This window comes from Epinephelus lanceolatus, chromosome 16, assembly GCF_041903045.1.
Source record: "Epinephelus lanceolatus isolate andai-2023 chromosome 16, ASM4190304v1, whole genome shotgun sequence".
NCBI classification, from domain to species: Eukaryota; Metazoa; Chordata; class Actinopteri; order Perciformes; family Serranidae; genus Epinephelus; species Epinephelus lanceolatus.
In genome coordinates this window covers 15,573,540-15,695,259 of record NC_135749.1, presented here as the reverse complement: position 1 = coordinate 15,695,259, position 121,720 = coordinate 15,573,540, and the positions used below count along the sequence as shown (strand labels likewise).

General features: G+C 41.4%; 5 protein-coding genes and 2 pseudogenes across 6 annotated transcripts; 6 read left to right on the top strand and 1 right to left on the bottom strand.

Annotated features, from left to right (window-relative positions):
• The first annotated feature begins 10,003 nt into the window (after window positions 1-10,003).
• On the top strand, window positions 10,004-73,560 carry rapgef5a (Rap guanine nucleotide exchange factor (GEF) 5a). Its single transcript, XM_033637673.2, has 26 exons — window positions 10,004-10,395; window positions 21,168-21,218; window positions 24,459-24,565; window positions 25,117-25,238; window positions 26,911-27,088; window positions 37,478-37,559; window positions 37,668-37,716; window positions 37,865-37,938; window positions 41,925-42,110; window positions 53,682-53,827; window positions 54,785-54,885; window positions 61,710-61,788; window positions 61,889-62,033; window positions 64,713-64,804; window positions 64,934-64,964; window positions 65,369-65,447; window positions 65,761-65,910; window positions 66,950-67,047; window positions 67,997-68,119; window positions 68,545-68,723; window positions 68,839-68,929; window positions 69,008-69,058; window positions 69,219-69,306; window positions 69,415-69,479; window positions 71,530-71,584; window positions 73,303-73,560. Exons 1-26 carry the CDS (start codon window positions 10,252-10,254, stop codon window positions 73,419-73,421), a joined length of 2,685 nt encoding a protein of 894 aa, XP_033493564.1. The 5' UTR covers window positions 10,004-10,251; the 3' UTR covers window positions 73,422-73,560.
• A 4,227-nt stretch (window positions 73,561-77,787) lies between these two features.
• LOC117263233 (lactose-binding lectin l-2-like) lies at window positions 77,788-78,489 on the top strand. The gene has a single exon (XM_033636452.2). It carries the CDS (start codon window positions 77,841-77,843, stop codon window positions 78,348-78,350), a length of 510 nt encoding a protein of 169 aa, XP_033492343.1. The 5' UTR covers window positions 77,788-77,840; the 3' UTR covers window positions 78,351-78,489.
• A 7,131-nt stretch (window positions 78,490-85,620) lies between these two features.
• LOC117263957 (ladderlectin-like) lies at window positions 85,621-86,333 on the top strand. The gene has a single exon (XM_033637706.2). It carries the CDS (start codon window positions 85,712-85,714, stop codon window positions 86,192-86,194), a length of 483 nt encoding a protein of 160 aa, XP_033493597.1. The 5' UTR covers window positions 85,621-85,711; the 3' UTR covers window positions 86,195-86,333.
• A 2,248-nt stretch (window positions 86,334-88,581) lies between these two features.
• LOC117250586 (lactose-binding lectin l-2 pseudogene) lies at window positions 88,582-89,316 on the top strand (annotated as a pseudogene).
• Window positions 89,317-89,829: 513 nt separating this feature from the next.
• Window positions 89,830-91,861, top strand: LOC117263344 (galactose-specific lectin nattectin pseudogene; annotated as a pseudogene).
• Window positions 91,862-92,472: 611 nt separating this feature from the next.
• Window positions 92,473-94,048, top strand: LOC117263950 (C-type Lectin CRL-like). Its single transcript, XM_033637697.2, has one exon. The coding sequence runs from the start codon at window positions 93,115-93,117 to the stop codon at window positions 93,592-93,594; it is 480 nt and encodes a 159-aa protein (XP_033493588.1). The 5' UTR covers window positions 92,473-93,114; the 3' UTR covers window positions 93,595-94,048.
• Window positions 94,049-94,140: 92 nt separating this feature from the next.
• Window positions 94,141-120,800, bottom strand: LOC117263949 (oxysterol-binding protein-related protein 3-like). 2 transcript variants are annotated; one of them, XM_033637696.2, is made up of 22 exons: window positions 120,692-120,800; window positions 111,099-111,290; window positions 110,065-110,181; window positions 109,048-109,101; window positions 108,844-108,957; window positions 108,500-108,652; window positions 108,300-108,390; window positions 108,002-108,105; window positions 107,137-107,226; window positions 106,879-107,038; window positions 106,597-106,721; window positions 106,362-106,493; window positions 105,785-105,878; window positions 104,033-104,268; window positions 103,217-103,354; window positions 102,003-102,066; window positions 101,575-101,653; window positions 101,259-101,403; window positions 100,469-100,613; window positions 100,220-100,346; window positions 96,862-96,984; window positions 94,141-94,943 (listed from the first exon to the last, which is right to left on the bottom strand). In XM_033637696.2, the coding sequence occupies exons 2-22, from the start codon at window positions 111,159-111,161 to the stop codon at window positions 94,847-94,849; spliced, it is 2,451 nt and encodes an 816-aa protein (XP_033493587.2). In that variant the 5' UTR covers window positions 111,162-111,290; window positions 120,692-120,800; the 3' UTR covers window positions 94,141-94,846. The 2 variants fall into 2 exon arrangements, with proteins under 2 accessions (XP_033493587.2, XP_078031697.1); XM_078175571.1 differs by having other exon boundaries at window positions 111,099-111,204; window positions 120,692-120,735.
• Window positions 120,801-121,720: the final 920 nt, after the last annotated feature.

The window sequence follows — 121,720 nt, the reverse complement described above, 5'->3', positions numbered from 1 at the left end:
GTTAAGTGTTAATTTAGTGTTTGTCAGCAGCCTTCGTACCACGTTCTGTTTCAGCTGAAGCTGAGCAATGAGGAGTTACAGTAATCCAGGCGGGAAGAAATAAAAGCATGGATATACTTTATGATGTATGATACCCTTGGGCAAAGCTACACTGATTTTGGTGATATCTCATGAGTTGCAAAAAACAAAACAGTGCCAATTTCTTAACATGTCAAAATTCAGATTTTATTAAAACACAGCATCAAGGTTTCTAGTAGATGGTTGGTGGACATACAGTTTCCCGAGCACTTGATAGTATCACATGCTCTTCATCAGAGGATGTTTTACCCAAGGACGTGAATAAACTTTTGAAACTCAACTTTTAAACTGAGGTTGATGACAAGGCCTTAAAGTACTCTGGAAATGTGAGTCTCCTGCTAATGAAGATGATGTGAAATGACCAAAAGCCCAGAAGCACTGTCACTTCACAACAAGAAGGTCCTGCTGACTCGGGTCATTGACATATAGCCTAAGTTCAAATGTTGTACTAGTACAGACCTCCCATATCTGTGTGGTTTGTCTTTTACCAACTAATACAAGATGTCATCTAAAGTAATCTGGTCCTAAAGCTCAGTATTGAAATTATTGAATAATATCATCCAACAAACAACACATAAAGACCTTCAGTGAAGCAGTTTGGGGCCACATTGTTCTCCAGAGTGTTGGAACCATCCCAGTGCTGTATTACTGTGTAATACATTGCCATTATTTTAACAAACCAAGACCAGACCATTCTCAGAACCCATTGGCTGTATTCGGTGTCTGACTTCCGGCAGACGGCGAATACAGCCTCTGGGGACAGACCCCCGATTTTTTGGCATTCCGGTTTGATTTGGGCGGAGGAGGCGAATTTCCGTTTCCGACTTCCGTTTATATATAGGCTAAGTAAATATGCTGAACCACTGCGATGGATTCAGAGTTTGTAGTGACGCCAATTGTGCTCCGCCTCGTTAGTTCACCGCACGGACCGTTTAACCTGGCAACAACTGCAGCCGGCTCAAACGTGGTTGGTCAATATCGCGCGGACTACAAACAGCCTACAACCGGAAACCAGGGCTCTTCCGCTCTTCTTCCAGAGGCAAGATCTCCGGGGTTTGCCTACAGACTCTACATTCACTGAATGTATCTGTATATAGAGACTAAGACCAGACAGACCCGAAATAGTCACATCATCTGAAGGCCTGTGAACGCTATAAAGCTAACATCTTCATAATATTAAAAAATGTGTCTGCCTCTAAGAAAACTAAACAAAGAGCGCCCTACATACAGTATTTTTAATTTCGTAGACACTACAATATGACACACTGTACGAGTGTCACTCTTACTGCCATAGCAATAAGGATATCCTCAGCAGTTTGCTTGGTTGAACCTGCATTGTCAGAGAGTCTTACTCAGTCTTCCTCGTCTCTCATTTTCTACATGTCATCGTCAGAAAAAGTTGTTCTCAGGGTCAAAGGGCACAAGTCTAGTCTCCCCTGCTGAGGGGGGCGTCTGCATGCAGGAAGACTCCTTTCACTGTTACGACTGACTAATGAGTCAAAGCATTAAAACAACAGAACTCATACGTCAATGGATTGCTTTAGCCATGTTCAGGTTCAGTGCAGCCGAGAGGATTAATGCTGATTACATCCTTTGAAACATTACTCAGCATATTTACACAAGTCTATCCTCAGCTGGCATCCCTCCCAGCTTCCTGTACAGTTTTTGTTCCTCTCGTGCTTCCACTGAAATTCTTATGAATAACAAAGGGAGGGATCCAAATGGTTACAGAAGAATTTTAAAAATGATTTTAACTCTCCAACCCCTGACCAGGGTTTGCATGTCAGCATATGCATATATCATAACTGATCCCATGTCTTCACTTATTTCATTCGCTTGCCTCAGTTATAATAGAGATAATGTTGACAAATATCCTATATGACTAATAATGGGGTAGGATACATCAAACTTCCCATTTGGTCTTTCCCTTTAGTGTCCGGTCTCTTCAAAGGCAACCCCATCTTAATTAGCCTGCACTCTGAGACTGGAAAAAAGTCTAGTGTCTAAATTAGTCAGATCCTCTTTTTGTGCTTTCATTAGCAGTGAAACTCAAATTTAGGGGAATTCTGCTCAATTTTTTTTGTTGGGTTGGCTGTAATAGGAGCAAAAAGGATTTCAGCAGTATCATCAAGGTGAATGAGTATGTAACAGCGGCTGTTATGTATAAGTTCATCTTGAGTTAGTTTATCCAGTGTTTGCATTCTTACCAGTCAAAATAAAGCTGCAGAGAATCTTGTGGATCATTTCTTTATTATGTATATGAATATATATTAGTCCCTATATGTCTGTATACTGTATATGCATATATCCAGCTTAGTGCCACCATATTCTCTATATGTTCTACTATACGCAGTGTCACATATATGCCATACAGTTTGATAATGTGTGTCATAGTATGTAGAAAAATCATGGCCAATATACCCTGATATCATACAGTATCTTTTCCAAGAATTCACTCAAGAGACCATTTACAGTAATAACCACATGGGAATCTCTGTTTTTGGCCAATGCAGTGACAAAACCTGACAAATCAAGGTACTTCACCAAACTGATGCAAAAATCCTGAAATTCCATTATTACCATAAAGCAGTTCTGCTCATTGATTGACAACATTGCCCCCAATGGCCAAATGGAAATGTCATCTTCAAGTTCCTGTTCAATCCAGTGCAGACAGAACTCCTGTGTGGAAATTACACTTAATTTGTCTTCATTTGATTCCCTTCATAAAGAATATACATTGTGTTAACACAATATAAACTGAAATAAGTTAATCAAAATAGCTCTCAAAATTGGATTTTGGCAAAGGGCGCCAACACAAGACACTAAAGTTTAAAGTGAACTTTATTTATAGTTACACTGGGCCCCAGTGCACGCTATTATGACAGGCCCTGGTACAAGCAACTATCATACATCATATAAAGACTTGACACTGGACAATACTATTGCCCGCAACATCATCAAGCTACTCATTATTTGTAGTTTTGTTTCGTCTCCTTCCTTTTGTGTAATATCTGAGTATCTCTTTAGTCATGCTTCTGAAGTTTTGTTTATTGTGATGTTCAGTGTATTGTATGTATTTCTGTGGTGGCAATCTGCATCACTGGCAACAGCTTGTTCTTCGCCTCACACATCCTTGGAGGGCTGTTATCTCTAATGGTCCTCCCCCAACCACACACACACCACAAACCCTCTGCACTGTCCATATTTAGACCCCCATACAGTAGTTGATTTTGTTTTTCTGCAGTGCAAATTCCCCAACCAATTTTCAAATATAAAATTCCCACAACTAATTGACTTCTGGGTCCCAGTTGCTCACTTAATGTGGTTGGCAATCTGACTTTGGTCATTAGACCTGGCCAGATACAGAAATAATAATCAGGTGTAATGATGAAATATTGCAGTGTAGTACACGGTTGCACCTTCCTCTCTGTGGTTAAAAGTGGAGCTAGACGATTGAATCCCAAAGTCTTTCCCACAGGACCCAAACAGTGTGTCTTGAGTGCCACATCGTCTGATCTTAAAAACCTTTATTTACTCAATGCCTGAGCCCCTAGCCCTCTGAATTCAGGTTTGCCCTAAACAATGTCATAGCTGAAAAGATTGGAACAAAGTCTGACACTGAACTTCTATTCAGTCTGCAGTTCACCATTGTCACTACTAGATGGCAGTCACGCAGCATGTGCAATGAGGGCACTGAAGCAATAACATATGACCCTCACTGTGAACAGAAATTGCTTGAGGGCCTCCATCGACACAGGAGTGAGTGTTTGGACTTGATTTTGATTTTATGTAGACATGAATATGCATGAGTATACATGTGACTTACTGTGGAGTATGTGAAGTGTTTATCATAATGGCTTTTTGATTGTCTCAGCAGGAACGAATCCAGATCGCCCTGAAATCCATTAAAAGTTTCTACTATATGTATTTGGAAGCAAAAGTTTTGGAGTCTCATCTCATATGTTGCCCTGCAGTGCAGGTTCATATTTCCTATTTTTGGCTTCATACACTGAGCTGAACCTATACTACTGAGGCCAACGTGATGACATTAGATAGCTGTCATCTTTGTACAGAGCAAAGAGGGTGTGCATTGTGGTCTGTACAATGCAAAAGTTTTTCATCCTTTCTGGTTAATTTCACAACCTTAAGTTACATTTTGATTGTAGAATATTGAGGCGAACATGGCGTTTGAATATTCATTATTCTGTAGCCCCTTTTGGAGATTCAAGGGAAGATATGGAAGATAAGTCACCCTGATCAGCCTTGAATCATCCCTTAGGTTTTCTTACACTGCCTCCACACTGGCTTAAAAAATGAGCCATACTTATATAACATTATATAAGTATGAGATTAGTTTATTATTATCACCTGTTATGAAATACGTAGAGCAGACATACGTATGATTTGAGTTAAGGGACCAGGCTGAATCCAGGCTGAGTTAAACAAGACGAAAAGTCTGCAACCATGCTAGCAGCTCTGTGAGACTGTGTGTAGGCTAAATACTAATGTCAGTGTGCTAACATGCACGCAGTAACAATGCTAACATGCTAGTGTTTAGCGGGTAAAGGGTGCTTAAAATCCTATCAACTTAGTTTAGTGTGTTAGCATAGCAACATTTGCCAATTAGCACTTAGCTGAGGCTGATTTGAATGTCATTAGTTTTGCAGGTATCTGATTTCAATCTGATGATGACGCCAAATAAAAAGTCTGTAGAATTCATCCTCTGGGACCATTAATGTTCGCACAAAATTTAAATGTAATTCGTCCAATAGTTGTTGGCATACCTGTATTTTAGTCTGGACCAAAGTGGTGGACTGACCAGCTGGCTAACACGGCTAAAAAACGTATTTCTGAAATGTCTGTCATGCACAAAAGGGCAGTGCAGTTACTGAAAAGTGCAAAGATCATTACTAGCTCTTTTCATGGTGTGAACCTCGTCTCTGTTCTTCTATACATGACCTTTTCTGTCATTATAGTTTCTGGTTCATTTTAGTATGGCAGTCCTCTCCTCACTTTTCTTTCCCTTTGGATTCTCCTCCGTTTTCTTGTCTGCTCTCAGTTTCCCCTTTCCTGTCTTTTCATCGCAGCCCAGCTGGTTTCTCACCCCTTTCCCATCCCTCACTTGCTCCACTCCTCTTCATCCACCCCTTCCCTTTGTGTTTTTTTTCTCAGGCCACCATGCGCTTGCATGGTGTCTCTCCCTTCTTCTTCTTCTTCTTCTTCTTCTTCTTCTTCTTCTTCTTCTTCTTCTCCTTCCAGTGGACGGAGAGCTCCATAAGAGAGGGGAGGAATTGTATCTCTGCTCAGTTCGCCACAGGCACTCTTCAATATTTAATCAAGAGTGCATTTGTTTGAAGAGAGCTCAGAATATGTGTGTGAGTGAGTGATAAAGAGAGATGTCTGACTATGAGTCTAAGTGTGTGTGTGTGTGTTTGTGTGTGTGTGTGCGGATACTGTATTTGTATGCAGGAGAGAGGCAGAAGAAAGTGTGTATATTTGCATGTGTGGTGACAGTTTGGGGATGAAAGGCTTTCTCCAGTCCTATGGTAATTGGTTTACTATCTCTCCCTCCCTGCTTCGGCCCTCTTGTTCCTTTTCGCGCTTTCTTTCCCCCATCTCCTCCTTTACTCCACCTCCCCTCCCCCTATAATCCATTCTTCTCCCTGTGCATCATCACGTAACCCTGGTGTACTGTATATGTGTGCACCACTATGTAAGGCTCATTCATTCAAATGCTGTACTATCAGGTTTATTTGATTTTGCTGTGTGTGCATATGTGACTGTGTATGTGTGTGTGTGTGTGCGTGTGTGTTTCAGCGGCTGGTCCCAGTGGTCCCCGGGGACCGCAGAGCAGCATATTTCATCATCCTCCAGACTCGGCACAAGAAAGCCCAAAGTCCCCTCCTCTTCTTTTGCTTCTTCAGCAATTCAGCAAACACTGAGTGTTTCCCTTATTTCCTTCTTTCACTTTCAGGCGTCTGCTAGTGCTTTAAGTCTAAATACAAATTCTGCTGCTTTCTTCGGATTTACTATTAGAGCTATTGAAGTCATGTGCTGCACACTAACTCCAACATGAAGTCCTTTGAAAACTAGCCTCTGGACTATCATACGTCTTTGTCAGTCTTGACCAATGTGACACATTTGCATTGTGTAATGCCAATTCCAGGAATCATATTAAAATTGGCCAGTGGCTTTGTTTATTTTAGTGCGTGCATCTTTGGCAGCATTTCTCCTCAACGGTTATATCATCTCCTCACGACTTCTCCTTCAGTGGTGTCCACAAAACCTCAACAGGCAGCTATTTGAACAATGATCTGAGAGAGGACTGATTGGTTTGGGCTCTCAGTAATTGTGCTCAGCTCTCTTTTAGCACTGTGGCTGATCATGGCACACATGAGGTCAGACACAAGCCTTTTTTCTGCACAATGCTTTCTTCCTCTTTTTACCCACTACACTTTCCTGACATTTTAACATGATGGATTTCATTGCAAAGTCAGCCAAAACTTAACATGCTTGTGCAGTGGTGTAGTGGTAGCTGATGAGGTGAGTGTATTACTAGGTAGATGGATAGGTTACTGAAGAGGAAGTGGGTATACTCTCATACATATTCCAGTGGCCTCTTGGCTGATATGCTGTAAACAGCCAGACATAGAGGTGGGTATTCCCCATACACCTGCGCATGCCCTCCACTCCATCACTATGCTTGTGCCTACATTGTTCCAGCAGGGTGCTGTTCTATTCTCACCATTCTCACTAGTGCCATTTCAAAAAGCCAACCCTACTTTTGACCACTGTGTTTAGCCAATCACAAATACAGCAGTTGGCGCTGAGATATCTTTCTATTGAGCAACAACTACACGACTACAAAAGCCCAATAAACAGCTGTTACGCGAAGTGATGCAACCCAGTCGCCAGAATATAAGTCAGCATTGTTTCTGCGAATCATGGATATGTTATATTTTTACTTTATTATGTAGCGGATACAGTAAAACTTTATGTTTTTTATGTTTTAACAATGCTGGGTTTAATGTTTGTTTATGTTTGGGCACGAAAACCATTTTGTTATGGTTGGGAAAAGATCATGTTTTGGCTTAAATGACCTGCTTTTGGCTGCAAAATTACAACTGGAAGTGCAGCAATGTCTCGCTAAAAACAAATGAAGCTCAGACAGGATGACAAGACTTCTGCACCTTCTCTGTCAGCCTACCATCTTACTGCTCCTCATTTTAAATATGGTTCTTCCTCTGCTGTAGTTCTTTCTTGCTGCCGTCGTGTGCGCCCTCCACCTCCCCATCTCCACCTAGTCTTAACCAATTCATCAGCCTCATCCGCCTCAGCAGTCAGCAGCCTCGGAGTCATCAGCCACCACCTGCACCACCAGTGTCTCCATGGGGGGATTTATCTTGCTGCTGCTCAGACGTCCCTCTATCACGAAATATCTTCCTCTGGTGTCCAAGCGCCAAAGACTTCTGTTAAATCTTAATCAGCACAAATCATCTGTTAATCCATACACTCATATTCTGTGTTAAATATTAACTTTACTTCATTCTTCTGTCTCTCCTGATTGAACTAGAGCTGTTGTGTGTTGGTTTTGAACAGGGATGTGCAGCGTGGCAACTGTCTCACTCAGGTGTCATGCCACCATCCCCTCCACCTCCTGATGACAAAGTCAGCTTATATATTTAATAAGAAGTATGTCAGTTTATAAACACTGATATGATACATATAAAACGTACGTATCTGTGGTTTGCAGAAATGAACAATACCAACATTTTCTTCTGGCGGCTGGGCTGAGTGATCGCAGAGTTTAGGGGTCATACCGTGTGGACTTGATTTTTGTTAGTGTGTAATATCAGTATTTGAATAGGAAATGTGACAATGACAACCAAGGTATGGACAGCGTTGGAGACAGTGGAAAATAAATCATAATTGTGTGTCTGTGTTGAGTATAATGGGGCACATCACTTGCATTCAACATGTTATTTGTTGAAATATTACAGCTAACTTTTGATCTAAACAAAAATAAAGACTTTTTCCTTGTGTGTGTTATTCTGCTGCTAAACAGTCTGTATGCTGGCCCATTACATCTGTCAGCGATGGTGTTGGTATAATCTGAGTCCCTGAAAGGGGCCAATTATCCCAGATTACAAGTCCTATCAGGAAAGCAGACTCGACATCTGAGTTACACAACTGAACCCACTGCACTCATACTGAACTCTGCTCAGATTTATGTCATTTGGAATATCAGGCTCCGACCCTCTTGGAGCTACTGAATTCAAATGAATTCATTCTCAGATCATTTTCACTTGTAATCTTTAATCAGATTTGATGCATTTAACTTTCAAAGAGGGTTGCGTTCATTCTCAAACCATACAGTGGATCTTGTTCAATTTCCTGCATAAAGCCACAAGTTGGTAACGGACAATTTTTTTGGACAGGTTCTAGTTCATAAAGGTGAAGTGTGTAAGATTTAGGAAGATTAAGTGGTGTATAACGGTGAGGATTGTAGATTGCAACCAGGTCAAACGTCCCCTGGTTAGAATTCTTTAAGTGTTCATTGTTCAGGAGGTTTTTACCAGGAGCCAAATCATCCGCAGAGGTCCCCTCCTCTTTAAAGCAAATGGACCAGGTGATTTAAACCGGTAAGAACACTAATTAAAGCAGTTTCACATTTCAAATCAGTGTTTTTCTGATGCTGTTCGCTGCAGATGTTTTGGACGTGAAAACGTGAGTGGCCCTATCTGAAGCCGGTGTTTAGGTTGTCCGTTATGGGCTACTGTAGAAACATGGCCGTGAACATCTCCATAAATGAGGACGTACCTCCATCCATCCATCCATCCATCCATCTATTTTCATCCGCTTATCTGGGGCAAAGCACCCCAGACGTCCCTCTCCCCAGCAACGCTCTCCACCTCAAGGCGTTCCCAGGCCAGATGAGATATGTAATCCCTCCAGCGTGTTCATGGGTCTGCCCCGGGGCCTCCTACCAGTGGGACGTGCCTGGAAGACCTCTAACAGGAGGCGTCCAGGAGGCATCCTGATCAGATGCCCGAACAACCTCAACTGAGCCCTTTTGCCGCGAAGGAGCAGCGGCTCTACTCCGAGCTCCCTATGTAGATATAAACAACTCATTTTAAGGTAATTAAAACACAACTATTCTTATTTTCAGGTGATTATACACTAAAGAAAACACATGTATTATATTTTATTCCATTCCATAGCACACAGGAGGCACACTGGGACTGGTTTAAACTCCCACTATAACCAGCATGTTATGCAAACATACACTGCCTCCAACAAAGGAAGACGAAAGAGTTTCAAAGGACCTGCCTGATGATGTCTATTAGCATTATTACACTAGAGACAGGGTGTCTCCTCGACAACGCCCCACAGCATGAAGCGTTGAGACCCTCTCATGTTTCAGCCCACCTGCCTTCTGCCTTAGGTTAAACTGGACTGAGAAATGGCTCCAGGCTTCACAGAGTTTACTCACAGCCAGGACAGAATACAGCTCCAAGGCTGAAATATAGGCTTTGCCATGTAGCACACACACACACACACACACTCCCACAACACATTGATATACACTCTGAGGCTGCTCTTTGTTTACTTTTGGAAATTTGAGCCAGGTAATGTGGTGACGTAGCCCTACCGAGCGCCCTCTGTTTCTTTCCTCCCTCCCCCCAAAGACTATTATCTCTGTGAGTGTGTTACATTTACAACATGGGACACAGATAAACATTAAAATGACACTGACATGTCAGCTGCACCTGTACAACAGTTAAAATGTGGTGTTTTTGAATGGAATTTGCTCTTTTCTTTTGTCAGGCTGATCACAGAATGAAAGGTGGAAGTGATGCAATGTTTTTATGCACCTGTGACCCCCCCCCCACTCCCACGCACACACACATCCACACATCAACCTGGTAGTACCGAGGAGTAGGACGCGCGAGCCATTGGGTGGAGCAGCAGCGTCGCGTGCTGCGGAATACATTCAGTAGGTCGTAAACGCAGCGCGCGGCTCGGTTGCAGATGCAGGTCGTTGAGTGTGAGCGCGAGGAGGGGGGAAATGGCGAACGGGCGCGGGCGGCGGTGCGCCTTGTGAGGATACAGTAGACACCCGGAGCGGTGGCAGGCGGCAGCTCGAGGACAGACGGGAGGAGGAGAGGCACCATGGAGGACTCGGAGCCCGCAGAGGACGGCTTGCTCGCGGGCTTGCGGTGGAACCGGAGCGCACGGGACCAGGCTCAGCTCAAACACAAAATCCGGGATCTGCCAGGGCTACTAAAGCACGGGCTGCACCTGCGGAAGAAGAGCGTGAGTATTTCAAACCGACCGCTGCCTGACTCTTCGTCCTTCCGTGTTTTATTTTTGATAAGCGACGGCTCACGGTTTTATCTCTCCAACCGTGACTTTTCCCGACACCGCTCCGTGCCGTGCATGGGGCTGTTTCGTAACCCCGTCACGACTCAGGTGTTTTCATTTTGTTACATGCATTACTGTCGCAGAGGCAGTGTGTGCGTGCGTGTGTGTGTGTGTGTGCGCGTGCTACATCCATAATAACTAGAATTGCTGTTGGATACCATACCTTCACACTCCGGTAGTCAAGGCAACACTACCTCCCCCTAACAGATTCACGACATGCCTACATATGTATTAAAATACACACACTTATGTGCAGCTGCGCAGCTAAGAATGATATTCATTAATGATATTTATTTAAAAAAACAGATTAATTTGTTGTCTTTATGCCCTTGACAAGTTTTGAAAGCTCAAGGTGATGCTTGCTCGTTTTCTTTTTTCCATCCCACGCTCCACAACTCAAACATATGTTTGAAATGAAACAGAGAGGCTGCAAAGTCATTTTCTGTCTACTGTTCAGTTATTTGACTAATTGTCTCAGTTACATTTGTACATCAATCATCAAACAACCTCCAGGGTCCTCTGGTTGTGTTTTGTGACGATTGGTCTCGTAATGTGTGTGTGACTCTGTGTGCCCAAATGTTACAAGAACACACACACACACACACACACACACACACACACACACACACAGAAACACATGACAAGCCAAATATCTGCTCACAGTGTCAGCTCCGCTCATCTTCATCATCGGTGGCAGCCAGGAGAAAACGTGTCCCTGATTGCCTCTGTGGGAATCAAGGGACAGAGTGCCAAGACTTCCAGTCCCACTGGTGCCAAATGTGCTAAAAATATGCAACATTTGTAGTGTACAGCCTGGGAGATGATCAGTTTATGTCATGTTATGTCGTGTTATTTTGAGTGATGTTTAAAGGACTTACATTTCGCTCAGTGTTTCTGTTACCTGTCTGATTTATATGATTAAATTAGCGTGGCGGCAAATGAACCAGAGGCGATCTTGTAATGAACTCCAGAAAGTTGATATAAGAGTCCAGACAAAAAAAGGATGCATCACGATTGTGTATTACAGATGTGTCACAATTATGAAGCTCACATCAGGAGCTACAAATACGAGGTAGTGTTTCACTCATTTAACTGTAACGTACCGTATCATCTTTGTGTTTTTGTTCATTGCCTGAGCTGAAGGCGAGGAAAGAAGGCAATACTGAGTAGATGAAGAAAAAATGTTGCTCTCCTCCTCCTGTCTTCATCTAACTTAGTGTGTGTGTGCATGTGTGGGTGAGTGTGGTGAGGCGTGGGTAAGTAGTGTAAAGGTATGGCTGCTCTGTGCAGACTGGTTCTCTCCAGACACTGGCAGTTGGCTATGCTTCACCTGGCACACACATACACACTCTCACTCTTGCTTTTATATCCATATATAAATTTTCCAAAAAGAGAAACTACCATGGATTGTTTTTGCACGGCGCTACAGTGGCACTCAAATTTGGAAACGCTAAAAAAGAAAATAGTGACACACTCTCAAAATCACAGCATCTCTTCCAGAAGAGGACGCCTGCACACAATGTACCGTTTTTTTTGTTGATCCATGCAGAATCTTGAGCAATTGTTTGTTGTTGTTCTGTTATGTGAGGCCATTGAAACATGCTGAAACATCTGACATAAGCAAGTTTTCACATTACCTCATGTGTTTCTTTGATGTTCGCCAGCAGCTCATGAAGTGTATTGAACCTGTTGTGTTGGTACAGAGCCATCTGTCGCCTTTGGTTCCAGCCTGCAGCAGCCTCACCTTTGAGAATCCTGTCTTGCATTATTTTCTGTTGTGACTTGCACTGGTATTCAATTATTAGTCCTTTATTGGCTATAATATGACGGGAGAAATTTTTGGTACACTTGCTACGGTGCTCTGTACAGTAGCCACACTTTAGAAGTTTACATCAGGGAAAACCTGCTTAGTTTTCTTTCCTCCTCCTCCAAAGAGTTGACCACAGCTCAGGATGTGCATGCATTGATGTGAGTAAAGTAGATTTTGGAGAGGGCCCCTCCAGAGACCAAGCCATTTCTGTGGGCAGGCCTGGTCAGGTGTCAGATTTGAGAGCCACTTGTTGGGCACTTGCTGATACATGTGTACAGTGGACTTCACATTTTATGTTGTCAGAGTGAAACATTGTCTTCTGAGCTTGTTTTTTACCAAATGTAGCAGAACAAGTCACAGACTCAGGCTGTTTTTGCTTTAGCTGGCCAGCAGCTAGCTGGGCTGGACAGACAGATGCTGACAGGTCACGCTGATTGGTATGGTTTTTTGCTACTCAACAACCCCCCCTAGTCAGTTTTCTGCAACAGGTTTTGCTAATCTGTGATCTTGTGGGTGCCATGGTGGTTCAGAGGGTAGCACTTTGATCTCACAGCAAGAGATCCTTCTGGTTGGAGTTTGCATGATCTCCCTGTGTCAGTGTGGGCTTGCTTTGGGTTTTTTAGCTCCCTCCCAAAGTCCAGACATGCAGGTTAGGTTGTTGACTTTAAACTGCCTGTAGGTATGACCACGAGCATGAATGGTTGTACGTCTCTATGACCCTGTTTACACTCGGCTTTGTGTTTCAGGCAATGGGATCACAAGTGGACGGCGCTAAATAAAAGTGTAAATGAACACCGAGACGCATAATGATCACTCAAACCACCAGCCAAGGGAACCATTTCACTACATATCTTTTGTAGTGTAAACAGTCCTGATCATGGATGTGTGAGGTTAGGACTCCAACGCTCTATAACTTGCCCATTTTACAAGTGAATTGGACCAAGTGTTGCGTGACCGTCCATCGTTTTGCTCTATGGAACGAGCTGTGTTGGATTCTGCTGACAGCCATATTTTCAGCTATACCAACACAGCCACTAATGTGAGTGGTGAGTGTGGAGGCTTTGACCTTCTAGAGGATGTGATATAAGCAGTGACAAATCTGACATACAAGTGATTAGCTTGAGACACATGCTAGACACAGTTATGAACGGCGATGTGTCTCAGCTGTCAACAGAACACCAAAATTTTAAAACCAAATGTAATCAGGCTTTATGTGTCAGTCCTGTGATAGCCAGGTGACCTGTCCAGGATGTAGTCTAATCCGCCTTTGCCCAATGTCAACTGGGATTGGCTCGAACCCTTCGGCGACCCTTGAGTTGGATAAGTGGTCACAGATGATGGATGGATGTTAGTCTTGGTTGGATTTTGTCGCTGACACCAAAACAGAGGAAGAAGCGGTGTGTATGGCAGAGTGGGACATAAAAAAAACGTTCTTCACAGATAGCGCTGCCAACAATAATCAAAAAACAGCGGACTAGTAAGGCTTTCTGGACCCTGTGTGTTTTTCGCATTCTTAATGCAAGCAAACGAAATAAGGTAGAGGTGGAAAAATACAGTAGCACATCTTTCACAAATGATCTTAAACACAGACGAATCATGGTGCACCTTCAGTTTAATGATGCCATTTTGTTTGGGGTTGCAGCTTCTTGGTCTTTTTTGTTTTCTTTAATGAATTTACGGCAGACTACACACTGGAAATGATATTGCTGCCCTCAGATGATATCAGATTTTTCATTTTAAAATTGGATATTTGGATATGTATCATCACTTAATGTGAACACTAGTTGTGAAGTCAAAGCTTCTTGTGGATTAAAATGTAAACACAATCAGGCGAAGAACTTTGACACACAAACACTATATAAATGTACTGTATGCTGCTCAAAACTATAATTTAGGCAGTTAAATAGGATTATTATGGTCATAATGTAAGCGCAGATTTTATGAACACAGTCTAGCAGGATAGTCGATGATATTTCCCCAGAAGATCATCTCATTTCTGCATTATACATGAAGCAAAACAGTGGTTTGTGATGTGTTTTTATGTCTGCCAGCAATGTATCACATCCATAACTGCATTATACATTGAGATAAGAAAGATGAAAGGGCAAGCGAGGAGTGGGGAGAGAAGCGCAACACAAATTCACATCCCCTTACTGTATAAACTGACACACACCATCACTAGAACCACTGTATGTGACCGAAAGGATTAGCATAGTGAGCAGTATGCTAATACTACTTCCAGACTTTATGCTAATGCTACTTCGAAACTTTATCAACAACTTAAAAAAAAGTTAGGAATACATTTTACTTAAAAGAAAATATGTAGAATAATTCAAGCGTATTTGTAGAATACGCAAATGCTGACAACCCTAATTCCACAAAAGTTGGGCTGGTGCTAAATAAAAACAGGATGCAAAGATCTGTAAATCTTTTTTGACCTATATTCAGTTGAATACAGTACAAAGACAACCCCTAAACTTTATTGTTTTTTAAATAGATATTCACTTATTCTGAATTTGTTGCGTGCAACACATTTTGAAAACGTTGGGCCAAGAGCATGTTTACCACTGTGTTACATCACCTTTTCCTCTCAGTAAGAGTTTGGCAACTGAGGACATGAAGTGATGATGTTTTGAAAGTGAAATTATTTCCCATTTGTGTTTGCCCAACAGTCTGTTGTCTCCATTGTCATATTTTCTTCTTCATAATGTGTTACACATTTTCAATGGGAGACAGATTTGGACTGCAGGCTCGCCAGTTTAGTACCTGTACTCTACTGCGAAGTCACAAGTGCAGAATGTGACTTGGCATTGTGTCGCTGGAATAAGAAGCACGACGTCCCGTCCCTGAAAAAGACGTCTGGATGGCAGCATGTTGCTCCTAAACCTGTATGCACCTTTCAGCATTCATGGTGCTTTATGTGTAAGTTACCCATGATGCCATGGGGACTGACACCCCCCCGTTTGATATCTAGTGCACATTTCCGATCCATTGTTAGCATAGTCAGTGTGCATTAGCTCAGAGGGCTACGCTTGGCTTGTTTACCATATTACGTGAACGTTGCTGTCGCCCTGAACATCCCACCGAACTCTATTGAAAAATCTGGCAGTTCAATAAAATGTTGCTTGATAGTCTATGAAAAGATTTGTATCCAACAACATTTTGAGGAGGGTACAGCCAAAATAAAATGACAGAATACAGTAAGAAATGCTTGTAAAAATTCTAAAGGTCAAGTAGACATTAAAATTTCTTGCTCCAACCTCTTTTGACCTGAAAAATATTCACATTTGTGGAGCTGAAACCAGTAAATTCTTGTCATTTTCCCTTAAAAGAAAAAAGAAATGATATGATTAACTGATCAAAAGTGATGCTGACTTATTTTCTGTTGATTGATAACTCCTGAAATTAACGAATATGCTATAGATCACAAGTGTTGGTAAGCCAAAGGTCATGCGTGCTGGCAGATGGGTGTGGGCAGTCAGGTGGGTTTGTTAACAGCTTTAATGTGTGTGTGTGTTTGTCTGTTTGTCCACTGAGCTGTTGCTGCTTTGATGTCTCCATTTTGACTTCCTTGTATGACGAATCTGTCGAGGAGTCGACAGGAGCTTAGTGTGAATGTGAAGTGTGTGTGTGTGTGTGAGGGGACTTGCCAAGCATACCGTGCTACAGCTCTTCACTGTGCTCAGCAATCTAATCTGAGAGTAATCCATTTCTTGCAGATAATGACCTCGCTCTCTGCTGCTCCCTCCCTCTCTCTCTCTGTATACACACTTTGAAGTCATCACACAGATAAGCGTGTCAGCATGTGCTCGCTCTTTAGAGCTCTCATTCCTCCTCATTCATCTACTCTTCTCCTCCGTCACTCTCTTTCGGCCTCCGGTACTGACAGCAGTATACTGTGATGGAGGAGTGCATCTTTGTGAGAAAACGAAGACACAGACAAAGAGACTCACAGGAACATGGCCAGCAGACATTTCTCTCGCCGCTGAATGAAACTCCTCCAGTGCTTGGTGTGTCTTGAGCGTGTTTGTGGGAAGAGATGATGGCGGAGAAACAAAGACCTCTCGAGAGATCTGTGTTCACCAGACCGGGAGACAAAGAGATGGAGAGATAAGATAGAGCGGCCAAGACAAAAGAGAGAAAGAAGGAGCAAGACAGAGATAGCCAGAGTCAGAAACAATTTATTTAGTCTGTGTGCTTGGCTGGCTGGTGTGCTCTACTTAACCCCCAGTCCAAACACTGCATGTCATCACACACACAGACACAGAAAGAAGCTCTCATCTTTACTGATATCTCGGAGGACGTCCACCCCGAGCAGCCAAAAAAGTGGGCTCTTTTGAAAATGTTTTCCAGCATGGATAAATCTGAAACTCCAGCCTTGTATTTTATTGTGAATGGGGAGAAACTGTGCTTTTGGACTATTTGTGACCTCCAGCTTTCTCTGTGATCGCTCATTTTAAATGTCAGTATCAGGGCTGCAACTGATGATTAACGCTGTTTCTAATGAGTACAATGGATGGGCAGATTTTGAAGTTTCAACATGTGGAGGGTGGAGGTGTCAGCAGTTAACCCTTAATTGTTTAACCTCAGAGAATGTTTCTGATGCTTTCTAATTTTGCTGCTCTTCAGTTTACTGCTCTGCGCACCACTCAGATCTAGTTGGAGACAGACACCCTGCTAGCCGCGTTAATATGCGCACATAGTGCCCACTGCCCACCCTCTGGTCTCCACTGGTTAGTATGCCATGGCCGCTCTGCGCTGCACACCAGCTGGGTCGGGTGAGAGATAGCTAGCTGCGCCACACATTCGTCGATTACAGCTGGTAACACTGCCCTGACCCAACAGCGTCGACTGAGTCAATGGATTGCTGGACAATAAGAAAAGGCATCTTGTATTTAACGCTTTTTTGCAATTTTCTCTTAAAATTGAACCAGTTAGTCACATATTAATGGGTGTCGAGCTATCAAAAGCAAAATTACCTGAAACTGACATCCCTAGTGGGGGGTAAGATCAGGGGTTCGGAGAAGGACAGCAGGGAGAGGAGCAGCAAAGATCAAAAGGATTGGCTTTGGATGCATATTTTATCTTTTATCATAATCAGATCATTTATATCGTATTTGAAATATCCTTTATATTTGATTAGCATTATGTTTTCATGTCAAATTCCCTTGCTTGTGGAAAACAATAGACCAGATGGCGCTAGTATCACAGCTAGCCAATGTTGTGTCAAAGACCCTTTTCCCTTCAATATGTGTTTCCCTTTACATAAATCTGAACCATCAATGGGGTCGCTATGCAAAGCATCATTTTATCAGTGGGGAAACACGACTGGTCGGGGAATCAGACTTCAAGGCAACACTGGAACTTCGAGGCGCTTCCACCTCGGCTGCAGTAGCAGAATGGGAGGTGGTACAGTGAGAGAACATTGTTAACTAGTTACTAGATTACTGATGGTAAATGGACTGCACACAGTGGACGCACTGGTGGCTGAGGCTACCAGACATGGTGCCACCTGCTACTCCGTAACCACTCACATGCACTCACTCACTGATGGAACAGCCATTGGGAGCAATTTGGGGTTCAGTATCTTGCTCAAGGATACTTTGACAGGTCTTCCAATTAGTGGACGACCTGCTCTATCCCTGAGCCACTGCAACCACTGATGGGCTTGTTCTCTCAGATAGATAAAAAAATAAAACTGAAGAATGCTAAAATGCTGCCCAGATAAATTATATGTGTGGGGAAACACTTCATTGCTTGTTTTGGGTGACCAACAATCCAAAAAGTTTCTGGCAGGTGGATTTTGTTACCTTTGCACAGAGCCAGGCTAGCTGTTTCTCCCTATTTCCAGTCATTATGCTAAGCTAAGCTGATCAGCTGCTGCCTGTAGCATCATATCTAATGCACACAGACCTCACCAAAATGTGAAACTATTCCTTTAATGAAGAGTAGGTGAGCTGCGATACAGTAACTTGCTTTGAATAAGGTGTGTGTGCAAGTGCGTATCATCATCTGTGTGTGTGTGACATCTGAGACAGTATCATCACTCTAATGAGGATCACACACACTGCTCTACATCTTTCTAATCATCTATTACGTTTTCTTGCAACTCAAAGCCACAGACGTGCATTCCTCTCCCTCTGTCTTTGTCCTGCTCACTTTTTCTCCCTCTCACGATTACAATTAAAACGATCTCTCCGTCGCTCACCGCCTCATCTCTCTCCCCCTCCATCTGTCATGCTCACATCCCCTGTCATATATTCATAGACTGTTGTGATTTGTTCAGCCTCCCTCTCTTCTTTCTCCTCTTGCACGCTAACTCATTTATATTTCTTCATCTGAATCCATCTTCCACAGTTGCTTAGGTGCTTTTCATTTGTTCCATCATTTCATCTCTCTGTATCTCCCTGATCGTCATCAGGCGAAGGGCAGCAGCGGCTTCTAGCACAGGCTCAGTTTCCTGGGAAGGTTTCCAGAGAGAATCAAACCCACAACTCTCTCAGTGATCCCGCTTCACTGATTGAGCCATCAGACCAGTTGCACTCCTATTGCAGGAGGCTCTCGTCTGTGTGTCTGTAATGAACACTGGCAACGTGATCGTCATCCTAATACAGTCTGTGTTTTTATCAGCGATGCGCTACCATGGTGTTTTCAAAGCAGATGCCAGTATTGGATATTTTCTCACACCATATCCACTGATAATGATGCAGAATTGTTCTAAGGCTGAGTACAAATGCAAATGCGAAATAAATCCTGAATAAAAATGTGCAAAAATGTCTTTACTTTTATTGTTATTTTGAAACCCTTGCCTTGTTATCCTGCTGAAAAAGAAACGTTCTCCCAGTTTGGTATTCAGGATTATTCTATGTTTCATTTTGCTGCATCAGTGTCACCCTCTGGCATGACTGCTATGACCACGCATTTAGTGAGATGGTCAAAAAGATCAATTTTGGTCTCATCAGAGCACTTAGTTTTATGGTTGTTTGTGTGTGTCCCATCTCAGCCACTCTCTCACTGCCCTTTTTGCATGGACACTCATTTACTGAGGGTGGCTGCACAGCATATTTTCCAAACTTCGAAAATGCAGATACAGGTGTGTTTAACCTAAAATCACTTGTCACACCTTGATTACACAAAGCTGATCTCCATTCAGCCAGTGATAATTTAGGTGTGTCAGTGTAAAGGTGGTAAACAGCCTACTTCTGTGTTTTATGTTTACTTAATTTAGATAAATTTGTAGAGATTGCTCACGTTGTCTTTGTGTCTTGATCAGTGTCATAAAGCCTCTTTAAACCACAGTGATTCAGTGTCGTAAAACAATAGAACATGAAACCGTTTCAGGGAGGTGAATATTTTATAGACACTGTAAAGGTTTCCCTCTGTGGGTTGTAAGATAACAGATGAAGCTTTTTAGATATGCCAGTCTTTAAAGGGTAGCCTCAGTATATTTCAACCTGGATCCTATTTTCCCACGTCTTGTGTTGAAGTGACCAATGGAAACAACAGGTTTTGAAAGTGGTCCAGTATTGAGCAACAGGGCTGCAGCCGGCAGCAGTAAAACAGGCCGCAATGGGCAGTTATTCACCGTCAATTTAGGTCCACTAAATGTGATGTTTTTGTTAACATCAGGGGAAGGATCCCTTCAGAGGTCGACCTTTTTTGAGAGTAAGATCCCCCTTTTAACCCGAAACAGCCCCAAAATCACCATTGCCAAACCCACCAGACTCTATTTAAATAAACAGTAATTTTAATCTGTCTGGAGCATATTTTCACATCTAACTGGGTGAATTAAGGGTTTATTTTTGATCAAAAGCTGGTGATTGTTGGAACAGAGAAGCGACAAAACCAAGACAGTGTTTGTGAGTTTTGTTGTAGTCATCTTCAGTTGAAGTTTGCTTTACAGTGGTACTGTAAACAGATGTTTTTACAACATAGATATTAAATTTATTTAGTAAAGAACAATACAATACAGATGTTTTTTAGCTTGTACAAGTAATTACTTTATGATAATGCAATGTATGATCCAGGAAACTTTATTAAGAAATGCCTAAACACTGTTAATTGTAAATAGTGAAAACCTTCTTAATCAAAGCTGTCATTTTCCCATTATGTTTACATGTGACTTGAATGATATTTGATTGACTAAACGGACACTTTAGGAACCATTATCTTCAAGTATTATTGTCCGAGTCTGTAAAACATTTGAAGCAAGCTTTTATTTCAGCAGCAGAGCAGAACCAAGACAAGTTGTTAGCAAGTTGCATCACAATGTGTAACACTGCAGCGAAATACAAAAGCAGATGTAGTGTTGTTTCCGCTCCATTTGATCTAACACTTACTATCATTTTTAATCTCTTTTAAGAGCAGTTTGTCACCACCGTGTCAACACCGTCATCTAGCTTCTCTGGCACCATAGTAATCCATAAAGATTAAGAGTTTATTTCCTGATAGGTGAAGGAGAGGTGGAGTGGATACACCCAGGGCAAAGGCAACAACATGTTGGCATGATGGTAGAAGAGATTTATCATGTTGGACTAACAGTTGCATTTTACTGTTGAGTATTTGAACTGGTATTTTTATTGAGTGCTTGAGTGTGTGTCTTTGTTAAAACACTTAGGTGATATTATCATCACACACATTCTTTAAGCGTGGCAGTGTGTGTTGCAGTGAAATATAAATATAAATGTTTGAGCCCAGGTTGTTTCTGCTGTTGGTTTAAACAAAACCTGACTAATGATTTTGGAATGGTAAAACTGGTCTTTCTCATCCCAGAGTCTTGTTTGCTCGGTGTATTTACTGTGTGTGTGTCATTGTGTGTCGGCTCTGACGGCTTTTGTGTGATGTGTTTCAACAGCAATCACCTGACACAATCCCCGGACCGAGCACTGGGCCTACAGTACACAAGGTAAGGAAACACACACACATACCCACAGGTGATGTCATCCCTTTAGTTTGGCTGTGAAGCACAAGTGACATCAGTGGTGATATTACCTTGGGCTTTTTCCAAACCAGTTTCACCTACTGCACACACGTACACACACTCTCTAAGGGAGAGGCTTAATTTGTCATGCATCAGTATAATGCGGTTTAGCAAATATTCCAGTACGGCACTCTGAAAAGGCCTCAGGGCTGAAATATCTCACTTGAGTATATTTTTCTTTGAACATTGAAAACATTAGCTGAAGAAATAAAAATGTTTAAGAAATGAAAGGAATCGACATCTGAAGCTTATATGCTGCTTATTTATGTGCACTCGTGTTACCCCTGTGCCAAGAAAAATCTATGTGTTTTCTTGGTTGTTTATCTTTCAGCACTGTAGTATTTTTATTGGTTGTATTTCAGTAGATGTTCTTTTATATCTTGCTTCAAATGGAAGTGGCTGCGAACATTGATGTGCAGTGTGACTCCTTGCTCAGCACCTGAACAGCAAAATGCTTGCAAAAAGAAGTCTTAAAGTTGATCTTTGCTAAGCCAGTTTAAATCTCCTGCCCTGTTTTATAAGAAGATATTAGTCTGAAAAATATTTATGAAGAATTGATTTGAACCTGGTTACCAAAAGCTGGAAGAATCAGTAAATTACAGAGATTCGTTTGGATGATCTCGGCAGTGGCTTGTGCTTCATTTCCACCTCTTGACTTTGACCTTTGTGATCAGCTACTTCAAAATTAAAAAATGATTATGCAACTGCGTGGCCTATTTGTCAATGCAGATCAATGCTCAAAAACCCATTTTGGCAGATAATAATTCATGTTACATATGAGAAAGTTTGTAGCACACTTTGAGCAAAACATGCTTTACAAAGGTAGAGTTCATTTATCATTGTTTATCAAAACCTGATCCAACTGCCTGCCAAAGCAATTTTATTGTATTGGCAACACCCATAACTGAAGAGAATGCTGATCAGGGCTCAGCAGACCACAGTGTGTGTCAAGTGAAATTTGAGTTCTGGCTGTGTGAGCCTGATTGAGCCAGGATTCTTTATTTGAAGGGCACCTTGCTGCTACAAAGATGATCAGTAATTCTGCTCTCTGCAGTGTGCGTTGACTGCAATACTCTAACAGGACGATAACTAATAAGTACCTCAAAGGAATACTTCATGCCCCAAACAACCATTTGTATGTCAGTTACTCTGTGTTGCATTGATTTCTTGAAGAAGACTTTTTTCTTGCATACCTCCACGGTGAACAAAGAATCCAAAAATGGAGAAAATTCTTAGGGGATCGCATTTAACAACAGCAAAACTACATCAAAACATCCATTTACAAACTCTCACACAACTCCTTCAGTATAATCCACATCTCATATATCCAGGCAGTCGGATGCTCTCTTCAAAGCCAAACTCCAGAGACAAAAACAGTAATTTTACCTCACTGAACACGGGAGCTGCTGGTCTACCGCTGCACCAGTCAGTACATTTACATGGACAGTTTAATTCCACTTTCATTCGGAATGAAAGGCCATTCCGATTAAAAGCGGTCATGTAAACGGTCATTCCGATTGAAAATTAAATCCGATTAAAGGGGGTGGTTTACTCCGTTTGTCATTCCGATTGAAAGAATTTTGTGTGCTTGTATACACTCATTCCTCTTTAAGTTCATTCCGGTCTTTCTGCGCATGCTCCTTTCCTTGCCCTTCTAGCGCAATGACGTATATAGCGCGCATAGCAACGGGCTGAGATAGAGCAGTCGGACTCGTTGCACTCACCGGTTTCCATTCACCAAAGCACGGTCTTCTATCTCCCTTCTTCGACCTTCTACCTCTCTTCTCCTCCTCAACAGATGAAGCATTAGCAGAACAAGGTTGTTGTCATACTGCTGCTTCAAGAATATAAACAAAACACGGCCGAAAAAGGCACTAAGAACGGCGGCGTCAAGCATCTTGTTATCCGGAGCGAGGACTATAGTGTTTTTTTCCGGTAAACATAAACACATAACATCCGCCCCGCCCTCTATCCAATCAGAAACCTCCCCTGCCCCAAACCTTGTGCAGACCCAAATAAAGGCGATTAAACTGATCTCCTGTGTAAACCCTTATTCGGAATGAACATTTCTCATATAAACTACCTGGAAAAACTTTAATTCCGAATGATTTCATTCAGATTTATTTCATTCTGAATGAGAAGCTATCATGTAACTGCACCCATTGTGTGACTTTGATGAATCCAAGCTAACCCTTAGAACACCAAAGTCATGCAATAACACAAACAACCTAACTTATTGATGCAGCGGTAGACCAGCAGCTCCCGTGTTCAGTGAGGTAAAAATGACTGTTTTTTGTCAATGGAGTCTGGCTTTGAAGAAAGTACAGAGTAATTTTCAGTTTCACTTCAGTTCCCCGTTGGAAAGGGCCATCTCTTTGGGAAGTACTGAGCATACGACTGGATGAACGAGACTTGCAACTGCACGAATTGTGTGAGAGTTTGTAAACAAATGTCTAGTTTTGCTGTTGTTAAACGTGGTCGGCTATGATCAATTCATCAAAGAAATAACCTGATAGCGTTTCTTGGCAAACCATCTGAAAGAATGTGTACTGTGTCAGCCATGTGCTTGTACAGTTGCTCATGCGTCCTTTTGTATGTGCATGAGATGCAACCAAAACAGGGGCCCATTCTTAGAAAACATGACTCTTTAGCACTACTAGTGGCCAAATTTTCACAGGGTACCTTTAATGTTGCATTACATGGGACCAGTTTTATGTCACACGTGCTCTACCATCCTGCTATAAAAGCTGAAGTGACTTGAAGTGCAGTCACTTGCAAAACCTGCCTCCATGACAGAGCTTCTCATGTTGTAACAAAATGTGAATGGAGCCTCATCAAGCGGGCTCTGCTCTGTCACAGGTAAACATGAATATGAATGAAACAGAACAAACAGCCCATGTAAACAGCTTAATTGAAACACTATTTTTTTTATAGCAGGATTATGGTGGAGCGTGTAGACACAGTCAATGTTTCATTCCTCAGGGGGAAGAAATCGAGCTGTCCTTGTAAGTCCAACAATGACAGCCGCACCAGCTCTCCGCAGTCTTATGTACATGTCCGAAACAATGTTGAGAAAAGATTTTTGTCATCTTAGCCACATTTATTAGTTTTTCAGTGGTCAGATTTTAAAACATTTATTTTGATGTGGTCCTCTGTGTGTGTCAGTCTTGTTCCCAGAGTTTCCCATGTGCTGGTCGGGCTGTGAGGAATGCCTTCCTCTCTCATGGACCATATCCAGCTAAAGACAAGATACACCTGGCCAGAATCATACGGTACACTTGTCACTGTGTTTGTGTGTCTGTCTGCGTGCAGGGATGAATCGATGTGTCCGGTGAAGCATGTACACTGATTCACCAGTCACCGTTGAGCCCCGTCCTGATTGGCCAGTCAAGTTGTTTATGCAGTAAGACGAGCAAAGTGTGACGTAGATGTTATTAAGCAGAGCACAGGATGCTCTGGGAATACATGCACTCTCATAGAATATACTGCACATTCAGTGACTACAGATGCATGCAAAGACTATGTGAACATCTGGACACAAATATAAATAGGTGCTCTTAACCGTCATCGCGCAAACACCCACACATACACACACCCACACACATACACAATGAGTTTATCCTGAGGGGAGGAAGATGGAAAGTATTCAGTGTATTCAGAGGAAAAGGCTTACAGAGAACTAATGAATAATCAATGGATATTGATCAAATAAAAAAGACAAGCTTTGCACCGAGGGAAGAAGTGCATGTGTACGTGCATGCGTATCATATCACTGTGTGGCTGTACTCGTGTGCTGAAAATGTGTGTGTGTGTATTTTAACAGGCGTAGCTACGTGGGCGTGGAGCTGGTGCAGTGGCTGTGTGAGCAGTGTGTGTACGTGCGCTGTCGGACTACTGCTGTGCGTGTCTGGCAGGTGCTGCTGGAGCTGGGAGTCCTGCTGTCTGGTAAAAACACAACCACACGCACACCTTCATGCACACACTAACATGCCTGGAGGTTGCAGTGTGCTTCAGAATTTATAGTCACCTTCCAGTGACATCAGTAAAAATCTTCACATGGTGAACCAGTTCACCAGGTAATTTGAAACACAATAGAATGATAAATTCACTGCTTCATTCCCCTGCTTTAAGGGGACCTAACCTCAGGCTTCAGATGGTTCAAATACTCGTTTTTTTCTACCTTCCAGACAAGCTGACATCGGCTTGTGATGGATTTCTTTATATGGTCATGTGCTCCAGCCATACAACTGCAAGTCTTTACATTAGGGATGCGTGTATTAGTCGCCTAAACATTTAAACGCCCACCTCCTCGCTAGTCGGCACCAGAAATATTAGTTGGGTAAACCAATTACTATTCTATTCATGTACAAGGCCGCTTAACTGTCATGCAGCCGCCCACCACTAGGACAGTTTGGCAGTGCTTTGATCTAATCACTCGACTGGAGCAATGCGTTACCACATTCAACTCAAGCATTTGGATGTTAACCTGCACAGAATGACGGCTGCTGCTGCTAGCGGTGCTAGCAACTCTCAGACCAATTTGACATTGTTCACCTGGAGACGCTGTGATCCCGCCCAGTCTGAGAAGATAACGCAGCTCATCACAACAATGACCTCGCAAGATATGCCTCCACTTAACACCAGACTAGTCAACTAGTCTTAATTAAAATTTTCATTTAGCTGACAGGGAAATTAGTCGCCAGGAACATCCCTAGTTTACATTATGTAGCCTACACTGCTACATGTAGCCACAAGCTACCCTCAGGGAAACATGTAATCAGTGATGATGTAGTGACTCAAATATATGAAACAATCGGAGCAGACTGGGCTTTTTTAGAAGGGGGCACTTAAAAAGACAGGTGCTAAAGCAGAGTATCTCAGACAGAGGGTGAATACAGTTGTTTTTTTTGACTGTTAAGGCAAGTAAACATGCTCTCGTAGAAACCCAATATACAAATACAAACCTGAAACTGAGCACAGTAGGTCCCCTTTGGCTTTCCACATGGTAAAATTACACTGTGTCCATTAATGCATTTGTATTGAAAGAGATTTTTTTGCTGGTAAAATTCTACAGTTTCCATGGAGACTGTTTGCTTGCACTCACGCTTGTGATCACGTCGCATAAAAGGAGCAGTCATTCATTGCGAAGACTACAGCTGTGGAGAGAGGGGTCCAACTCCAACTCTCTCTCTCATTTTCTTAATTTATTATTTAGCACGGCCATGTTATGATTAAGATAGAGTCAGATGTACTTAAATTTTTCCTTACTTTGGTCGTAAGTACTTTTCTGCAACAGTTCAACTTTAAGGGATTCCTTAAGTATAAGACCAAGATATTGAGGAAACCTTACATACTTAGGTGAACATTCTAAGAAACTCATTAGAAAAAAAAGGGTGATTTGTGCAACCGATTTTATTTTAAGGAAACCTTAAATGGGACTTTAAGGAAAACCTTTACCTTAGTGTAATTTGTGCACCTAACCATAGGTTGGCACTTTATTTCCTTAAAAATTTAAGGAAATACAGGAAAAATTCTGAAATGAAATTCTGACCCAGAACAGGCGAGGAAGCTGCTTTACATATTTGTTTTTCTTTCTTTGTCTCTGTTTTTTCTCCAGTGGACCAGCGGGTGGTGTTTTCAGACTCGAACTCTTACTACCAGTTCAGCTTTGAGGAGTGTGACTCCACCTCCTGTGACTTTCGCTCCAATGAGGGGGAGTGGCCAGAGGCTGTTAGGCTCCTCCTCCAACTCGCCCCGTATGTCCAGTTTCGCTCTGGAGGCGGGGCCAACAGCCCGTAAGTGTCCATTAAATTCTGACTGCAAGTTACACTGTGACGGATGAATGGTAGGGCTTTCACTTTTTTAAAAAAAATCAAGTTTGGACAAATGAGAATAAACACCTACAGTAATTAGGCAATGTCACACTTTTAAAAGGAAGGAAGGATTCAAATGGTTCACACATTACATCTCAGGTGATAAGGTATCACGATTAGGACTGAAACATACCTCTCCACGCTTAACTTTGCCATCTTAGATGTTTTTTTTATACTTGTATGTAGCTACGGTATAACTCATACAACTTGTATGTAGTGCAGTGCAGTTTGTGAACGGCCTTGCTGCACTGCAAAGCACAGCCTGTTGTGCTAATGCTATACACTGAATTTGGATTTCAAATGGTCATTACATAATTAATTTTTTACATGTTCACAAGTTTGAATGGTTGTTTGAATTTCAAATAAAAAGTGGCAGCTCTAGTGGATGTACGTACAATATCATCACTCATATTTATCTGTTGTAATGACCAACAAAGTGGTGTGTCACTGGGTCTCTGTCCTGAGAGCCATCATGTTAAATTGTTGCAGTGTGTTGAGAAAAGTTCATGGTGACTCTGTTTTACTGCGCTGAATGATCTCCACTGACCTGAAGTGGAGGCTCGTAGCTCTGGTAAAATATCAAAGTGGAAGTGACAGTGTTCCCGCTTAGATTTATGATTGAGGTCATTTGTCTGTCTGATGATTTACCATGAAAAGAGACAGGTCACTGTGTTTGATTTGGTGCAGGCTTGCAAGTACAATACTGTTTTGCAACATAATATACGCTCACACATGCACACACTCTCTGAAGATCCCTCTTAAATCCGAGCTAGAAACCTAATCTCTATTCAGTGTTTTAAATCCTCAATCTGCTTATGTGGGAGACACATTGATGTGCAGGCGCACACACCTCCACATCCATATAAGAAACACACTCATACATGAGATGGGCTCTCTGACGCACACATACACACACATGCAGAGGGGTGTCAGCCAGAGTTCCCTGCTTTGCTGCTCCTGTGTGTGGGATTCCTGCTGAGGCTGCTACTGAACTCAATCTGTCACTCAGAGAAAGAGAGGGAGAGACGGCTAACGAAAAAACTGGAGTATATATGGGGAGCGAGCGAACAAGAGCACACGTCAACAGATTCATCCATGTGTCAACTTCAAAGGGTGTATTTGCAGACACCAGGGAGCGAGCGCGACAGCGAGGGGAATTGAATGTCATACTTACTAATATAAATCTCATGTAACATACTGTACGTACCTCTATGCTGCTCTCGATACATTATAGTGGATGACATGCACACTTAGAAGCACTCCACCACAGTGTTTCCACAGGTTAGTAGGGCGGAGGTGAATGGGTAGAAGAGATGGTGGTTATTGGTAATTAAGGTCGCGTCTTATTTAGCATGTTTCCAACAGATTTAATTTGAAGGCTTTTCTTCCCTGTACCTGTTGTTCTCTGGTGTGACAGCAGAAAGCTGAAAAACTGACCAGAATTTTACATGACAAAGGGGTTTGCATATATTTATCATAGTGTTTTTCATGTGTTCTCACTCATACGAAGGGATGTAGAAACATTTTGTAGGTTTTTGCTTACAACTACATCAAAAAAATGCATCTGAGTTTTGTAGATTAGACATAGATGGGATTATGGATTCAGCATGCTCACTCTGTGTGTCACTTTGACCCTGCTGCTGTCTGTGTCTGGCTTTGACTGGTGCACCATTTCTCTGCAGGCATCCTCTCCCTCTCTCTGTCTGTCTCACACACTGCCTCCCCCCCCCGTCTTCTCTTCGTCTCTCACTCTCTTGTTGGTGTAAAGGAGAATAGTTGTAGCTGTGAGGGAAAAACACCTGATGTAACTCCACCGGCTGATGCCAAGAGACTTGACGATGCATGGGTTCATGCGCTAATCCGGTGGTTAATGCTGATTCTTGATCCTTGTTGAAATTGTAAAAAGGAGATAGAATTACCGGAGGGCTAATAAAATGCAGTAATTTAAATAAAATCCTGGCAATGTGCTCTGTCTAAACCTGCCCAAGTGCACAAGTGTGTGTTAAACCACCTGTTAAAGCCCTGTTTAGCATTAGCTTATGGCTTCTCACTTTCCTTGGGCTGCTGAACCAATAATGAAATGAAATAATTTTAATCAGTGCTTCTCAAAATATGTCAGATATCTGATGTATCTTGTTTAGTCAGGGTGCTTCTTATCTTCAAGAAATCTTAATCCAAAAATCACATAGATCCAATTTGAGCATGTTTGTTATCGTAAGCTTATCAACCTGTGTTGTCACCAAATTTCAAATAAGAGAAATACACTTCTCACACAACAGTGTGTACAGGAACAGTGTGTAAGGTTCAGAGGGTTTTAGTGGCATATAGTGGTGAAGATTGCAGATTGCAACCGGCTGAAGCTTCTAACGGTTAGAATTTCTTCAGTGTTCATTGTTCAGGAGCTTTTTATCAGGAGCTAAATTATCCTCAGTTCTCTTCATCTCAAAAATAAACAGACCAGGTGATTAAAATCACTAAAAACACTGATTAAACTAATTTCATGTCACAAATCAGTGACTCTGGCCCAGCACCTGCTAATATGAGCTCACCTTTTTTCTCTAAAAACTCTCCGATCCAGAACGTTCAGGAGGTTTTTACTGTAAGTGAAAAAATAAGTGTTCATTGTTCAGGAGCTTTTTACCAGGAGCCAAATTATCCGCAGAGTTCTCTTCCACTCCAAAACAAATGGTCCAAGTGATTTTAACTGGTAAAAATACTGAATAAGGCCCTGATCACACAGAAAGTATTTTGTAGGTTTTCAAATGAAATGCCACTAGTAAAAAAAGTTTTTTACTTTAAAACAGTTTTGTACAGCACACTGGAAATGATGTACGTCTCAGAAAAGGGCATATTGAACTATGTGAGGATTAAAGGAACAGATCCACATTTTGGGAAATAGGTTTATTTGCTATATATTTTTATTGTTGCCAGACAACCACCCCATCATCACCTACTTAGACTAACCTTCCCATGTAATCAACCTACTATTGTTTTTTTATCACAGTAATAAGTAACTAGTTCCTAAAATGTTGAGGCAGAGATCTGTGTGGGTACATGTGACCCCAAAAAGCAGGGTGGATCACGGAGAGAACCACCAGTTGGTCCAGGAGCTTGGCCTTGATGATGGTTATTTCCAGGCATATTTTAGGATGACTCGGGGGCAGTTTGACAACCTGCTGTCTATCGTCGGGCCGTATAGCTCTGGGTATCCAGCAACCGCTACCACCAGTTTCTCCTCCACTGTTTACCAACTGTAAACTTGTTATCGTGACGACCACAGGAAGCCCACCTCTGAAATCATCCAAATGGACAATGGGAAAATAAATTATGAAAAAAGAGAATATGCGGGGCGCTTTTCTGCTCTGAGTTGAAGTTTTTTCAACTAGAGGAGGTCAAAGTGCTCTGGCAAAAACGCCAGGTGCCTGGAGTGCAGAAACAAAAAAGGCGCTGCTAAAACGCTTTCTGTGTGATCGGGCCTTAAAACAGTTCCAGCAACAAAACAGTGTTTCTCTGATTATGTTTGGCACGTTACAGACGGGCTGCTATCCAGCACCTGCTAATGTGTGCTGTGCTCACCTTTTTTCACTGAAAGGTAATTCAGTTAATTTGGAAAAAGAAGCACTAAATAAAGCAGTTTCAGTGTTTTCCGACGCTGCTAAGTATATTGCCCAATACTAAAACACGAAAACTTGAATGGCCTTGTCCAGTGTCAGAGTTTGGTTTGTTCATTCTGGGCTACTGTAGAAACATGGTGGTGCAACATGTTGATCTCCGTGGACAAGGACCTGTTCTCTATGTAGATACGGTTTATTCTCAGGTAACAAAAACACTATGATTCTTATTTTCAGGTGATTATACACTAAAAAAAAATACTTATTATATTGTATTCCATTTCTGCTAATATATCCCCCTGAATCCTGCACACTGGACCTTTAAATGAAGCAGTGTAGAGCCGCTGCTCATGCTCCTCATGAATTATGGCTCCCTATCTCTTGCTGTAGTTTAATCTAATGAGGCAAGCATTAAATTGATACTGATAACTTGATACTTGATAAGGCAACATTAGCAGACTGTTGGGCCTCCTGCTAGTGATTCCTCCTTTAGTGAAGCCTAAGAACAACATCCTACTAATTAAAAGGGTTATCTCCTCTGCATCATGTATAGAAGATGTTTCTGTGTGTGTCATTATTCAGTTTGTGTCAACACTGCCAGCGTGTCTCAACGGATTGCTGTGTCTCAACAATCGTACTTGCTACCAGGCACAGTGCGGTCATTAAAGTTGATTAGTTTATCACTCATTCTCTGCAGTGCCTGCTAGAAATGCGTTCTTTCATGGCATACTTTTAATAAGAATCTCGTGGTTTCAAGTCTACTAAATCTTAAAAGTGTACTGTTAGAGTCTAATATTTACGCTCTACAAAAAACATGTTCCTCCTTCTCTCTCTCTCTCCGTCTCCATTTGAATTCAATTCTGTTTCAATTTAATGAGCTTTATTGGCAAGAAAGTCTCTCCGTCTCATTCTCCCTCTGCCTCTGTGGCTCACATTACAGTAAGGGCAAAACTTGCATATATAGTGCTTTTTAAAAGAGCTGTGTAAGGAGAGGACATTAAAGTTTAACTATGAAAAGATGTCCTGCACACCGCCCCGGCAGCAAAAGTCACCCCATTTGTTCATTTAAAGTTTAGTCCATGTCAGGTTTAGATTGTCAGAGTGTGAACCGATCGTGGAGAAGTTAATGTTTAGATACGGACACCACTAGCACACTGAAGTGTATGCACTGGTTTCAGTTCTTTACTGTTCAGTATATCAAGTTCTGTGATGACACAAATCACAAGGACACAGGACACAGTAATGTGAACATCTGCGCCGTGTAACAACAACCCTGCAACAAATACATTTTAAGGCTATATTTATCATGAGACTGTTTAATATTCTCTCACCTTGTATACAAACAATGCCTTAAACTTAATATTAGACACTTCTACTTTATAATATCTCACTACAGCAACGACTTGAACTACAGTGTCAGCTTCACAAATACAAATTTTCTGGCAGGGCTATTACTGAATATTTGATGCACAAATCTTGGTACTCTCTCTGTGTCCACATTAAACTGTATATATTACACAGTACATAATCTATACACATACTTTATTGTGTGGTGTAGTGGAGATGGTGTCAGTAAATAACAATTAGGTTGTCAGTGTTCTGCCTTTAGTGTTCTCTGCACATCATTGCACAGGAGGTGCAGAACTGCCAGCAGCTAAAATATGACACCTTAGCTTGGGAGGAGGAAACACACTTGTTTGCTTTGCATGGTGCTGTGGTCTAAAAGGGCATGAAGCAAAACAGACTGCAGAATGCTGAAGACCGTGGATGTATAAAGAGATCTAGATAGAGCATCCCTGTGAAAGTTTTGTACCTCTGTCTAGACCTTGATCTTGATCCTGAACTAGACAGGGGTGAAGTTAGTTAAATAGCCTATTTGATATTTACTGTTTCTGTGGCTATTATCTGTAATAGCTTTGTATTAAAGCCTCGATTTCTCCCAGTTTTTGTATATATTGGAAAGCAATTTTAGGCAGATATTTCACAGTTTTAGTCAGCTTGAAATAATCAGAAATGACAATTCAGTTGAGAGCGCAAGAAACTAAATGTCTGTCAAACGCGCCTTTGAATACAGGCATAGTTAGGGACCGTCCTAAAAGTGCAGTATGACCCATTTCAGTATTCATTCAACAGTTCACATCTGTGAATTCGTGTAATAAATAGATAAATAATTTAAAAATTTAGAAAGTGCACATTTCAAGGTTGTGATGTCAGTAGCTCACTCATTTATGTACATATTGACATGAAACCACCTCTGATGTGTCTTCAACGTTCCCTCACAACTCTCACCACAGCTGTTGTGAGATGAGACCGTGAGACTGCCCTTAGCAAATCCCTTAGCATCATTATCAATGACCTGTTGCCTAAATATGCACATTTTAAGGTTGTTATTTCAGTACTTGCTTGGTGATGAATATATTGCCACACAAATCACTTGTCACATAATCAGATTATTAATGTCATATCTAATATAGCCTTTATGTTGTGCAAAATAGACAATAAGTATGTTTTCCTGACAGATTTGCTTGTGGCTCGCTTATAAAAATAGACCAGATGCCGAAACTATCCCTGCAGATTGGAGAGGCAGCCGCAGATCTCGGGGCCGGGGATCAGGATCTCCTAATTACGAGCTCAGGATGTCATAATTACAAACTCTTATCTCGTAATTGTGAGATAAGGGGTCTTTTTTTTTTTTTTTTTAATTCAGTGAATGCAGTGCACTTCCATAGCACGAGGCAAAAGAAGCTCAATATCTGTGGTATGAAATTACCCGGATGATTGATGCATCATTGGGCCCGTAGAGCAGGAGCACTACAGACTGGATCCGCTGAGCTGGCTATGTCCGGTTTAAATAAATTATCCACTGATTATCCACTGATTTACAGATGTCTCTTTCCCAATGTAAGTCTATGGGCAAAAGCTATTTGGGTCCAATGGCATCACAGGACAGACCCATGAGTTGTAATTCCACTGGCCACTATGAAAATTGGCGTCGCAGTCCAGCGCACTTCCTGGGGGCCTGGTTTTGACAGAGATTATATCCTCTTCCTCCACAAAAGGAACCATCTGCATTGTGGTGCAAGCATGTAATTCTGCGCTAGATTGGTTTGAAGTATGTACTTGTATTTTTCTTGGTTAAAGAAGTATTTCACAGCTGAAAAGATTGTTTCTTTGTGAAACTGGGCTGTCTATGCAGTAGAAAGACGCAAATACTTTGAAATTGGTGCTACATGACCAGAGAAAGCTAATCTAAAAAAACCAGTGGCGCTTACTTCTGTTCAAGCGGTAGAAAACCTACACCTACCAGAATGCACCATGCTGCAGCAGACTAATAAATGCTCCCGCTGGTGGCTGTTTCGACACAGGAAACAATATGTTGGCTGTCTGTTAGCAAACCATCTCAAATTGTAGTGAAACCCTAAGCTTGTTTTTGGTGAGAAATGGGCAACACAGCAACAGACTCGGCACTGCTCAGTTTGTACAGCCTTTATTTTAACAATACAGGAAACAGTATGGCCCCCACTTCCTGTTCATAGGTGTTCTTACTACAGCCAAACAGTGCACTAAAATATGTTTCTGGAAACATTTTAATCAAAAAAATAAATAAAAAATTGGCAATACATTAACAGAATCTAGTTTTACTGTCTGATCCGAGTTTGAGAGTGAGAGGGGTGTCTCTCTCTCTTTTCTCCTTTCTTCTATACTTGTTGTGTCCGTGGTGGCAGGCATACAAAAAGAGAGATCTGGTCGCTGGCACGAGGGAAGGGAAGTTCCCTGTGGTTCACTGCTTGAAAATCAGCAAAGTATCCCTTTAAGAAATCCAGATCAAAAACAGGTTGACACATTGTTCACAATAAGAATTGGAAAGCTTTTAATTGGGGTCTGTTCTGGTAAGTCTCAGAACATGACTACAACTTGGGGCATGCGTCTTTGAGGTGGAATGAAAAGGGAGCCTTTGAAAGCACCAATCATGTTAATCCTCTATCAATACTGTTCTGTGCTGCTTAATGATTGGTGACACACCTCCCACTGTGCCTTTCTTCCAGCTCTGGTACATTCTGGCTCATGGTGAGTCACCAAATTGCTAAATAAGCGCAGGCTAAAAAATCTTAATGACCCTGATGAGAATATATGTAGCATGATGACTTAGAATAGACTTAGTACATCTCACGATCTGCTAATGAACCACAAAAGATGTTGAATTGCGCTGATAAATTGCCCTTGTTCATCCAGTTCTGTGAGATGTTTGAGCGTCACTGATCTTATTTTAGAGGAGAGTGGATGCACGTTATTTTGCTGGATGCTGAAAGGAAAGCACAAGCAGCAAACCGCTTTTATTGCGACAGTAAAAATATGGTATTTTCACACTCCTTCAAGGCATCTATTGGTCTACCTGCCTCCGTCTCTCTCTGTCTGTGTCAGAGCCGATAGCCGAAGTGTCAGGCTGTGGGCTACATGTTATCACCATCTCCCCCGCTTCTGCATTTATCATTCCCTTATCAGATTACAGTGTACACACACACACACACACACTCACAGTCGAACAGTGCTTCTTTCCTTCACAACTATTACTAGTGCCACTGGGATCTGTTGATAAAATCCAAATTGTATGCAAATTGGTCTGTGTGACTGTGTGTGCTCGCTTGAGCAAGTGTGTGTCTCTTGAACGGGGGTGAGGCAGTGTGTGGGAGACCAATCCAAACAGTGGTTTTGTAAGAGAACATATTAGATGAGAGGCCCTCGGGTGCAGTCTGCCGCTGTTGAAGACAAACTCTACAACCTCGTATTATTGCTGTGGGAATAATGCAGAGTTTACCCCAAAACAACCACCTGTTTATACAGCACACACACACAAATGAAGGCATACACACAAATGTATTCACAGATGCACTCGGGCTTGGAAAAAAAAAAAAATCCTCGGCACGAGTTACACATCTATATACATTCTGAACACATGTACACACAGCCGCCGCAGTGCCACACACTCACACACACACACACACACACACACACACGTAGCCTCGCTAACATCAATAGAAGGGTGTGTCTGGGAGCTATTTTAAATGAAAACCACATGAAAGAGAGAAGAGGAGTGCAGAGAGAGATGCTCCTTACAAAGACATCCAAACAGTGAAGAACTAGAGAGATAGATGGGAGGGAAAATAAAATGGGCAGATCCCACTCTGCCGTAAAGAAAATGCTGCTGCGTGTTTATCATGTTTAGGGCTGCAGCAATACATGTATTTATTTAGGGCTGGGAGATACAGAGAAAATCACATGTCATGATATTTTTGAACAAATACCTCGATTTCAGCTTTGCAGCGATGTTGCAGTGTTGACTATTGGTGCTTACACAAAATATTTACACTTTTCGATCAATAATCAACATATGTTGATGTGGATATAATGACTAAGTGGGTAAAGGCAAGTAATTGAACAGTATGGTAAATTCAGAAAATTACACTACTTCACTGTAATGCAGCCATTAAAACCAGGACACCAGGATCTGAACGCACCAAGCTGTCGGTGACCCTGATTGGCAGTTCAGCTCTGTGCATGAGAACAGACACAGAAGTGAGGAAAGCAAACAAACGACTTAAGTGAGAGGCCGTGAGATCAAAACAAACTTCTTATATTGGGCAAGACTATTTTTTAAGCCATTGAGCACTTTAGCAGAGATGATTCGTAGTTGTTTGTGTCATTCTTCGCTGGTGCACAGTTAATTCTTTGTTCTTTCAACAACGGGTCGTGTTGTTAATATGATATCTGGCTCCTGCTTCCAGTTTCCTTCTTTGAATGATGAATACAGACTACCGTCACCTGCTGGTATGGAGAGTTATTTCCTCTCACACAGGCGCAGAATGTTCGTGCTAGCTGGCCGTTGGCTGTAGTCTTTGTGGTGTGTTCAAGAGCAACAATTTGTCGACACAGGCCACATTAGGCAACGCAACAGTCTGGGTCTTAGGACAATATTTAGTCTCATATCATAATATAGATGTAATACTGATATATTGCCTAGCCCAAGGTTGATTATGTTTTAAATTGATCTTTTAGTCTATAAAATGTAAGAAAATGGTGGAAAATACTTGTTAAAATTTCCTGAATCCCTAAGTGACATCTTTAAATGGCTCGTTTTGTCTGATTAACGGTCAGAAACACAAAAATACTTCATCTTACAACGATGTAAATTGAAGAAAACAAGAAGTTGGAACCATATAGACTTGTAAACTATGATTGAAACAGTTAATTTAAGTGCAGATATTTGCCTAATTGTTTCTGGTCTAATCATCTTTCATTACGATGTTTAGTATAGGATTGAGCAACAGTTGTCAGGTCTTATAGATGTCTACCTTTTAGTCTATTTTTGGGATCAGAGTCATTACTGGTTTGGTCTCTGAGAAACCAGTGAGCAACCACAGGGAAGCCACTGTTAATGTCTTTCATTTATATAATGTGAAGAGGCTTCTGTCCACTTAAATCAGTTTGAATATATTGAAAAAATGTGGAGGTCCACAGGTATGAACATCTAGCTGAGAAGTAGATGTGTTTGTAGACTGTAGTTCTTCTCTAGGTTTACCAGGGGGCAGCGTAGAGAGGACCAAAGCCTTGCAGGAACTTATTTCTCTGGAGAGACAGAATAATGCACATGTCAGTCATAAGTAAAGCTCTGTGTGTGTGTATCTGTGTGTGTCTATCCAAGGTCAGAGGAGGACTCTGAAGGCAACAGGGACATCTGCAGTGAGATTCTCCAGATGAAAGCTCTTGAGAGGCTCACTTCTACGGTCAGTGTGTGCATGTGTGTGTCTGACATCTGGTAAATGCAGTATCATATTGCTGCGTCATTACTGTGTGTTTTGATTAATCATTTATCTTTTGTTTTTCACCAACAGGTACAAAGCGAGTTAGCAGCTGCTCTCGCCCGGAAGACTCGCAAAGCTTGTAAGTATACATTTAGAGTGTGAGTGAGTGGGTGTGCTTCCCCAAAAAGTTCTCCTGGTATGTTTTGTTCAAACATAAAGTGACAAAGACAATGTTGAGTGTGAATATCTGTCTGAAATAACTCGATTCTGCTTGTGGTTGGTTGCAGTATCAGAGCAGGACTCTGAAACGACGGAGACGAGCCAACAGGAGCCTCGCACGCCTAGCGAGGAGAGCAGCCCGGTAATACACACACACACACACAGAGAAACACACTCCTCCTTATGCTAATGTCCCTATCATATTTCATTTTTTTTTGCCCCTGCTCTTGATCCTTTAGTTAATTTTCAATCCAATCCAACATTTATATTTTACTGGGTAATCTGGACGGTGCACAATCGGCTTAAAGTAGGCCTACAGAAGAGTTAGTAAAGCCAATCCAATTTAGCATAGAAATGTTCCTGATACCTCTGCACTGGGAAAATAAAGTATTAAATAAAGCTTGCAGTTTGGTGTAATAGCAGTGGAGATTGGGAATCATCAAGACAGGAAGATTTGGACAACCTCTCCTCACACGCAGCATAGCCAAAAAACAAAACGGTGTGGTACCATACTTGATCCTGATTTTCCTGGGAGAGTTGCGTTTTTCATTGCCCTCCCCCGATTTTCCTCCAAGGTCACAATTCTGCAGTATCTCTCCCAAATTTTTACACCTTCCTGGACAGTGCTACTGTACAGTTTCCACCCGCACAACCACACGGCTACACCAAATGTCGCAATGTGAACGAGAGTTGCTCATCCTCATCAGTGTGTGAGAGATGGAGAGAGAAGAAGAGAGTACATAGAGAAAGAAGTACTAATCAAGTTTCAGATGTCCTGGAAAGAAGAATTCCTGATTTTTATGGAAAGCTTTAAAGGAAAGGGTCATGCATTTTGTAAAGTCTGCTGCTTTGATTTTTTTTCCATTAAGCATGAGGGGAAACTGATGAATATTACAGTAATTTATGCCATAGATTCACGGAAGTGTGTAACGCCTATACAGTATCACTGAAATACATGCAAAGCTGCTGTTTCTTCAGCCTGTGCCTATGAACACATGCTGTCCTCGTGAATATCATTATTTGACAAAGCGGTTACCATTTATTTGTTCGTGCTGCTCCACAGTTTGCTTGCTTGTTGGACCAGGCTCAGTATGACCACTACTGGCCAATTAAAATTGAACTCAATCATCTCCAACACAGATCAGCTGACGACATTTATAATAACAGATCATAATTGGCTTGTTCTGACTACCTTGCTCTCTTTTAAAGGTCACTGAGTGCAAGTTGTGTGTACATGTGTGTGTACAGCCATGAGTTCGCTGAATGTAGAAAACGGGGTCAGAGCAGAGTGCAGGGGAAGGTTTGCTTTCTGGTCCCATCTCTTTACAGTGGAAAGCGCTCTTTCACCATCAATTATTTATCCTCTGATTATACCAGAGATGAGAGCAAACAGGAAACAGAAAAAAGAGAATATTTTAAACACAATAACATATATAGTACTTAAGATTAGTGGTTCACATGCTTTTGGCTCTTAATACAAAGATGTGGCTCTGTGTGACCCCCTTGTCCTTGTCTCCAGTTGCATGTGTCTATGACTTCTAGTGTACAAGTAAATTGTGACATAAAGGCAAAGCTCACAATTTGTGTGCTCACACAGTATGTACCAGGCTGCTAAAGATCTGCCAATATTTCCAATGAGGAAACATCAAACGGGCACAGATGTTTTTGCCACAGCACAACCAACCTGGCCTCCATTTTTTTTTTGTCCACAAGGTGTGTTATGTCACCATGGACCTTTCAGATGCTGAATTTTGCCACTTTGTGTAGGTGTAGTGAGAATAAAGGCACTGATGTTGGAGAATCGACCAGGCGACTCATAACTCTGCTTCAGCTGTGCCTGACGATGGTCGACCAAAATTTCTTACATTTTAGAGTGGTTGGTCTTCGCTCCCCTCTGTACACTGCACGGAAAATGATGCCCGACGAAGCCGAAATACAGTCCAACTCTAAAATGAGTTGTGCGGCTCAAGAATTGTGTCAGAAATTGGCCAGTGTATGTCCAGCTTTAGAGACAAGCTGCTCTACCAAATAATGACCTGGCATGTAAAGATGGCAGAGGAGAGAAAAGAGCCACACATGAATAGAGTTGGGTACTGAACTTTTACTGATATCGACCAAATTACATTGGTACTGCCGAGTACAGATTCATTTGAAATCCATCTGTGCCAAATGTCGCAACCCGAGAGCACATCTGAGTAAGAACATTGGGTTTAGGCAGAAGTAGCATGAAGCACCACAAAGAGCACTGAAGCCTCGAAGCCAGCAATGGAGCTCCATGGAGCCACCAGGTTTCACTTGAGACAGGAGGTGGATACGCCCCAAAGCCGGCCGTGTAGCTGTGCAGCTGCTTTGATGTGCCGTTCCGATCTGCTGGGATAGTTTCAGTGTCTGGTCTATTTTTTTTTAGAAATGACCTAGTGTCACTGCTACATGAGCAGATAAAGACACACAGACAGACAGACAGACAGACAGACAGACAGAAAGAAGACTAGCTTTGTGTGATTAGACAAAGCAGGGGAGCAGAATTGCATTTTAGTCTACAATGTCCGCCTTGCCGCTTGTTAAAAAGAATACATTTCTGTTCCAAAGTGAAAGTAAAGTACTGAAAAAAGCTACCAAAAAGGTTCCTGTACCAAATTCCATGAACCAGAACCAGTACTGGTTTCGGTTCAGATGTGAGCGGTACCCAACCACGATGAGTGAGATGCTCTGGTTTCGTAAGATGAGGAAATTGCTGCACCACCTACGCAACACTCTCTGTTTCGTTGGGCTGTGGGATTCATCCTGCAATCCTTTTGAGGGGTTTGAGAACCACTGCAGATTATAGTGGCAGCATGAGTATTAGTTTAGTTTATGTGACATAATGAGAAGGAGGACAATAAACCACACGCGGCTGCTTTAGTTTCAGTTATCCGTCAGCCTGCTGAAAGTTTTAGTGAGCCATAGATCTCAAACACAAGAGACCAATGAAAACTTATAGGTACATTGGGAGAGAGAAGGAGATAGACAGAGACAGCCGTACAATACAGACACACACAGACAGGTTTATCTATGTGTTCTGTGTCTTGGACGGGAAGCTGAAAACAGGTTAACAGGAAGCAGCAAGGGACAGGGGGCTGTGGCTCTGATATATTGTGTATGTGTGTGTGTGTGCGTGGCTACTCTACTAGATAAGAGTTGTCACTGGGGGGAGTTTTCCTAGTAAACAAAATGAAGCGTGGGAGTATGCTATCATGTTCTGTGTGTGTGTGTGTTTGTGATACCCTCTGCTGGAGCATGGCACCGTGGGATAGTCGAGCTCACAGGAAGGTTTAACCAACTCAGAGCCAAATGAAATATCCCCTCTCTCTCCCTTTTACAGGGAAAATAAACAGAGCAGGCTGCCTGCCACCGGTGATAACCATCATACTAGCAGCACCTTAGGGAGCACACACACACACACAGAGTCATTTTTTCTGTCGCCAGGTCTATCCCAGGACAAAGCCATTAGTTTATCCGGTGTCCTGCAGCTCTTCTAATGAAATCTATTCTCAGTCTCTCTCTATTTCTTTCCCTTCCACTTCACATCTTTGGGTTTTCTGCTTTGTGTTTCTCTTTTCCTTTTCCAAGAGATCAGTGTTACATATTCACATTTACACACTTTCTGTCTGCATCAGTTTGGCTGCCAGGATGGCTAACACATTTCTCAAGTCCCAGCTATAGAGGGGAGGAGACAGACAGACACCCCCCAACACACACTCTTCCCACACAGACACACACTCCCGCCCACTTATACTACTAATCACACACACTCACTCTTTCTCCGCCAGATCCTCTGACACAGAGCAGTCAGACTGAGACAAAGAGAGAAGTGCAACAGATAAAGGGAATTACAGACTGTGATAGATAGAGAGAATAAGAGACAAGGAAGAATTAGGGAGAGAACACGGATCATTATTTCATCTCATTCTCCTCACATGGACATAAGGGGACAACTGAAAACTTGTCAGTGCATGTTTCTGGATTATGCCCGAACTGCTTCCAGTCTCTGAGCTGTCTTGACCTTCATCCCACCAATACTTTTTAAGCGTCTCCACCATGTCTTGGGACTGTGGGTTGAGATATGTGTTCCTGCCACCTGTGTTGCAGCTGGGCGGGGTGTGTGCACTGCGGGATGGCAGTGGAAGTGGCGGCGGTGGCGGAGGAATGGGGACCGTGTGCGGCCGCGAGGAGCTGACCAGCCGGCTGGGGCTGGAAGCCGTTCAGAGGCTGGCCAAGGACGGCTGTCGGCTGCTGCAGAACCACAACTACCGGCTGCCTGACAGGAACCAGGCGGTGAGTAGAGAGTGTTACGGTGGCACTTACATTTTGAAGTGTCATTCATGTCATACAGTGTACCAAAGCAGTGATGTTGTTCTGTAAAGTTGTTGGTCTCCCTCCCATGTAATCTGCAGAGTAAGTTGTGGCTGTATGGTTAGTATGAGTAGAGAGTGATGGACGTCATCATGTGGTAAATGTTGTCATTACTGTCATCACTGTAAAGCACACACACATACAAACACACTTCAGGTATGAGTTACTCATGGGTTCGGGGTCAGGGTTCATGTGAGTTAATCCTCATCAGGAATCTAAAGGACACACACACCAGCCTTGTCTCCTAGAAATTACATTTATATCCAACTAATTTAAAGATCTAATTTGTAGGATTTAGAGGGATATTTTGGCAGAAATGGAATATAATATAGGAAGCATGTTTTCTTTAGTGTATACCTGAAAGTAAGAATCACTCTACATAAGGCCATTTGCATTTTCATGTCAACCACTGTAGTTAGAAGTCTTTCTGTGATGAGCAGCGTCAGTAAAATCACTGATTTGTAACATGAGGCTACTTTATTCAGTGTCTTTACTGGTTTAAATCACCGGGTACGTTTGTTTGGATAATTCGGCTGCTGTTCAAAACCTCCTCAATGTCTGGCTCAGAAAAAAGGTGAGCATACAAAAACATGTGGTGGGCGAGCTGCCCGTCTCCGACATGCCAAACATTCGGATTTTATCACCTGGTCTGTTTGTTTTGATGAGGAGGAGACCTCTGTGGATTTGGCTCCCAGTTAAAACATCCTGAACAATGAACACTGAAGGAATTCTAACAAGGGAAAGTTTCAGCTGGTCACAGTCTATGTTAATTTTGCATTTTCCCCCAACCTTAACCAAACTGCATTTGTTAAACCTAAAACAAGAGTTTGGACGCAAACCCAAAGTTCTGGTGTGAAGGTCCTGCACTTTGTACACACACTATCCTCCCCACCCATGTCCTTCTGAAGCCTACACCGTACATGAGCATACTGTTTCGTTACCTGAGAGAAAAACAGTCAAACCATAATCCAGGCAGTGATTACATTGCCACAACAACGTAATTAAGAAAGCAGTTTATCAACATACAAACATCTAGGAGACTGGGTTGCACATACACAAACATACACATTTACAACATGCCTGCTCACTTATATACATCACCTGAGCACCCACACACATACTCACGCTAACTTAAGTTATCATTGCATATGCACTCAGAGAGCTTTGCTTCATTCATATCGCTTTAGATTAAATAACCACCAGCTCTGTAGCTCGTCTAATGTGGGTGTTAATAATGGCTTAGCGCAATGTGATCTCATACCCTTTTCACAGTCTGTAAAGTACTGTGTGTGTGTGTGTGTGTGTGTGTGTGTGTCTATGTCGTGTGTGAGCTTGCTGGCTAGAGCTTATAATCATGTGTGGGAGCTTATGTGTGTGTGTGTGTGTGTTCATGCACTGCTGGTGCTCTGGCAGGCTGAATCAGTGTGTGCACATAATGAGTGTGGTGTTAGAGGAGCGTTGTACTGTATAATCCCGCTCTACAGTGCACCTGAGGGCAGGAAACGAAGCGAGCGCAGTCTGATTTTACCCCACATCACCATGGGTGTGTTTGTGAAATCTACCATACATCTCGTCGGCTCCGTGAGTTTGACCGAAGCTCGGCCTTGGGGAGTTTCCAGAGTGCATTTGATTTCACTTTCAAGTAGTTATATATTATATTTTTTAACAGCATTGCTACAGAAACTAAAGAGAACCTTTTACATTTGTAAAACAATTTGCCTTCAGTTTCATAAAGTATGATTTAAAGTCATATGTGGATAAAAGTTATCAGTGTGAGACTTTACCTTAAAGTAGGATTATTATTTTTCATTTTGTGATGATAGTGAATCTACATTTTTATTTACTGCTTAATCATCAAGGTTTAAAGTTTAGACACTAGTCTAGATCATGAAGTTTCCTAACACACGTGTTTTGTGCCTGATTGCAGGGAAGTGTGTATTTAATTCTGCACAAGAAACTGTGTTGTTTTCAGTTCAAATATAGACATAGACATGAATTAATGTTAAGAGGTTAATGATGAAACGCCGATGCAATTCAAAGATCCCTCAGTCTGCACACACATGCCATTTCTGTTGCTTGGTTAAAGTAAACACCCAAGAGTTTGCCTTTTCTCAGGTCAGACAAAATTGGAAACAACATCAAATCACCTTTTTTTAGCGCTCCATTGATGTAATGAAGCATGAAGCAGTCATAAAGTTTGTTTCTAGCTTTGGTACTGTCTTATTTAGCATAGTTAGCTGATGCTGCACTAAGCTTTCTGTGCGTTGCGGTGCACATGGGGCGGTGAAATGACGTTAAATGGGGCTCAGGCATCGATGAAGCCCATACTTGTGGATTGGTGTGTGGTACAACAACAACAACAGTGGGGAACAGTATTGTTGGGATCACTTTTCAGAGTGATTTTATGAGCTATAGAAAAACTTACACCAATCAAAATCCATCCGAATTTACTCCCGATACAGCTGGAGCACCCAGAGCATGCTTGGTGCCACGGTTAACAGAATGTGGATGCTCGCAGTCATCGTTATAGTTATGGCTGTTGGTGTAGACAGCCCTGAGGTCGTCTCTAAGTATAAAGGAATCGCATGTTGATCTATCGTCATATGTGTGCGCAGGAATGATGCTTTTCAGCCATGCACAGTAAATCTAAGAAGATGTTCATTGTCCAGCTCAGGCTGCACTATGTACCAGAAACCAAAACCAATCAACTAGCTCAATTCACCACAAAGACCACTCTCCTTTTACTGGGTTGTCATGGTGATTTTTTTTTTTTTTTCCTTTTTGAGTTTTCTGTTTTTTCCATGACAGACAAGCTCTGACAAACCGGTGTGGGCTGTTTCCATGGTGATATAACTCATGTGTCAGTGCAGTGCATCTCTGCCTTCTAGTCACCTCAGACTTGCATTTGTTCACTTTCACATTTGATTCAGCCGTCAGAGTTCACCAGAGGTCAACCTGCACATGGGATTATACAAGGACACAGCATACATGACACACACACACAGAGGCTTTTTTGGTAGCTTGTGTTACTTTCTAATGTGTGTGTGTGTGTGTGTGTGTGTGTGTGTGTGTGTGCGCGCAGGGCTTCACGAATGATTGCTGCTGGCCAAAAAGCATTGTGTTTTCATATTCTTATCCATTATTTCCAGGAATCAGGCTGGGAGCTATCATAACACAGATATGGCTTGGTCAAGATCAGCACAGACACCACTCACACGCACATGTACACACACACACACACACACACACACACACACAGAAACACAAAGGGAACAGAGAGTGCTTCCTTTAGGCTTTCCGTGAGGCCCACCTTTCCTCTGTACATTACGTAATTTTGTATGCGTGCATGTGTGTGTGTGTGTGTGTGTGTGTGTGTGTGTGTGTGTGTGTGAGAGAGATGTGTCCTCAGTTTATGACCCGTGAGGGGCACAGCAAGTGCATGTCCACTGGTGTCTGTTTTCTCCCCCCAAAATCTCAAACCTCTAGAGCATGAAGTCCGACCATTCAAAGACAGAAACAGAGACAGAGGCTTGGCTTGAGCATGTCGAGGAGAGGAAACAGAGAAATAGTTTGCATGTAGAGAGGTGACAGTGTGGAGGGAAGGGTGGCGACGAGGTGGAGATACAGATGGTTGAATTGAAGGAAGGGATTGGAAGAAATGGAAGGAAAGAGACGGACACACCTGTTAGCTGAGAACAAGTGACAGTCCCAAGAACTGACTTCACAGAAGCAGTTATAGACATTCGTACAGTACACATACAGCAGTTTGGAAGTGGTTTTAGACATCCTTACATTTTGTCTTTAAAGGTTATGTCTATCCAGAAATGACCAGAACTGTAATACCCAACTTGTTTTAACCCATTATAGGGTGCATTACATAATTTTATGGAGAGCTTTGAATGGGCCCAAAAAAATCAGGCCCGACCCTACATGAACCTTCATGGTGTCTGTCCAAGTCTGACCTGAGCCTGAGCTCTTTCTCTTGTTTTCTATCTCTCTCCCAAGGTTCTCTCTGTTTTCATCTTGATTCAGTCCAAGGCGGCTTCTGCCATTATGCACGAGAACTGCCAGTTTAAAAAAAACACAGGTTAATTGGGAAGAACCTGACCTGATTCAAGCCCAGTGGAATACAGACAAATTACAGCCCAGCCCAAACCTCTTTGGTCAGGTCAGGTCCAATCGGGCTCCGGCAGACAATCAAAGCTCTAATTTTATGTATTTGTTTTCTCTTAATGCCACACTCTGACATGCTGCCATTGTTGGCTGAAAGTAAAGAAACTAATCAGTCACTTCTTTCAAGATTCTCTTTCACTCAAAGATAATTAATTGACGTGTCAGCTGATGGATATCGGCTCCTTTGGATAAAACTCATTGGATTCAAACAACTTCTCTCTGTCTCTTTCGCACTGCCTCTCGTGTTTCTCACTTTTCCCCACACTCCTCCACGTCTCTCACTTTCCGTCCTGGTCTCTTGCCTTTCATCTTGCTTTCTTTTCTTATTCTCCCTCTCCCTCTCTGTGTTGCATAACTTTCTGAATCTGACCCCTCCTCTCTGCAGTGTTCAAGTGCCTTCTTTGTATATTTTTCCTTTTCATGCCTTGCATTTTTTCTCAGGCTAAATTAATGTTGTTCTTGGGAGCTGCTGTTTGCACTTAACTCTTTACAGATTATTTGTGTGTGTGTGTGTGTGTGTGTGTGTGTGTGCACATATACATTTGCATAGTGGCAATGTTGTAAGTTTGACTTACGTTTTGCTGCATTTTCTGGAAGCCTTTTGATCTTGGGTGTGTGTATGTGTTTTATAATCCTGCCTTCCTCCACTCTTGGCTCAAAGTTGTTTTTGTTGGCATCTATATAAAGACTGCGAGTGTGTTATCAGAAAGATCAACAGTTTGCTACTGTATCAGGAACACAGCACGGTGTTTTCTTCTTTGTATTTCCAGTAGTTATAATTGGTTACATAATCTCTCTTTTTTTGTTTTTTTTCCTGCACATTTATTTGATTAGATAGTTGATGGCTTAGAGGGACAGGAAAGATCAGAAGAGATAAAGAGGGAGACTTGTGATAATGCATCCTGGTTCATATTTGAACCCGAGATGATGTGGTCCCCGTTAGACCACTTAGCCACAAAACTCTTGTTATCTTGGCATCACATCGGGGCTGCTGGGTGCGGTCTGGGTGCCAGCCCAAATTGTAATTAATGGCATGCAGTGTCAGATCTCTTTACATCAGCTGTCAATGCCGTATCAGCTGTATGCATCTCTGTGTTGCTAATCCCTGAGGACATTTAATTTCAGCATGTTACCCTATGAAATCTTAAGCACACATTGTCCACAGGTGGGTTCACTTTCACTACTGTATATATACTGTACTTCATGACAAGTATAATAAAGAGGTTTGTCTTGAGTTAATGATAACCGGATAGTAGGACTAAAATTTAGTGTAGTTTGTAGGATTTAGTGGCATCCAGCAGTAAGTTTGCAGAACTGAAACTTCCCCCATGCCTGAGGCGTGTAGGTGAAGCATGGTGGCCGACATGAAAACGCAAATGAACCTATCTAGAGCCAGTGTTCGGTTTGTCCGTTCTGGGCTACTGTAGGAAAAACATGGTTGACTGTGTAGAATAGGACCCGCTCTGTATGTATAAACGGCTCATTCTAAGGTAACGAAAACAGTGTTTTGTTTTTTGATTATAGACTAATAAAAACAATGTTTTGAATATTATATGCCATTTCTGCCAATAGATGCCCCTAAATCCTACACACTGGACCCTTAAAAGAAGCTTCAGCTGTCGTACCAAGTCGAAGGCACTCAAAATGGAGTCCCGAACAAGATATTGTGCTGCGTTTAACACCTCCAGGCTTGTTTTTTTAGGGAGTAGTCAGCCAAGATACAGGCTTGGCTACCAGGATGCAAACCAGAGCCTGTGCAGTAGGCGGCAAGTTCTTTTTAACCTATGAACTACCTGAACGCCTCTACACTGAGTCATCATAAGGTATCAAAATAAATAGAATATAGTGTTATATCATCATTATCATTTAACTGTAATGTAAATGTGCTGTGTCTCAAATCAGATCCTTCTGTCTTATACTATTTAGAGTGCATGTGTGTGTTCACACTGAGAAGTATGGTCAAATACAGCGCGCTGTGAGTACAAAAAGTTGAGTCTGGAATCGTGGACACTTCTCACTCTTAATGGGCACCATCTTGCCTATGGAGCAGAAGGGGCAGGACCACAAACACATTTCAAACTTATTAAATGTCGGCAAACACCATTGTACAAATATACATGTGTACTTTTCACTACCACTATACTGTTGTCTGGAAGCCATCAGTTTGTTTATTGGGTTAATTCTGAACAAATTTGGTATCCCAAATAACTAGTAACGCAAGCTGGCGAGCTAGCCGACAGTGGCACATTTTGCCATCAGGCATTGACGTTACATTGTGGCACAAGCTATTAAATCTATGGGCTTGGTTAGGTTCAGAGTTGGGTATAACGTGTTACAAAGTACTTTGATTACTTTTTGTAGTAATGAGTAACGTGTTAGTTTGCTGTTTGAGTAATCAAATACTTGAGTACATTTTCAAACAAGCCATCAGTTACTTCCGTTACTTTTAGAACGTTGGTCCTTCAGCTCCAAAACAGCAACGGCTGTCTTTTGGTTCTAATAAAGGAAATAATGTTAAACCTATCAGTCTGAAAGAAGCCATGAAGCTTGTGGCTCACTATGTGGCAGAAGAAATGCTGCCGTTGTCTACGGTGGAGTCTAAAAAAAAGTGGAGGAGGACTCGCTGACAGACAGGTCTAACTTGCATTATGCCTGGTTCACACTACACGACTCTTCTTCCCGTTCTGAAAGTCACTATGTCACATTACATGATTGTGGAGTCATAAAATCGTGCCGTGACTTGGCCGACAGACATGACACACAACACGATGGTACTCACCAATTATTCCCGGTCGTCTTTCATGGCGTGTGTGATGTCATCGGGTTATTCTTGTCCTATTTTTATTACTTTTACTATTATTTGTGTGTGTTCATGTGTCAGCTGAAATGTTGTTGTAGTCACCTAAAAGCGTCAGCAGATGGCAGGAGCGCCATTTGGAGCACCGTACGTAAACATTCAAGCTACTGTATCCTCCACAACCAAGTTCCTACAAATATTTCACAATAAAAGCCTATTTAGAAAATGGAAATATTCTCTCAGCCGAGGTTATAAGGGGCTTTTAATCTGAAAGAAATTCAGGAAATGTTGAGTTTGAAATGACAGCGTGATATGTTAACTTTACAAAGACAACGGAGTGGATAAAAAGTAAATATATAAACACACAGAGGGATTAATAAATAACGGGCTGTCTATAATGTAGTCTGTTTCACATAAGGCTGGGAGCCTCTACAGTTGTGGTGAGTAAAAGCCCCGCCACTATTTGTTAATGTTATTACTTTATGTCCGTCTCCATGACGATGTAACATGGTTTGCTAGCTTGATGCTAATGACAGTAACATTAACTCAGCGGGTTGACAAAGTGCCTCTGCTGTTTCACACCATCATTTTCCCCTTTTACTCTGTGTGGTAACATCCCTAGAGGAAATATTGAAAATTCTGGGGTGGTGTTGTCATACAGTTGTCTACGGCGGCAGACTGTTCTGTGTTTCTACTGGTCAAAGTGACAGCTGTGATGGGAGAATTGGATCTCAGTGAAGGGCAAGTGGTCCATAACTTTAATTTTGGAGACAAAAAAATGTAGGCTTAGTGCCCTGTGGTCCATTGCCCAATAGAGAATACTCAGAATAGAATACTCAAAAGTACTTTAAAAGTACTTGAGTTACTTTTCTCAGGGAGTAACGTTGGAAGTACTTTAAAAGTACTAGAGTTACTTTACTCAGGGAGTAACGCAGTAAAGTAACTGGTTACTTTAAAAAAGAGTAACGCAGTAAAGTACTTTGATTACTTTTAAAGTAACCCTTACCCAACTCTGGTTATGTTTGGTGTTTATGCATGTTAAAATGTCTTCTGCGCAGTAGATTGTAGGATTAGGTTTGTGGTCAGTTGCTTGTAAATAATTGCAAAATGTGGCAGCCACTATCAGCTACAGACATTCATAGACATAGAAATGTGCGATGAATACAATAAATAAACAAATACAGAAGTATTCAAGTGAGCAAACAAGCAGATATTTTGTCGAGTGACAATCGTTTGTCAAATGTTGGCGATAATGCTCAGCCCGGTTGCGATTTGCGAAGCAGAGGAAGAGAAGCTACCACATCTTGTGATTGTCATCTCCGTTAAGTGTGTAACAGCCATGTTCGATTTGAGACAACACAACCCTGTCAGAATTTGTACGTAAGCAAGGAGTGTACACAGTAGTACATGTTAGTGTACTGACGGATGTAGCCGATTTGAGACACAGCAACCAACAGTCAACATAGAGATGAAGATTTACAAGTGACAAGTAAGTTTTTTTTAAGTGCCCCAAAATCACAAATTTGCCTCAAAGTGCTGTATGACATGTATAGGATATAGGACACCTCAGTCCTTAAACTTTCGATTTAGGTAAAAATGGACAAAACCTTTGGATAATTTAAATTTAGGTTGGACTATGTAGCATTTTGTACTGTTTGTCAGATCTGTTGAATAAAAGGCAACGATCTGGCAGAATTGCAATAAAAAGAAACAAACTTTGAATCATATCGTTTTTAATCAGATGAAAGTGTGATACTCACACGCCAACATAGCTGAAGGAGAGACTTCAGTGACCTCAGTGCATTGAACATCTGTATCATACTCCAGTCGGATGAGTCATCAGTGCATGTCCACACACACACAGAGCACTTTGGGCAAATTGTTTTGTCCTCACCTGCCGTCTCTCAGGATCAGACAACTCCTTTCATCAGACCTGCACAGAGATAGCGTGCAAGTTGGTGTGGTCGTGTCTTTGTTCCTGTCAGGCTGTCTATTGACTTGTTTTTGTTGTTACAAAGTTAGTGTATCAGTGATTGCGTTAGTGTTCTACGTTAAGGCTCCATGATGTCGTACATCACAGTTGATTACTGTACTTTGGCACTTTTAATGAACCTTAAGACTCTTTTCAAGCTTCATGTGATTGTCTTTTTAAAAACTATCATTGCCAGGATATTATGAAATCATGGAATGTATATAACAATATATGACTTAACAAAACTGTGTGCATTCCTACTTAATCTATCTGCATGTGTGAAAGGCCGAAACAGTGCAACAGACAGCCCTGCATAGAAAGCTCTCTGTGTCAGTTATGATTGCTGCTCGATCCCTCTGGCTGCGACAGAGACTGCAACGAGCAGCTGGGGGAGAGACGTTGCTTCTTTATCTCTCCTCCTGCTCCCGTCCTCTGCCTTTGATCCCCCTCTCTCTTCTCCTTTTTCTCACCTCTCCTCAGGCTGTTTCTTATTGTGCTCCTTTGTCCATCTGGAGCTCTGTGCCACTGTCACTGCAGGTGTGTGTGTGTGTGTGTGTGTGTGCGCGCCGAAGTCACAGATCAAGTTGCTGTTCATTTTTGGAGCAGGAGATCATTTCAAGTGTCAGCCCACATTTCTAGTTGTCTCCATTGTTATTTATTACACAATAGCATTTCTTCTGAAGGCAGGAAATGCAATACTTCCCTGTGATGGTGCCAACACAACCTGTGTCTGTATGTGTGGACTGCTGAGTGTGTGTGTGTGTGTGTGCCACATTTGTGAAGGTGGTGGAGAAACATTTTAATCTTAATTGAACAGGTCTGGACACTGGAGCCTGATTAATACGGGAGTTTTGAGTAAGGCTGCACAATTATTGGAAGATTTATCTATATCACAATATGGCAAATCACAGGAGCTGCCTTTTTTTAAAGGTATAATGTGTCACAACAAACCATTATGAATGAAGCATTGTGGTACTGCTGAGATGCCCCGGCCAACACATCATAATCCAGTCATAAGGGAACCTGCTGTTTAGTAAAGGCTCCAGCAAAAATCACATCATCATCATTTTTATATTTTTCCTATGACGTGAAAAGCAAAAATTACCATTCCCACTAAAATTGCTACTCATATTGTGATTTTAGAGCAATATCTGTCAAAATAATCACAATATGATTTTTCTTTTTGCATATTGTGCAGCCCTACTTCTGAGGCCCATGACGATATTGATATTAATTCAATATGGCTATTTGTGTTTTTAAATACAGACATAATGTAAAAACATTTTTCATATTATGATTTCTCAGAGTCGGTTGAGTCGGTGAAGAGTTGTGACGAAGATAGTATGTTTTGAGCGAGACATCACAGATGAAAATTAAACTTTTCAATACCTGACACAGTGGCGACACAGCTTGGAAAATGACCTCAAATATATCCGTAGCATTTCATACATTATATACACAGAAACCAATTCATCTTGTAACTACAAGTGCACTTAGATAGTGCGGACCTCTGCCACGGCCAAATGCCCTATCTTGCAATGTTTATGAAAGTGAAAAATAATTTGCGTATCTGCTCCGTGATTCGGATCTGCTCCCACATTTAATGTTTTTTCCCCAGCCTATGCTACAACCTTCAACCAGGGTTTGGTACCAAAATGTACTTGTAGCAACCAAATTATGTTGGATCTACTATGAACTGATTTACATCAAATCCATCAGTGCTAAATGCTGGAACCTGAGAGTGCATCTGGGAATGCTAGGTTAAAACAAGAGGTGGAAGTGTCTTAAAGCGCCCCAAAAACTGAAACCCAGCTAGAGCCACAGAGTTTAACTTCAAACAGGAGGCTCTGTTGGCTCCAACACCCACTCTGTTGGACTCTTTGCTTACGGCTCCTTTGGCTTCCCCACCAACCAGTAACGCAGCACCGGTCTGCAGCGATAGTTTTGGCAACTGGTCCATTTTCTTTTCTCTGTCATTTTAGTATTAGCCTAGTATCACTGCCTGATGAGCAGACAGAGATAGAAAATTAATTCTTTGGTGATTTGAAAAGAGCAAAAAAGCAGAATTGCATTTTATTTTATTAAGTTACCGCTACAGAGAAAGTTTGGTACCAAAAAGGTACTGTTGAGTTCTGGTAACAAATTTGGGGAAGTGGTACCAAATTTCTCATGCTGGAACCGTTACTGGTATTGGTTAAAATGTGAGTGGTACCCAACCCTAGAAATAGGCCTATAGTTTTTGGCCCAGCTGGTGTGTCCGTCTGCCTCTACTGGACACAGGTATTTGGTTCTCTTTCCTGGTATGCACAGCTTCGATAAGCGCTGACTGGGTTTTCATTGATCAGTCTGCTCAATCAATAAACTCACACAGTGAGTGTATAAAAAAAGTAGACACAGATGCATGACATGGATTTTATTGCCCGTCGAGGATTAAAGTGTCTGCTGTTTGAAAACAGTATCCAATGTCTTCACTCCCTTAAATCACCTCCCACCAGTTTTGTCCTTGCCTCGCTTTGTGACATATCTCTCCCTCTCTCTTTTTCTCTCTCAGGAGGCAGTGGGGAGGGTTTGTCTGAAGGAGAGAGGACGGGACGTATTGGTGTTGCGGAGAGTGACGTCATCGGTGACGTCGCCATCAGACCGGCCCTCACCCACGTCGTCAGGGGGCGGGTCCAGAGAGGAGGATTGCGACAAGAGGTCAGTCCCTCCTCCTACATAATAAGAGCCCTCTTAACCGACACTAGCAACAAAAACATAATCATAGTACTCCTCCCTCTCGTTTTCAGGTTTTTACTTCTCAAGTTGCGACCGCACACTCTTGCAAGCACATGCAAAGTATCAGTGGTGTTGTCAACGCTGTGTGTATACGTGTGTTTGCGTCTAAGATAATGTATGCTTTAGCTTCTGGCACAGAGCGGGTAGAAGAGAATGGCTTTTTTGTTTCCAGCTGAAAGAGAAACAAAGATGACACCAAGACTGGTTTACCTCCATCTACAAATCAGTGCATGCGTTAAAGATCATTTGTGTGTGTGTGTGTGTCTGGACAAGTACATTTCCTTTAAGAAGATCTCTTTGTGCAGTGTCTGTGTTTGTGTGTTTTAGGCCAGTGTGTGCCAAGACCTAAGGCACAATGCAGGGAGTGTCAGTGACAGGCAGGTTAAGTGGGTGTGTGTATGTGTGTGTGTACCTCAGTGTGTATACAGTGCTCAGCATCTTCAGTAGCAATCAGTTCCCTCCGAGTGCTACTGTAGAAGCTGTCAGAGAGAGGGCTTTAATCTCTGGAGCTCCGAGCTGACAGGAGCAGACGGCAAGGCAGTTTGTCCCACAGAAGAGCACCCTTCCTGGGTATGCAAAGCTTAGATGAGGGCCGATCCTGCGGAAGTGTATAGATATGAAGATGACCACCGAGCTAGCGACGCTTGCACAGGCAGAAGAGGATATAGATGATGAAGATGAGGGGGATGACGATGATGATGATGATGATGATGATGATGATGAGGACAGCAGTTCAGAAATCTGTACATTTGATGTTCCCTATTTTCGCTACATCGATGATGACAATGTGGAGAACGAGGAAGAGGAGAGGGAGGGAGGATGGAGGGATGGAAGGGGTCGTACTTGTTGCTCTAGTGAGGAAGATTCTTCGTCTTTCAGGTATGTGGTGGTGTCGGGGACACCGCTGAAGATCTTGGAGCATCTGCTAAGTGACCTGCGGCTGGACGACCAAAGAGGGGCGCCTGAGAGCAGGGAGAGTGGTAAGTTTGTCGACACATGTTTCCTGAACACATCTGTGAGAGGGCATCCGTGCACACAACATGGCTGTTTCTCCATGAGGCGATAGAAACGTACAGATAGAACAAATTTCATTTAAATAAAAGTCAGCGGAAAGTTAGACAGTTTGTTATATAAATAAAGCAGTTGATGTTTGTCTCTGCCGTGTGACCAAAGGTATGTTTAAAACTCCCCACCCTCTCATTTCGAGGAATTTCATTTTCAGTGCCACACAACAAGTTACAACACAGTCCAACATGGATTTTTGTGTCTCTTTCATTTTCTATGCAGTGGGTTCAACCCAGGAGGTATGCAGTCCCTCTCGATTATGCTGTGTGTGTGTGTGTGTGTGTGTGTGTGTGTGGCTGCATGAGTCAGTCAACTCTCACACCACAGCCAGGTGTGTTTGTGCATTCATTCAGCCAAGTCATTGCCTGTAAATCTGAAAATATGAGGAACATTCAAGACGTTAAATGCTGTAATGGCTTTGTGAAATGATTCCCTCGAGGTGCTGCAGGCATTTCTGTTGCAAACAATTTCAGCGAGCTGTTAACTGTCATGTCTCATTTTCACAATCCTCGGGTTAACCTTATAGCTACTGTTTTTTTTTTTTTTTTTTGACAGTGCAGGAGTTACAGTAGTGCTATACTGTTTTACTGTTTTTCGTCATTTGCTTTGTAGCAGCGTAGCTAGCACATAGACTGCACTGAGAGTGGGACTGCAACAAATTATTTTCATTTTAATATATTTTTACTGTTCTTTCATATAATCAGTTAACTGTTTATAATGTAAAATATTGGTAATAATTCCTGTTAGTTTTGTCAAATCAAAATAGTCCTTAGTTCATTTTTGTAAGTTTCAGTTTCAGTTAAATAACGTAAAACTTCAGTTAGTAGCCTGGGTCATTATTTGCTTAAATCCCTGAACTCAGCAGGCCTATTTTTGGGACAGGTCTTTAATTCAAACACTACTGACAACTTAATTTTTAATTTTATGTAAAACCCTTTTGATCCTTTGATCTGAGGACCCTTGTGGACTAAAGGAATATGAATAACTTACAAGGTAACTGAAGAATGTACACATAATTTGAGGTAGCCAACAACCTGCTTTTATACGTCCAAAGAACTTCTATAAAAAAATTATTTGTTTATTTTTAATTGTTGTTTATTTGTCAAAATGTGTAGCTACACCAGGCTAGTAAAAGGGACTATGATACTATTTACGGTAATCAACTGCTGGTTTCGGGATTATTTGACAGTAAATATGATGTGAGATCACAACTCAACGCCAATTTATTTATAAAGCACATTTAAAAACAACTCATGTTGACCAAAGTGCTGTACAAAAGGAATAAAATGCTAAAAACGCATACATAACTGTCAGGTACACAGCTCACACCTTTAGAGGCACAACACACACAGGCACACGTCAGGGAAAACCACATAAGGGGGACTCAAATGCTAATGAATAAAAGTGGGTTTTGAGCCTGGACTTAAACGAGTCAATGTTGGGGGCAGATGCGATTGGGAGGGGGATGCTCTTCCACAGTTTGGGGCAGACACAGCAAAGGCACGATCACCCCTGAGCTTACGTCTGGAGTGTGGGACAGCCAGGAGCCCCAGGTCAGCTGACCTGAGGGACCTGGGCGCAAAATAGGGGGTTAGATGGTCTGTGATGTAGGATGGGGACAGACCATTAAGGGCTTTGTACACAAACAGGAGAACCTTAAAGTCAATTCTCAACTTTACAGGCAGCCACAGGAGAGAGGCCAAAAAAGGTGTGAGTTAGGTTAGGTCATTTTATTTCATGGGCCACTTACAGCCCACTTTGATGTCAAGTGGGCCAGACCAGTACAACCATTGCATCATGACCCATAAATACCACACCTCCAAGTTTTTTTTTGTGTAAAGTGGTACAAGTGCATTCTGAAAATGTCAGTCTGTCTACTACTCACTGCCATTACACATTGTGCTCCTCTGTAGTAACACTGGCATCACCACAACAAAAGCCAGTGAGGAAGCAGGTGAAGTTATCCCTGCCTTACAAACCATTTACAAAAAAGTTTTGGCAGTGCCTTGGCGATAAGGTTCAACCATTACTGTTTTCAGATAGAAGTCTGATACAGATTTTTTTTTGTTCTGAAGCTGCACAATGTTAAATGTTTTTAAATATGCCTACAGTAATGCAGCATGGTGGAGCAATGGTTAGCATTGTCGCCTCACGGCAAGAGGGTTCCTGGTTTGAACCCAGGGTGGGGGAGCCCTTCTGTGCGGAGTTTGCATGTTCTCCCCGTGCCAGCAGGGGTTTTCCCCGGGTGCTGCGACTTCTCCCACAGTCCAAAGACATGCAGGTTAACTGGTGACTCTAAATTGTGTGAGGAGGAGTGCGCCGAGGTACAACACACACACACACACACACACACACACACAGAGGGTGCACCCAGCTGTAGCCGGCTTACCTCCAACTCTCGTTGTAAAATGGACAAACCATACTGTCCATGTCTCTCAAGCCATCTGCGAGTCCATATGCACCAACGCCTCTTCTTTTTGGACGTTTTGGCACACAGTATAGCGCAAATTATCAAAGCAAACTGCTTGTCCTGCTTCGTTGACAACAACGGCACTTCCGGAACAAATCGGAGCTTTCAAATGTATCTTTATTGAGATACAACGGGCAGGACAGTCAGCAGGGGCCGACGAGCCGTTTTCACCCGTACAGTGTGAGCTCTCTGATCATGCTTGATGATCGGAACGTACAGTACAGTGTGAGCACATAAATCGTGAGCTTTGGCCGCACATCGCAGACGATTCACTCGTACAGTGTGAGCTGGTATTGACAACAAGATTTTAAAAATTGTACAGTGTATGCTGGGCTTAAGATAATCATTCCTGCGCATTTAAAAATAAATAAACACAAACTGATTTCTTGTCATAGTCAATGGATTGTGATGTCTTTGTCCACTGGATCAAACTAAATTCAATTCTGTATCACCACAGAGCGCTGGTCCAGTGAAGTAATAAGGTTATCACACAGAGACATCTGGGTCCCAACCTGCATTTTATAAAACCCAGCTCCTGCCTGTGTGCACCGTTTTAAGACAAGGCTTCTTTATGTATCAGCTCAGCACCACCAGTTCCCAGTAGTCCACAGGGAGCCATCTCACTGAATTGCAGGAAGCAAACGAAGAAAGAGGGAGAGAGATGAATGTCGGAGAGAGAGAGAGAACTGAGATGGTCTTTGTGGAGGAGGACTGCCTGATATTTATTCACTGAAGAGAGAAAAGACACACTTTTTTTTTTTCTAAGGAGGCAGAAGCAGGGATGCAGATCAAGAGTGTATGTGCATGTTTGGCTGTCTTTGTCTCTGTATCTGTGTGTCTATCTTTCGGTCTGTGTGTGCTGAATAAGCATGAGGGTGCGCGTGTCTGCGTGTGTGTGTGTGTGTGTAGGCCCTCTAGGGTGGTGCTGAGCATCAGTGTGCCGTTTTAGTGGGCTTAGCTGTGCAGCATGTTGAACAGGCTCGAACACGCTTCCACAGAGAGAGAGCGATTACCCCAACCACCCCTCCCCACGTACACGTAAAAACACACACACAACAAAAAAACACAGCAGCAGATTACTGCGATTAGTTCAGCACGCACACATTTTCTCTCTTTTTCCTTTCTCCCTCGCAAGAGATAAAGTCCCCAAGGTCAGAACTGAATGAGTTATTCATCAGGGTGCTGTGTGCATGTGTTTGGGTGTGTGTGTGTGTGTGTACTGCTGTGTCTATGAGTGCATGTGTTTGACTTTGTGTGTGCCAGCGGGCAAACGCAGAGGGCATATGTTGAAGATGAAAATGGATATTTATCATCACAGAGAGCTCGGAGAGGGTGAGCGTGGGAGGAGAGTAGTAGCGGGAGGAAATGTAACCGCCGAGAAGGAGAAAATGAAAATGGGGGTGTAGAGAAGGGGGGTGAGGATGAGGAGAGTTCAGGATGGAGAGAGTGAGGGAGGGAAATAGAAGGCAGAAAAAAGGCCAACAGCTGGTCAAGAAGGAGCTGCACAGAAAGTAAGTCAACAGGGTTTTGAAAAAGTGATAAGCTCAGTCAGACCTGCCTAAAAATATTTCTTGAGAAAAGTTGTATTTTTATTTCTAAAGAGGAGACAGTTGATCAAATATTAATGCTGCAGCCTTTGCTCAGTCTTCTATAATTGATTTCTTTGCTCTCTGCCCGACAGAGCCATATTTGGGTCACACATTTTCCCAGGAAAAGAGTTAAACACCACACACACATGCACACACATCACAGCTCCTTCACATCACCAACAATGGCTCATTACCCATCTGCCACGAGGGCTGTTTATATTCGGTTCTTACCCATTGAACACCTGCTGAGTCTCACACACACACACACACACACACATATACACACACTGGTGCCGTCTCTCCTGCACATTAGCTTGCTCTACTCTGATGAATTTCTTTAGTTTTTTGAAGTTGTTGTGAATATGAGCCAAGAGAAAGAAATGTTTGCCTAGCTTTCCTTAAAGCTCTTTCCAAAGTCTCCAAAGATACTAAATATGCCGGGCTGAATTTTCAGGAAATGTTTATGAAATTATGCACAAGACATGGAGCAGGTTTTTATTTGATGGAGTGGTAGGAATGGGAATCTTAAGTCACCTCACGATTCGATTACGATTCAGAGAGCTACAATGCGATTATGAAACGATTCTTGATGCACGGAAATTTCGACACAATAATTATTAATTATTTTTATTTATTTATTATTAATAATTTTTCTCCCGGTGTGACTTATTGCTGCGTTAAAAAGAGATCATATCTGTAATGATCCATAAATAGATTGATCCATTTACATACAGTGTAGCTCTTGTCCAGGTCCCTTTTCCCTTCAACTTCACAGAAGCCAAAATGCTTCCATACACTAGCTTTTAAATCAGGGGGTGCCGTATCCGTCTGTGGTTACTCAAGCTAACCCATTATGGGATATTCATGTTGGCGAAGTGTCCAGCGTTTGCATACTGTAATATTTCACTGCAAGTTATATGGTTTCATACTAAGGTTTTGGACACACTAAAACTTAAAACATATCTGGCAATTCAAGGTGTTTTCACATATAGTTATTTTTAAACAAACTGAACTCAATCCTCTTAACGTGCACCAAAAAGTGGACCAACAGAAAAGGGACTCAGGTCAACTTCAGCTCTGACGGGCCCTCAGTCCTCAGTTCACACTATAGCCTGTATGTAATATATATTGACACAGTTTATTTTTGTTTACTTTGACGTGGCACTGCAGTGTGGTTATGAAGCCCCTCACTTTCAGATGAACTTAAAGAGTAGAGTTAAAGAGGTTTAGAGTTAAACCTTAGCGTTTCTCTGCTGTAGACTGTTGCCGTTTGATGTGTTCTACATTCCACATCTGGAGACGTGCAGTATCTTCCGTGGACCAAACTACTCCTCATCCTGCATCTTCGCAAGCGTTACAGGCCGATGTGGTTTTGACTTTTTTTCAAGTGTCCCAGTGCAACAGCATGTGATCGAGAGGGCTGAATACAATGGCAAAGAGCAAAGAGAGCCTGGAGCGCTTTGTGTTCACAAGGCGTAGATTAAGCGAACAGCACCGCTGACTTGAAGCCAGCCATACTCAGACCAGCTCGGGGTCTGAGTTCTCTAGGAGTGTTCACATATGTGCAAAAAATGAGTCCGTTTAGAGGGCTGATTAGGGCCAGGTGTGAAAACACTGTAAGATAAATGTTTCATGGTCTTTATATTTTAGAGTTAACTGCATTAATTGATGAATTAATAATTTAGAAAGCACCTTACAGTGTCATGTCTGTATAAGAATGACAAAATGTGGGGTAGGTGGAGAACAATACTGTTTTGTTATGAATGTTATGTGTCGCTAGCTTGAGCAGCGGATTTGTTGTATGTTGTCTGATTGCTGCTCTGCTCCCTTAATGTTAGTCTCTGTGTGATGATGTAGAAAGTATTCACAGTATACTTAACGTTTGTCTTGCAAATGCAGTTATGTAGAATATTAAATATAAACATGCTTGCAACCGCTGCCTTTTGTGAAGATGGATTACTAGATAGGCTAACAGTAGCATGTCCATATTGTAGACTGTGCGGGTGCTGCAATGCTCTTGTGGTTGAATTCAGCCTCTATGGTTCTGTCAACAGCATGTTAATAACTAACATTGAGATAAGTGATATTTGACATTTGTTTGCGATCAATTTTTTTCACCTTTTTAAGTTGCTATGGCGAGTGTCTTAGCAAAGAGACGCACATATTCACATCCAACAGACATGGAGCAACATTAGCATTCATCATTAGTCCTCTGTCTGTCCACCTGATGAATGTAAGCCCAACATTCACTCTGCTTTTAGCTCTGTTTTTGGTCACCACCGACTCCTGAGGGAAATATCTGGCTCTTTAGCTGCTAGATGCTCCACTATTTTCACAAGCTAGTTGCTAACTTTGTCCATCAGCAGTCCCTTTTCACATTGCACAGTCATGTGATCCACTGTTGATACACAGTGATTGATTATCATGACTTAAAAGCTACGAAGGACCAAACGAGGGGAAAATGGGAAGGGTCATTCTTGAAGTTGAGGGGTTAAAGCCTACTTTTAATGTGTTACACATGGAGGGTACATTTATCAATAGATAATGTTGAGTGAGGAAATCAGAAGTGAAGAATGGGGGAAACCAAAGGAGGCTTTTCACATCTTAATTCAGAGATAAGTCGACCACTTTGCCAGTGAAGGCCTTGGAAGTGACTGATGATATGTTTCCTTTGTTTCAGAAATGCTGCTGGATGACTTCCTGTTGACCTATCTGGTGTTCATGTCCACTAACGACCTCTGTCAGGCTCTGCTGGGACAATATCCTTACTGGCAAACACACTCGTGTAATCTCACACACACACACACTAATCCTTTCAGCCTCTGCACTGTTCTTCGTTGTCTCCTTGACCGCTCTCACCTATAGCAGCGCCCGCTGCAGGGGCCAGGAGGAGGGCAAAGACGCTCTCTTCAGGAAGCGTAAGGTACTGCAGCTGGTCGCCCACTGGAGCAGGCTCTACAAGGACTTCCTGAAGGAAGAGGAGCACGTCAGGAGCTTTATGAAGGTACGGCACTACTCGTAACTAAAAATCTTTCTTTTCTCCTCACCATGTCTTCTATTTCAACGATTTAATGAGTTTGATCCTCTGGTGTCCTTTCACACGTGTCACTGAAGAACATAAGAAGCCTCATTCATCTTCATTTGTCTCTTTGTCTCATTCTAAAATGGGGTTGTCCTTTGTTAAGTTCTGCGTGACAGGACATCAAGCATTTTGTGGAAACAGAGCTGAAAAGTGTGTGTGTGTGTGTTTGATCTTTTTGTTTGCTGGATGTCGGTTAAACTGTACTTTGTTTCAGCTGTCTCCCACGGGGGAACCTCGCTGATGATTTTATCTCATCTTTCTGATGAAGCAGACTAATAAGAAAGGAAAAAAATACACTTCATGATGAATCATACAAATAATGAGGGATATTATCATAATATGTGGCTGTATGTTTTTTTCAAATAGTAGTACACATTGACGAAGAGAATAATTCACATCTATCTAATGACAAGTAACATATAAAATTATCAAATCTTTAATTTCACCACCACTTATCATTTGTACAAAACACAGTGTCATCCGCAGGAAATCACGGACACTGAAGACACACACATACAGATTCTTAGTGTCACATTTCTCACGACAAATGCTGCTGGTACCCACTGTGTTCCTGTTATATTTTCACATGGTCGGCTGAATTGGATTTGAATCCCTGTGACGACCGTGACACCGAGAGAGAAACAAACACACGCAACACGATCACATGTGTGCTCGTCCACACGCTCACCCGCAACAAGCGCACGCACTCACCAATCACTTGTCCCTCCGTAACCTGCCGGCTCCGCTGCTCGGTGCCGGGTTACCATGGAAACCAAAGTGCGAGGGTTGGCATGGGTATAATCTCATATGGAGTGCGTAACCCAGGTGATAGTTGCCTAGTAACAGAGGAATGAGAGGGGAATTGGGATGGGAGGCTACGGTGGGTCAATGACAGCGATAAGCAGGTGTTTGGAGACGTGTGTGTGTCTGTGTCTGTGTGTGTGTGCGCGAGTGTGGATCCTTGCAAGTTGTTACTGTTACTGCCTCCTGAGCTTTCATGCTACTTACTAATTCTCTGCCAAGCACGCACACAGCCAGGCACACACAGACACCACAGAGCGTGCCTAGTCACTCATTTAAGTACAAGGTACAGAATTTGTCTGATGTTTCTTTAATGTAATCTGCCTACGCAGCATAATTTACACTTGATGGTACTCAGTAAATGAGCTGAGCAAACTGTAATGTTAGAGCCAGGTGATTTTGTTGGTTCAAATCATCCTCATGAACCTCGGTTGCATGTCAGACCTCCTTTATGGGAAGTAGTTTTTCCTGACGTTGGGTATGTTTACGTGCACTCTACTATTCCACTATTATTTCGAATAGGACAATTAAGATGCGGTATATGCTGGTATTATTTGGATTTTAGGAGTATTCTTTGGACAAGTATACAGCACACTCTGAATATGAGTCGCAACCTGAGTTTTTGCTGCAGTTTGCACCACACAACCTCTTGCCTGTTTACGGTCAGCTCTGTGCATTGTCATGGATTTGTTGTACACAAACCAACAAGCCAGCAGTTTGGAAAGGCTGTGGGATAGAGATGCATGTGCAAATGAAAAGCCTGCAGGAAGGAAAAAAGTTAAAAAACACCTGCTTTTAACCATTATGAGAGACTTGGATATCAACAGGTTTTGGGATATCTGCAAATATAACAGTGCCAACATTTTGAAGGTGGTTAAAGAAGTGAAAAAGGGAGGCCGTCTGACAACTCTGCCACCAGTGGAAAACTTTTTTTATTGTTTATTTATTTGCACATATAAATGGAACAAATTATAGATTCAGTACAAATCACTCTATATAAAGAGTAGGTCAGCAAAACCTGAGGAGGGCTCGACCCCATCCTGACCTTGTTTAGTCAAGGAAAATGAATAATGTACATCTTATGGGATAAAGAGTAAATAAATAATAAATAAAATAAGGTTAAATAAGAGAAAAAAATGAAATAGGAAAATAAAAATCAAACGGAACGAAATAATTTCAACAAAATAATTGTACCACGATCGACTAGTCCCAGTAAACTGTCAAACATAGTGTCAAAATTGTTTCATCAATAATCATCAATAATCTGCTGTCTGCAAGATGATTAGGAAGTTCATCCCACAATGTGATCCCTTAGTATTTTAAAGTGTTTTGCCCTCTTTGAAAAAAATCCTGGCGCAAGTGACAGCTGTTCCACTTTTCTGTAGTTTGACGTGTAGTTTCCACCTAAATTACAAAACAAAAAAAATTCTCATTCGCCTCTGTTATGAATAGTTTTGTTTTGAGATTTATTCCACCTGCTGCTAAGAATTAAGATGAAAGGGATTTCATTTATGATGCTCAAAGCATTGGAGTATGATTTGGGACTTATGCCCTATCCTACAGGTGGGTGTAGATTGTTGTAACGGGCAGCTAATCAGATATCTGTTTAATATGGAGCCAATGTACAATGTTGCTCAGAGACCGAGCCAGGTGGATAGCAGTGTTAGAGTCTGAGAACATCCAAAGACCAAAGACTAAAGCATTCTTGCTGCCAGTTACCAGCCTTCCTGGTGGACCAAACAAAAACAATATTTAACCATCAATCAACAAGTGCTAACATGTTCCTCTGTTCTCTGTTAGACCCTGTACAGGTGTGTTTTAGAGGATCTGTATGAGTTCCCCACGCTGGAGAAAGACCTGAAGGAGTTCCAGAAACTTCTGCGTCGTAGACAGTAAGTGTGCACAAGGAGTTTGTTCTCTGTATCAAATATGACTAGTCATTACTGTATGCTTTTTAATTCATTATTTTTCTGTGCCCACCTGTTTTCCCCCTCATCGTTGTGCTTGTTTCTCTCCTGTAGCACGGTCGATGACTGCCCTCCAAACCAAAAGGTAAGCTAGAGAGACACTGCACGACACTGTCAGCTACATTTTACTGCATTCAAATGCTTTAATGGCATACATAAAAATATAATTTGGTGTGCAGTGATATGATTTTTTTCAAAGCCAACAAATGTTCTTGTTTGTGTCAGCCAATGTTAAGTAACAACACCACTACTTAAATTACTCATTCAAGCCAAAAGTATACGGTGCACAGACAGTCTATGGGACTAACTAGCTTACTGCTACTTCCGCTATCTCACTGGAAGTTGCGTCCATAATGATTTCTACAGTAGTGCCCTCAGGAATAAGGTGGATAGGAGCTGACACAGGTGTTATCAGTGCATCACTATATTCAGTGAAGTATAGACACAGCATTATACATCTCCATTTTTCTTCTGCTCCTTCTCTGTCAGAGTAAACAAATGTATCAGCAGCTGAGTTTGAAGGAAAACTGTTTGCCACTCCGAAGTCCACCGCCTGATACTAGAGAGGGTGAGTAACAGACACTAAAACATGCACGCACACAACACGCTGTCCGGGACTGTTCACAATCACGCTTAATGACAGCCTGTGAGTTTTAATTTCAATGTGCAGATGCAAATTGCTGAAATACAGCGTGCTCAGTTTCTTTGTCTGCTTGAGTACTTGACAAAATTAACCCAACTCTCTCTGTAAATACTTAAGAATTTCTGCATCTGCTTGATTATGATTTTACAGTATTTCAGTATTTTTATTTTAGCTATTTACACTTTTACAGTATATGTGCAGCACATTAACCGCTCTGTGAACATTGTCTGTCTTCCAGTGATTTGTTGCGTGTACGTGAGTGCTGACTCCTACCTGAGTGTCCACACACACCCCTCACTGGAGGCCCATGAGCTGCTAAGGATTGTGAGTCTGAAGATGGACAGAGCAGAGGAGGACATGGTTCTTGCTGTGGCGTCGCACAGTGGAGGTACACGGACAAACACACAAAGAAATACACGACCTTGTTTAGGCTGGTTTGGTCAGGTTTTCATTCCTACCTTGGAGTGTCATAAACTGGATCTTTCAAGCACAGACTATTTAACTATTTATTTTTCACACTTAGCTATAATAACCATTTCTACATTACTTTCAGCTATTTCAGTTAACTAACTCTTATTAGTTACAACACAACATGATCTCATCCCTAATGTTACATGTCATATTTTACCACATGGGCAGACACCCTGCAGCAGTGGTTAATACAACTATTTTAACCGTGTTTGGTTACTTATAGTGAACGTTAATATTTGAATTGTTTGTTCAGTGCTTTAAAATAATGTTAGCCTACTGTACTGTTTGAACTGATTTTTCATTTCTTGTAGCCAATGTTACTGTTTTGACTGTTTATATGCTCATTTTAGTTGACGTTAACTATTTCAACTGTTTATTCGTTACTTTTAGTTAATGTTAATAATTCTTTCATTTTAATTTTTTAATTAGATTTTATATACTTTATTAATCCTCAAGGGAAAATTCAATTTCTTCACTCTGTTGTCATGCACACACACACACACATGCACAAACAGGACCTATACATGCATTAAATGGAGAGATGTCAGAGTGAGGGGACTGCCCTGGACAGGCACCCAGAGCGGTTGGGGGTTTGGTGCCGTGCTCAGGGGCACCTCAGCAGTGCCCAGGAGGGGAACTGGCACCTCTCCAGCTACCCGTCCACACTCCATATTTGGTCCGGTCCCTATGGACTGAGCTACTGCCGCCCTTAATTACCTTTTTTTACTTACTTTTTTAATAGCTAACTTTTTCAATCACTTATCCATTACATAGCTTTTTATTTTTAATTAGTTGCACTACTCCACAGTCTTTTTCCATGTACCTCTGTGGCAATTGCAACACTGGGAAACAAGTACCCCTGGTTGAGAGTCACTGCTCCACACTCTTGGCTCTAAATTGTTATCAACATTCATGTCTTTCTCTCTTTGTTTTTCTCCTTCTGTGTGTCTCTGCAGAGCGGAGGGTGTTACAGCCCAGTGACTGTGTGTACTCAGAGTCTATGACCCCACAGGGAAAGCTTGTGGCCTGTCGCAGGGATCTCACAGAGATTCTGGTGTGTAAATGCTGCTCTGTTAACACTTAATCTCAATTTTTCACAAGCATTAATCGAAGCTAAAGATGCAGCTTGCAGGTTTAAAGCAAACCACGACCTCTCAAATGTGATTATTGGGGGCATTTGCTGCCTCTAATATTGTTCCTAGCCTCTCTATCATCTTCTGACTAAATCAGGCATGAAAATAAATATTCTAAATCCCAGAGTGACATATTTTTACAGTGTTACGATGAGTCATGCATCATAAGCAAGCTGGAAGAACTCAGGTCAGGTTATTGTCGTTAACTCTGACTCAATAGGAGAGAAAAGGTGTGAGCCACAATTGTTCTGTTGTTACCCAACCATGACAGCAGGATTTGAAAGTGCTGTATCAGGGCTCAGTGTTGTTCTGTAATGGCATGTTTTTTCTTCCTGTGGAGCTTCAGTGTGAATCATTAAATAATTTAGCAATATTGGGCATTTTAGAAATCATAGTTTGAAGGATTTTGGTTTCTTTGGGGTAAATTTTTTTAGCAGCCTATCATTGACAAACGAGGTGCTCTACATTAGATTGATTTATCTACTGCCCAACTTACAGGCTGGTAAGGCATACTCAGTTTTTATTACACATATTGTCTGTCAGGCTGCTGTAACCAGAGCTAGACAGAACAATAGTGTTACAGGAATCACTGCTCCCTTCTCAGCTTTCAGTGCTGATTGTAGGCAGGAGGTAATTGCTCTAATAGCTCTGAGCTGTATTGTTTCCTTTGAATGTTGTGATGTTTGAATCCCCCCACAGCCTTGTTGTTCTGTAAGTTATTATGAAGATGATATATTGTTGCTATTGTTAAGCTTTTTTGAGACAGCTCTATTCCAGTCGATAGATAGCACCTGTGTGTATGTACAGGGTGTGCTATATTTTTGTGTATACCTTACCTTTCTGTGCACTAATTTTACTTTGTGTGAACAGCCTCCTTTAACAGACAGTGCTGAGCTAAGCAGGAGACCGGTGCGACTCTTAGGTATTAACACCTGGGACGTGGCAGCTGCTCTGACACACCTGGACTGGAGCCTTTTCAAATCCATCCACGAGGTACACACACACACTCAAATATATGCATGAAGGGTGTGCACATAGTTTATAATAAATTCATATTCATGACAGAGATTGCTGGAACATAAGCATTAAAGATGCAAATGCTCTACAAGACTTGCTGGATCATGAGTACAGAAAGTCGTCTTGCAGCTGAGCGGCTGTCAGGAAAAGCTGAATATTTGTTGTGAAGACGCCGCAGATGAAGAGGCACAGGCTGCATCTTACACTTTCTGTATCTTTAGGAAATCTAGACAATGTTTTCCCATTTTTAAATATGTGAGCTTTTGTTGCTTTTCTCTGTTTTTATATGATCGTAAATTGATATTTTCGGCTGGGTTTGGACTGTTGGTTGGCCAAAAGGTGTACCTGTTTTTGGACATTTTTGGATTTCCACTCACGCTCTTCCCTCCCTCCACACGCAGCAAGAGCTGGTGTACTACACCCTTAGCCGTGCTCCTGGCACCGGCCACACGGTGGCGCTCTCAGTCCTGCTCCAGCGCTGTAACGAGGTCCAGCAGTGGGTCATGTCCGAGGTGCTCATGTGCGTATCACTCAACAAGAGAGTGCAGCTGCTAAAAAAGTTCATCAAGATCGCAGCTCAGTAAGAACACATGCACTTTTTTTGAGAAATATACACAAATAAACCTGCATGTATCAAAAACATCAAGGCTCGTGTGCACTGATACAAGTTATTCTACATTTATGTGTATCTGCAGTTGTAAAGCCCAAAGAAATTTGAACTCTGCATTTGCCATCATCATGGGTCTCAACACAGCAGCTGTCAGCCGACTCAACCAAACCTGGGAGGTAAGCATATGTGTTTTAGCATTTAGTGAACTTATACACTTGTTTTAAATCGAATTCTGACCAAACTCTTATCTTTAGAAATGTCCAGGGAAGTTCAAGAAACTTTTCTCAGAATTGGAGCTCATAACGGTGAGTTTTACTCAACAGCAACAGAGATAGGTGCAAAACTTGAACTATGAACTATGATCCTTTTTTAGCTTGATAATCAAATCTTAAAATCTCCTCTCCTTCTCTGATCCTTTCTTCTCATTCTGTTTTCTCTCTTTCTCCACCTCTTGTCTTTGTTCAGGATCCATCTCTGAACCACAAAGCCTACAGGGAAGCCTTCAAGAAGATGAAGCCTCCCAAGATCCCTTTCATGCCTCTTCTCTTGAAAGGTATCATCTCCGACCCCTACACACACACACACACACACACACACACACACACACTTTATTGCTTTTGGTGAACAAATCAATAGTAATGAACTTGTCCTTTGCTCTTAGATATCACCTTTATCCACGAAGGAAATAAAACCTTCCACGACAACCTGGTCAACTTTGAGAAGCTGGTGAGTTGAGTCACTTTCTAAAGACGTCCATTGTTTGAGTTTGTGTTTCAAAATGTCACACAGCAAAGACAACATATTAAATGAGGCGATTGTTCAAATTTTCATCTCGTAACTACATTTATCACAAAACAGGATTCGTCAACAGGTGATTGATCGATCACATTAATAGTAAATGCAGTAACTGATATAGCCCTCATTTACAATTTGCCTCTAATTCACCCATCCACACACACGGATGGCAGCGACCTAACGTGCAAGGTGCTGGTCTTATCAGTGAGAGCAGTTTGCCCAAGGGCACTTTGATATGTGGATATGTGGACAGGAGGAGCTGGGGATCCAACTGCCAACCCAGTGACTAGGGGTGACCAGCTCTACCTACTGAGCCACAGCTGCTCCCAATCATACGTTTGTTTCTCAGTAATTAATCAGAGCAGCATGTCGCCAACAAGGAACAGAAAGAAGAAAAAAACAATTTGATTTCTTTTTTTATTTTTACAAGAAAGAGAAGAAACAAACGGCCTCATCAGTCACAATCAGATGCTGACATGTTAGCAACTAAACTCACCGCTGCACTGCGAGTCAGACACAGGCTGGCGTTAGTAGATAACCACAAGTTTGGCACACATTAACCATAGGTGCAGTTTGAACTTTAAGGTTGGGCGTTCACTACAAAATAAGTCTTGAGGAATGTAATACGTACAACAGAGGCTTTATTTACAGGAGAATTAATAATCAGATTACCAGCAGGTGCATTTTCATATCTCCACTAATACACTGAGCACTACCATAGAAACCAAACTTGCACAAACTAAAAACATGACAGTAAACCAGATACAGATCCCAGCTATTAGCATTTCTGCAGAGATGTGTGTCGCAGACTTGTTGATGGACCTATCCCATGGTGTCTAATATGACCAGTAGGCTATGGATGCTGTGTACATTAAATACGGTGTTCGGACTGTGGGGTGTGTTCCTAAAAAGTCACTCTGAGCGCCTGGCACACTCTGGCACAAACTAGACCATTTGTAAATTAAGAGTGCTGTCAGAATACACCATTTGGTTATTCAGAGCACCATGGTTATTCAGAGCACCGCATTTTCAGTGTGGCAGAGTGTACTTGGGGCACTCTGTGTGAGGAGATGGTGAAGCAGAACACCAAGCACAGTGAATGTGCTTATCTTAACTCTATCTTAATTTATATAGAAATAGAAAGCTTTATTTCTTCAACAGATTGTATGTATGGACGCACCCATGGCTGCCAGCTAAGGGAAGCAGGGGCTGTCTGTCTCAACACAAGGACTTAAGTTACTTTTAAGTTAACAAAAAGACTCTTTCTTATTCTGTCAGTAAGAGGACACAAAAAGGTTGATATTGTTATTTATTTATTATATGTGTTATTAAAAAATACAGATTAGATTTAAATCCCTACATGCATTTTTTTGCTGCAGCCACTAGGGGGTTTATTGAACACCCTGAACCAACACAAACTGCACCTGTGCATTTTACCCAACAGAGTCTGGCAAAGTAATTATTGTTATTTATATTAATCGAAATCATAATGCTGCAGAGAGAATTTAACAGCAGCCACCTTGTTCGAACTCCTTGTCGTCTTTAGTAAAACTAAATTGGAGATAATAAAATCTGTGTGAAGAGTGGTGCTTTAAATGATCACTGCCCCCTTTAACTACAATCACCCCTGGGTGGTTGGAGGAGGAGGGCGAGCGTTGAATACCTGCACATTATCGACAAAACAAGATTACTGGCTAGCTCTACTCAGTCCTGGTCAGTAAAAAGCAGAATTAAATTAGTGGAAAGGTGGTGAATCTGTCAGGCCTGAGAGTAGAAAACTCTATCAGAAGGCAGTGGCCTTTGAAAGAGGAGTCAGATTAACAACTTGACTGATTGATTGAATGACCGAAACCTTTATTTACAGAGGCCAAATTCTCTGAGACCAAGCTGTGTTTTGCATTTCACCTCAACACACCATCACTATTAGATCTCGACTGTTTGGTATTGCACTGATGCAACGTGTCTTCTCCTAAACCAACAGCATATGATCGCAGACACAGTGAGGATGATTCGCCACTGCCAGAGCGACCAGCCAGGTGAGTCCTCCCACTTCAGAGTGAATTCTGTTGCAATGATGTGAACATCACAAATTATAAGACAGGCTTACTGTACAGGGGCTCTACAGGCTCATAGTCTCCCCTCTTGTGACAAACTGTTAGGTTTGGGTGCACAGCTCTTTCATTTTAATTCTGATATATTGTACATATTTTCTACCTAAAGCACTCTTTCCTTTTTTTTGTGGTAATTTTCTTTCATTCTATATTTATGCTTCTTGATTTTTGCAATACTTGCTTTTAATTTTATGCCTCCGCACCGGTGACAGCCTTGGCCAAAGGCACTATGTTTTCAGGTTGTCCATGTGTCCGCCTTAAGGACAAAGGATAACCTAATTACATTTTGTGGTCAAAGGTCAAGGTCACTACGATTTATGTCCGTAACATTCTCGATGAACTGTTGAGATTTTGGTGGTCAAAGTTTCCTGTGACCTCACAAAACATGTTTGCCCTAACCCAAGAATTCAATAACAATAACAATAACTAGTTATGACTAAATTTCACCCAAATGTCTAATAGGATAAAATGATGAAGTTGTGACATTTTATATCCAGAAAGTCAGAGGTCAACGTCACTCTGACATCATAATGTTCGGCAATAAAACCAGTATTCAACATCTTAAAGGGATAGTGCACCCAAAAATGAAAATTCAGCCATTATCTACTCACCCATATGCCAATGGAGGCTCAGGTGAAGTTTTAGAGTCTTCACATCACTTGCGGAGATCCAAGGGGAGAGGAGGTAACAGCACAACTGCACCTAATGGAGGCTTACGGCGCCCCAGATTCAAACGTCCAAAAACACATAATTGAAACCACAAAATATCTCCATACTGCTCGTCCGTAGTGATCCAGGTGTCCTGAAGCCCCGACATAAAAAGTTGTTTGGAAAAACGCCATTTGAACTCTGTTTTTAGCCTCATTGTAGAATTTGAATCTGGGGCACCATAAGCCTCCATTAGATGCAGTTGTGCTGCTACCCCCTCTCCCCTTGGATCTCCGCAGATGTTGTGAGGACTCTAAAACTTCACCTGAGCCTCCCTCGGCATATGGGTGAGTAGATAATGGCTGAATTTTCATTTTTGGGTGCACTGTCCCTTTAAGTCAGGAACAGAAGGAGAGACATTTGGTCACATACTAAACTGGTGACAGTAATCTTGGGTGTCCACCTTGAAACTATGCTGATTGCACAGATCTGTTGTGCTGCCAAGTTGAAGATGTGTTTGAAGCATCAATGTTTTAAATTTTGTAGCATCTTTGCAGCAACATCCACATTTAAAGCATTGCTTACTGTCATGGCTACATATGAGTCTGATAAACGTGGATGAAAAGTGCAACTTGACTGGTTGGCGGAGGCTTTCAACCACTAGGTGGTATCTCCAGTTCATTTTGTCTTACTATGGTATGCACCAATACACCAAGACAGATTGCTTGCAATAAACCAGATTCTGACTGAAGTATTGGTGGATCCACTTGTTGTGAGGGCTGTACCGCCACCTGCAGCTGAGTTTGTGTACTGCACCTGTACCACTCCGTTTTCTCTTACAGTTTCTAAGCAACCATTTCCAGACAGCCTTTTACTCTCTTTATATGGCCATAATACAGTCTGTGTTTGTTCCAAATGTGTGTGAACGTGTGTTTTCCAGCAGAGAAAACTCTTCTATGTGTGACTAATGTGCGTGTTTTATGTCTGTCTCTTAGGCAACGAGGTAATCGGGGTCGACAGTGCGGAGTTGAGGGCAAGTGTTCAATACCTGCACATTATCGACAATCAACAGACGCTTTTCGAACTGTCACACAAGCTGGAGCCACGTGCTTAAAGACGCACACACACACACACACACACACACACGTACCCTCATAGACACACATACACAAACACACTGGACACCGCGCAGTGGAAATGCGAGCACCGAGTATGTGTGACGCTTTGCACAGCAGAATGCCACACACTCACACATACACCGCAACAAAATCACACCACCAGCAGTGGTGCCAAGTGGACAATAAGGTGCCATGTGTTTTGAGGAAACCCACGAAGACACAGAGCTGCCTGTTCTCTAAAGGCTTTATAACACTGAACATGTGTTTATAAAGGATTGAAGTCTGCACACGCTTTCTGAACCGTCTACAGGAGGAGATTCTGCGCAGCAAAATGGAGATTTGCCAAGCTGAGATGGAGAGAAGAGGAAGCTGTAATTAGTTTGTACAGTATCTATTGGACTGAATATGCCCCTGTTTTTGTTCTTGTGATTTTGGTTATTTATGAGCCTGTTTAGCAGGTGGAATGTTCCTTTATTTCTGTCTTTCAAGTCTCGTCCACCCCCTGGGAGGTCAACAAGGACTTGATAGCCTCTTCATCATTTCAGTTACAAACACAAAACCATCTGTAGAGGAGTTAGATGTGTTTATAACCTGATGGCCACGATCTCTGCCCCATTGATAGTCTCCTTTGAGTTCATCTGCATATCACATACCTGCCCCGTGCTGCATGTATATCCAGGATACATGCCATAGTTATTTAGGTGTATGATGTGGAGCTTTTTTTGGTTATTGTGTGGTAGCGTATTATGTAACGCAAACAGCAACCAGGGCTGAGGCAGTACAACGCTTTAATATGCCGACACATTTTCACCTTTTCTCACTGAGGCTCCGTCTGTGCGGCGCCAGCGAGTGACAAAAGGTGCAGCATTAACAGTATCTGGCATCTGAAGGAAGCATTGTGAGAGGTTTTAATTGACTGACTCTGACATTGAAAACACTAAAGCTCTCCTGAACGTGCCAGAGATCAAAAACTGTTGATGAATAGTGAACAGTTTTTGGTTCTCTGTGTTTGCAGTGTAGAGTCCTGGTTGACTTTTAGCCAAACACTCCTCATGCACTCTACTCTATGATGTTTTTGTGTGAATAGATATTGATAATTTTACATTGTATATAATATGGACCTATACATTTTTCAGTGCCAAACGTCGCATTAAGTCCTGCAGCATAGATGTACTGTAGAGTGTTTTTTTTTTTTCTTCTTCTTCTTCTTTTTTTTTCTTTTTTAACCACAGAATCTGATTTCCTTGAATGAGCCCTGGGAGGATGCCTGGTCTGCGATCATGTAAAGCAGATCAGACTCCTCACAGAAATGCTTTCTGACATTGTGATGACTGATTTCAGGGTGTGCGATGGTATCCCACTCACCCCCGGGGTTGCTATGGAAACACAGCCCTATCACAGAGCTAATTTTCCTTTTGAAATCCTTGAGTTACATTATGTCAAAAGAAAAGTCAAGCAGCACAGACATTTGTTTTAAAAAACAATAGCTGTATTCAACAAAATCATGATCATGAGGAGGTTTTGACATTTATTCTTACTGACTGAAAATATCACTTCATTCAGAGGTGGTCGTTGTGTAAACTGTCTGTGATAACCAACACAGGGTGTGGACAGAATAATGGAAGCACAAGGGCACAAGCTGTATTACAGTTATCACTCTAACATTGGTTCTTATTATTTTGGCTCTCCACCTACTTATTGGCAGGAAAAATGATCCTTTCTGAGCCAAGCAAATCCTCAAGACAAATTCCCTGTTGACATGGCATGATGTGAAAAACATCTATTTGTTATTCAAATCACTGAGGGACCAGCCTGCTGCGCTGCTAATGTCAGTCTGAAGGAAATGCAGCATGGGATGAGGGGAATCACTCACAAATGACATGAGTGATGATGATGATGCATACAAAGTCAGACAAGAAACGCAGCCTTTACAATAACAGCATCAAATCTGGCAGACCGTATTAGTGTTTGTGTTATTTTGTCCCCGCCCTGTATCTGTTCATGCATAGCCAGTCGCTTCAGTGGTACATTTCTGCTTAGTAGGAGGAAACATCCAAAGGCGAGGTTCCTAAATGCTATGTAGCGGGCATGTCTTGCATTGTTTGGATAGTTATAAAAACACGGGGGGTAAAGTGCAATACAGTAGAAATGATGCCACAAGTTTTTATCATCATTCCAACACTAAGCCTTTCAGAGTACAGAGCTGCTTTATCCCACAGATCATAACGAATCAAATGGTGAAGAGAGGGCCGGGATTTCCCCGAACCGCTTCAGTGCCAAAAACATCTTCGGTTCAAAAAGATCAGAGATGACCTATAGGTGAAGACTCACTTTTGAATGTGATTTGTGTGTCATGAGCAGCTGGGTTTCCGTCTCTGCATTAAAAGCTCGTTTTAAAGACAGACTCTAACCTGTTGTGGTCACCAACACATCATGTAGATGCCCTGACACTGAATGCGGAGTCATTTTTGTCATCACTGTCACAGTCACCCAAATTTATTAATTCAATTGAAAGCTTGCGAGAGCCATTTAAAGGGACAGTTCACCCCAAAATCAAACATACATATTTTTCCTCTTACATGTAGTGCTGTTTATCAGTCAAGATTGTTTTGGTGTGAGTTGCCAAGTGTTGGAGATATCAGCTGTAGAGATGTCTGCCTTCTCTCCAATATAATGGAACTAGATGGCAATCAGCTTGTGGTGCTCAAAGCGGCAAAAAAATACACTTGATAAACTCAACAGCAGTGTCTCTTTACAGAAATCTTGACCCAGTCACTCAAGATAATCCACAGACCTTATTGTGAGCAGAAGGAAGCGTGCATCTAATGCTAGCTCACCTAGCACCACTGAGCTAGCCAACATTACAGCTCAGCCGTGGAGGACGCCAATAATTTTTACATGCTGTCACGAGCACAAGCCTCTCATCCAAGAGTAGTTGCTTCCCTTTGCGCAATGATACGGCTGTGTAGTTGGTAGGAAGAAAATCTTAAGTAACTGGGTCATGATTTCTGGAAAGAGACACTACTTTTGAGTTTTTCAGATGTTTTTTTTTTCTCCTTTAAGCACCACAAGCCGAGTGACATCTAGTTCCATTATAATCAAACAAAGGCAGACATCTCTACGACTCTGATACCTCGAACACTTGGCAAGTCACATCAGAACAATCTAGAAAGAGGAAAAACATTTATTTTTAATTAGGGGTGAACTGTCCCTTTAAGTATTTGACATGATGTCGGTGTAACATTTAAACAAATACTAAAGAAGTCCATTTTTAGGAAAGCGTTACATATGTCATTCTGGAGGTTGTTCCCATCCAGGATTTATTCATATCCACAAATATTTCATAAAACCTTCAAGATTGTAAGAATAACATTTGTCAATTGTGAGAGTGGATTCCCCCTGTTAAAGGTAGACTAAGTCAGTGAGTCTTGGACTGCTAGAGCTGATAAAGCGCCATGGTCTGTTCATATTCGGTGTCACAGAAAGGCCTTGTGGTTGTCATTTTTACGATTAACCTGTACATGATGCACACATGCACAAACACACCTCTGCTCATTGTGTTCAAAGAGCAGAATAATTGTGCCGTATTACTTATTTATTGTAAGATATTGTTTATTTATGTATTTTTGAGGTGACAAAAGTTCATGTGCCATGTTCAGAGATTCAACAATGTGGAGGCGCGATCTTGAAAAGAAAAGATGTTTGTGGTTTGAAGCTGCAATGCTAGAATATAAAACTACTTGTGTTTTGTGGCCACTAGAGGGCAGCAGAAGAGCAGGTCAGCGTGAGGACGCTCTTCCTTCCTCTGGTGTCAAATGCTGTGATGGACAGGAAACCAACAGGAGGGTGTATTTAGTGTTTTATCGGCCGTTGTCATGACTGTGTAAAGTTACGTTTTTTTTAAAAGCAGTGTTGTTTAAAACCTGTTTGCATGTTAAAACAAAAAAATATACAAAAGTTCACAATGCAAGAGAGGACACACTGAAGGCTTTGTACTATTGTAATATTGTTGATGTGTAAATACATGCCCATGTTTGGTATGTTGTTATTATTTATCAGTTGTAAATGAAAAAAATAGTCAACCACAAAGCAATACGTCTCCCCTCGTGTCCCCTCAACCTGAAGCTGAAGCCACATGTCTTTTCTAAAGCAGCGTTTTACTATGTCAACATTTGACTGAAATGAATAAATTATAGGTTTTATGTGACATCTCTGGGTGAGCTGGTGGTCTTTTTTGGCTCATGTTCAGATACTGTGTAGTCGCGTGCCAGTGACAGTGTTTACCAAGTGGTTTTGACCAATAATATCTCGCCAACAGTGCAGACACCCTCTCTGAAGCGTATAAAAGAAAGTGACCTTTCAGCTGTTTCTGAAAGATTCTCAATAACATCCAACAGTGCAGATCACGTTCTCTGATGACTCAGAGAGACTCCAAAATGCTCTTGTTCCTCTTCTTGTTCGGTCTGGCTCTGAGTGCTGTGTCTTCATCTGATGAGCATCAAGGGCAGCTACAGCGTGGCGCCTGTCCCATGTTCTGGTTCAACTTCAACGGCCGCTGCTACAAGTACGTCGCCACACGTATGACCTGGGCTGATGCAGAACTCCACTGTGTGTCAGAGGGAGCCAACTTGGTGTCTATCCACAGTCTGAATGAACACAATTTTGTCAAATCCCTGGTCAAGAACTTTGACCCTGCTGAAGGATGGACCTGGAGTGGACTCAGTGATGTCCACAAAGAAGGCAGTTGGATGTGGTCTGATGGGTCTGCAGTGAAGTTTGTCTTGTGGGCCACAGGACAGCCAGACAACGCTGGAGGACGGGAAAACTGTGGACACCTCAACTTTGGCACAGAATTAAAATGGAACGACCATCAGTGTTCTCAGACGTTCACTTTTGTTTGTGCGTCTCGCACAATTTGTCCATAGCAAACAAGAAGGTTGTATGTGAGTCAGCTCAGTGACTTTCCACCTGTTGCTCTGTAGTAAAGCATTAAGCCTGCATAAAGAAGAACAAATGTCAAAGTGAATGTACTGAATGACTCTCATGAATAAACTAAAAAAGGAACTGTTTGATGATTTGATTAACCTTATGCCTTTCACACAATATCAGTAGGCTACATTTTGATTTCCACAAACAGCTTCAAGCCCACCACTTTACACTGACCTGTGTTAATGTAAAAGGCTAAACTTCAAAACTTGATAAGTTAACATGGGATATGACACTTTTTGAACCTAGCAACATATTTATAATTCATTTCACACTGAACAAAATCTGTATTTAATACTTTCAGAATCACTTACATAACTGTAATATGAGCTACAATATGGGATATTTTCACAGACAGCACAGATCAAACCTGATCCGTTAGATCCCTTTTGTATACTAAGTGTAAATTGACAGCTGGATCATACATGCATTGTTTGGGTCCGGGCAAACATTTGTACAATACAATTTAAATAGATCCATGAGAATCTACGAGTGTAGCACAGTGGTATCAGGAGTTTTGGAGGGGGTTTCCAATGAAAAGCTCACTGCCAAAATAAAAGGACTTAGTTCAAAGGACAAGGGGCACATTGAACTGAAAGATAACGGGAATTTTGGGAGGACTTCCCTGAATAATATGGTCATGGAGGGAGAGGTACATATGGCTTGTGTTTGACTGCCCTGTTTTCATTTAATTTCTGTTTAATTTTTAAACTCACCACACGTGTTTTTTTATTGGACTATGATGCTTCGGTTCTGGCGGATAATATAGATAATTATTTCAAAATACATTTTTAAGAGACAAATGTTACATTGAGTCCTGCAGCATGGATGTGCAACAGAGCTGTGACGAAGACCCACTTTTAAACAGAACTGCCATCTTATGAGCAGCTTAGTCTGTGTCCCTGCATTTAAACACTCGCCTTTAAAGATGTTTTTGTTACAGCAGACTTGCTTGAGCCATTTAAGTATTTCATTTTACATGGATGTAAATTCTAAAGACTAAACAAGTCAGTTTATTGTGCAGGAAATGTTTCTTGAGGCTACGTCATCAACCTACGTTAGAGTTTTTTTTGTTCACAAACTTAAACCACTCAACATTATAAGAGTATTATTCATAAATTCAGTGACTTCTGTGCAGTTTTGAAGTGACAAAAGTTAATTTGCCATATTGACGGGCTCAGCAATGTGGAAGTGTGTCCTTTAGAAGAAAACAAGTTTGTGGTTTGAAGCTGTGATGCTGTGATGTGAAGGTACTTGTTGTTATGTCTTGTGGCCACTTGAGGGCAGAAACATCTATTTAAGAGACAGGAAACCAACAGCTTTTTTTTTTTTTTTTTAAGGCTGTTGATTAAAATTCTGTTTTAATGTTAAAACTACAACAACAACAAAAACAAAACAAACAAAAAACACAAATTATGCCTTTAAATATAAATTTAAAACTTTTTTATTATGCCTTAAATACAATCAGTTGCTTATTTTTTCATTGTCTGTCTGACAGTTTGGTCTGAGTCTTAAAGAATCATTAACTGTAATAATTACCTCTGCCAAGGAGGCTATGTTGTCACCAGCGTTGGTCTGTTTGTCTGGTTGTTTGTCTGTTTCTTTGTTTGTCTGCAAAATAACTCAAAAAGTTATGAATGGATTTTGATGAAATTTTCAGGAAAGGTGGATAATGGGACAAGGCACAGATGATGTGAAGGTACTTGTGTATAGTATGTCGTCCAAAATCATGAAAAAAGTCATAGTATAGTATGTCGTCCAAAATATTAAAAAAAGTCATAGTATAGTATGTTGTCCAAAATCATGAAAAAATGTCATAGTTTAGTATGTCGTCCAAAATATTAAAAAAAAACAAATCATAGTAAATTATGTCGTCCAAAATATTAAAAAAAGTCATAGTGTATGTCGTCCAAAATCATGAAAAAAGTCATAGTATAGTATGTCGTCCAAAATATTAAAAAAAAAGTCATAGTATAGTATGTCGTCCAAAATCATGAAAAAAGTCATAGTATAGTATGTCGTCCAAAATCATGAAAAAGTCATAGTATAGTATGTCGTCCAAAAAAACATGAAAAAAAGTCATAGTATAGTATGTCATCCAAAATCATGAAAAAATGTCATAGTTTAGTATGTCGTCCAAAATATTAAAAAAACAAATCATAGTAAATTATGTCATCCAAAATATTAAAAAAAAAAGTCATAGTATATGTTGTCCAAAATCATGAAAAAAGTCATAGTATAGTATGTCGTCCAAAATATTAAAAAAAAAGTCATAGTATAGTATGTCATCCAAAATATTAAAAAAAAGTCATAGTATAGTATGTCGTCCAAAATCATGAAAAAGTCATAGTATAGTATGTCGTCCAAAAAAACATGAAAAAAAAGTCATAGTATAGTATGTCGTCCAAAATCATGAAAAAAAAAGTCATGGTATAGTATGTCGTCCAAAATCATGAAAAAAGTCATAGTATAGTATGTTGTCCAAAATCATGAAAAAAAAGTCATAGTATAGTATGTCGTCCAAAATCATGAAAAAAAGTCATAGTATAGTATGTCGTCCAAAATCATGAAAAAAAAAAGTCATAGTATAGTATGTCGTCCAAAATCATGAAAAAAAAAGTCATAGTATAGTATGTCGTCCAAAATCATGAAAAAAGTCATAGTATAGTATGTCGTCCAAAATCATGAAAAAGTCATAGTATAGTATGTCGTCCAAAATATTTTAAAAAAGTCATAGTATATGTCGTCCAAAATCATGAAAAAAAAGTCATAGTATAGTATGTCGTCCAAAAAAAACATGAAAAAAAGTCATAGTATAGTATGTCGTCCAAAAAAAACATGAAAAAAAGTCATAGTATAGTATGTCGTCCAAAATCATGAAAAAAAAAAGTCATAGTATAGTATGTCGTCCAAAATCATGAAAAAAAAAAGTCATGGTATAGTATGTCGTCCAAAATCATGAAAAAAAGTCATAGTATAGTATGTTGACCAAAAAAACATGAAAAAAGTCATGATATAGTATGTCGTCCAAAATCATGAAAAAATGTCATAGTATAGTATGTCGTCCAAAAAAAACATGAAAAAAAAGTCATAGTATAGTATGTTGACCAAAAAAACATGAAAAAAGTCATAGTATAGTATGTCGTCCAAAATCATGAAAAAAGTCATAGTATAGCATGTCATCCAAAACCGGGAAAAAATGTCCTAGTATAGTATGGCGTCCTAAACCATGAAAAAAGGTCATAGTATAGCATGTCGTCCAAAATCATGAAACAATGTTGTACTATAGTGTGTTTATAGTCTATAGTACTGATAGTTATAGTCATGTTTGTCTGATAGTTACAGTCATGTTTGTCCTGCTGAACATGTCTTGACTCTGGATCTTCATCCTACAGGAGATTCAGTCTCTCTCGCTCCCTCTTTTTACTGGTTTCAGTCTCTTATTTGCATGCAAGGTGTGCTTCAGTTCCCCCTGTTGTTGGGTAGCTTGTCCTCTTCCCAGGCCTACATTTTAAGAGGAGGTCACGTGGCTCGGACTCTCCCTGTTTGTAGACACCTGGAAGTTACTAACACCCTTACTGATTCATTCTTTATATATGTTTACAACCTCAACTGATTGTCTATACTGTCACTGTATTATGTTTGTCTGTTCTATGCACATGACATCTATTGTATTTAAATCTGTCTCACAACAACTAAAGCCATGTATGTTGATCACTGAATAGGCAGATACAGTCTAATAGAAAGAGAACAATGCGAGTTAGTCACTGCTGCAGTATCTGCGCTGACTGTTACTATACTGTATCAGAAAAAAAAGAAAAAGTAAAAACAGGACTCAGTGTGATGATTCAAACCATCAGAAGCCCCCAAAGGTACCAGTGGACACCCTGATATTGGAAAACTACGCTGCCACGTGTACTATTTTTAATGTAATCATTTCCTGATTTGTAGCGTCCCTTTTGTTTTTCCAGCCATAGCAGTAAAATGTGTGATGCAGTGTGTCTGAGATCAGTGATTGTGTTCACGTGTCCTGTGATTATGCTACTGTAGCACTTTTTAAAAACAAATAATACAGGGGCCACTACAGAAATATGTTTAGTGCCATAGTCAAAGGAACTGATAACATATTTATGGATCTCTGATGGCCTCTGATAAATCGGTTTTCCCGTAATCTAGGTGACTTGGTCCAAACAACTGTTGATAAATAGTAAATATTTATTGCTTGTCTGTTATTTCCTTGTTTTCATGTGAGAGTCCTGGTTAATTTTTATCCAAACACTCCTCACACACGTTTCTCACGTGACTGTGTTGTTTTCATTCTAGTACATAATAAGATAATATAAATATTTTTGTGCTGTCAGTAATATGGACCTGTACATTTTTCAGTGCGGCAACATCCTCTTAAATTTCTCTTATCTTTTCTCTTAACTTTCTGTTGAGATGAAAATCAAGAGAAGTCAGCTCCAGGTGCACCAAACCTTCTTAACCATACGAATCCCACTGTTAAACAAACTTAAACAAAGTAAATACGATTTTCTGAAGTGTCAGTACTGACATTCCAGAAAAAATAATGATGCTGCAAATGCCTCATCAGCAGCAGTGGTGGAGGAAGTATTCAGATCTTTACTGAACTACTCACTGCAAAAAAAAATCAATGAATATCAAAATAGTTGCAATTTTTTTCTTTAATCAACTGATCATTTCAGCTGCACTTGGATATTTCCATATGGTTTCATTGTGCACAAAAATCTTAATTTGTGAGGCAACTAGTAACTGAAGTCATCTAATAATTACAGTGGAGAAGGAAGAAGAAGAAGAAGAAGAAAGTGGCATGAGATTAAAATAGTCAAGTAAAGTAAAAGCACCTCAAAGTTGTACTTAAATACAACTTGGGTAAAGGTACTTTGTTACACTCCACCACAGGTCAGCAGAGGGAACTAAGATTAAAAGGAAATCGTCCTCTTGACAGTCTCATCGCTGTGTTACAGCTGTATGAGTTTTGTGCTGCTGTCCCTTTTCCCTCCACTGTAGATCTGCCCCAGTGTGCTGCATTGCACCTGGCATGGAGGAGGAGGAGGTGCTTGAGAGCTCCTGTGGCAGCAGCAGAGCAGAGTGTTTTGTTGCCTCTCAGCGTGGGATTTTATTGCCTTGTTTGTATGATTTTTTGTTAAGAAAACCCATGGATTGGTTGTTTTAAAGGTGTCTCGTGGTTATTTTGGGTCAGTGGTGGAGTTCTGTTTGCCCCATAGGGCCGCCAAAAGGTGGGGCGTAACACTCAGAATCCGTCTCATTGAATAGATGTGTGTAATATTTGAAAATGCACTCTCTGCATGAAGCCTGGATGGCCAAAGCATGTAAGCCATTCAGAAGCTGAGCGTATCAAACAGAAATCAATGAAAACTGACGAAATAAGAACAAAGTGTGCACATGTTCAACAATGAGAGGAAAACTCCTCATACTGTATGTCTCTTCCTGCTCGAGGCCCATTGAGTCCTGCAGCATAAATGTACTGCAGAGCTGTGATGAAGACCCACATTTAAACAGAGACAGTCTCATGAGCAGCATAGTCTTTGTCTCTGCATGTAAACACTCACCTTTAAAGACAGAATCCAATCACTCGTTGTCACCAACATCTCCTTGATTAAAGCACCCTTTGCAGGTCTCCATCTACTGTATGTGTTCGGAGACTCCTGGAGGTTGCTGACATTCCTCTGGATCTATTCCTAAAACCCGGATATGAGTTAGCATTTTGCCACTCACAGTTCCCTCATCTTGAAGTCAAAGGGTTTTTTGAATACTCTTTTTTTATTAGATGCCCAAGAGACTTTCATGACAAAATAAAATACACCAGTAAATATTCCACTTGTGAACTTACAGCCTTCTGTGCCTTAAAAAAGGTGGTTGCGAACAAGTGGCTAAACAAGACCACAGAACATCATCACACCCAACGCAGCTTTACAGCCGTGTTGTGGGGATGTTAAGTCATGAGACGGGTAATGTAGTTTATTTACAGCCCAACTGCATTTGGGGCCTCAAAAATCATCAATGTTCATTTGTGAAGATTATCTTGCTGAACAAAACATGTAAGTATCATAAATGTTTGTTTGCCACAGAGCTTATTTTCTGCAATAATCCAAAATTCAATGGCAAAATCCCACAGGCCTTTTGATGAGGAAACCAGGGCGACGTAAACTTCCACATTGGTCGACATTACGTCACCCCGGAGCACTCTCTATGTTAACAATCTCAAATTTTGTCATCCTGATTGTCAATACTGTAATTATTTTATTTGTCTGTTCTGTACACACATCATCTATTGTATTTAAATCTGTCTCACTGCAACTAAAGTATGTTGATCATTGAATAGGCATATACAGTCTAATAGAAAGAGAACAATGCGAGTTAGTCACTGCTGCAGTTAAGAAAAAGTAAAAACAGGTCTCACAGTGTGAGAATTCAAACCATCAGAAGCCCCCAAAGGTACCAGTGGACACCCTGATATTGGAAAACTACGCTGCCACGTGTACTATTTTTAATGTAATCATTTCCTGATTTGTCCCTTTTTTTTTTTTACAGCCATGGCAGTAAAATGTGTGATGCAGTGTGTCTGAGATCAGTGATTGAGTTCACGTGTCCTGTGATTATGCTACTGCTGCACTTCTTAAAAACAAATAATACAGGGGCCACTACAGAAATGTGTAGCTGAACCTGTAATATCCACACAGACTTCACGCTATAGACACCTCTGACTATCTGTAGTTTAGCACATTGATCATATACCAGGTTTCCTCGTCTTGTTTTCCAGTAAGAATTTTAGTGCCAAAGTCAAAGGAACTGATAACATATTTATGGATCTCTGATGGCCTCTGATAAATCAGTATTCCCGTAATCTAGGTGACTTGGTCCAAACAACTGTTGATGAATAGTAAACATTTATTGCTTGTCTGTTATTTCCTTGTTTTCATTTCAGAGTCCTGGTTAATTTTTATCCAAACACTCCTTACACACTTTTCTCATGTGACCGTGTTGTTTTCATTCTAGTACATAATGAGCTAATAATTTGACAATGTCCTGTAAATTGTCTTCATTTTTGGCTCATATTCAGATACTGTGTAGTTGTGTACAGTTAGAAGTGTTTGCCCAGTGGTTTTGAGCAGTGACATCACACCAACAGTGCAGACACCCTCTCTGAAGCGTATAAAAGAAAGTGGCCTTTCAGCTGTCTCTGAAAGATTCTCCATAACATCCAACGGTGCAGATCACGTTCTACGAAGACTTAGACAAAGACTCCGACACCAACATGCTCTTGTTCCTCTTCATGTTCGGTCTGGCTCTGGGTGCTGTGTCTCCTTCAGACGTCCATCAGGTGAAGCTACAGCGTGGCGCCTGTCCCATGTTCTGGTACAGCTTCAACGGCCGCTGCTACAAGTACATCGCTACACGCATGACCTGGGCTGATGCAGAGTTCCACTGTGTGACACAAAGAGCCAACCTGGTGTCCATCCACAGTCTGAATGAACACAATTTTGTCAGATCCCTGATCAGGAACTTTGACCATGCCGAAGGATGGACCTGGATTGGACTCACTGACATTCACAGAGAAGGCAGATGGACGTGGTCCGATGGGTCTAGAGTCAACTTTGTCTTGTGGGATGTGGGACAGCCAGACAACTATAGACATGAACACTGTGGACACGTCAACTTTGGCTCAAATCGGAGATGGAATGACCATCAGTGTCATAATGCATTCGCTTCTGTTTGTGTATCCCGCAAAATTTGTTAGCAGCTGAGAAGGACTCAGTGACTTTCCGCCTGCTGCTCTGTAGTAATGCATTGAGCCTGCATGATAAAGATGCAAATGTGTGTTTGTGCTTTCTCATATACAACCCTACTTATGAATAAAATGGATTGTTTGATGATAATGTTGCTGTGTCTTTTATAGAAGTTCAAAATACTTTTAGATTTCCACCACAATATTAAATGATAATAGCTTCGATTTATAGAGCACCTTTCAAGTTACCCAAGGTTGCTTTACAGAGTAAGAATACACAAATAAATAAATAGAAATGACAATGAAAATGAAAAACATGAGTTGACTAGAGGCCATACGCCTTGGTGAACAAATGGGTTTTCAGCAGGTTTTTGTAAACGTCCAGAGATGGGGCTTTGTGAATCTCTGCTGGGAGGGAGCTCCAGAGGGTGGGGGCGGCAACACAAAATGCTCTGTCACCAAAAGTTCACAGAGGTGTGAGAGGTGGAGAGCAGGCCCGTGTCTGAGGACCATAGGTTCCGGGGCGGGGTATAGGGGTGGAGGAGGTCAGACAGGTAAACGGTGTTTCTTCTATCATCAAGCCCACCACTTTACACTATCACGTACTTAACTTTGTTCACACAAGATATAGCTCTTCTTGGACCTGTATCTTGGATATTATAGCCTAATTCATTTCACAATACACAAAGGTTTTATCACAGAGGAGAAGTTCTTGCATCAATGCACCAGCTGAAGGAGCTGACGGGCCTGCGTCTCACTGGAGCTGTACCTTGTATGACTTCATGTGACATGTCTGTCCCTGACGTAGTGATGAAGTGACACCACTGGTCCATTGAGTGCTTGAGTTTCCACATCGACCATTGCTCTGCCTAAAATAAAAAGGAACAAACAGTCCTCATATTGTCAGGAGATGCCAAGAAACGTCATGAGGAGGAAGTGGAAATAAGACACTGATGATTCTGCTCAAAACGAAATGTGCTGCAGCTTGTATAAACAGCGTGGCTGCATTTTGTCCCCAGAACACAAAACTTTCAGGTACAGACTCTTGAATCGTCCAAAAGCTTTAATGGTCACTGAGCGTTTGTGAACACAGATGCAAAGTGAACTCACACTGCAGAGAAGAAGGCTACGTCCACATTACATGCAAACGTGGCTTAAATGTGATTTTTTTTTCTTTTTTTTTTTGCTCACATGTTACACAGATCTGTTTTTTCAGAGTAGCGAAGACACAGAAATCAGACTTTTCCCAATTAGGTCTAGGCCACTTTCATATGTGGCGCTTAATCTCATACATGTATGATGTCACATATGGGTCACTTCAAACATGGTTGAGAACAGTCTAGGCAGAAAGATCAGATTTGGGGAAATAATCGGAGATGGGCATTAGTCTTGAGTCACAGCTCCGACTAAATCACAACAAATTGCTGTCTTAAAGTGAACACACACTGAATAGACGGATGCAGTCTTAATGACAGAGCACTATGAGTTATTCAGTGCTGCAAAATCTGCTGGTTCAAAAAACAGGGCCTGCAGAGCGAGGATATTGTAGTGTTGGCTGATGATTAGAAGAACGCCAAAATGTTCAGCAAGTGCCATTTACTTCAACTGGATGCACATACAATAAAATATTAGTTAACAGCAAGCATAGTATAGCACCCTTCATTCAGTCGTCGCCATCCAAACTTTCCTAACAAGTGCCTGCTTATTGACGGTGCTGCCTAATTGTATAAAACAGCAACATGTAAATGATAGAAAACAAAAGATATAAACCCCACATTACCAGCAAAAATCAGACTTTGAAGCCTACACTGCCACGTGTACTATTTTTAATGTAATCATTTCCTGATTTGTAACGTCCCTTTTGTTTTTACAGCCATGGCAGTAAAATGTGCGATGCAATGTCTGAGATCAGTGATTGTGTTCACGTGTCCTATGATTATGCCACTGTTGCACTTTTTAAAAACAAATAAAACTCGGACCAAAGACAAAGGAACTGACAATATCTTTATAGATCTCTGATGGCCTCTGATAAATCAGTTTTCCCGTAATCTAGGTGACTTGATCCAAAGCACAAAAGGTAGCCTACATTGGACTAAATGGTTCCTGGAGTCCTCGTCTCTGCTATAGCTCAGGCCTATTTTTTTTTATACTGTGATAATATTGATAAGCATTGTTGTGATGCAATGACAATATGATTAAACAACAAACACTTTCTTTCTTTCTTTCTTTCGTCCTCGTCTCTGTTATAGCTCAGGCCTATTTTGTTTTATACTGCGATAATACTGATAAGCATTGTTGTGATGCAATGAAAGATTAGATACTGTGTAGTTGTGTGCAGTTAAATGTTTGCCAAGTGGTTTTGACCTGTGGCATCACACCAGCAGTGCAGACACCCTCTCTGAAGCGTATAAAAGAAAGTGGCCTTTCAGCTGTCTCTGAAAGATTCTCAATAACATCCAGCAGTGTAGATCACATTCTCCAAAGACTTAGACAAAGACTCCGACACCAACATGCTCTTGTTCCTCTTCATGTTCGGTCTGGCTCTGGGTGCTGTGTCTCCTTCAGAAGTCCATCAGGTGAAGCTACAGCGTGGCGCCTGTCCTATGTTCTGGTACAGCTTCAACGGCCGCTGCTACAAGTACATCGCCACACGTATGACCTGGGCTGATGCAGAACTCCACTGTGTGTCAGAGGGAAGCAACCTGGTGTCTATCTACAGTCTGGATGAACATAATTTTGTCCAATCCCTGATCAAGAACTTCGACCCTGCTCAGGGATTTACCTGGATTGGACTCAGCGACACCCAGAAGGAAGGAGGATGGATGTGGTCTGATGGTTGCCCTGTCAAATTTACCTTTTGGAGAACAGGAGAGCCAAACAACGTTGGAGGACATGAAGACTGTGTACACACTAACCTTGGTGAAGAACGGAAATGGAATGATTATCCATGTTCTCATGCATTAACATTTGTTTGTGCATCTCGCAGAGTTTGTCCTTAGCAACCAAGACGGTTATAACTGACTGAACTCAGTAACTTTCCACCCCTTGCTCTGTGGTAATACATTAGGACTGCACTATGTACTTTCTCATCTATGATTCTACTCATGAATAAAATGATTGTTTAATGATGACAATATCGTTATGTCTCCGTCACTTACTTAACTTAGTATAGTTAATGCAGGATGTGGTTTTTCTTGGACCCATCAAGGTATTTATAATCCATTTCACAATAAAAGCTGTATTTCATATTTTCAGAATAGCTAACAAAGCTGTAATGAACAGAGTGAAAGACATGTGAAGCAATAGGAAAAGAACCGTCATAATGTTTATGATGAAGATGTTCGGGAAGAATGCATTCAGGCCTCGTATTCTCTTGTTCTTTATAACAAATAAAGAGCTACAAGTATGAGATAATACATTACATGCAAAAACATTATCCCGCTTATACCATGGTTACTTACCAGAGAAATAAAAACTAATATGGTATAAAAAATCATAGCATGGTCTGGGTGAATACTTGTTTCTGATTGGCTGAACGGTGTCAATAAAAAGGTGATAAATTACTTGCCCCGGTGATGATCATCTGAAGGGCAAGTGAAGGGCACGCCGGATTGAAAGCTTCCTAGTTTTTCTGTGGAATTCATGTCAGAAGTAGATTTGCCTGTATCCTATAGTTATAATGGGAAAGTCTATAAACTTTATTTCTATCTGTTAGAGCTCAGGCCTTTTTGTTTGTTTTATTTCAGAGTTGTGGTTCATTTTTATCCAAACATAGTCCGTGCACATTTGTCGCTGAACTATAATGTTTTCCTTTCTTTGTTTCTTTCTTTCTTTGTTTGTTTCTTTCTTTCTTTCTTTCATCCTCGTCTCTGTTATAGCTCAGCCCTATTTTGTTTAATAACTGTTGATAAATAGTAAACATTTATTGCTTGTCTGTTATTTCCTTGTTTTCATGTCAGAGACCTGGTTAATTTTTATCCAAACACTTGTCACACATGTTTCACACATGACTGTGTTGTTTTCATTCCAGTAGATAATGAGCTAATAATTTTACAATGTCCTGTAAATTGTCTTTATTTTTGGCTCATATTCAGATACTGTGTAGTTGTGTACAGGTAAAAGTGTTTGCCCAGTGGTTTTGACCTGTGACATCACACCAGCAGTGCAGACACCCTCTCTGAAGCGTATAAAAGAAAGTGGCCTTTCAGCTGTCTCTGAAAGATTCTCAATAACATCCAACGGTGAAGATCACGTTCTACGAAGACTTAAACAAAGACTCCGACACCAACATGCTCTTGTTCCTGTTCATGTTCGGTCTGGCTCTGGGTGCTGTGTCTCCTTCAGATGTCCATCAGGTGAAGCTACAGCGTGGCGCCTGTCCCATGTTCTGGTACAGCTTCAACGGCCGCTGCTACAAGTACATCGCCACACGTATGACCTGGGCTGATGCAGAGCTCCACTGTGTGTCAGAGGGAGCCAACTTGGCGTCTATCCACAGTCTGGATGAACATAATTTTGTCAAATCCCTGATCAAGAACTTTGACCCTGCACAGGGAAGGACCTGGATTGGACTCAGTGACACCCAGAAGGAAGGACGATGGATGTGGTCTGATGGGTCTGCAGTCAACTTTGTCTTTTGGCATGCAGCACAGCCAGACAATTGTGGAAGAACTGAACATTGTGTTCACAACAACTTTGGCACAGAATTAAAATGGAATGATCATCAGTGTTATCAGACATACACTTTTGTTTGTGCATCTCGCACAGTTTGTCCTTAGCAACCAAGAAGGTTATAACTGATTGATCTCAGTAACTTTCCACCCCTTGCTCTGTGGTAATACATTAAGACTGCACGATAACGATACAAAAGTTTGTACATATATAATTCTTCTCATGTACTGTTTGACTATGAAGATGTTTCTATGTGTTTTATGCAAGTATAAAATACTTTGGGATTTCCACCAAAAGATTTCGTCTCTGTCGCTTACTTAACTTAGTATAGTTAATGCAGGATGTGGTCTTTCTTAGACCCATCAAGGTATTTATAATCCATTCCACAATAAAAGTTTTATTTCATATTTTCAGAATAGCTAACAAAGCTGTAATGACCATAATGAAAGACACCATCATAGAGAAGAGAACCATCATAGTGTTTATGATAGGGATGTTTTTTAAGAATGCATTTGGGTGTACAGGTGACAGGCACAAATATATATCTATTTAATTATACACAAAAATAAAAGAAACATAAAAGGACAACACTATGAAAGACTAATTGCTAAGCATTTCTTTAAAGCTTGCTGAAAATTCCTATCTGTGTCAATCAGTTTCAAAGATACTGGAAGTTCATTCCATTCAATTGCAGCTGTATATAAGGAGGTGTCATTGTCCACTGAACTTTGAAATCTTAAAAGAATAAAATCTGTTGAGCTGTGTCTCATCAAATAGTTGTAATTCTCCCTGAAGAGATTGAAGTAGTTGGACGGAGGTTTGGGGACCTCATTATAAACAATTTTATTTGCATGACTCTTTATTGACAGGAAGCCAATTAAACTGTAGAAAATGTGCCAAATCAAGATGGGTACCTGAGAGGTAACTTGTCTTTATGTGCTGTGGTGTACTGATAAGCCAGGAGGTGGCAGCATAGCCAAAGTGACATTAAACGAATGCCCCTGCTAACATCTTTAGCACTGATGTATTCAATCACTCTGATTTTCTTGCCAAGAATTTTGTCTTTTGGCAGATTTTAGTGAGGGCTTTCACTGTCATGGCCTCCCTTGATAGATGTTTATATAATGTATATCTTAAATAGCAGTAATAGTATCCTTAGCCTTCCTTTACTGTCATCTCTGCTGTCTTTCCTAGTTTTATTCTGAATCCAAAAAGATGGCCTCTATTTTCCCTAAATGAAGACACAGCTTGTTATTAGACAGCCGAGTCCCAAAAGTGTGAGGCTCTTGCTGAATCTTAATGAGACACCAGAATAGCTGAGTTGTCTGCATAGAGAAACAGGTCAGAAGAACAGACCACCTTTATATCATTAATGTACAGCAGGAAAAAAGTGGCCCTGAGACACACCCTTGAGGGACCCCACAACTTGTGTAATAAATTAAAAAAGGCACAATAAAAAAATAACTTATAGACAAATTCACATTTGGTTTATACAGTACAATACATACATTGCTTTTAGAGCTCTGGTCCATGTATTGCCAGCCATATTAGTACAGCTTTAAAACACAATATTTGTTAAACTGTGGATTATCTAAAGGAAGATGCTTGGACTCACAGAAATCTTTCATTTATTTCATTAAAAAGCTCAGAGTAAAAAAAGAAAGAAAATGACAACACTTTTATAGATCTGTGGCGGCCTCTGATAAATTACTTGCACAGTGATGTTAGTGACATCGACTGAAGGGCATGTGAAGGGCACATTGGATTGAAAAGTTCCTGTTTATTCAATGAAATACATGTCAGAATTAGATTTGCCTGTATCATTCAGTTATTTCAGTATTTTTCCATGTCTGTTCCAGTCTGTGTGTAATAGATAGATATGGGAACAGCACAGGTGTAACAGCTGTTGCAGTCACCAGTACACTGCCTATCAGCATGTGAATATTTGATTAACCACAGGCTCTGAGAGTAAAATGCAAGTGGAAATGTTTATATAGACTTTTATGTGACATCTCCAGGTGCTGGTGGTGTTTTTTTGGCTCATGTTGAGTTACTGTGTGGTTGTGTACAGCTGAAAGTGTTTGCCAAGTTCAGTTGACCAATAATACTGTGCCAACAGTGCAGACACCCTCTCTGAAGCATGTAAAAGAAAGCAGCCTGTCACCTCTCTTCTTCAGGGTCTTGATCCCATCCAGCGGTGCAGATCAACTCCAGCCAACATACGACCCCTCATCCTGCTCCTGTGACACAGAGACGCCAACATGCTCTCGCTCCTCTTGTTGTTTGGTCTGGCTCTGGGTGCTGTGTCTTCTCCTGATGTGAAGCTGCAGCGTGGCAACTGTCCCATGTTCTGGTACAGCTTCAACGGCCGCTGCTACAAGTACATCTCCACACGTTTCACCTGGGCTGATGCAGAGCTCCACTGTGTGTCAGAGGGAGCCAACCTGGTGTCCATCCACAGTCAAGATGAAGAGAATTTTGTCAAATCTCTGATCAAGAACTTTGACCCTGCACAGGGGTATACCTGGATCGGACTGAGTGACACCCAGAAGGAAGGAGGATGGATGTGGTCTGATGGGTCTGCAGTGGACTTTACCTTTTGGAATACAGGACAGCCAGACAACTATAGAGAATACGAACACTGTGTTCACAACAACTGTTTTGCAGATTTGAAATGGAATGACGATCTTTGTTCTGTAACTTATGCCTCTGTTTGTATATCTCGTATAACCTGTACATAGCAACTGAGACAGTAACATATGTCTGACTGAGCCTGATCTCTGTTCAGCTGTTGCTCTGTTGACATGAATGAGGCCTCTACAATAAAGACACAAATGTACACTGTTGTGTTTACAGAAGTCACTTCATTTTCATGAATGTTGGATATTCACACAGGTAACTTTAGTGGTTGATCAAAAGGAATATTTCCACGCCTTTATCATAATCTCAAAATTAATATTACCAATATTTATTAAAAATAATACTACCCCTTCATTGTACTTAACAAACATGTATTTATTAAGAGGATTAGAACCTACAGCCATAACCTAAACATGATTTTTAATCCACAGATTGCTACCCTTTGTGTTTTTATAGATTTACATTTATTTGTGTCTTTGCATGTCTTCTCCAGCTGTGTGTCTTGTGTGTGTAAATTAAAAGAGTCTGGCCTTGACCAGATCTGTATGAAAACTGTCCCAAGATCAATTTTATGATTTCGTGCTATATAAATAAAATTGTTTTGGCTTATCTCTTACACATACTAAAACAAAGTGTGACACACCATATGTCTTCCAGCTATTGAACAGTTTATTATCTTCTTTGAACATGGAATATTATTGCCGTTTACCTCATTGATAAACATTTTCCACAGTCCTATGACAGTCATGACTCGTAACAAGGCAGCGTACTGAAAACAGAATGAAGTCCCTCTTTTATAACGAGAACCTCTGATCAGCTTCTGGTTTGAGTCATGAGAAAATCCCTGGGTCATGATGCTGACTGGATGGAGTCACACTTGAACAGGTTTTGATCTTTCTTCCCACCCTGGTCCCTTCCTCTCCACTGAAGTCCACAAATCATCCAAAGAAGTTTTTAAAGTCTAAATAAAAGTGTTTTTGCATAACTGCTACAGCAGTTGATTGTGAGGCACTGCAAGACAAGGCACTTTGGTGAATACTGAGATGCAACAGCACAAGAGGATATGAATCTTTAGTCTACACTGACACTGTGTAAATTACAGTTATGATAATGAGAGGAGAAAATGTTCCCTTCAGGAGAAATGTAATAAACGACAGAAACAAAACCAGCAGAAGTTCGACAGGCTCTGCCCAGTCCTGAAAGAGGAAGCAGGAAGTCCAAATAGGTTTGGGTTACCATGACATGAAGCATTTTATGTTAACCAGGTCAGGACACGTGCAGGCTGGTCTCATTTCAGTTTTAAATGTCCCTCTTTATGAAAAGTTGTAGTGGAAAGGTTTGGTTAAATCCAGGTCACCACAACACAGGAAAGTCCATTTTACTGAAGCCAGGGTCTCTGCGCATCTCCCAGTAGGTGTTGTTGCTCACCCACGTGTCGTTGTTAGACTTCCTGCCAACACAACACAAATGACACGATGAGTGATACATCTTGAATGATTAGCAAATTTAATTTATTTGATGCCTGTCAAATATACAACAAATTACAAAACTTCCCAGAATAATGTTTGATATCAGTAATACTTTGAATCATCCAAAAACGGTATCATGAAAGGATGTTTTTGTTTTGACAATGTTAATAATATTCTGTGGGCAAGCCTCAAGGAGTATAGAAAAGGTTCTTAACTCAGTGACAGTGTTTCCCAACTGGTCCAGACATGTGGTCCAGATTTCTCCGTAGTCATGAGTTCAAGGTCCACACAGTGTAATTTATTCAGTGTTCTACTGTGTTGTTGGGCTAATTTTCTGCCTCTGTTAAGTAGCTCTCCATTATTTACTCATTCTACAGCAGGAAACAGCACTTCAAAATAAAAGCTCTGTGCTGGAAATTCACTGTACTTCAAAATAAAGTGTGTTTTTTACTAACTTGACGCATTCATGAGTCACTTGAGATTAATTCAGGACACGAGACCCCCCAGTTGGGAACCACTGGTCTATAACATCTTTCATTATGCTAAAAACATCTGATTTAAAACATCTAGGAATGTAAGGGAGGGTTGTATTTTGAATTTTCTGGGTTTTACCACAATGATGAATAGAAGTAAGAGGAAAACATTTTTGAAGTCATAGGGGTCCACATTTAACAACAGCAAAACTATATCAAACCATCCCATCACAAACTCTCATGCAACTCGTGCAGTATAATCCTGTGCTGTGTCTCAAATCGCGTACTTCTGTACTTACACTTAATATTTTGAGTGCATAAGTGCGTTCACACTGAGAAGTATGGAAAAATGCAGTGCACTATGAGTACCCGGATGGTGCCCTCAAAACAGTCAAGAAGTTGAGTGTGGAACTATGGACACTTCTCGCCCTCAATGGTCACCATCTTGGCTACGTAGCAGAAGGGGAGGGACCACTTTTCACACTGGAAAGGGCAGCCGAGGACTGTGCGACCGTGAACGTTGCTGCATTATGTAATACATGTCTTTTTTGCACTAAGCACCACTATACTGTTGTCGGGTATAAGCCAGCAGTATGTTTATTAGGTTAATTTAGCAGTCTGTAATGATTTGGTACCGCGAACGATAACGCTAATGCTAGTTTGCTAACTAGCTAATTTGCGGCCATCATTTCCGGTGAGTGCACAACAGCTGTGTTAGGTTTGAGACATCACTACCCTGTCGAAATTCGCGCACTACGCCAATAAGTACATAGTGCACATAGTATGCTACATGGAATTGTACTAACAGAAGTATGTGATTTGAGACACACCACAAGTCTCAATTATCCAGTGGTATGCTCAGTGGTTCATGCATTTTTGCTAAATCCCTAATATTAAAAACACTGCTGCATAAACAGAGCCTGCACCCTGCTCATGTGTGCCTGAGACGGTTTATTCATAATTGTTTAAAATCTTACAGTTTTAGTGAAAATGCATGTGTTTGGGAGGTACTGAGCATATGAATGGATAAATCAGACTGCACAGGTTATGTGAGAGTTTGTAAACGACTGTTTTGATAGAGTTTGCTGTTTTTAAAAGTGGACCCCTTTGACAATTTAATTTGTCAAGAATTTTCTCTGTTTGTGAATTCTTTGTTCCCAGTGGAGACATGCGAGAAAAACAAAGTTTTCTTCATAAATTCAATGTAAAATGGGACGAGTAATTCATATAAGAATGGTCTTTTAGGGCGTGAAATGTTCTTTTAGAAACCAAGTCACACACATTATACCACATGTGACATAATGGTTGCAATGGAGGTGATCTCTGATGATATGTGACAGACCAACTGCATGGAAAAAGACATGCAAACTCTGTGTCTGATTGCACACAGACGCACACGAGCACAGACAAGAAATCAGCTGCATACTTGAAAAAGCGTGGCTGGTGCGTCATGTTGTTCTCCTGCAGCACTTTCCTCCTCTCCCTCTGGAGCTGCTCTATCCTCTGTTTCTGCTCCTCGGCTCCTTCTGTGTTCCCCTCCTCCAACAGCCTGGACAGAGAACGCAAAGAGTCAGTTGGATACAAAACTGTAGAAATGAGTCCTTCTAGAGCGCCACCGCCATTCATCTCACTGTTTCCACACACAAACAGGAAAATTCTGGCTTTTCCTCTCTCTGAGTAGAATTAACTGTGGTAGTTTCAGCTGAATACTTGAGTATGATAGCCCTACTTGAGTGACCCTCGGATAACTGTTAGACATTGGTTAGTGTTGCTTGACTAGACACGTTCAGCCAAAATAACTGCTCTGGACCGGTTGTTGGCCATCAGGAAGCTGACTGCAGGCCGATAGAACACTTGAAACTAAAAGTCCCTTTTGATCTTTTCCCGTCTGTGTTTCCACCACATCTGAGGAACCATGAAGATTAGACAAATTAGACTTGTGGCAGATTAAAAAACTGGCATTGAAATGAAACTTTCCCAAATGTGAAAACAACACACAATCACTCTTACTGTTTGTATTTACTGTGATGTGACTTTGATGACTGAGTCATATGTGATGAATCCCACAGGAAATTAATTTAATTCCTGGTTCCTTCAGTCCAGACACAGGTTTAGTTTCTTCATTACTCCAAAAAGGTTCTCATACGTCTCGAACAGTCGTGGGTTAGCTGGTTTGGTTTGGGCCATCAGCCCAGCACAGCAGGGATGTGCTTTTCCATTACAACAGGGCTACCTTCTTGAAGGTGTGTCTTCAACTGAGGATGGCTGATCTTGATTGATGATGTTTAAAAGCAAAGTGCTGATCCACAGCTTAAGGCAGAATTTATACTTCTGGGTTGAATCGGCGCCATAGCTATGGAGTAGGCTCTGCGTCGACATGGAGCCTACACCATACCCTTCGCCATAGCCTGACGTGCACCTCCCCAGAAATGTAACTACACGTCACGGCGATGCAGAACACCTGTCTATTTTTGTAAGCTGAAACCATTTCCTGCAGTGGCAATGCAGCTTTTATTTAATTTAATTTCACAGATAAGGAACAATAAATTGTGAATCATAGTAAAGCCTCCACAAAAAAAGCATTTTAAGTCTTGTGTGTGATTTATCCTGGCTTCATATGAGCAGAGGAAATCTCTGCTCGTTGCTAAGCTAATTTATACAATGTAAAATGCCATAGGCTTGTGCTAGTAACGTTAGCATGTTATATTTGTCTGAAAAACGTGTTTAGTATAAGACAGTTGTTTTGTCAGTGAACCTTGTGAGTTGTAATGGAGTCAAATTTTTAACGTTACCTTTGTTAAATGTCGCTGTTGTCCCTGGTTTTATATGAGAAGAGGAAAAGATTGCTAGCGGCTAGGCTAATTTATACAATGTAAACAGCCTTAAGCTTGTGCTAATAACGTTAGCATGTTGTATTTGTGGGGAAAATGTGTCCAGATAAAGACAAGTGTTTGTCTGTGAATGCTGTGAGTTATAGTGAAGCTGATTTGTGTACTTGTGTTTGAAATAGTCTCTATTAAGCCATGTTTAATGTGTGTTTAATGTGTGTTTTTGGTGTGTTTTGAATCAACTAGACTTTACAGCACTTCCCAGAAACCCCACTGCCAACTACTGTTTTGGAGGTGTAACTGCAGAGTGACACAGACACACCACCGCCTAAGTATAAATCCTCACAATGGCATAGGCCATGTGCGTAGTTTACGGCGTAGGGTCTGCCGCAAAAGTATAACTCCCCCTTAAAACAGTGGCTGTAGAACTCGCACACTCCGGCTCTGCAGGGGGATGATATTGATCTTTTTTCGTTCTTTTTTTGTTGTCTAATTTGAGTAGTATACAAACCAGGGCTGGGCAATATATTGATAATACAGGGTTCCCACACATTTCTACCAATTCATTTTTTAAATCTTTTCCCAAATATTTTACCCCATATCGCTGTCTTAATTCAATTAGTTTAAAAATGTGCAGGCCTGTATAGCACAGCATTAAACACACACTTCCCAGGCATTTGCAGATAAACAAACTGCTAGCACTTGCTAACTTTACTTGCTTGTTAGTTTAGTTTAGTTTATTTACTTTATTAATCCCCCGGAGGGGAAATTCAATGTTTTCACTCTTGCTTGTCAATTACACACAGGTCTGAAAGACACACACATGCACAAACAGGACCTATACATGTACAAAGTGGAGAGATGTCAGAGTGAGGGGGCTGCCCTTTTGTCAGGCACCCCGAGCGGTTGGGGGGTTCAGTGCCCCTTGCTCAAGGGCACCTCGGCAGTGCCCAGGAGGTGAACTGGCACCTCTCCAGCCACCAGTCCACGCTCCATATTTGGTCAGGACGGGGACTCGAACAGTCGACCCTCCGGTTCCCAACCCAAGTCCCTATGGACTGAGCTACTGCCGCCCCACATGCCCCACATGCCCCACATGCCGTTAGACATTCTCACCGCCAATTAGCTGCATACGCCAATAGACCAGACCAGCACATATGGGCACTTCGTGAATCCCTGGTTATCCCGCCAGACAACAGCTTTTCGGCAATTTCCGGTTTCTCTCCTGATGTGTCTTTAAACTATTTCCAGGCCTGGAAAACAGTTTTTCTCTAATTTCATAACTTTTACAGGAGTTTCACGACTGTTGGAAACCTTATATTACATCGAATATTGTTAATATGAGACTAGATATTATCTTAGATTTCAGACCGTAATATTGCAGGTGATGTCTTTTCCTGGTTTTAAAGTGAAGTGATATCATTTTCTGAACTGTTGTAGCAGTTTTATTACTTGCCTTTACCCACTTCAGTCATTGTAGCCACATTTCTGATTATTATTTATTATTCTGGTGATTGTGGAAATATTTTATGACAGCATCAACCCCACAATTTCACCACAATATCGCTATGGAGGTGTTTGGTAAAAAAAATGTCTCCATATCACCCAGCTCTAGCACTGGGAAATCTGGGTATGAAGCAATATAATATCCTTTTATATGACTGTTATTCATCCAACCTAATGCATATTAGAACTTATGTGTTGGGGTTCAAAATCTTACCAAAATAAAAGCTCTACATGTGAGGACAATTATTCTTGTTCCTTCAATCCCCTGGATCTAAGCTCCTATAGTCTGTTGCCATGGTTACGTTCATATTTCAGACATTAGCTGCTTCACACCACAGGGGCTCGACCGGACTGAGCCCACAAAATCATGTTTATAAAAAAATGGTTAGAGCTGATGTCTGCGGACGGGCTGATAGAAATCAACATTATAGACAGATAAAAAGTGCCAACCTCTGGTCCGGCCTGAAGCGTGTGTCTGTGGGGGGCAGCAGAGGTCTCAGGGTGGAGTCCAGCTCATTTAACTCCACTGCCAACTGGGTGAAGCCATAGTACTGATCTTGGTCCACTGGCATGGGGTCTGTATACACATAAACACTTATTAGTAGCTGTGCTGTCATGTCAAGCTCAGGTTTGTTGTTTGCTTTTTGTGCCCTGGTGTAAAAACTGTATCACTGACATTCCCGGGGACCAATGACTCACTTGCTCTCCAGACACACGTGGCAGACGGTGGGTCTCCCTGAAAAACTGACTCGTGCCATTTTCCAAAGATGGAGTGTATGACTTTTCCATTTGAATCTGTGACCACGCCCTCTATCTCGTTCACTGTGGAGCTCCAGGATCTTGCCTACAAAAAAAAAAAGAGAGAAATGGTTTGTATGTCTTAGATAGAAGAAGATCAGCAGAAGGTAGTAAATATTAACAATCAGAGAGATCGAGAAAACACAGCTGGTGCTGATGTTTCCATTCCCTGTGAAATGAGTACTGAAATCGTTATGTATCATTATATTGATATTTTTGCCCACACCACATTCATGTGATAAAACTGTAGATTTATGTCGGTGTTAAAGGAATTGGATTTATGCTGTCTAATTTTCCATGCTCATGGTTTCAAAATTCAGTTCCTATCATTGCCCAGAAGAGGGTGCTGTTTGCCTTAACAGTGGCAGGAGTTGGGCATACTGAAAGTAAGCATGTCTGTTTTAAATGCATGACCGTAGTATTGATCTTTTCTTCACAACAGAGCTAATTTTAAGTGTCTATTAAAACGATCACAAGGCTTAAATCAGATGCTAAAAGCCACACAACTGTAATGATTACGAGTCAGACAGAGACCCATGTGAACGTGACCAAACCAATACATACATAATAACAGGGACTAAAGAGTTCTTTCTGCATTTTAAAGCAATGACAAACACATTCTACCCAACTTCTTTGCCCTAAAAATCAACTGTGGTATAAAGACAGTGATTTAATGTCTACATTTCCTTACCTTGACAAATGTGACTTTACACTGGCAGTTGTTGTTGTTGATGTTTTTGATGAACATCTCCCCGTAGTGTTCAATCCAGCGCTGGCCGCTCAGGATGTTATGGATGCAGGACGTCACTTTGTTCCATTCGTAGTGGTCCCCAAACCTGGAGATATCACACACATGCTGCACTTACTATACATGTTGTTTCATCTCTAAGCACTTACCTTTACAGTCTATACTGTCAACAACGGCGTGCACACATTAATCTTAAACATGTAGACAACACTTGTGCAGGAGCAATCACACACCCACATACAGTAAGTAAAGGACTTACGCAGGTAGTGTGACATGAGTGGTTCCCATGGGAACAATTTCCATGGACTTGCCCCAGAATTTATTTTTCCATCGGACATCTAAAAAGAAACAGACAGCAAAATAACAGGTGAGTGCCTGTGACGATGATAATAGCTGTATATTCTTAATTCAAATCTTCAAGGTTTTGTCTTGGCATGTTTTTTATAAATCAGCTTCTTTATTTATGTGCACAGAGGGAAATGCAAACAAAGGAATCGTCAGCAGCTTCTTTGTGAGTGTCAGAGTGTACAAATGAGGTCACATTATAATCTGCACAGTAATTTATTGTAGTATGTAGATATGAAGCACTTAATTATCATGCAATGGAAAGTTACACAGTGATCACCAAGGCAACACGAGACCAGACAGAAATGAGATGTTTATTCAAAACACGCTCTTCCTGCTCACCTTGCCAAAAGGTGAAGTTCCTTGAATCGCTGTGACATGCTGACACAGGTGGGTGATGACTCACCTGGGAAACAGGGGGAAGAGAAACGAGATGAGATAAAGGCACTTTGTCAAAAACTTTACACAGCTGACAGTGTAGCTCAGGAAACTGCATCATCAATCAGTCAAAAACAAAAGGCGATATAAAAGATTACATTTATTTTGAGAGTTTAGTATGAATACTGTAAACAAACGAGCACCACAGAGACGAATGGCAGCTCAGTGCTCGACTCTGCTGCTTTACATTGTTTGCTATTAAGAAGTCTTGTGATTTAGTTTAAACACAGAGCAGGAGGAGGGCGCTGTTCTTCAAGTGAGCTTCACTGATACCAGACATGAGACAACCTAACCATGGTGTGACAGATTATTTGACAGTTATATCTGTGCTTAAAAATACTACATGTGGCACATTCACCTTGATCACATAGATATACAACGTGAAAAAACTTTTAATTTGCAAGTGGAAAGTGCTTACAGTGATCATGGTTACAATGGTCAATCGCTTCTACCAGTATAGACTAAAAAGCTTGGGACCGAATCATTCCTATTAAAATGCTTTGTTGTATTTTCAGTCTTTTCATACATGACAACATACGGAGAAAAAAACAACATTTAGAACTACGGTAATTCAATTTTTTTTTACACTTTACTCTCATGATACGTTGTCTCATGGGGACCTGTCTACTTCCAGCTGGCTACTTGAGGCTGGTGTCACGCACACACTGAAATCTTGATGGGAATAAGAAAGTAATTTTCTCTTAATGACAACTGTAGTCTCCTCGAAGCTTGTGGCTGGTAGTGACGGAGACAAATGTGCACAGGGAAAGCACCTGAAGTTGAAGCCGCCTGTCATATGGATTGATAATGCCCACTCACGTAATGCCACCGTAATCAAACAGCTGTACTTTATTTTAAAACAGCCAATAAATTCAGTAAATAGCAAAGCTGTCCACTTCATTACTTTACACTCATGTAATAAAAATACAAATGTCAGTTAGATGGTATTCTGCTTAAGAAATAAATAAATAAAAAAAATTTAAAAAATGTCACTATAAGCAGTCTCCACTGTATTTTAAAAAGGCCTTGTGAAGTAAACTGAAAGCAGCCTGTCCTGCGAAAGGAGTGCATTCCCATGCAGTAAATCACGTGTGTGTTGTAGACCGTGTGACCTCTACCTGTTCAGCTATAAACCTGAAGCCTTTATCAGGTCTGTCGCACTCATACGTCTCTCCCAGGACAGGGTTAAAGGGTTTACTTCCTGCTCGATGGTAGGTGGATGTGTATGCAGATATTGCAAATGTAGCGACGTACACCTGCACAGAAAATCAGAGGGGATTAAATACATTTGTGACGTGTTTTTGAAGTACTGGCACATTTGTCTACAAGAGGCTGTGAACATGACTGCGTTTACACGTATGCACATGTGACACCGCTCTGTCTACTGTGTGGATGTATAAACTGTGTGTGTGAGTATGTTCATGACACCATTTCAGGTGCAGGTAACTGTGTGTTTTCAACAGTGTACAAGTAAATATACTACATATAATCATTGTGTGTTGCATACTGAGTCTGTAGAGATGCAAGACTTATGATGTGACACTTATGGATCTTTGTAACTACTCTCCAAGTGTAGTCTGCATCAAATACTCTGGAAAGTAGGTCTTCGAGGACAAAAAAGACAATTGAAAGCTCTTTGCTTGCAAAAATAAAATATTTATGCAAGTCTCTGAAAGAAGTGCCTCCAGAGCAAAAGACAAGCATTGGAGTAGCTTTTATAAAATCTGCCCAAGGAGGAGCACTGAGCTCAAAACACATTTCCTACCTTTATTTCTGCAACCAAAACTTTACATCTTTTTTCTGTTCATCTGTTTGTGCAACTAAATTAACATATGTACATCATTAGATCCTCTCTCAGCTGTTAAAGTCAGAGTGTGTACATGAATCAATCTGGCTCTTGCAGGTGTGTGTTTGTGTGTGTATTTTCCTCTCACCATGCGCTGGTAGGGGTCATCGGTCTGGTTGGCGGCGTCCAGCAGCTCACTGTACTCCAGCTCCTCACACAGCCTCTGCAGGGTGTTGAGTGGCTCGTTGAGCTGTACCGGCATGGCCACCTTGGACAGGTCTTTACCAATGTTGTTCCTCAGGATGTTCCACAGGCTCACGCTGCTGGTGGGGCTGGGAGAGGGCAGCGTGGAGCGCCGACGAGCCAGGGTCACCACGCTGCTAACTGGAGGGCCGAAATGTGGAGAGAAGACTGGTGAGATGGGGAGATATTTTTAAAGACAAGTGACAGGTGAAGCAGAGCATTTGTGTGAGTTGAAATAGTAGAGAGGTGGTTATTGTAATGTGCACAAATAAGGAAATTCAAGAAGACTCTGTGACACTGTTCGACTGTATGGATATGTTCTTTAGATCTTGTAGGGGATGAAAATAGTACAATTCAATTATAAAGAACAAAATATTGACCCAAATAGCCGCCAAACAGGCTGCAATTTAACCACTCTTGGCATTTGCGAGCGCCTCTTTATGCCGCTGACAGGCTGAAATTGTTACTTCAAGTGTCGGTAAACATTATTGAAAGGATCCTTTCTGAGAAAGAACTTTTTCTTTAAAGAGTAAAATCCCTTCTGTTTTACCACAAACAGCCTCAAAATCACTGTCGCCAAACCAACAAGACTCCATTTAAATAAAAAGTAATTTTAGCACGTAAAGAGCCGGCCAGTGGCGTTAATATAGACGGTGCAGGCAGTGTGGCTGCACTAGGACCTGTAAGGTGGGGGGCCCATAAAGAGAGTGCAACAATGCTTTGGGTGGAGAATGGTTCCTTATGAGTGATTGCCACCTTGGAAATACGCCTGTGTTCAAAGAAGAACTCATTCGATTAAAAATGGTGCCACTGGCTATACATGCCCTTGAAAAAGGCAAACCCATCTCCATCATGTTTATTTTTTCTTTTATTGTAAACCAGTCAGTAGCATCTATAACAAAATTAAAATGTATGTTGATGTTATGTTGATGTTATCCAGTGTCAAGTCTCTGATCATGTGACGAGACGATATGTGCATAGTAGCGTGCACTAGGGCCCATCGTAACTACCTTACAAAAAAGACATTTGAAAATGGGGTCCAGGTAAAAAAAGAACCAAACTTACTCTTCAAACAACAAATATCTTGACAGTTATGTTGACCCCTTTCTCTGCACAAGCTCTAACTATACTCTTCATATCCCTCTGTATCTAAACCAAATGAAAACCAATGCAATGAAACCAACATTTCTATTTGCAGCTGAATGAGGTAATTAAATCCCAGTTTTTATGTTTCATGCTACCTGGAGACACATTTTATGTAGTGTAAATACAAAACTAACACCATCTGCAGCAGTGAATTAATGATGCCTGTACACAGATGCTTTGTCACACACTGTATGATGAAACATCACACTGAGTTTGTAAACACATCTGCAAGTTGGCGGTGGCATTGTTTAACACATTCTCTCAGCAAGTGAGTAATTTCTATGATTCCAGACGTTTATAATTTATTTGATGCTGACACTTAGTGGAAAACACACAAAAACACACAGAGGCTTAGTCACAGTTAGATTCATGTGCGCCGAGACAAGCCCTGCCTCTCTCTGACAGAATAAGGTCTCTTAGCACTGTCTCTGTCTCGCTCTCTCTCCGTTGAGGGAATTGATACGTCCTCAGACACACACACGGACGCACATGTTGTTACTGTATCACATACCAGAGTTGTGTCTCTCACTGCCACCCTCGTTGCTGTAGGTATCCATGGAGACGCTGTCACTGACATCACTGATGTACGAGTCATCGTCAGACACCTGGAGACAGAAAATCAATGCTTAAAGGTCAGCAAACAACCAGGACATACAATCAAAGACAAAAACACACAAACCCAAACGTCATCAGAATAAAAAAAAAAAAAATACACCCAGTGTATTTTTTGTGGCGTGCAGGTAATAGATGTGTTAAAATCGGCTGTGTGGGAGCAGTCCTAGAAGTAATAAGACACAGATTACTTTTCATGCACAACCTTGCCTTTATTAGAATTACACTTGATTTATTTAATTGCCATAGTGCTGAAACACATAGTAAATTAATCGATTTTACTCAGCAATGTTGATAACTGATTTTAAATGTCATTTACAAAGCAAAGATGCAAAACATTTTCTCGTCGGGATGGGAACGGTTATTCTGACAAAACCTGGACATTTTCCCCATGTCTGTCGATTAATGGACCAAAGCATTTGACTTTAAACATAGAGATGAGGAGGAGGAGGAGGAGGTAGTGGATAGTGTCTCACCTCATTCTCAGAAGAGGAAGAGGAGAGGAGGTACTCCTGAGCATCAAAAAACTCTGACATAGACTCTGGGATAGATGCTTTGCTCTCATTGGACACCTGGTGGACCAACGTGTGGGAGCCCCCTGGGCTTTCCTGATGATAACAAGAAGTCAGTTGAGTGAAACTGGACCTGTTGTGATAGGTGGTGGACATTTGTGGTGTGATCATGATTGTTTTTAGTCACAGAAACACTCACTGGAGCATAGGCAGTCTTTAAGCCCATGACCTGTGCTGGCTGTGGGGCCTGCATGTCGATGGTGTGCCTCAGTCTGTCTCTTTCTGCTACTAGGGAACTAAAGGCGGATTTCAGTGTGGTGTGGACTGGAGAGAAGCAAATTAAGACAGAAAAACAGGCTCAGAGTTGTCATGGAAACTATCTTACCATATAGATGCATACACTTGTAAAAGAGCAACTTTTTCCATCTAAAGTTTTTGCATCTGCTGAGCAAACTGGCAGACACCTCCAACAGGGACTCACTGTTGTTAGCCAGCACGCAGAAGTCCTCCTGCAGACGGGACGCGTCTGTAGGTGAGTCTGGGGATTCAGGACAGACCTCCTGGGTGTTTGACTCAGTGGTGGAGAGATTGGGGTTGGAGGCATGGAGGCGAGGGGATTGGGAGGAGATGCAACTTGGGACCTGGTGGACAAAAAAAGAGAAAGTTGACAATGTGTAAGCCATTACTTTCCCTTCATTTTTACTGTAAATAATTATCAAAACAAAAGCTGCACACGTACCTGAAGTGTGGCTTTGGTTTCTTTGCCATTGTTTTTGGATCGCCATCTCCTTGGCCTCTTCTCTTTTTTGGGGATGTCATAATTAGACGCCTGTTGGAACATAAGAAAAAGAGCTATTAAGGGAGCAGTCAACAAAATATTTTCCAGTTTTGACCTCATTACCCAGAGAAGTAATGTCTTCATCAGTCCTAATTCCATAAGTAATTCATGAGTTTCATTTAATGGAACATCAGCCACTTTTCTGTTACATCCACAAAGTTGGCGAATGTATTTCCACTGGATATTACTGCAATAACTTTAAAGGGACAGTTGTTATTTTTCAGTCTAGAATGTTTTAGTGTGAGCTGCAGAGTGTTGGAGACATCGGCCATAGAGATGTCTGCCATCCCTCCAACATGATGGAACTAGATACCACTTGACTTGTGGTGCTCAAAGTGCCAAAAAAGTACATTTAAAAAAGGAATGTCTCTTTCCAGAAATCATGACCCAGTTACTCAAGATAATCCACAGACCTTGTTGTGAGCAGTTTCATGTAGGAACTATTTTCTTTATACCCAACTACACTCGCCAACTGTATCACAGCATAGAAGGAAGCATGCATCTACTGCTAGCTCAACTAGCACCACTGAGCTAGCTAACATTACAGCTCAGTCGAGGAGGCCACCATTAATGTTTACATCTGACGCTGCCACAAGCAGGAGCCTCTCATCAATGAGTGGATGCACGTTTCCTTCTGCGGATTGATACGGTTGATGGGTGTAGGGTTTTGAGTTTTTGTAATGTATTTTTGGTGCTTTTAGCACCAGAAGCCGAGAACACCTCTACATTTTACATCATGGCTAACTTAATCTGTGTCTGGGCTTACTTGTAGTGCACTAATGGCTGGGGCTGAGTATGTGCGGTGGAGAACCTCCATGCTCTTCAGCAGCAGGTTGAGTTCTAGCAGGTATGATCCACATTCCTCCAAGTCTGAATGAAAGAGAGATTATTATGAGAGATTACAATTGGATGAAAGTTTGGGTGCATGCAGTGATGAGAGATAAGATAAAACATGAATGATTCACTGCAGTCAGATGCAATTTGAGGAAACTGTTGACAAGGCAGGGCGATAGGGAAGCCAGGGGACAATTTGTGAGAGAGAAATAGACAAGACAACGACCAACCTTTGCAGCACTTGTCCATGTCCTCTGAGGAATGGAGCCAAGAACTGACCTTAGCCTGGTGGACTGACGCCTGCTTAGTAAGAGTAGCCCTCTGTTTTAGAAGGAGAGAGATGAGAGAGGATGAGTCATGTGCAGACTCACAGAACAACACCCCTCCTGGGTGAAATCTAAGGAAACAAATTACCACCGGAACCACATACTTTTCTTAGGGAGTCATTGAGGGAGGGGGAGGATGAGGCGTGGGGGTAGAAGAGGTGCCTCTCGTGGGGATACATGGCAATCTCATTCTGCCGAAACACGCGGTGATGACGAAGCTTTGACACCCACTCCTCAAACAACTCTGGAGACTTCACCTGGGTGCCACAAAGTCAAATTAGGAGTGATAACTGACAGCTGCTGCGAGTGTCTTTGTATGAAAAAGAATGAGTATATGAGAGAGGCAGTGTGTAGGCGTTGCTGCATTTGCATATAAGATATGGCATTGACTCATGTTGAATTCAGCAAAACTTAAGATTGTCAAGGTGAGTGTCCTTTCAGTAGTTACCTTTAAGTGATAGATATTATCCTCTGTGTCCAGGTCGACGCACATGGCTTTCTTCTTGATTGACATGACAGAGAGGCCGACATCAATGCAGCCATGAAGCTTTCCCTTCTTCAGCTGTGAACAGAACACATTTTGTCATTCTTGCATTTCCTGACATACAGACACGCACTAACAAACAGGTGGTGCTCTTGAGGAAATACCTACATCAGTTTCACGCTTTGCATACTTCAGGATGCCTTTCTCCAACACAAAGTATCTCTAGGTGGGAAGAAATAAAACTCAATCAGTATTTATCACAAGAAATTGTCAGCTGTTGTCACCCTTGAACCATATGTTTATTGCACTCCTTGCTCATACCATCGTTAAAAACGCCAATAAAAAAGAAAAAGTATGCAGACATTGCACTGTTATGCAGCAGTAACACCACTTTGCCTTGAACCTGTAAATTTCACAATGGCAGCAGTGAAATGAACGATCAGCAGTGTGGCTAATGACATAGCAACAGGTTACAAGTACACCTTGCTCACTTTAGTTTTACAGTAAAAAAAAAAATACACTGTTAAAGCACTTTAACGATACTTGAGACCTCCTTGTTGGTTGAAATCTATTCAATCATGTTGCAAGGGCAGAGTTTCCAGGTATGCATGAGCACACAGAAGAGGGGGAGGAAGATGAGTCAGGGTTACAGTATAATCGGCTGGGAATAAAAAGAATGGAAAGAAGGAAATACAGAGGACAATAATGGTGAAGAGGAGGAAATGTGGAAATAGCTTGAGGTATTAAAAGACAGCAGGTCAGAACTTTAGTTAGACATTTAGGGAGGACTGAAAGCTGACAGCTAACACCCATGTGCAGTATAGCTCTTACACTGTTGTATGTCTTTACCACAATGGAAAAGAGGTGTTTTAAAACATCATCTATCCTTTCTAGAAACACAGCTGCATGTGATGAATACAGTGCAGAATATTAAAAATTAAAGTGTCCTTTGGGCCAGGGTTTAAAGGCATCACAAAGGCAAGCGAAGCCTTTACAGCCTCAGATGAGCAAACCACTATGGGCTCACTATCTGACACCCTTTGTATCAAAAGTCATTGAGTTCAGAGAGAAAATAGGTCTCTGGCTCGGCAAGAGGCAGCAGAAAGGCATCAGCGGCGTTCTATAATAAGGGATGTTACATTGCTGCTGCTGTCTTGGGCTTTAAAAGGGCTGCGAGGTGCTCACCTTATGCCACCCCTTCATGGGCCACTTCCTCCTCTTGAGCAGGAAGCCCTCCTGTCTGTCAGGCTCCTGCATGCTGGCAGGAACCCCCCTGAGCCCCTCTACAATCTCCCAGCTGTCCTGGAGGGAGACACAGGAGCGATACTATGAGTTAGACAAACATTTCCCTTGAAACGACTGACGTGTAACACAATCTAAACATGTAAACAGTACACATATCATCATCATCATCATCATCATCACCACAGATACCATTAAGTGCAATACTGTTGTGATTGCAAGACCAGGTATTTTAAAAACAATGTGCCAGACAGAAAAAAAAAACATCGATTTAACACTGCTGAACACAGGAGCTGCTGGTCTACCGCTGCCTCAATCACTTAGTTAGTTTGTGTGACTTTGGTGTTTAAGAGTTAGTTTGGATTCACCAAAGTCACACAATAACACAAACTAACTGATCTGGGCAACAGTAGAACAGCAGCTCCCAAGTTTAGCAAACCAAAATTACTGTTTTTGTCAATGGAGTCATGGTGGCTTTGACGGGAACATAGCTGAGAAACCGAAGCTGTTAATGGCTTCCCTGTCGGAATGGGCTGTCTGTCAGAAAAGTAAAGCGTGAAAATACTCTTAATATAACATACACTTTAACTGATATTGATTTTTTTGTGGCCAAAATATGTTTTGCTGCTGTCTCCACCCACAGCAGTTCGTTGCTTAGCTTCCATGTCAGCAGTCCTGCTCCTGCTGCTTCTCCAAACGGGAGGCGTGCCGTATGACATCTACTGTATGTAATACACTGACTATGGATAAGTACCCCATACAACCTCACTTCAAAAGATCCTAACTATCCCTTTAATTTTGGGTCATTAAGAACAACACTTAATATCTGATCCAGACAACAAACACATGCACAGACAAATATGCACATGTACAATAATATTTGACCTAAATGCTGAAATGCTAACAGTGGCTACGAACACCACACAAAAACTCACCTATGTTACATTAAAGTGCCACACACACACACACACACACACCTGGTTACTGTCATGCTTAGAGGAGCTGCTGCTGTCACTGTGAGTGGGCGACGGCGACGTCATCTTTTTGCGACTTGACTGCTTTCTGCCCACCGTTGTCCCGTTTCTGTGGAAACCGCAGCAACAGAGATCACAGCAGAGCCGCCAGGAGCATCACTCTGACCTTTGAAGGCCACACCACAACAGTCAGCACTGCAGAGAAAGGTTAAAAATGTACTGATGTCAGAGCAGCACAAAGGTTATTTTAAGGAGAACCGTAGCGGTGTGCAGGACCAGACAGATAAAAACAGAGAGGAATAACTTACTCACTGTGTATCTGACTAAGTGTGAGCAACCAAATGAAGGAAAAGAAATCCAAAGAAGTCCAAAGTATCTTTGTTTTAAGGAAGCTAGACAGAAATATCCAGAATAAAAACACCTGAAGGACTACTAAGTCTTTATCATGAGCTCACATGCACACACACGCACGCACGCACGCACGCACGCACGCACGCACGCACGCGCGCACACACACACACACACACACACACACACACACACACACAGTTCAGGGTTCAAGTTGCACCATCTGAATTCAGATGTGTTCTTACTTAACGTCTGGCTTTGTGTGGACTGTGATACTCGTGACTTAAGTACACACATCAACTCAAATAAATGTTATAAGTCAGTATCTGTAACCATGGTGGTACCAGACAAGTTTAATCATCAAAGGCCCACTTGTAAACAAGCATTTGAACATCAGGAAGACAGCAAAAAAGTGGAATGTGCAAAGAAGCATACAAGCAAGTCTATTATTGAAAAAATATTAAATAAAAGTTATGACTCCAGACGCTACTTCTATTTCCAAGTGCCAGACACAACTTAAATGCCCACGCAAAACATGTCTAAAACCAAATTCTGGCACCAAGCACCTCAGAAACATTTAGAGCTAACTTCATCTGCATACTGCAAAAATGAGAGCTGGATCCTTGCTGCTTCACCACTGGCTGGTTTCAGCAAATCTAAAATACCCCGCCTCCCCATCCTCCTCTTCCTGTATCAGCATTTTAGATCTGACTATGAATTCTGAATGGTTATTTTGCATGTTGATTGAATGGTGTGTATCTGAAGCTCTACCAGGAAGTTTGTGAGGACACAGACAGTCTATGTCTGCGCTTTCTCTGATATGTTCCACAAAACCCTCCGAGGAAAATAAGTTTGTTTTTTGCTTTACACACTTGGAGAGTTTTAAGTTATGTCCCTCTACATAATTACAGATATGCACTGTCCATGTTTAAGGTTGTATGGGGTGAGCAGTGCCAAGGAACACTGTATTCCCACTGTGATGTAACATTCACTCCTCGCCTTGCCACAAATGACATGCCCCAACCTAGCTGTGTATGTTATACCCGCATGTGTACTTCAGTGCCACTCCCTTTGTGCGCTGATACTGTTGAACCTCAAGCGTGTTGACGTGGATGTGTACTGTACATGTGAGCGGGGCACATCCCTGTCTGCTGGATTAACACACTAAGGGGAATGCCTGCGTGCTTTGTGTATGCTCGCATGCAAATTTGTGTAAACTCCTGGATTTTAAGTGAGCTGCAAACTACATGCTCTGCAAACGGTCTGGTGGTTTGAGTGTGTGTGTGTGTGTGTGTGTTCTGTAGTTCCCCAGGGCCCCGCTAACAGTCAGTACCATGCCCAGGATGTGAGTCATCAACAGGAAAGAATGTGCTCCGTGCTTCGATACCCCCGACACACCATAACACACAGCTAGCTACAGTCAACACTGGGCTAAAAGCAGCCTGAAACACATGGACGGCCCACTTACTTCACAGCCCTGGAGCACAGACTAAAAGGACAGACAACATGCCTGAGTAGGCTTCAAATGATAAACTTGGGGAGCTCGAATTAGCTCATCAAGGCATTGTGCTTGCACATTTCAGGCTGTGACATGTCTGGCGTCTTCAGCTGCATCAAGTTCAGGAATTCATCCTACATAACTTCTGCATATCTACATCTGTATGTAGTCTGGACTTTAAACAACAAAAGGTGCATCCAACCGTAAAACATTACGTATTTGGCATGCAGTGTGGAAGCTCAGGGCCTGGATGGTAAATTTCCAGCTCTGACTGGATTCTTGGAAGAGTACAATCATGATTATACACACAATGATTTATTTTTGATTGATTTTTATTTAAGTGTCCTGCCCCAGATGGAGCCCAGCCTGTATGGGCTTACAAAACACTAGATGACAACAACCAGGATGGCCACATGACCAGTCATAACATACAGAGCCACAGGTTCAAAAAGGAAACGTGTAATAACATTACATTTCCATTCCTTATTGGTGACAAGACAGCAGCATTAAAGGGATAGTTCTAGTACTTATCCATAGTCAGTGTATATTGCATGCAGTATATGGTGGTGTGCAGTTTGGAGAAGCACACAGGAGCAATGTACAGTAATGCTGCTGAAAAGAGAGAGGAGAAAAACGAATTGCTGACACCTAAAAAATTAATGAGTTTAAGTGCAAGCTATATTTAGTAGCTGCTGATCTACAGCTGCCTCGATTGGTTCGTTTGTTGGAGTTATTGTGTGACTTTGCTGTTGTAAAGGGTTAGTTCGAATTCACCACAGACACAAACCAATCGAAGCAGCGGTAGACCACTAACTCCCGTGTTCTGCGAGGTTTTTGTCAATGGAGTCTAGTGGATCTGAAGAGAGCATAAAAAGGGCTGTCTGACGGCAAAGTAAAGTGGTAAAAACACCTTAAATATAGCCCAAACTGGTATTTTTTTTTTAGGTGGAACATTTTCTAGGGGACTAAAATATGTTTTGCTGCTGCCCCTGTCCACAGCAGTACATTGCTTTAGTTTTGTGGCTGTACTCATGCCTGCTTCTCCCAACTAGCGGCATGTCAACCACAATCTACTGCAGGTAATACACTGACTATAAGTGCAGCCAGTCCCACCTCAAAATATCCCTTTAAACACCACTTTACATAACACACTCAGCCCTTCCCTCCATTCCTCAGCCTTTTCTCTTTCACACCACTCAGCAGCAAAGTCTGCAACAAAACACTTCCTTTGAGCAAAACCTCAATCTGTGCAAAATTTAACCTAGTTTTAAGGTCTCACCGCCTCATGGCACTTTTTCACTTTCACTTGTGCGAATGCTGTGTATGAGTCAAGAATACTATCTGCTGTAGATGAACTGTAAAGTCAGTCCCTGAACGTCCCACTGACTGCCCCACTTACCTCGACTGAGTGATTACTGTTCTATTGTACACCGCTGAACCTCACAGCACTGTAAGACTAGAAGTGCTGGGGTTTTGCCTTTAGTCTTACGTAATGGGAGTCAATCATTAATAGCACAACACCTTGTAAATGATCTGTTAGGATGGAAAGGGGTCATTCTCATGGCGAGAGCCAATGCCACAGAGTCACAAGGCCCAGATGAAGTAATAAAAGGTTTACAGGTGATGGAGGTGACGTATATCTGTCTTTGTTTTTTGTGTCAGCATTCATGAGATCAGCTGATGAGAGGGAAGTAGAGATAGATTGGATTCAAATGGGAAATTAAAGGACGAGTGTGCAGGATTTAGAGGGAAATATGAATAGCTGCTCCTGTCTGTGCGTCAATTTAGGGACCCAAGAACCAGTCGGAACATATATAAGTTATCTATCTATATTAGAAGTAAAATATAATATAATACGTATGTTTTCTTTAGTGTATCATGACCTGAAAATAACAATTGTCATGTTCTCCTCACCTTAGAATGAGCCTTTTATATCTACATAGAGAGTCGGTCTTGTTACACAGCCATGTTTCTACAGCAGCCCAGAACTTACAAACCAAACACAGGCATTGGCGTTTTCGTGTCGCCCACATAGTAAGAAGCCCAACTGCAATGAGCAGTGCCGAAGTTACACTGATTTGTAACTTCTTCTAGCGGTTTAAATCACCAGAGGCCTGTACTGTGAAGCAGGTTTCTGAGTTAGCGAGGTAACCTCAAGGTTTCAGTACAGCGAAGCTGGTTCTCTTTTTACTGGGATGAATCACCGTGGCAACTTATGCTGAACAGCTAACCTGCTCCGGAGCAGGTTAACAGAACAAAAGTATTCATGGACAAAAGTCTGGAGTCTCAGGTAAACAAAGAGTAGCCTATATTGTTAGGTTATAGGTCTCTATTTCCACATGTTTTGGACACAGAGAGATTGTTTACAATACTAAACACATAATATTAGCACTATCTTAATTAATACAAAGTTTATTTTAGTCCGCAGTGATAGCTGACAGTGTTGCTATTTTACACTCTGCTTCCATCACTGCAGCTCAAAATAACATGAGACACTTGTGTGATGAGAACTAGGGACAAAAGTTAATATTTTCTTGGAAAAATAATCCACGCACTGTTAATTAGCTCCCGTTATTATAAATGCAAAATTTCAGTCATATAGACCTCATCAGTTCTTAACTAGGATACTTTTTCACCTGTTACTTTGGTAACAGAAACTCTCTGGCATTTCTTAAGTGTTTTATGTGACATATTCAGAGTAGTTTCATTATCAGTTTCATTCTCCCTTGTAGCATATTTTCTCTTTCACTGCACTGAAGGAAAAGTACCTATAATTACCTTACAATGAGAACATACATAACCCCTAAACATCACTCTTTAAGACGAGACTTAAAACCAGTTTCTGAGTACAGACCTGGTTAATGCCAGGAGACAAAAGCAGAGGCGCAAAAACACACGAGTGGAACTTTGTCCTCTATTTGTCCGATTCCCAGTGACCAACAAAGTGGTCAGCCGCATAAAACGGCCACTACACTAAGCACTGTCGCTCCCTCAAAGCTTCTGCATGACAAACTTTGTGCACAGACAGAAATGCACATCAGGAATGCTGCTTTTAAAGGCATCATTCAACTAAAACTCAAACGACAGTAATTCAACAAGTCATTAAGTACACCATAGCTACAGGCAACACACATTACCTATTTACATAAAGCCCTGTGGCCTTCATGAAGCAAAGCCTCATCTGTTGTTCACCAGTTTCCATGACAGGATCTAAAGACAACTGCAGCCTGAGGAATCGTCGGGCTAGAGTTTCCAGTCCTGGCATGACAAACACACAGACGTTGACTTAGCAGCCAATCCATCTGCTTTCTGCCTATATGCATTCTTGCAACTGCAGCACTGCCATCAGCCCGACAATCCACATACTTGTATATCCTCCCCATTACTGGCTGACTGGGACTGCAAAAACGTCCCCACAGATGGCCAATCTGTGACTCTACCTTCAATACAGCATCAGACTCTTCCGGTAAAGCCTCTTCACAGAATTACTGCGATAAAGCTGTGCATGATCCACTGATTATCAAACTGAGAGCTGTCTTTAAATAGATGCACATCTGGTGATATTATCTGGATACTTCATACATCAACACCCAATTTTTGCGACAAAGTGGAGAAATGGATGTGTGGCAGCATATGGTTTTGAATTGGTTGGCCGCAGTAGCACTTGGCTTATCTGACTTGTGACAGGATGTTTTCAACATTATTTTTCATCTCGGAGTAATACGGTGCCTGCATCTCCTGCATGCAGGCAGAGAAAAAAACGATGATGATGAAAGAGGTAAAAAGCAGCCCCGATATGCCATTCAACATTCAGTTATTTTCATATGCACTATAAAAGAGACAGAAAGAGAACAAGCTTGAGAGGCAGCATGTCCATAGATTCTTGACCGATGTATTTTTGAAAAGCCGCATCACAAAAGATGTCTCTCTGTCTCTTTCCTGCTGAGACAAGGGACACTCTGTGTTACTGCTCAATCACGGGTTGCTATGGATACAAAAAAAAAAAAAAAAAAAGAGAGAGGCAAAGGCAAGAATAAATTCAGTTTGTTTGTTCTTTATGGAAAATCTGAGGGCATAAAACATGGGGCTATTTATAGAACCTGTGTCGTTACCAGCAGAAACATGATTTCACATGAGTGTTGGTGTCGACCAGTCGGCTTGGCTGGAAGTAGGGCACAACATCCTGTAACCTTATAAAACCATAAGAGATCACAGGCAGGCTATTCTCAGAGTGGCCACTTGGTATGTTAGTCAATGCTCTGTATTTACCAGCTTTTAAGTGGGTGTTGTGTAAAGGAGGGAGTGACATAGAGATAACTCGGTGAATCACGTCGGCCATGCTGGATGATTACGCCCAGAGATGTTGCAGCGAGAATAAACATTTTGGCTGAACTGTGATCAGTCGACTGATAGACTACATTGATTCCTGTGGTACAATCCTCTGTTGGCTTGAAATCAGAAGAGCACAGTGGGACAGGCCCCCCTGAAGTCAGAGGGAATTCAGTCACAGTGTCTTGCTCAAGGGCTTTTCAGCAGCGCAGCAGGGTTCGACCCCAGATTGTTGGCTTGCAGGGCAGCCTTTTACTACTTCTGCTCTGCCTAGGGCTGTGACTAAGGATTTACCTTCACAATCAATGAATCTGGCATTTATTTTCTTAATTCAGTGATTTATCATTTGGTCTATGAAATGTCAGACACTTTGGAAATTCCCAGCGCCCTCTCTGACATCTTCAAATTTCATATTGTGTCCAACAGACAAAAGGTATTCAGTATGAAATGATACACAACAGAAAAGCAGCTCATCCTCAAACTGAGGATCCTCACAAACAAGCTAGAACTATAGAATTTTTGACAATATTGCTTAAAAAATGACTTCCATGACTGATTAATTTTCTCAAATCAACTGTCTGTTGTCCGTATAAAGCAGTGGCTCCATGAGGTCCCAATTAATAAGTTTATTTTCACCGTTTAATTCACTACAGAAGTGAGCTTAATGTGAGTAAGAGTCCTAACAGTGACTATTTCAATCAATTTCACTTCCTTCACAGTTATCTCCTCAATTGTTGAGGACAGGACTGCAACTAACGATTATTTCCCCTATCGATTAATCAGCCCTTTATTTTCTCAACCATTTTGTCAGTAAAATGTCAGAAAATAGTGAAATATTCCCTGTAAAATTTCCCAGCAAGACCAGGGTGACGTCATCAAATGTTATGTTTTATCTGACCAACAGTTAAAAAATCCAAAGCAGTTCAGTTTATTATCATGTATGATAAAGACATGCATCAAACTCCCTTAAAAAAAAACATAAAACCAGCAGATGTTTGGCTTTTCCCGTCAATCAACTGATCGATTAATCAACTACTCGTTGCAGTTCTAGTTGGCAACAATAAAATTCTGGTCTTGATCATATCTAACCAAAATCTTTTCGGATCCCTGAAGCGAAACTTAATCAAACTGAGAGTCTTTGACATGAAAAATGTCCAGGACCACTGGTATACAAGCTTCTGGTGAGTATAGGAATTTTAATTGAACCCATGTTGTATCCTTCTCTTCCACAATTTTTTGTAAAGTAAAAATCCACACATGCTCAATAACGTCAGTACGGCTTTGTGAACCAGTCTCACCCTTAGTTTCGGTCTATTCGAAATAAACTTCAGAGCTACAGTTGTGTTTACACTAACCTGGGGACCGGGCTGGCAATGTGTGCCTGCAGGCAGTCTGTGAATGGCACAGTGACAGGGATGCCAGCACCACTCATGCATAACAGTGATCTTGTCTGGACTAAGAGGTGCTAAGGCCAAGTATTGATTTACAGTATAATGAAAACAAAGCCACTCAAGCACCACAAAGGCCTTAAGTGAGAGCACTGATGATCATTTCACTAATTAATGGTGTGAAGGGATCCAAGAAACGATTATTTTTCATTCAGAAAGTAGTGAATGAGTCCATAGTGACACCTTCAAATGTCTTGTTTTGATCAACTAATACCAATACTAGTCTAATCATCAGTCATGTCACGTGGATATAATGACTTAGTGTGTAAAGGCAAATAATAGATCAGCTAGAACAGTCTGGTAACTTACTTTAAAATCAGGAAAAGACAACACTCAGGATATCATTCAAAATCTAAGATGATATCTGGTCTGACATGATGATATTGATATAATAGCAATATGCTGCCAGGTCCTACAATAACCCATTATTTTCATTCAGAAAATAGTGGGAAAAGTCCAAAATGACATCTTTAAATATCTTGTTTTGATCAACCAACGACTTTAATATAACGTCATTGAAGCCTATGACAACACAATGAGATCTTTGATAAACAGTCTAATGTCATGTCATATCACATGGCTATAATGACTCAGTGTGTAAAGGCAGATAATAGAATAACTAGAACAATCTGGTAAGTTACGAAATTACATCACTTTACTGTTATGCAGCCTTTAAAACCAGGAAAAGACAACAATTAGGATATTACTCAAAATCTAAGACATCTTGTCTAAGATAATGATATTGATGTAACATCAGTATACTGCCAGGCCCTACAATAAGCCATTATTTTAAGGCAGAAAATAGTGGAAAATGACATCGTCAAACAAAGACATTTAATGTAAAGTCATTAAAGCCTCAGAAAACACAATGAAATCATTGACAAACAGTCTTATGTTGTGTCATCATGTCACGTGGATATAATGACTAAGTGTGTAAAGGCAGATAATAGAATAACTGGAACATCAGCCTTTAAAACCAGGGGAAAAACCCTTAGGATATAATTCAAATCTAAGATAATATCTAGTCTTACACATACATATTGATATAACAATGAACCATTATTTTAATTTTAAAAAAAAGTGAAAAAGTCCAAAATGACATATTTAAATGTCTTGTTTTGTTCAACCAGTTGTCCATTACTAGAAGATATTTAATGTAATATCATTGAAGAAAAGAAAATGAGCAAATATTTACATTTGAGAAGCTGGAAACACTTATTTTTTGGTGTATTTGCTGAAGAAAGTACTTAAATAATTAATTACCAGGATTGTTCCCAAGTAAGTTTCAGCTTTTAGGGTGTTGACTCTGAGAAAACATAATGTCCTCTGTACTGTAGGCCTGCATGTAAAACACAGGCTATAGGAAATATACTGTCCTATCTAAAATACAAGGCACTGCCATACTGTGACAACTTTGAATGAATGTCTGAATGAAACCACATGCTCACGTTTATCTCAATATACTATGAGCACAATAAATGAATGTAAGGATAAATGTTTCCTCGTGCTGGGGTGATGTCAGCACAGCAGCCAACGCGGATTGGTTAAATGACATAATCATTAATGGGGACAAACTCCACGGGGACAAACCACAGGTGTCGCGTTTGAATCCACAGCCCTGCTCAGTTCCTGTTACCAGCAGCCAACTGAACACAGCGATTCAAACTTGTCAGCGCCGACAAAAATGTCTAATATATCCCATGTGGTCGTGAACCCTGCGCTCCCACAGCCTCGGCAAGATCCAAACACCACTTCAGACATGTACACGGAGGTTTTATGTCACTAATTCAGCACCAAATGTCACGACGAAGTCCATTAATAATTCTATCGACAGCGATAATTCACTTCAGACGGCGTAAAAGCCACGACAGTGTCAACTCTGCCGCTCAGTTCAAACGGAAGCCACACAATGAGAGCGAGAACACAGACGTAATTAAAATGAGTTATGAGTGTTAATGTTAGGAAATGCTTACGGTTCTGTGGTGAAGCTACAGCATCCTATCCCGGTGGTAGAGACATACGGTACCTGGTTTTCGGCTTCTGCTCCTCGTTACAATGCCGGAGCTATGTGGAAGGGGAGGGGTTACGTAGTGGGCAGGAGTGACTGACGCTCTACTGAGCCAATCACAATCAATGACACGCCAGAGGGGCGGGAACAAGGGCTGGGTGGACACCTTTTTGAATGCAGGCCCATGACGTGACGTAGACAAAAATGTCAAGGACCGAAAAATACAATCAAGGTGAACAATGGAGTGTCAGGTGAGCTCCAGCTGTGGCAGTGACGTAAAGTCATGTGAATATCTATTTGTCACCCCTCTTTCAGTCATTCTCATGTTTATTCTGCCCTGCAGTCAAATATTAAGGTTGTGGACACATGTATGCTAATGTAGGCTAATGTTGAAAGAAAAAAAAACACATATACTTTAAAGTGACACTTACCTGTCTGGAAATATGCTTTTCTTTGTTTAGGTGAAAATGCTATTAATAAGCTGATGGCACACTAAAATGTAAGTGAATTCCACCAGAGATAAAAACTCTCGCATTGTATCTCTCATATGGTTCTAAGAAAACTCCGACCAATCAATGATTGGCCAAGCATCCTGTCTGTCTTGTCCACGTGGAGGCCTCCGACTGACGTAACCACTCGCATAGCATCTCTTCCCCCCCTTGTTTGTTGCCAGTCACCAGTACTATCTAACGTACTATCTACCGTTTACGTTATATAATAAAACTCATCAGTCATTACTGACCCCGGATAACTTTCAAAACTCCAGGGTTGCATTTGTCTGTGCAGGACAGGTAACATTATATTTAGTTTGCTTCTTTTTTTTTTTTTTGACAACACAGCATCCAGTTGCTAATGGCTAACGTTAGCCTACTGTAGCGTAGCCTCTGAAACATTAACGTTATCTTCCTTGTGCGTTTTCACTTACTAGTAACGTTAACGCTACTATCTAACGTTAGCACTGTAACCTTATTCTAAAACTCATCAGTCATCACTG

Excerpts from the sequence above, each read along its gene's own strand:
- rapgef5a (XM_033637673.2), top strand. The coding sequence starts at position 10,252 with ATGGAGGACTCGGAGCCCGCAGAGGACGGCTTGCTCGCGGGCTTGCGG. Across the intron at positions 24,566-25,116 it reads CACCTGGCCAGAATCATACG|GCGTAGCTACGTGGGCGTGG; the intron begins GTACACTTGTCA and ends GTATTTTAACAG. Across the intron at positions 61,789-61,888 it reads TGTCAGGCTCTGCTGGGACA|CTATAGCAGCGCCCGCTGCA; the intron begins ATATCCTTACTG and ends GACCGCTCTCAC.
- LOC117263233 (XM_033636452.2), top strand. The coding sequence starts at position 77,841 with ATGACTCAGAGAGACTCCAAAATGCTCTTGTTCCTCTTCTTGTTCGGT.
- LOC117263957 (XM_033637706.2), top strand. The coding sequence starts at position 85,712 with ATGCTCTTGTTCCTCTTCATGTTCGGTCTGGCTCTGGGTGCTGTGTCT.
- LOC117263950 (XM_033637697.2), top strand. The coding sequence starts at position 93,115 with ATGCTCTCGCTCCTCTTGTTGTTTGGTCTGGCTCTGGGTGCTGTGTCT.
- LOC117263949 (XM_033637696.2), bottom strand. The coding sequence starts at position 111,161 with ATGACGTCGCCGTCGCCCACTCACAGTGACAGCAGCAGCTCCTCTAAG. Across the intron at positions 106,722-106,878 it reads CTGCGTGCTGGCTAACAACA|TCCACACCACACTGAAATCC; the intron begins GTGAGTCCCTGT and ends GCTTCTCTCCAG. Across the intron at positions 102,067-103,216 it reads TCAGGTTTATAGCTGAACAG|GTGAGTCATCACCCACCTGT; the intron begins GTAGAGGTCACA and ends CCTGTTTCCCAG.